Source organism: Trichogramma pretiosum, unplaced genomic scaffold (assembly GCF_000599845.2).
Source record: "Trichogramma pretiosum strain Unisexual culture from Peru unplaced genomic scaffold, Tpre_2.0 scaffold12, whole genome shotgun sequence".
In the NCBI taxonomy this organism is placed as follows: Eukaryota; Metazoa; Arthropoda; class Insecta; order Hymenoptera; family Trichogrammatidae; genus Trichogramma; species Trichogramma pretiosum.
This window is the reverse complement of record NW_019641690.1, coordinates 545,016-664,846: the sequence shown is the minus strand read 5'-3', so window position 1 is coordinate 664,846 and position 119,831 is coordinate 545,016. Positions and strand designations below refer to the sequence as shown.

Below are 119,831 nucleotides of genomic sequence, written 5' to 3'. Positions count from 1 at the left end.
ATAACTCAATGGACTTGTTAATGTTCGATAAGCGCACATATTTCAATTGTTAATTTTAATAATTCATAAATCAATTTAAAAAATTATGCATTTATATTTTATGAACTTGTGACCAATAAAATTATTCAGTTGAAAGACGGCCACATAATTAGAAATGAAGCCGTGAGGCAAAGTGGCTATGTTATAAAGGAATTCGGCGAGGAAACGGCTATTAAGTTAATTGAATTATGTATTGAATCAGGTATGTTACAATTTAACCATTAATTCTCAAATTTGATGAAAAGATTACCTTTAACTGTACTGATTTCAGCAAAATCTTCGGACGATAAATGTGAAAAAGCTAATACTTTTACAGATTGTATCATTGAAACTTTACAAGATTTAGTTAAAAAGAAAATAAAAAAATTACCTTGAACACATAATAAGTCATCTTATTTTTCTCTCTGTTTGTTTAAAATATTGATTAACAAAGCAGTAATCTTTAATAACAGTAAAATCTAAGTGCTGAATAAGATTTAACAATATTGAACTTATATCTATGCTATATACATAACTGTGATACTAAAAAATATAAGGTTCGATATGAATTATTTTTACATTTTTTATTAATTTTTGTCATATTTTTTAATCTATGCACCGACCATTTTATTGAAAGTTCCGCATTGTCAAATTAAAACTCAAAATTCGTTCCTTTATAGTTCGTAATTGGTTAAAGTTCCATTTTGGTGCATGAATTTTTCACCTTGTAAAAACCATGCATAGACTTGATATTTTTTCTTGAAATTCATCATCTGGGGTTTTTGGTGCGTTTTTATAGAATTTGAATTCGTCAAAAACCGGTCACAATGTGGTTGGAAAAATTCTGAAAAAATGCACATAAAATATTGAATAATTTTTGAAACGTTTTGTTTTATAAACTTTCTTTGTTAGTTTGTACACATATAATATACATATTGTTCCTTTCACAGTTTACTTTTTTCCAATTTTTATCAATTGTCGTTATCATGGATATTCGTTCACTTAATATAGTTTTACAAAACAGCCATTTTTGCTACAAATTACATAGTTTGGACACGCATTTGTCGCATTAACAGGTTCCATAATAGACTTATCATATAAGCAATCGAATCCTTTATTGCAAATGTATTCGTCACTGTACTTTAAAATTTGGATCATTTTCAATAATGAGTTAATAAAAAGACTTAATTTTAAGTGTATATTTAAAATGAAATTGCAAAATTAAGCTAAATTTTCAAAAACAATTAAAATGTTATAATTTTGGAAAGAGCTTTGAAAATTAATTTTATTTACCTTAAATTTTGAGTAAAAAATACGATGCATTACTTTCAATGCAAAAGGAACTTCAAAATAATTTGAAGAGTCTCTTTCGTCAAAATAATGTTGTACTTCATTTGTCTTTAAAAAGCTTTGACAAACTTGTTGTAACAATTACCTCAATATTCAATTATTTAACTATTACAATTTACTTTTTGTATACTTATATGAATAAATAAAAGAGTTAACAATAACGACAGCATTCACTCATCGAGTACAATAAACCCTTGGTAGAGCTCTTTAAACATCAAAGTAAGTATCACTCAATTTCTAATGGTAGTTTATCATTTATTGGTATTTATTAGAAATTATGCTAATTATTTTATCGTTTACAATGTTTAAATACTTATAAAATTAAGACATACTTCAGTTATTTCAAAACTGTTTCTTAATTCGAGAAATTTCAAATCCCAAGTAAAAGAGCTTATTTTTCATACCAGCGGCCCGAAAGCGACTACTTCCCTCCCGCTGCGTAAAGCGTGAAGAGCGACTTTCGTAACTTTAGGTATGAAAAATATTATACTGGCCTAAGCCGCAAAAAAAGAAAGCCCCAGAGCACGTGTTCATTAGTCTCGGCTTTGATGAGACTTTTCTTTTTTTTCTCGGCCTGGGGCAGTAATATACTATTCTAACACGCAATTTGAAATTTCTATCTTCACGAAACTAACTGGACATGAAAATAACATCTAAAAAAATATTCATGGATCTTTTGAAAAAATGATACATAGAAATCTTACTAATTTTACATTTCCAGCACATCTCTTTACTTATTGCTTTAGGGAATTAAAAAAATTTCTACATACTCGATTGCTTTTTTACTTTACAAAATTTAGTGGCTTTCCAAATCCTATTCGTATGATAAAAAATAAGTTGAACTTTAAACTTAATTATAGTTTTCTTTTACAGGTAGAAATATATTTGCATGCATCGTTATTTAATTAATTTTGCTTTATTTCATCGTTTTATTCGATATTTTAGCCTTGAATGGTGGATAATATCATCAAAAATTTTAAAATTTTTATTTTAAAATATTTGTAAATCCAATTAATGAAAATTCATACCACAACAAAAAATGTGAATTTACAAAAAATCATACATACTAAAAAGCCATCTAATTAAGCAATCTTTTAAATTCCATCACTCATGAATTAGAACAAAAGAAAGCAATATTGTTTCACTATTTACACGTTATTTCGTTACAGCTAACTTTATTACAATCAACATTCAATGTAATAAGTATGCAATACTTTATGCGAGATCGATGATAATCGAGAAGTCGAATAATGCTTGATTTTTTTATCAACTTTTAAACATTTTAATTAACTAGTATTTTTAAAATATTACATACATTGTTGCAATGATTCCATACTTATAAGTAATTTTACAGCCGAGCCGGTTAATTATAACAATTAATTATAGGGTTTCGATTTAAAACTTTTCTCGATTAGTAGAATCAAAGTTTTATATGCGTTTGTCCAAATAAACCTTTTTTTTTTAAAGAAAATTAATACATTTAATTGAGAAAATAATGTCATTTAGTTATTAGTAAATTTCTTTGGATTTTAATTAATCGTATCGCGCGTTTCTTGATAAAACTCTTTGAAACGTCGTGACATTAATTAAATAATACTTAGATCACCACACATCGAAGTAATTCCTTCTCACCCAAAACACATTAAAGCCTTTAAAACTTAAAAGTATTATTATTTGAAAACGATTTGAACTTTATATTCAACAATCTAAATAAAAAATAACAAATACATCATCGTATAAATTATAGATAAGATATTTATAAAAATTCATCAATATCACATGTTTAATCAAATAAATTTTACACAGGGAAAGCAATTTTTTCAATATATTTGTTTCAAAAATTGACGTACAATTTTCAACAACTATAATCGAAAGACACTTAACCGAGAAATTAATTACTTTTATTTAAGTCTACTCATAAGCATTTTTATATTACACAGAGAAAATGAATTTGAAAAATTGAATGACTCCTACTAAATCTTGAAGTGTTTCAAGTTTCTATTGTTGTTGTATTTGTTGAAACAAAGGACACACTTCTTGTAAAGGTGTTCCCAAAATTTCTTGGCATACTTGGTTGATATCTGGTTCCATCATTAGCGATGAAATTTGATCTTCAGTTAACATTTCATTGCTGAAAGTTTTTATTATGATATAAATAATAATTCAAGAAATTTCAAAAAATAATGTATAATTATAGTGATAGAGGAATACGTGATTCACACCTAGCTAGACTGTCGTTGTCGGTGTCGTCATTAATGTTTAAATAATTAAGGGTTCTTTCCAGAGGACTTGGAATTTTTTTTTCTTTGAGATCTATTTTTTCAACCTCTTCTACTTTTTGATCATTTTGCATCGATCCTGGAATTCTTTGTTCGCTGAAACGACGTTCCGTTAAATTAGAAATGCTTAACATCATCATCCCTTGATTTAAAAATTCTTTCACACGCTCGCCTGTATTAGAATTCCATAACACATCTAAAGATTGCCTTCTACTTGAACTCACTGTAAAATATGCACTTATTAAAATTTATATTATTTATATAATGGGCGTTTTTTTTTAGTGTGACATGTTACCTAAATTTTCAGCATTACTCGCTCCAGGTACTGGATTTCGCGACATCCATGTAGTCAAGCAACTATCTAGTTTTCTTTTCAGTGAAGGACTTCTAATCATCTCTCCTTTTTTTTCTTTACTCACACTTATTTCATTTTCTCTAGGCATGGCAGGTAAAGAATTTTGGGAAACTAGTTTTTTGCGTCTTGAAAATTTATTTGTATTTGGAGAATTGTTTTGCATTTCTTTACTCGAATCTTTATCTAAAATATTATTTTGAAATTCAGTTGCTTTATTTACAGAGCCCACAATATTAGCTTTTTCCTCTGGCGAATGAATCAATTTAATTTCAGTCCATTCCTCCGTATTACAAGTAGAAACGTTTTCTTCAGTGCATAATTTAATTTCAGATTTTTTCTCTAATGGGGATAAAATCCCCATGACATCGGGCAATGCGGCTGTTAAATTAGTTTTTGCAGCAGTCGGATCCTGTGTGATATGTTGCGAGTGCGCATTCGTATTCCAGGGTCTATCACTTTTTATATATTTTCTAGGTTGAGTTAATGAAATATTTACAGGGCAATTAGTTGGATATTCGGGAGATATATCCTTTTCCACCTGAAAATAAAAAATCGTTATGTAGTTAATATACATACGTCTGTTTGAAAGGTTACATTACTAATAGGCTTATCGTTACATCAGGTAATGAATAACTAGCAATTTGATGTAATTTTTCAAACACATTTGAATATTCATCACTTGTGTTATCAGTACTATCGGGAGATTCGGTAGTAGTGGAATCACTTGAATTCGTCTTTGGAAGGACAGAAATACATTTTTCACCTTCAAATTTTTTAATATAGATTGATTCATCGTGTTGTCTCGTCTAGAAAAAAGTGTTATTGTCGGATAAAATAATTTTAAAAAGTTGTAAACTAATTTTTTTGAACTACCTTGTGAATTTCTTCACTTATCTTTTCTAAATTTCTTAAAGCTTCCGCATAGGTCATCTTGGCATCAGAGACTGATTTTTCAAGAGCAGTAACTCTCAATTTTTGATCTTCGAGAGTTTGATTAAAGTGGGCTTTCATTTCATAAAATGGCCTGAATATTACAATAATTATAAAGTACTATTTCAACAGTGTATAGCATTATAGTAAATTCCAGTATGACTATTAAGCTAAACGTTAGATTGATGCATCACTTGGACCTAAAAATACGCTGTTCTACCAATTAATACTTTTGATCCTTGTATCATAATAGAAGTTTAAGATACAAGTGTTATGAGTAGCTTTTTGTGTCACGTAACGGTAGTTTTGAGCCCAAGCGTAGCGATGACTCTAAGGGCAGTGCCAAAAAATACCATTATAAAACTTTTATTTTTCAGATTTGTTCTCACTCTCTTTTTTGTGATATCGATACAGTAACGATGTGGCTTCAAGCTTGCGTGTCATGGTGCTATTATGTGCTTGTCGTATCACAAAAAAGCGTTTCAAAATATGTAATAAAGCAGTGCTATACAATTTTGAACATTTATATATAACAAATAAATCGTAAAAGTGAAAAATTCACTGATACATAAAAACTTAATAAATATGCTAAGAATTAAAATAAAACCTATTCTACTTACAAAAATAGAAAGTTGATTTTGCAGGCAATACTGTTTATCAGAAGCAAACTGCGACGTACACCCATATACTGCTTGCAGAACAAATTAATGAAATAAATATTCTCGTTATAATACGAGAATATAAAATAAAATGTCAACAAATTATAAAATAATTTTTCAAAAATTAAGGGGTGAGGGATTTTTATTTATAAAATATAAGGTTAATTGAAGCTTTTTATTATCAAACGAATAACAGATAATTGTACCGTGCATAGAAATTATTAGAGATAGAAATTCATTACTCTACGTTTTTACAATACCTGGATTTAGAAATCGCACGTTTGAGTTCTTTTTGCAGTATCTGAACATTGTGTTCAGCTTCGTGGTACAATAACGTTGTTTTCTTATGTTCAACTTCACAAACAGCTCTTTCATGCTCAGATTCATTTACTCTCGATGTTGCATGATTCAACATTTCCTAGATAATAAAAACAAGCGATTTTTAATAAAGTATCGAATTTACAAAATTTTAAAATTAGAAAGAGTATTTGAGAATACAATGCGAACCTGCCAGGCGTGGTCAAAGCATCTTCCTTCAGTTTTTAAACCTTCTTCCGCTAAGTAAACCATTTCTTTTGCAGCAGCATGCTGACTATTTGCCTTTTCAAATTTTATTGCAGCTTTCTGGGCTGCAAAAAGGGTCTGCAAATGAAAATGGAAAATTAACTTGTCAATCATGAAAAAAATTCTGTGTATTTTATCAAATTGTGTTATAACAAATTTTCTTACTTCTTTGGCTTGAAATCTGGCATCGTAATAAGGACGAGACTTTTCAATATGTGAGCTTAGTTTTTTAGCCAAGGCATCAATTTTATAAGTGGATTCACATAGGAGTTCTTTAAACGTGGCTCTCGCTTCCTGTTAATTGATCAATTATTTTTAAATTGTGTTAAATTGAGGGGGTTCGTACACAGCAGGTACAGAATAAGGATGAATCTTTTTTTAAATATCAAAATGCGTTGCATCGAATGGCCACTTTAAAATTCCAAGTTGTTAATGTATGTGTTCATAAACTCAAAAGTGAGGTCTGAAATATTCAAAAAGATAAGCAACCTTGTATACTTACATCCAAATCGACCTCCAACTTATTTATATCATCAGTGGCAGTATTAAGACGTTCGAGCTCAACCTAAGAAATAAAAACGGAAAAAAATCATAAAAAGTTGTAGAATAGAAATACTTTGAAATGTGAATATTATTTAATTAAAGTTGAAATTAAGCGATTAAAGTACCTCAAAATTGATGAACATTTTTATTTTATTGAATTCAAAATTTTTTCTTCACGAGTCTTTTATGGAGACCAACAATTTAATCTCTATAACGAGATTTAGCTATTCGTGTAAATATTTGTCGTATATTTTACGAATAAAATTTTTATTATTTTCTGCTTTTTCGATAATTAGGTTTTTCTCAAATGTTCTAAATTGTTGTAATTTTCAAAGTGAATCATTTAAAACCCTTTATCTTTTTACAAGATATGGCTCTTTCACTCATTGTTGAACCATCGAGGTTTCAAAAAAGTGTGTAAATACGCGCTGGGTGTTGCAGTTCAAATGAATCGCCTTAAATGGGCGATAAATGAAAAAAGTTGTCAGAAGTGGCAGAAAAAAATCCTCTCACAAATTATACGAAAATTATTCACGCAAATAACTGCTATCAGTAAATTAATAAAAAAGACAGAGGAAGAAAAATTATTAAAAAAATGAAGTTTAACTTTCTTTTATTACAAGGTACATATGAGTTTTTTATGCAATGTACAAAATAATTCGTATAAACTTTGAAATATTAAATTTCAAATTCATTTGATTGTAATTGGCAAAAACATTTAAAAATTTTTTAAAAGTTTGTTAACACTCTAGATAAAAATTTGAACCGCGGAATGTTTCACACTCACTTTTTTACGCCCTTTATATTGAAACGTCGATTAAAGTTTTAATTCAATGTTTTACAGCGAGTTCAAATTCATATGAATGCGATTATTTGAACAAATATATATTATTTGTGACAATTGTGCTAAGAGGGCAAATTTACTGTATATCAAAAATATTTTTTTACAATTTATTGTTATTTAAAATGCCCCTAAAACTAAAAAAAACTAAAAAAACGAAAACTAAAAACATTAATTACAACGTGTGTACACGCGAATAAATTATTTCACTATTCTAAAACTCCGTTATTGAATAAGCTGAAATGCAACCCTCAAAATTAAGGTTAAAAGGGGTATGTAAGTAGACTTACATTATTCTAATAGAATTGAAAAAAATTACAAACTTTTTATTAAAAGTGAAAGATGTCATGTTCAATTACCTGAACTCGAGGGTCGACTGTATCTCTTTCGGAAGTATTCGGAAGGATTAAATTCGACGGTGGTGAAATTGGTGGAAGAGCAGCCTGGTCAATGGACTGCCAACCGTTACTCATTGCTACGCCATCGAAAACAAGTTCCTGTACATAAGTTTGATGTCAATCGAGATTTTGATCTCTCTATCGCGTAATGGCATGATATTATTTGTTCACTTTCCCCAAAAATGGGTCACATCAACTGTCAAGCGGTTGTAATATAGCCAACAATTTTCCGATAAAGCTTAGCCATGCAACTTGGAAGCTCGAACTCAAAGCTGCCTGTGATAGTAAATGCGAGCACAAGATGCATCCACGAGCTGCAGAACGAGCCTAAGCGGAGCGGAGTTGCGTAAACGCAACAAACATCCCTGCTTCCATGCACTTTATGATCGCTCGATATTCGCGCCTGGGTATGCTTTAATGACCAAAGTACTTAAAAACCCGTAGCAATAGAAACTTTTTGCAATGCCAAAAGTATCCATTCAATCTGTATAATTCTATCTAATTTTAATTACTTTTAAATCATGATCTTGTTTACAAATAAATAAATAAATAAATATTTTAGATGAACCAACAAAATTTTGATAATTATTTAAATCAGTAGGGCTGATGTTTCCACGCTGTTAAACGTGAATCTTCTTTTTTTGTCAGTGTAGGAAAAACTAATTTCTTTCTCAAAATTTGAGTAAAAAATAAAATTGAATAGAATGGAATGTAGAAATATATCGTGTTTGTAAGGATTATCGTTAATCGTCGAACATACATTATATAATAACGAATCATTCAACGGTGATTACATTTTATTTGTTGCGTCATTTTCATTCTGGATGAAATGATTAAATGATTAAAGTAATTCTACTTTTAACTAAACAAAACGTCTAGTTTTTATTCTGAGATGTAGTGTTCTGCACCATCGACTGCAGAAAAGTTATCTTTCTGCGAAAGCATTGGATCGTTCACTTTGCACACCTCTGCTATTCGAGCTTATTTCCACGTAACATAAATGAAGCTTCACTCAAAGTTCGTATGAATTTTTGCTTATCTACAGCTCAACTAACCAACACGTGCAATCAAAATTTATAGACCTGAGTGCGGTTTTATTTTGATGTTGAGAATTTCATGTATGCCTCATTCAGGTAATTAAATAAAATTTATCAATCATTTTCATTACGACACTTATTAAACTTTTATAAATATTTGATCGATTTCGACAGCTTTGAAAGAAGTTGAAAACTTATTAATATTTAGGATAAAAAATATTCACTCTTCAACTTTAATAAAGAATAATTGAAAATAGATAGTTTCCAAAATTTATTTTATTCTGAACAAACAATAAAAAATAGGAATTAACGCTTTTGTAAACAAGCAAATAATTTCTGAATATTACTTTTTGTGGTTCTAAACATTTTTTTCGAGAGCGAGACCTTTATCCGTGAAATAATTGTATCTGGTCAGTCACGAAATTTTTGGGTTCTCCAACTCATGAATCATTTAGTCTTAAAAATTATTTATTATATGATTTCAAAAGTTTCTTACACAAGGATATTAGCTAACCAAACCTCTTCTCAAACTTTAAGAAGGAGCTTATTTATTTTTTTTCAAACACATAGCTCTATCTCACTTGTATGCAAATGAAGCGATAATTTTTATTTTGATATTCTGATCCGGACTGATGGGGTTTATCCTAGTAACGATGAATCAGATCAAAACAAATATTTAATTTCGTCTCTTGTTTGCTTTCCTCAAATTATTTAGATTTTGTAGCTTTATAGTGATTAATAATCTTATTTTTCACAAAAATAAATGCATGTCTGGCGTTTGAATTGAACGTATTAAAATTTTTCAGAGCAAATCGTCCACTTTTAGCAGATTTTAAGAAGATTGGTATTAGTTCATTTGAATCGGCTAACTCAATGAACGATTTTTAACGATCGTAAAATAACTTTTATGTTATACTCGTAATAAATAATGCTCAGATTATTTTAAAATCGTTTGTTGAAAAACATGTTCTAAGAAATATGTTTTTGTTTCCTCATCGAGGAAGCTTTGTGATGGGTCCGGAATGAATGAGTTTTCTCATAAACGTGACGATAAATTTAACTGGAATAAACTAAATTTTTGACGAGCATGTTGTAATATTTAAGAAACTATTAATTAAAAGTTTTTTAACGTTTTTCTTTAATTTTTTCCTGATTTTTTTAAGGGGTGAATTGTGTTTCTAACACTTTTGATTAGTGATTTTGAAAGATGAGCAGCCAAGTTTCAAGTCAAGATCAAAATGTTAGGATTCATTGATTGTTTTAAAAAATACAATTTAAAGAAAAAGAAAAATATTTTTATCCATATTTTTCGGAAATTTTATTTTTTTTCACAGAGTGTAAGTTTGAAAAATTGCTTTACTAGCATTTTTTATGAAATATATTTTTTTACAGGAAAGTGCTTTGTCATTGAACTGGCAGAATTAGCATGTTTTTTCCTTCGATACAACAAATCGATGTCGAATTCACACCTGTTGCGTTAAGAAGATAAAAGGTGAAATGTGCAAGATCACCGTTTGACGATGTTAAAAATGATTTACCAGCATCGTATATCAAAATTACTTTTTTACCTTTGAATCTGCAGAGAGAAAGTTTAATAAGACCACTTGAAAATCAGTGGTTGCCCGAAAAACCTAAGAAATAAAATAATTTTTTAGCAAGTTAATTTTCAAATCCAACAAACATGTTTTATCCTTTTTGCATCGATTGATAACTTTTCCGATTTATCCGCAGTTATTCGATTAGGTTTTTGAATTTTTTCTTCTTGTGGTAAATATCGAGAATGTTAAACTGCAATTACTAGAGTCGAGACAATAGTTGTAAAGATTTTGCAGAGTCGCTGCTCGGTCGGTGGGTCGAATCATTGGCAAAATTAATACATAAAAAACGATCTGCACGTTTCTATTCTCGAAGACGGAGCGAAGAGCGCAGTACAAAAAGGAGTCAAGTAGCTAATGCCGATGTTAGCTCACACGGACGGGCAGACTGATAGCGACAGACGGAGCGGAGATGAGCGCGTGTTGGTGCACAACAAAACTCAAGAATCAAGAGAGCCGAGAACAAGTTGGGAGTCTTTGCATGTTGCTCATCGCAGTCATACAATATGCCGTATATGCATATACGTACGCTATATGCTTTAGATGTACGTAGTCGACGTACGTACATGCAGAGTATATGTAGTTGGCAACTGCGAGTCGAGACTCACGTTCTCCAGCTTTTCTCTCTCTCTCTCTCTCTCTCTATCTCGGCTTAGCACTATACACTACTCGTAATTCGCAGGCCTCACTGATCAGTCGATCCATTCACTCGACGGCCCAACTCGTTTCTGCGCTCTCTAGTGCAAGGCTTAGTTTAGTTAGTACTGCTTCATCAGCACCTCGCGAGAGACGTCAGTGAGCGAGCGAGCCGAGCGAGCAGTGCGTCGGATCCGAACGGCTATATCGTTATTATATACACATACGTATATACGGACTGCCGCCACTCGAATCTCCTGTCAGCTGCTCCTACCTATTGTACGACGCGCTTTGTTCTCCGCTCGAATTATTATTTCCGAGCGCGGCCGAAAGAAATCAGCTATACTATATACAGCTATATACTAGGCACACACATCGAAATCCTCGGCTGGTCTCTGGACTCGCGGCAAGTGCAGAGGAGACTCGAGCTGGCGACGGTACGCATAGCGGAGAAGCCATCCCGTACTTTCACTTGCCAACCGATTCGCGCGGCCATCGGCTGCTTTCAGTTATCGGTGCGCTCACCTCTGCTCGACTCCGAGTAAACACGAGCGTCTGTCTCTCCTCGTCGTATTATTATTCCCCTTGCGAGGGTGTGCTTCGTTTGTGTCGTGCAGTTTGCATTGTGTTCGAGCCCGCTTTTCGTTCGGCTCGTCGTTTGGTGACGTTGCAGTGTAGAACAGAGGAAGAAAAAAAAAAGGAAGCGAAGCAGCAATAGAGAGAGAGAGAGAGAGAGAGCATCCGAGAGCGAGCGAGATAAAAAGAGTGCAATATTATTCCAGTGCAAGGTAGGCAAGTCTACTGCAGCGTAGGTGTATATATAAAGCCTATACACATTTTGACATTGCTTGCTGCGCCTGTTAGCCATGATCGTAGCCTTGTGAAATTTTTCCTCCTGCCAAAATACACACGCATAAAACGACACGCGTTGTTCGCGACTTTCGAACGCCGATTTTCCATTCTCATTGCTAGAAAGTAACTTTGCACTTTTCTCAGTGTGCCAGTGCGAAAAGCCAAATGCGCAAGCGCGTTATGCTTCTCGCTCGGCTCTCTCTTACTCGCCAACAGTACCTACTCATTGCTATAATGTACAGAACCGACACACACAGACATACACACACACGCACACATCCTGAAGATCTCGCAGACGCTCGCGCGCACATATACACGCTCACAGACAGACACACACTCGCGCGCGTATCCTGCGATAAAACGTATTATTCTCGGAAAAGCATACGTACCTCTACTCGACTAGTCGGAATTTGCATATTATCTAGCTATGATAAAATGATGCGTTTATAGCTTCTCATTCTGAAGCCTTAAGGTACTTTTCTCGCCTACCATCTACAGCATGTCAATTGAGGCTTATAATGCGTAAACGCATTTACTAATAAAGCGCGTATATTTATATTTCCAATCCACAAATTATGAACGACTCCAATTTTTATTTCCCAATCTCTTAGTTTAACAAATGCAATTTATTTTCGCCTGATTGAAAATATTTTACACGGCATTTTATTACACGCGCGTAACGAAAACATTGGTAGCTATTTTCACAAGAGAAAGGTTCCATCGGATATTATACTATAAGCTTTGGTCTTTCAAATGTCCTACTTATTAAATGCAAAATCAAATCATTGTGAGTATCCATCTTTATAAAGTCTACATCTTATTCAAAATGATTGGATAAAAATTTTCAATATGGTTATGAGATTATCTTCTTATTTATGGATATACCAGAAATTTGGATCAGTACAAACATTTTTTTATCGTCTGTAGAAGCATTTTATTGTTTATACTTCCGGCTTATCCGAACTCATCTACCTTGAATATGTAAATTTAAAAATAATTGATTTTTCGCGTGAAAAGAGTTATTATACCGAACAATTCATAGTTTCATAGTTGTCGATGATACGATAATGTTTATAATAACGACATGTAACTACATGAAAAAAATATAAATTTATTTTCTAAATTATCGATGTAAACAATCAAGATAGAATTGCATTATACAATTGTAAAAATTTGGAAGCGGAACGAAGGATTGCGGCAAAAGCTGAAAGCAAGTGTTGCAATGATTTTCGTTTAAAAGGCATGTCCGCATTTGTTGCTTATTCATTAGAGCCTGAGAACAATAGTGTCGTGTGTTTTTTAAATTAAGTAATAATAAATTCAAGTATTGTTAAATTTAAATTTAAAGAAGAGAAGTATATTTTTATTTTAACGCGTATTGAAGCATTAATACGAATAAAAAAAACAGACTTCTTATTGGGAAAAATAATATTTACGTTTCAACATCAAAACACAAACCAAAACCAGGATGTAATATTTAAATTTTAAATGATTCATGAGTTACGATGATGGAAGAAAGAAGATATAAATCTGCCAATAATAACTTTAAATTTTACTTTGTGTCTGAATTGTCCTAGCCAGTTAAGAAATCCTAGATGCAACTCGTACACAAAGCTTTGAATCTGTAATGTAGGAGAAAATAAATGTTTACTAATATTCTTTCCACGACCACTAGCGGAGATCTTTTTGTTTGATATTCTTTGAGTTGACACGCGTCCGCAGAGAAACGCAGAATAAATTAAAGCTTTCAATACTTCAAACGTTCAAACGTTATTCAAGCCGACGATGAACGAAATTAAGCAACTGTCATTAACGAGCCATCTTGTTGCTCCTATAGTGTCATTGGCTCGCCGCTTTTCATTCTTTGATATACTCGAACAACTTGTGCACTCCTTGCCACGCACCGAGAGATGAAATGCATTTTTAGGACTTTTTTTTCAGCGGCGGGGTGATTAGCGAAATCAGGTCGAGTAAACTATTTTTTTCATGGCCAGTATGCAAGCTGTTTTGTAAGAATTTTGTAAGAGAAGAATGCGAGAACGCGTCGATGTTATGCGTTGATGGACGTTCTTTTACACTCGAGGTAGCTCGTGTGAATCTCATGGAAACGCTCACTTGATTTTGTAATTTTTGCGCATTTCATCTCTTTAAACATACACTTTTTACACGACCTGCGATCTATTGTTATTTCGAACGCTTCCCTGAGTTATGCTCGTACATTGAGATATACTGCAACAGGCAACATGTCGGTAACGTGCATGTTTAGGCGAGATAAAAATGTTATTATTAGCCAATCAGTCGCTCATGCGATTCAGCTACGTGATATCAGGCCCGCTGTCTTGCTCTCACAGCGGGTCCCGCACTTGGTATTACAAGCTACTGATCGATTGCATGTAGCTTGATATGTTATCCTCTGAAATTATGCATAAAAGAATGTTTTGAACTTGAATTTAACTTTATTTTCACTTGGCAAAGAAAATTTATTAAAACTTGCATCTTACATAAAATAATTATATGCATTATTATAAAATGCAGGTTTTCCACTGAGACGATACAATTCTTGAGATTCCAGTCATCCCCTTTTAAAAATAGTCGAACAATTCAACGTTTTCGTAAATATTTTTAACGTACGTTCAAAAAATGATAGAAATAATTTTTCTCAATACGATAGTTTTAATGACAAAAACTGTTGTGCTTGTGAAAATATTCAAGCTAATACAAAACCATAGTTTTGCGCTTCTTCTGTTTTCTTTGAAATCTTTAGAAATAACGCTTCTGTACATTACGAAAAGCGCATTCAACGTAGCGATTAATACGCATTTACATATTGATTAATTATGAAACATTTTATTGAGTCTCGACTGTCGGCATCATATTGTGCATCATTGCGCAAGCATGCTCTTGTCAACCCACAAAACTAAAACGCACCAGCTTATTCAACATATTTTATTCGTTGCATTAAAGGTTATCGCTTTTTTAACAGAGCACAAAAATTAGCAGAGATGTATGATGATCCCCGTTCAGACGTATAGATTACCAGAAATGCAATTGACGTATCAATGCACGTTTTAGTCTGATTCAATTCTTCAATATTATTTCTAATTATTTTTTGATGACTACTATCTGTTGAAGAATCCATCGAGTGCGTCATATGAACACTCATTATGTTTCTCTACGATCTGGCTTGGGCCAGCTTATTTTTTGGTCTGAATTTCACTAACACTAGAGTACTTCATGAAATTGCAATTAAGCAGTCTTTGCTATAATGATATTGAGAACAATTTTTAGTTAACAAAATTATTTGATTGTGTTCCGTTTGTTCGTCACGCAAGTAGTTTCACAGCTTACTTATAATTAATGCGTTGTTAAAAAAATGACTAAATCCACGATCAAGATTATTATGATATATAATTTAAAATACAAGTACATCCAATATGAATATTGAATACTTTCATGGTTGATTTAAAAACTTGTTGCGAATATGAATATACGATGAATTCTTTCATTGTTTCAACGAGTTTGAAAAAACAGATAGGTATGCGTTGATACTTTGCGTGCAATTAGAGAGCTGGATTTAACCTTGACGATTATGCAATGCAATACTAGTTGAACGTACTCGCACATTATACCGACACTTGATTCATATTATTATAGCAAAGATGTCTCTTATAATGTATATTTCTAAGTGGACTCATCCAAAACTGAGGAGCGTAAAATATTTTTTATATTCATTAAAATATACATCATTTGGATACGATATTAAAAAGTAATTTAATTAATGTATGGAAATTGGTATTTCAACGAGACACGATAAAATTGTGCTAGATTTTAATGAAAAATTTAATTAAAAATGTATCGATATTATACTTCAACCGATTCTTAGTGACCGATAAAACTAGATACTAATGTAATTTTATCTAACAAAATTTAAGTTCGCATACATTTTACGAAATCGGTTATCTTCACTTTTTATTTTATGCGTTTCATTGATATTGGCAATAAATGCAAATGAGTAAAAATTGTTCAAAATTATGAATATGAATGATTTCATTACATTTCATCAGACGGTAATGCAAATAATAAATGTGTAGAACTATTCGAAAACTATTATTGAAACAAACAAAAAACTGTTACTATAATAGATTTCTTTAATAATTGTTTTGTTTATTTTTTAGTAAGTGAATAAAAATGAGAAATTCTACATTGCTGAAGTGGGCTCAAAACTCAACAAATAACAAACTTCAACCAGCCAAAAATGGAGGTGAGCAATAGACTAAAGGCTTATTAATATTTTTATATTTTTGATCTATTTATATAGATCAAAATTCTTAGCTGTGTTTTATATATTTGTAAAAAAAATTTTTTTTTATAAATTAAATAAATAATTGAGAAAAATTTGTAAACTCTTTTGTTTGCGCTCGTTTTTAAGAGTGATTATGAGTAAACGTATGTTCTATCGTAGCACGGATATGAGCAACGCTAAAAGTACTGATAAAATAAATTATTATATCTGAGTAGTATGTGCAGTTATTGCGGCAAAATTAGGTTCAATTGAAATTATATCTAAGTTATTATCCATAAATGTTAATTTTACAATCATAAAATGTTGCTAAAAATCTTGTTTTCTGAGATTTTATAAATAACATGCATAATTTAAAAAATTGTATCATAACAGGCCTGTACGGTAAAAATATATAATTCCCTGTTTTAGGTACCAGCAGGAATTGGATACACCCTCCAGATGCCTTGCAGAAAGGTCATATTGCTTACTTAGTAAAGGTACGAATTTAATTACATTTTTGTAAGTCATTCTTGAACGAAAAAAAAAACGTTCAATATAATTTTCTCAAAGTGTTTTGTAAATTTGAAAACTACGATTTCTTATCGAAGTACAACGAATATATAGTAATTGCAATAGCTCGCCAATTTTTTTTATCAGCGTAAAATTGCTCGTGAAGAAAAAAAGAAGAAGAAAAGTATAGTTTTAACTATCTGTAACAAAAGGATAATTTATTTTAGTATCTGGGCAGTACTGAAGTTGGTCAACCGAAAGGTATAGAAGTCGTAAAAGAAGCTATTTGCAAGCTCAAGTTTAATCAACAAATAAGAAAGAGCGAAGGCTCTAAAACGCCTAAAGTCGAGTTGACCATCAGTATTGATGGGGTGGCTATTCAAGAACCAAAAACCAAAACATCTGCAAAGGTACGGCAGCATCTAAGATAAAATAATTCGGAGTAATTCACATATTCCGTACATCTATTGCATCTTTGTTTCAGCGTATATTGCACCAGTATCCCTTGCATCGAATCTCCTATTGTGCCGACGACAAGGGCGAAAAAAAATTCTTCAGTTTCATAGCCAAAGAAGAGGATGCCGAGCGCCATACGTGCTTCGTCTTTGTGAGCGACAAACTAGCCGAAGAAATAACGCTGACCATCGGGCAGGCTTTTGACCTTGCGTATCGGCGCTTCCTCGAGACCTCTGGCAAGGATCTTGAAACTCAGCGCCGCACCATGATCCTCCAGCAAAAAGTTAAGCGCCTCGAGCACGAAAACAATGTTTACCGGCAGCGTCTTCAAGACATTGCAAATATCAAGGGATTGGTGAGTTTCATTGAGATCTTATATCAATACAAGCTTGGCTTTTTCATTCGTTACAATTATTATTCTTCACTACCATCATAAAAATGAAAATCGATTCTACTGCAGGAACTTTTAATAAAACTTTTTCCGAACATTATTAACTATACTGATTTTTTTTATCTGTACAGTCCATGAATCTAGTATAAAGAGAAAATATCATAAGAGCTCATCAAATTCTAATTTTCTACTAATTTTTTCTAATCTCTTAAAATTCAACTCACTATTAATTGTGATGAAATTATTTTTCAGACTGATATCAAGACCTACCTTATCCAGCATGACATTCCAGATATTTTACATGTGCCTGAGAGTTCAACTCCTTCCATCCTAAATCCTTCAACGACGTCCGTTTTGAGAGAAAGAGTTCCTCACCTAAACGGCAGCGCAGTTCAGCTCTCTTTCGAGGTAAACCCCGATCCCAACGGCAACGCGTCCAATGAAAATGGATCTCAACAACCTCCACCTGTTCCTCCTAGAAGTTTCGAAAAGTCTTCTGAAAACGATTTAGCAGAGTACGTTAGTTAATGTTAATTGACTGTAAAAATATTGCCCTAGATCATTGTCACTGATTGTAAAACTGATGCATAATTGTTGTGCATTTCAGAAGCGAAAGTTCTGCCGTCAACAATCCATCTGACGAACCGAAAAAAGAGGGACTTCTCATTGATAAGTTTGACGAGGACGATTTTAATCCGCGAGCTTTTGAAAGTCCTCAAAATGTCGCGTTAAGTAATTTGTCGAATAACAATTCAAACAATGGGCACATTACTGCTGGAGTGATCTTTACGCAAACCAATGGATTTAATTCTCCACCCTTACGTAAGTTAATAATATGTAAATTATGAGTCGACTGGACAAATTTATAATTCAATTGAAATATTTATAGTGGCGCCTCCACCTAAATCCAAAGATACAAAAAGACAAAATGGTGTCAAAGAAGATTTATTCGGGAGTGTACCTTTCAATCCGGCTCCCAATAAAAACGATGCAAAAGATCCATTCGAAATGGGCGAGTTTGGAAATTCTGATGTGCAATCTGCAACTCACCAAGAACTTGAAAATGCAATTGGTCTTCTCGACAAGCGATTATCAGAAATGAAGGTACTTTTTCATTTTTTTTTTGCAATCTTATGATTTTTTTTGTATAAATACTTATTGGAAATTTATAATGAATATTTTATTATGTATTTTCAGGATGGCTTCAGTCGCGGTTTATCAATCGGAACTGATGATTTTTCTCTCGAGAGCCTTGATCCATTACGAAATTAACTTTTTACTCTAAATAATATTTGTGGGCTGAGATCAAGGTTTCATGAAGAACAATGTGATACGTGAATAAAGAACAAAAATGTTTTTGAGGATTTTCCAGAACATTGCAGACTTGAAAAGTATGCGTGCCAAAGTCGAACCAATGAGGTATAATGGGCTACGCATGTCAAACCAAAATTAGTCAATTTTATTTTAAAACTAAACTAATGATTATGATACTGCAAGGTTGAATAAGTAATTATCTCAATTTTTAAGGGTATTATTCATTTGTCTATTCTTACGGCTAGGTATCATTCAGTCCCACGTACTTGTAGACTTTCATTTTTAGGCAGAGGAAAAATGTGTGTATCAATTGAAGACAAAATGAAAATATTTTAATTAATTAAAAAATAAAATAACGATTATCTTCATTTTGTGTTCGATAATTAGACACATTTCCCTTGTAATTAAAAATAAAAGAACCCAATTATAATGCGCCTAAATGATACCATATGTTATTAAGATAGTCCACTCAATATATCTAACAATGAAGCTTCGAGTAAGGAAAATTGAGAAATTATAAGAATAATCATCGTTTTATCTTTCAATTTTTAAAAAATTATAGAATAACCTATGTATTAATTTTATTTTTATTTGTTAAATTATGTTTGTTTCCCATTGAGTGTTTTTTGATAATGAGTTTTCGGAAATCGAGTTATGCAAAGAGCATTATTTTGATATAAAAATCATCTGTAAAAATATGTATAGGTGATGACATATATTTATATATAAATATTTATACAGCATGACATTCTCATAGACCAATATCTGTGCAATTTAATACGCGACCGCAGGCTGTGCGCGTGAACTATATTATATACGAGATAAATCTATAATAACAAAAATTAATTTAAACAATTTTAATAACCATAAGAAATAAAGATTTTTTATTTTCAAAAGTTTATTGCATTTTAATGTGACAATAATCGCGTATTTGATCATTGTTGATTTTTTCTAATTTTATAAGTGTCTGATCAAATTTAAAACGTAAGGATACATATACTGATAGAAATTTGTTTACAAATTTATCCCGCGTAGTACACAACAGTATAGCATATTGCATGTTAATATTATATAATTTAAATATCTTTGTTGTTTAGTAAATAATGAATATACTATTTTTAATTGTGCTGAAAACAAATTTTTACAGATCAAGCTCGAATATTGTTAATAAATAAATTTAGTTTGAAAATTTGCCCGTGTAGAATAAACTCTAATAAACGTTGAACAGTATTAAATGTCCATTTATTAGAGTCAATTCTACCAAGGTAAAAATATTCATTTTGGGATCCCTTCACACTAACGCCGTTATTTTATATAAAATCACATCTACTAAAAATATTTCGTACTCTTAACAGGAGATTTCTGAAATTCAAGAAATACTGTGTCTTTGTATTCAGAACATAAAAATATTATGGCTCGTAGTAATATTTTCATTAAGTCTACAAAAGAAAAAGATTTTATCATTCTGGAAATTAAAAATAAATATTCATATAACATTATATCATTTAGTTATAGTCGCAATTTATAAAAAAAATTTTACAAGTCGATAAATAAAAAACGTTTATAATTTAGACTAAGTTGCGTCATTGAGGTACTAGTGAAACGTAGACAAAGTCTTAATGTAAATATTGACATTTTGTTTTATGATTATTATAATAATGCCTAGCACCCTCGTAGAATGTATTATGTATTTACTTAATAAAAATACCTACTCATGAAATGCAAGTATCAATCGATTTTTAAAAGCTTTTGTTTTTGCAACTTGATGTTATAGAAAACTGCTTTTATATATTCATGCCAATAAAAAAGCATGCATCCCTTATTTGAAAAAAAATGTTGCCCAATCACATCTCTATACGTGCCTCCTTTCGAAATTTGTGCTGATTACATACCATCAGCCACCAATCACATACAGACATTTGTTAAGAATTCAAAATAGTTTACAAATGTGCGAACCAACTTATCCAACGGCGCGGCGTCTGGTTAAAAAACTCGTGTTGCGCTTCACAAAGCCTCCTCCAGAAGGAAGCAAAAGAGATACAACCATAGTTTCAATTACCATCCATGAAAAAAACCCTGACAATCGGATTGAAATAATTTTTGATTAAATATAAATGAGTGCAGATTAATTACTCTTTATTATATTTTTTAATACAGTAAAATAAGAAGAAAAACGTTCTGAACTTTTCGTTGATATTTAGTATCCAATTTATGTTAAATATTTTAACGAACAGAGCCTATCACTGCTACGTAAGATATAGACTTTTTAAATACCTAAAACAAAGATATTGTGTCATATTTTCACGAATGTAATAAGAGCGAATCGCAACCTTAATTTTCGTGGTTTAGATAATTTGAATAATTGTGAAATTAATTTTCACTGATTGTTTTAAAGAAAATGATAAAACCATGTAATTAAATTAACTTACGAATGCAAAAGTTTCTAAATTCAAAGTAACAACTCCATTTGCAGTTAATTTGCAGGGTCTCCAAGAACGCATCATAATAATACGTAACAGCTGTTTCGTTTTTGATGAAGAGTCATACCAATTAGTATGAAAACTATAATCCATATTCAACAACAATAACTACTATAAATAAAAATGGTCACATGCGAATACATTTTTAAACTCACGCTGCTTCTTGAATGTGGACACTGCTGTCAATTACGTTTTGCCCCGGATTCATATTGTACAATAAATGAAAAGAAAATCCAATGTATAACATTCCTAGTCGAATCATTTGTTTGAAGTTGCCTTTTTCAAAATTTAGCATCGTCTTTGAATTAATAGTAATTAATTATTCGAGAATAAAAATTAATAAGCAAAATTTACAAAGTTAAGAATAGGTGAAAATTAGTTGGAAGCAACATGAAAAAAAGTTTCTTGAATCAATTTTAAGAAAGGTTTAGTTGAAATATGAATGTTGATAATCATGAGTAAATGATAATGAATGCATTAGAAGACCTTATTAAAATTAAATTGAATAGTTACATCGACAGCAGTCAAGCTCAGAAGAAGAGTATTAGCCAATACTACATAAGAATACACGAAAGTATAGCACTCTTCAATTAAACCAATAAATCTAAAATTAAGTTTGACATGCATATTATATAAAAAGTATACAATTTGCATGAATCAGCTCCATGCGCTCGGCATTTTACCTCATAGCTTCTTTGTGCAAAACAACGGCTTGAATCATTCGCTCATAGCTGCGATCGCGCATTTGAATTTTGTGATCCGAATCCGAGTTACCTCTCCAAGATAATTTATTCGCCTCACGTATACGATTCCTGAAATGTTTAGTTTAACCACAATAAAGTAAAAGATAGAGATTACTGATATTTTCTAATTATACTTACTCAACGATAGAAAAGAGGGCACACACATGCTGCATACATAATTGATAAGTTGTATCGAAGGTCGCGTAAATCTGTACTGATAAAATACACACTATCCAACCATGAATCGTCAGCTCAAAATAGTATTTTTGGTCATCTATAAAATATTCGGCAAAGTAAGGAAACGCTTTAGGCCTGGATTCATTCAAAGGGTCTATTATATCGAGCACTGCCGGTGCAAGCGGCACAGTGATGTACACGACCAAGATTATGTTGATTGGTACTGAAAAAATAATAATAGTTATTTATGTTACAAGTGCCCAAAAAGCTGGGCACGTGTTGCATACAATATATTTTTTCAAATATAATAATGACTTTATTATAATTTACCCTGTTGAAAAAAATTGCATCGATTTCTACGTGGATTATCCACGTAGATTCCGCGTGGAAAGTACGTGGATTCTACAAGGAAAGTGCATTGATTTCATGTGGAATCTGCGTGGATCATTTTTGTAAAAATCTGCCAAGACTTTTCGGTTATCTCTTGAGAACTTAATTCCACGCTTCTATCCTTTTTCAAGGAATAATCGAAAAATCTTGGCAGATTTATACAAAAATGATCCACGCAGATTCCACATGGAATCAATGCACTTTCCTTGTGGAATCCACGTACTTTCCACACGGAATCTGCGTGGATAATACACGTAGAAATCGATGCAATTTTTTTCAACTGGGTAATTATTATTATTATTTTATCATTCAATAATTACTTTATTTATCTATTAACTTTATTATTAATATAAGTGTAGCAATTCTGAAGTTTATATGCAATAAATATTCGTTCTATTTAGGGACAATCTTTAAACCGACGAACGAAAATGTTTTCTGTAATTCAATAAGTAATAGGTACAAATTCATGATTTATTTTTGGTTTAGCCAATAAATTATAAAAATCTATCAATGAATATTTCAATGCGATATTGGTTTGAAAAAATAGGTCTTCCTCACGTATTTGATTTCCTCCGCAAAAAAGGATCCATTTGCCCTTTTTTGGGCTCCTGCTTAACATTTGTAAATGATAACTTGATAACAACTCAAATTATCGTACATTTCATCTCCCTTTTTTTCTCTTAATCTTTCCGTAGTATCAATAAGAGGTTTTACATATTATATATTGATTTTCATAGAATTATACCTATTTATTGAATACGTGTAAACTTACTTATGTAACCAAGAGCTATGATTCGTCCATATCGTCCATTTTCACGTAACAATTTTTGTTCTTTTGCATCAGTTAACGTATTCCAATGTCGCGATATTTCTTCGAAAATAAATTTCATCTATAAATCCAATCAAGCCGGGATAAAATTTTTAGGTGTTTTTAAACTTTCGTACCTACAAGGAGACCACTTTACCTTTGGGTCACAGATCCTTAATAAAATTGTTGTTGAGGCTTCTGGTATATGTTAATAAAACTTCCTAGACTTTTTTTTATATACTGAGCCGTGGGGACTATTAAAATATGATTTACTCTTGTACTAAGAATCTTTGCGCTTTTTTAATAAAAAAAATTATTCAAAAATGGGCCTCAAAGGTCCTGGCCAACTCTTTATTAGGTACCAGAAGACCCAAAAATTGTTTTGTCAAGAATAAGTGACTCAAAAATTAGATGGTCTCATTAATAAAATAGGAAATATTTAAAAAGTTATTGAAAAAGAATAATGTCGTGCGTACTTATTTTCATGCTTTTATTCGAAGTCAACTTTATATTTGTCATTGAATAAGTAAAAGAATAAAAGACTTTACACATTAAAATAAATAACATAATTAAAATACCTTAGATTCAACTCGTACAAAACTCATGTATTTCATTTGTGAGCCTGTAAAATAAAAAATTGATCCGATCAATTCTATCACGATATCAACATCTCGACCCCATTCTTCGAATAATCTAATGTACTGAACACAAAATATTGAACAATAAGGTTTTTACTGAATTATACAAAGATGATTTCAGTAAATTATCCATTAGCAAGTATTACCTGAGGTATCAAGAGTGAAACAATAAGAAATATAACTGTTATTCGTTTAAATTTTTTTCTCGAATGATTTTCGTTAGGCCATAAACCCAAGAGCTTTAAATAGTAATAATTTATTTTATAATATTCGCTTTTAAAAACATTCATGATTTTTTATTTTAATCTTAACGAAGAAGCAACCTTTAACTGTAATCTTCGGGTACTTATAGACGGTTCTTAAATAAAAATCTATAGTTCCCAATTACGTAAATATATTTTTACCGATGGACGTGCATAATTTATTATGAAATTGATCGAGTAATTTTTGCATTTTATATTATCACAGTAATTTAATTTGATAATTTTGTAGATAAATCCATTGATTTTCGACGTTTGCTTCATTCGAATCATTGCTTAGTATCTTCGCTACCCTGTCATTTGTTGCCACATTTTTAAAATAAAATATAACCGTATGATTTTCCAAGATTTTTCTCGTAACATCAATTCTTCGAATTCTCAAATATTTTTTTGTAGTTCAAGCTCGCAAAATTTCCAACAAATTTTAATTTTAAATTGGATAAATTTCCAAAATTTTTCTTGGAATTTCAATTTCCAAAATTCCCGATTTTTAGTGGTCTCTTTTATTTTCCAATTACTACCTTTAATGCTTAAATGCTAAACTGCATGCATACCAAAAATTTTTGGTGAATCGGTAACCCTGACCCTGCAAAAGTTTATTCTTACGAATAATTTTAATTTTTAAAGAAAATTCAAACTTTTAGCTTCAAACTTTATCCGTGATTTTTAATTTATTGTGAGTGATACAAAAGAGAAATAAATGTTTAGGAAGACAGACGGGTGTTTCAAACTAATATTTAAGAATGACGATATAAATCGAAATAGTTGAAACATTTTTTCTTGATAGTAAAATATGTTCAAAGTACACCGGATTGACAAAAAAACTCCTACACAAGCTCTGAAATTCCAATTACATTACTTTTTTCATAATACCAAACATTGTGACTGGATCCACTGGTCATGCGATTTTGACATGAGTTCTTCATCAATATTTATCTATGGGTTCTTGAAATCTTCATAAAAGTACCCTTATACACTTAATCAGAGTAGAATTTGGAAAAATTATGTACGACTTAATGCACAAGTCAAAATGTGACATATTTGAAGAAAATTCATATTTCGTTATCGCTCAATGACATATTTAAGCTCTTAGAAAATAAGCAAACATTTTTTCTAAATTTTGCTCCGCCAAGGTGCAAGAGAGAATTTCTCTGAAGATTTCGAGACCCCATAAGATCAATATCGATGAAGAACTCCCGTCAGAATCGCGTGGCCAGTCAATCTAATCACAATATTTTGTATTATGAATAAAGTAATGTAATTGGAATTTCAGAGCTTGTGTAGGAGTTTTTTTGGTCAATCCGGTGTACTAACATATTCAGCTATCAAGAAAAAATGTTCCAACTATTTCGATTTATATATGGCTGTATTTTTAATTTCAGCTCGAAACACCAGTCTGTCCCCTCAATTTTATTAATCCGCAATTAGTGAACTTTAAGTGCTTCGCTTAGCGAAATCTCCACTTGACTGAATTCGTATCACAAATGATGCTCGATAGTAAAAATTAGGTAAACGCTTGAGGACCGAATAGCAAAATGACATCAGAGAAAGCGATGCATTCGGATCATCTAATTTCAACTGCTATTCCGAAATTTCATCAGAAATCGAATGAAAGCTGAGATTTTACTTATGCTCTTTTCTATTAGTAACTGTATGGCCAATCATAACAATTATATGCTCGCTTGCATTAGATGTCGTATTAGTCCTCTTGTGAGATGTACAATGATTGCTTTCACGCAAAATCCCGAAATCGGTGCGATTCAAATGTAAGGCAAGTTAGTATAGAATATCATTCGCCGTAATCATACTCTACGTTTAAAATTAGGACCTATCGCGAAATCATGTGATTAATATAAAAACAAATATACGTATTAATTTAAAAACTTTCAAACTACACACGTCAGCATAATACAACTGCGTGAAATGTCAATAATTAATTGAGTTGATAATCGTCTTGGTGGTCAGTAAATGAGATGGTCAATATGCAATTGCGACCTTACGAATATTGAACAAGGTCCGATACTTGATAGGACCTTTTAAAGTGGCATATAGTGAAAGACAATCATCTGTTTTGACTGAAAGAAGTGGCACCCACAGTCGATCTGTGCCCTAATGAGTAAATAAATCGATTACATTTGTATTTTTAATGTTTTTCTATGCAGAAAAAGACCGCAGAGGCATATCGATACACTACTTGCGTCGTAAACCTGTATTTTAATGGACCCATTGCATATAGCATTTTTCACATATTTGAACCTGAACAAACGTTAAACGAAGCTGTAATCAAGAAGGGTTGAATACTGCACAAGAACACACGCCATATACCTGCACAATTATTAATTTATTTTACGTACAAAAGTTTATAAATGTGAATATTATCGAATGAAAGACAAGGAAGAAATAATATATTTGGGATTCGGTTATTAAAAAAAAATTGGAAATTTCATTGACAATTTCAGTTCAAGAATATGAACAAAATGAATTACAATTATAAACAATGGGTTCTAAATAATTTGACCACCTGGAGTTAAAATTCAGATTCATTTTTCTAGGTTGAATTTTCTTTCGAAAATTGTATTCAACTTTGTTGAATTAAATGAAATTGGTAACTTGCTTGGATTTTAATTTATTTGGTGCAATTTATCGTAAGTTTCACTTGTAAGTCTATGGTCACGGCTGCTTCTTAATCATTCATTTGATTCAATTCGACTTCTATTTGTTCACGTTGTTAAACTATAATTTTCAATCGAATTTCAGGTGTTACGAGCAAACGACTCGGTGATTCGCGTTGGAGCCGCGCCAAACAAAATCTATGGAGCTTATACTACTAGGACGTAGTAGCTGCATTATCGACATGAAACCGGTGACCGACTAGCTACCTGCTTATAGTTTTACACGCGCATCGTGATGCGGCTCGTCGCGAGTTGCGGATGGATCGTACACTAATTGTCGCGCAGCGATACTTGAATGATAACATCGCGTGGCAAGGCGAACGTGGCGCGATTGAAGTTTCACGTAAGGAATGTTTACGAATATTGGAAGCGACTACGGAGACATCGCCGACCATATCCAGCAACGCGATCGCTCACGGATACAATACACGAGCATAAAATGAGGATCGATGTACAATTTTTTGCGTACACGCGGCGACGACGGCCGCTCGATTGGCAGTTGGCTCGGAAGTTTCAATTGGCAGCGAGTCTCGTCACGAGTCACGATCGAGTCGCTCGAACAGTCATTTTGCTGCAGCACTGTGGGCACCTACTTATGCGAATGGCAATAGCGTGCCATAGGATATTGCAGGAAACACCGTGATCGCTCCTCGTTTTATGTTGTACATACATACATCTGTTGTACACCTACCAATCGGTGGGATCTTGTACTTGCTGCGATACGAGGCTGTATAGTACAGGGCCAAACTACGGTGCACGATTATTATACGTTGTGGCCCGTGCACTTATAAGACTGACAGGCAGCACAATTAGCAGCACTTGGACTGCAGATCCACGCACGCCGTATAAATATTTTATAACAATTTCGCGATATCAACAGCGCGCGAGAGCAGCGCGCTACAATCATTGAGTCATCTTGTTTCTGCATACTGTATTCTCGAGCATATTCACGTTTTGTGGGTCGTGTCGTGTGAGTCGTGGGCTCGTGTGTGTCGTCGTGTGTTCTACATGTTGTTGCAACTCTTGCAAGGATCAGCGGCAAGACTTTAACCCTCGCGTTATCATGGCGAAACTCGTGAAGATGTGGAAAGACTCGGACTCGACGCCTCTGGGGCCAAGACAATTACCTCTCTTCATTGATGAGAATTATGCAGTAAGTCCGCTCGTCTTCCTTGCGACGTTTTTCAATCTTGCACTCGCTCGCTCACGACCTTTTCTTGCTACGTATCCCTAATTAGCAGCACTACTCATCGTTATCAGCCCTTCATCGTAATTTAACGCCTAATTGGCATTTTGATGCCTTGAATCACTTTTTCATACTCGACAACTTTATTCGTTGTGATCACTTGCCATTCATCGCATATTTGATTTTTGTTTAACCCTCGATGCCTGAGGACGATACTCGCCATCAAAATCTCTAATCACTTACGCAAACTTAACCTTAAATTGCACTTTTAACAACATTTAAATCCAACTTCATGTGAATTATTTATTTTAAAATTCAACTTTTATATTAATCTTGTATTAGAGAATGCCTTCGTGGCGAATGAGTTATTGTATTAATACAAACTAATCGTATGCTCGAATTGACAGTTGAATTGCTCGAAACAACACAACCTCGTTTTTTGTTGTCAAAAAATGTTTAACTGAATTTTATTGCTCTTGATTTTTTCAATAATGCTAGCTTCGTAATATAGCACGACAAATATTCACCGTTGCTGGTTCTCTACTAGTCTATGTGAATTAATTATCCCTAACAGATGAAATATAAACTTACTTATCTTGTCTACTTACTTTCTGTCTTTTGCAAAATTATAAGTGAGTTTCTTTTGTAACAAGAAACAGTTGAAATATTTCAAATGTTAATTAACTCAGCAAAGTATAATTTGCATTGTTTTAGGTATTGACTGTTAAATTGTTCATGTAGACAATTAAATTACTTTACTTTTATTTTTGGTTCTTTAATTACATATATAAAATCTATGCTTACAAAACTTTAACTATATTTTTTTTAATATATTTTTATGAGATATCATATGAGTGAATGTTCCAAGAATTAATTTTCCTTTATTTTTTTTTATCATTAAAAAATAGATGGTTATGGATATATCAGGTCTAACAATACCAGAAGAAAAATTAGTATCAACAGGCAAACAAATTGAAGAATTCAAAAAAAAATTCAGTTTGTTGTCAGAAAATGAGCAATCTAAAACTTTTGAAGCTGCCCTTAAAGATGTGTTAAGTGTTTTGGATCAAAGTGTCCCATGTATTGGATGTAGAAGAAGGTGTGTTACATACAATGCATTACTTATTTCATGAAAATTTGATAATTTTATTATCTTAACAGAACTTTTTGATTATAGTGTTGAAAAATTATTTCACGAACTGAGCAAATTAGAAAGTTTTCCACCTCTAGATCCTATTATATTTTCTGAAAATGTGGTAACTTTTAATCCAAAGATCTTTAAATCCCCTGGAAAATTATGTGCTTATCTTCGTGGTTACAGGTAGCGTATCATTAAGTCGCAACATTTTTAATCAAAAATGATTAATAATATTTTAATGTTCACTTCAACATTTTTTATGTTGTAGTGTTGCATAAACACTATTTACTTATAACTTTATCTTAGTTCAAGGTTAAACGATTTGGTTGACCAGCAACCTCGAAACAAAAAATCACGTCGGTGCACTTTGCATTCCTTAGAAGTACAACGTATGAGATTATCTCCACATGTATGGAGGGAAGTTTGGGATGGAATGGAAGCAGAATGTTTAAGTGAAATAACATTCATAGATTCTGAAACATTGCGCATTATATTAGATGCTTATCTACGCAAGCACAAGTATGTAAAAATTAACTTAATTGCATTATTTTGTACTGTAAAGTCAAGTTGAATTAAAAAAAAAAGTAATATACAGTAAAATATCTAGATTCTTTAAATAAAAACAATATTTTTTACGAATAGATTCTGTGCAGAGTGTCGCACCAAAGTTGTAGCAGCTTCCAATTTTGCACACGATGAAAAAATTGATAACAATAGTATTGATGGATGTAATGAGGATAATGATAAAAATGATAGTCAAAACAGTCATAATAGTCATAATAATAATGACAATTACGAACATAAAAATCATAAGAATTGTAACAATCATGAAAATCATGATGATCATAAAGACTTAACAGATCATAAGTGTCATGCTGTTCGTAAAGATCATGAAAATTGTACGAGTCCATTAGGTCATAAAAGTCATCCAGATAATAAATGTTACACTGATCTTAAAGATCATTGTGAATATAAAGATTTTAAAGATCATAAAACTAGTAAAGATAACAAAGATGTTAAAGTACGAAAGATAAATGCTTCTGATTTATATGCTAGCATAAGACGTTGTTCAAGTGGTCATGTTCACTTGCCAATGAAATATGATTACATCTGCAATTTAATTGCAAGGACCACTTCTGATTCTTTATCAAGGTATTTATAAAATTTTTTGAGAATGTTGTTTTAGTAAAGAAAAATATTACAAACTATTTATGTTGCAGAGAACGTCATGCCAAAACTAAAGAAATCGCTCAAGAGGAAGTTTTAACGTGCCTTGGTGTATGTGTTTATGAGCGATTAAATCGTGTCTACAAAAAAATGAAAGAAGAAGAATTTATTATAAATATTTTAGTTGCAACAGCTATGAGTACTATTTCTAGAAATTTCCAAGTAATTTGTTTAGTTTTATAAATTCTTTATTGGAAATAATAATAATTCACCCAATATTGACTAATTATGTCAAATATTTTCAGATTGCCATTGAAACTAAACAAGGTTTTTCACAATTAGAAGTTTTATATCATGAATTGGAGAAAGAAAAAATTGCCAAAACGCAACGACGCGAAAAATCGCGACTCAAAAGAAAAAAAAGAAAAGAACGTCGTTTTGAAGTTGAAGAGAAACAAAAAAAGTCTGAAGTAAGCGATACTACAACTGATAAAGTATGTATAAAGTTTCAGTTAAATTCACCTGATTTGCTGTTAATAATGAACAAATCATAATATTACAGAGTTCCGAAGACGACCATAACAAAGAGGAAACACTTACAGAAGGGGAAGACTTATCTTTGCAATCTCAACCTTTTTCTGAGTCCAACACACAAAATAAAGTAAATTTCTATATTTTGAAGCGAAGCTCAACTTCAAATATCAAAATTTATAATTTTTTCATACATTTTATTATAGATATCAGATCTTATGTGCAATGAATCATTGACTTGCAATTGTCTCAATTGTATCAAAAACTCAACAAACAAAACTGAATTATCTGCCTTCCAATCTCAGTTTGGTGACCTTAACTTAAAAAATGAAAGAGAAAAAATTTGCTGTCAGATAAAATCATCAGCTACTCATAAAAATGAAAAAATTGATCAAAGTTCTGTAAAGGTTACACTCTCCAATTCATCTAGATCATGCCGCGCCGATGACAGTCCTAATAAAAATATTTGGGAAAGTAGTGAAAATTGTAAAGAACAGGAACAACATGAAGATCTTATAGACGGAACTTTCAATTCAAATAAACATGATATGATGTGGATAGAAGTTAAGAAAAAAATCACCAAATCAACTTATAGAAATAGATGTACTTATAGTGAAAACTCTTCACATGATTATGGATATTCATCAGAGCATGTAAGCAGTTCATCATTGCCAAGTACACCTGAAGGATCAGAAGTAGCTTGCAGTGATGGTTGCTGTAACGGCGGTGATCATCCAGATATTCATGCTGCAAACAAAAACAATTTTTCACATGATAGCCTTTTTCCATTAATAGAACATGGCAGAGGACCTCTGCTATCACAAATGTTAGAGGTAAAATTCGATTTTATTTTTTATTATTTCTAAAAGCTCCCGTAGAATTATTTGATTCATTTGAATTTTTAAAATATACATAAAAATATGTAATTTCGAAAAATAGAGTTAAATATTGATTTTACACGACTTTTCTTAGTATATACATTCATAAAAGAAATTAAAAATTATAGGATTCAGATTTATCCGAAATGGAAGATGACAGTAATTCTATTCCAGAAGAAGAGGTGTTAGAATTTAAGTCACGTGAAGTTCATATCACAGAGAAACGTCAAGAACTTCGCCAAGAATTGAAAAACCGATTCACGGCGTTATGTAACTGCCGTAAACCTTTCATTCCTCGTTGATATTTTTTAGTAGAACTTGTTAATTATTTATTGTTCTTTTTTTACGTTGGTTTTATTATAAAAATGTAAAATCATGTAAAACTTCTCTCTCACAGTCCACACATTACTTAAATTTAATAAAACCTTATATATTTTTTGTATTAATTCAAAAAAAATGTAAATATTGAAGAGAAAGAAATAATTAAGGATAAGTTTTGACAAAAGATTAGTTTTTATATTTAAAAATGGCTGAGATTGATTCAGACGCAGAGTCTTCTCTTATGTTGATCATAATGAGTAAAAAAAAAAAATAAATAAACAAAAATATTGATTGTCAATTACATTTATTTACATAACTTTGTTTCATTTTGAAATTCAACTGAATACGTAGTAATTTTTACAAAAATATTATGAAAAAAAAAATCCGATGTTGATAGTAGAAATTATTCTTACTTTATTATTTTTGATTTGATAGTTTTAATTTATCTATAAAAGTTTGTGATGTATATATCTCTTATAAACATTTGTACCTAGTGTATGAATTACATGTGGTCTGTGAGAAACAATCCATTGAAAAGATCATATTTTCTGATGCATTATCAAGGTTTTGCTGACATATTTTTTGTCCGTTACATAATAAAAAAACGCGCAAGCAAAAATGTTGCATTTGTAATAAAATAATACATTTTATCCTTATCACAGATTTAATAAAAATATAAAACATGTTGCATTCCAATAAAATGCTTACCTTCTGTACACCTAATACATCCAAACAAACAATGTTGAACACTTTAATTTTTAAGTTGTGTACAATTAAGTTCTATACAAAGTCTTGTCATTTTCTCTACAATACAATAAGTAGTAAAAATTTTTATACAAGTAAATTTTAATCATTTGAATTCTGCTAAGCAAAGCGAAGCATTTGTTCCACCAAAACCAAAGGCATTTTTTAGTGCTATTCGACGTGAAAGAGTGGACCAACTTTGTTTTACATTAGGAACAAACTGTAAATCTGTGTTTCCATCTACGTTATTTAAATTAATAGTAGGTGGTATTATACCATTTTTCAATGCTAATATAGTGAAAACACTTTCAAGATTTCCTGATGCTCCTAATAAATGTCCATGAGCTCCTTTTGTACTTGAAACGGTAATATTTTTACTGCATTTGCCAAATAATGATTGTATGGCTTGCAATTCAATTTTATCACCTAGAGGTGTTGAAGTTGCATGAGCATTGACATATGTAATCTCATCCTTATCAATTTGTGCATCTTTCAGTGCCCTATCCATTGCTAATAATGCTCCAGTTCCATCTTCACAAGGTGCAGTTAAGTGAGCTGCATCTCCAGATAGTCCATATCCTAATATTTCTGCATAAATGTGAGCATTCCTATTCAATGCATGTGTCAGCTCTTCTAAAATTAATATAGCTGCGCCTTCACCCATGACAAAACCATCTCTAGCTTTATCAAATGGTCTAGATGCCTCCAAAGGTAAATTGTTTTTTATAGTACTTAAAGCACGTAATCTACAAAAAGCTGCAATTGACAAAGGACTGATACAAGCTTCAGCTCCTCCACAAACTATGACATTAGCTGCTCCAGATTGAATGAATCCAAATGCATCTCCTGCAAAAAAATTGAGCAATGTATAAATGTGACTTAAGAGTAATTTTTAACTGACCAATAGCATGGGCTCCTGTTGCACAAGCTGTTGAAACAGAGTGATTGGGTCCTTGAAATCCATATTTAATACTTATATGACCAGCAGCCATATTCGGTAAGATTCGTGGAACAAAAAATGGACTGACTTTGGAGTAGCCTTTTTTCAACTGTTCATGCATATTGCAAACATCAACTAGGTCAACCATGCCCATACCAACAGTAACTCCTGTGTCACGTTTATCTTCTTCATTTTTTGGTTTCCAATTAGCATCAATAAGAGCCTCTTCAGTAGCAATTAGTGCATAAGCAGTTGCTGGGCACATGGTTCTTAATTCACTTGTTGAGAATTTACTTTTAAGTAGCTCATTTCCTTGGGGGACAAGTGCAGCTAAAAATATTTGTTAAAATCTGTAATTTTTGATAAATGGTTCAAGGAAGTAAATAAAGTTGTTTATGTTAAAGAGACCTATTCTGCAAGGAAGTTTTTCATAATCAGGACTTTTGAGCTCTACAATTCCACAGGCTCCATTAAGAAGTTGATTCCATGCATTCTGAACTCCGATTCCAAGAGGAGACACAACACCCATGCCGGTCACGACGACTCTTCGATCCTTTTTTGTACGATTGATACATTTGGAGCTTATACGCCTCTGGTTCGAACGAAATGAATTTAAACTATGGCAGAACATGGCATGGCATTTGGCAATTACTTCTTCTTTCGGAGATATACACATGCATAAAGAGAGCTGTCAGAAGAATTCGGTGAAATTATTGTCTGCTAGGAACAAAATTTTATTATGATGATTTATCAATTAGAAGATACTGAAGCCAAAATGAAAATTTTCTAATGAATTTTTTGAGATTTCACCTATATGTTTTCTGAAAAATCTTCATGGAGTTTTTTATTTTGTTGTTTTCTGGACATTCATGCAGATTTTTCCAGAAATATCAAATAGAAATCTGAGAAATCGTGAATCAAAATTAGCATTTTGTCCGAGTTTCGGTATCTCTTTAATGTTTTCGGTAATTAAATTTTATGAATAAAAATATTTCATAGTATTAAACATATATATAGCTTTAGACTATAGGGCAGAAACGTTCAATAAAATATACCGATATTTGCAAAAATTAGTAAAATATGTATGGATAACTACATAATTTAGTACTGGCTCATTCACGATGTTCGAAAATTGTAATCGGCGGGTGTACAGGCGAATTCAACTGATTGTGAGTATGAAAGAGTATAGCGTGTAAAAAAATGTTTGAGATAATCGAAACTTTTGAAAATTACATTCAATAATTTGCAATAAAATTTTTTTCAAATAAATTTGGATGAATGGAATGAAATGAAAATATTTATTTTTTGAAAAATGATAATGATACTTTTAAAATGGATATTTATTCAATGTTGGTTACGGTAATTATTTTTTGATAAATATTTTCAACTTCATGAGACATATGTGCATTTGGAAAACTATGTTGTTACTTAAAAAGTCATAAATAAAAATTTAAGTCACGTAAGTATAAGAAATCGATCCGTGATTAGTATTATGTGTGTTGTAAACTTATTCACACTTTACAAGTATCTATATATAAGAAGCTTTACTTTAAAAAATGTTTGTATTCTCGTGGAAAACGATAGAAAAATGAATAATCAAAAATCGGTATATCGCATGAAGATTTAAATATTTTAGTTTTACAAGTGTTAGTGAATATCATCGATACACTAAAGATAGCTATACGTGGAATGATGTTTATATTTTCATTTCGCCAAAAAAATCATTGATGCAAGAATAAATATAGAATGTTTATTCTAGTATTAAGAATTAAAAAATTTTGGATGTTCAACAGTGTCACAAAATTTTACAACAAATTCAAATTTTTATACGGACTATGGAAATCCTTTATTTTTATAAATACTTATCTTTAATTTAATGATTAATAAAAACTCACTTCTCTCACAATGGTAAAAAATTTAATTTATTATTTTAGCAGCATTTTTATGTGAATGTACATTTAAAGATTTGTGTAATGATCGAGAAATCTCAGATGTGATACGAAACGAATGATCGGCAACGTAATTTTCTACGCAGGTCTTTGCGATCCTTGGCACAGTTGGACTGCAAACGAATCCCTTATGAAATTGCACATACCTATGCTCTCGTTTTGAAATAACTTTAACGCAACGAGTGAGGATATACTCTATAAACATTCAAAGAAACAGGGGAAGGGACTGCATGCCAAAAGCGAGCGCCGCAGTAAAGGTTTACATCGGAAAAAATTACTTATTGAAATTATATGTTTTTTAGCCGCTCGCGAAAATTTAGGTTCCCGCGTAAAAAATTAGCAGTCCTTTTTTCAACTTATAAGAGGCTCGAATTCCAAGCGAACTATTTAATTGCGGTTATTATCATATGGAAACCAATTTACGTCTCGGCATAGGTACGATAATTAATGACATTCGATGATACTAAGAACTATCTTTACGATTAATAACTCTGAAACAAAAATAAAACTGAAAATATACCTTATATGATGATGCGTTTATGAGATGACGGTCAGCAATTATCCGAAAGACAATACATGATTCGGCCAACAGGTGACAGTGTTTTGTTCAGCTAATTGTTTAAATAAATCTCTATGTTGGAATCGCGCGCGCATCTGCGAGCAAAATAGTAACAGTGACAACTGACAGAGACCGCACAACAGTGTGTGAAGCCCATATTATTATACAGCCTCGGGACTACGAAGTGTGGGTTGAGAGACAAAATGGCCGTTGCTGCTTGTAGCATCTATTGGCATATTCGGCAGCAATCAGCAGCAGCTTTTAGTGATATGTATTCTGTGCTATATATGTACGAAAGTTGATTCGAATCACGCTCAAAGCTCGATTATCAACACCGAAAGTTAGCCTCTTAAGGATAACTAAGGATCAATCGTGGCTGTTTTATAGCGTCATCCTAATTCTCGTAAATAAAAACAAGACAGTGAACAGACCTATTGAGAGTCGAAACCTCAGACCTCGACCCAAAGAGGCTCGGCTAGTGCAAATTTAAGGCGGCTGTTTGCTTTTCTCGATACCGCTCTCCGTTATTATTCCCAGTGTTCTTATTCTTTATCTGTCGCGTATGGTGAAAATAGTTGTGTTAAAAGGTACACCATTACTCTGTGAATGTTAGTTACTAGTTATAGAATTTGTATTCTAATTGTTTTAGCACCGAATAAATGATCTACAATCAATGTTCATAACAGTGTAAATAAATACTATCAAACAATTTTCAATACCAAAATATTTTACTTCAGGAACTAAATATTGCGGAAGTGGAGAATAGTGTCGCATTGAGTGCAAAAACGAAGAGTGATAACTATGAAATCAGACATTGATTGAAGTAAATAGAAAGAAGTTTGTCAAATCTGTAGTTCATTTAAAGTGACTTATTTTATTTAATTAATCCTGTGAGAATCGAGAAAAGCATCGAGTAACTACGCTAGCAGGTAATTTTTTTAATTTATACTTTTCAAGAATTAGTTACGAATATTGTTCTTGCAAATTCTTGTGTCAATTAATTTCATGTAATTTGTCGTAGGTTCTCGAGTTGCTTCAAACTTGCTATTTTCATGACCTAATCATCTGTCGATTAGCCACTCCAAGTCATGGCCGTCAATCCCAGAGACATGGATGGCTTTATGCCACTTTTGTCAACTACAGATATCAAGAAAAAGCTTCAAGTTGGTGTTCAACTTCTGAATTTTCTAGCAGATCCATTTAAAAGTATTGAATGCCAAGATATAGGCCTTTTTATAGACAATCTTGTGCCTTGGCTCAATAGCAGCAATCCTAAGGTAAGATTAGTATTTTATTCTCTGCATCAAGTAAATATAAACAAAATATTACTTATGCCTCTGCATCCTACCTAAAATGATTATGAAATTTTCTTGAAAATCAGTGTAACATAATTATATTATGTTCTCAAATACTATTTGTGTATTTGTGATTAATATTGTGTGGTTTCGTTGATAATGAAAATTATTTTGTATTTTTGCTCAATTTAAATTTTTTATTCATTTAAACAACTGACCGATACTTTTGAATAAAACTGTTATTCATAAAAATCATGTTATTATATAAAAAGTATATTTTCACATCTAATAGTTATCTATAATAACATATTTTTAATGAATATTCAGATAGTAATTTTGAATCAAATACATTAGACCTCAGTAATTCTATATAATTCAACTCATGAGGATCTCTTTATAATCCTTTTTTCCAAATAATCAAATCAATTCAAGCAGTAGATTCAAACTATTTATGACTTTCATTAACTGAAACCTATACCATACTTTGCAGAATTTGGAAACTTATTTATATCAAATATTATTAACAATTTTTTATTTAGCAAAAAATTTAATTTAAAATTTTCAATGTCATGATTTTATTATCAATTATTAAACTAAAATAGTCGTTCATGACATATATATATACCATGCTGAAATTTTTTGTTAAATCTTTTAACTTATTATTTCTTAGAAAAAGTTTTCCTTGCATCTAAATTTTATTTAAGATTAAGATGGTGTTTTTTGAAATTTATTCTTATATAAACCTATAATCTTTGATCTTTATTTTTAGTGTATTCTAATGCATGATAAAACAAAATCAGATAGTCAATATGTGTGAAAACCATTAGGGAAAGAAAACTGAGCTTTTATAAACATCAATTGCTGTAGTGCAATGATAATAATGAAACATTATTTTATTTGTGAATGTATTATTTAAACATCTCAATGAATACAAAAAGTATCAAGGTAGCAATGAGTTCATTAACTACTTGTAGATACAATTCTTATTTTCTGTACATTGTGCACGATATTCATCGTATACTGACAAAGTCGATTTGCTGCTTATAATATTAATATACGCTTTCATAAATCTGCATCTTTATTATTTCTCGCGATTTACTATGATTTATTCGTATACATTTTGCATTTGTATGAATGTATATTTTTTTAATTAAAAAAAATTTTATGAACATTTATAAAAGTTTGCGAGTGAATTTTTTTAATATTACAGTATTATTTAATTTCTTTTTTTCTTCAAGGAGAAATTATTAATGAAAAGGTTCGGATAATTTATTAGTTAAATAGTCAAACCAATATTTCTTCGATTGTCCAAGTATAACTTTTAGCAGCCAATCCAAAAAAATAAAACTTACAATTATTATTGAAACGAAACCGGTATGGGACCACTTTATATGCTTGTCATCATTAAAAAAAATTTTTTTAATTAATTCAAACTTCTTATGTCATTTGATCCTTTTTACGAAAACTAGAATTCATGTACAATAATAATATTCTGGTTTACTTAAATATTTTTTATTTTGTCAAACTTGGTACATTACATTGTAAAATATAGCACTTATTATTTGCATTATTATTATTCGTGACTATTTTAAATACACGTTATGCTCATTGACCAAAAGGGCGCGGCAGCGCCCACTCGTCAAGTATATATTAAACGCTAGATGCTTCTCCCACACCAAGTCACCAACTTGATTATTCGATTTAATCTCTTTTATTTATTAATTTTCTTTTACTTCATTTTACCTTGAGCAAATATGTCAATGGTTAATACAATTTTTACTAACATATTCGTCATTTCCCGAAATGCAGTTTTACTACTTTCATTAAATAATGTTGATTAAGATTTCACCTTGAAAGTTAAAATTATGTAAGACTAATAATTCTGTCACATTACATCATTCAAATTAGTTCTGATGTTCATGAATATAGTTTTTTTATTTATTTACTTCTTATAACTTTAAAAATAAAGTGAAAGTTATCTTTTTCTTGATTTCCGAGTTAGTTAAAAATTGAAAAAAAATTGTTACCATAATTTAAACTAATTAACAATTTTTTTTATGGAAATAAAGTACCTGTGTTAAAATTTAACACAATTCAGATTAGAACGATGAATTTTAAAGATACTGAATATTTTACTTCGAATTTTTATAGTTTAATTTGAAATTTATCTTAACTTAAAAATATTTTTTCAGTATTAAAAATTGACGATTTTCGTAATTTATCGTAATTTAATCTCTTTATGATAATCAAAAACTAAAATGTATCGAGTATGATTGGAAAACATGTTTTTAACTTATTTTTAAGTAATTAATGCGTTATATTATTGAATGTATTTTTATTTGAATGTGTAACAAATTTTTTTTCAGGTCGTTCAAAATGGTCTGGATGCACTCACATACTTGGCGGACCGAATGGGACATGATTTCAGGCCGTACATTTCAACTATTATTCAACCAACAATAGACAGGCTAGGTACAGTTAATGATATCGCTTTATTAATTTTCATGGATTACAGTTTATCTCATTTTCGATTGAATGTCAACGTTTTTTTGTTATTATAATGAAAACTTCGTCGCAGTTTTAAAATGATAAAATCCGACATTTTTTCCATCAAATTATTTTTAAGAAAATAAATAAATAAATAGAAGATTAATTTATGGAATAACTTTTGTTTATCAAGGTGACAACAAAGATGCGACGAGAGAAAAGGCGCAGCTTATGCTTTTGAAAATTTTAGAGAGGGGAAGCATGTCTCCTCAACACTTACTAGACAAACTTCAACCATCATTTTCGCACAAAAACGCAAAGCTACGGGAAGAAGCGCTAATCCTTTTAACAACGACACTAAACGAGTGAGTTTCGATGTTTTTTATATGTATAATGTATATTTCATGTTTTTTATGCACAGATTTCTAGTTGTAAGATTCTGTAGTTTATGGTAATATGTTATTTATTACCTAGAAAAAGTTCATTCAAGAATATCAACAACAAAACTAAGCACATATTGATCATAATTAATTTATAGTTAAATGAAGATCACTAATTGAAAATTTATTTCTATTATAGACACGGTGCCGACGAAATGGCTCTTTCTGGTGCTATTCCCAGCATTGTTAAACTGTTGTCTGATCCAACCGAGAAAGTTAGAGAGACAGCTATGAACACTTTAACGGATATCTATCGACATGTTGGGGACAGGTTGCGAGTAGATTTACAGAGAAAGCACAATGTACCACAAGCAAAGTGAGTTTTCAGAAAAAATTGAAATACTAAGGGGATGATAAGAACAGCTCAAAAATAAAAGTTTCATTGTTGTTTTCCGAAAGTTCTACTGAATATTTCTCCAGAAAGCTTTATGGTGATCTTCATTTTTAAATTCTTTGGGATACAGAGTTTTTTAGAGAAATACTTCGTAATAGTTTTAAAAAATGAGATTGAAAATTTGATTTTTTAATTGAAATTTTATTAACAATATTTCTTCTACTTTCGTGTATTCTTAAATTAGTAACAGTTATTTGGATTTATTTTATAAGGATCCATTTATGATAAATAAATATCTTGATTTTTTTTTATATATAAATTATAATAGAAATGAAAAAAAATTAAAAAATTTCAGATTAGCGCTATTAGTGGAGAAGTTCGATCAGTTACGTGCATCCGGTGATATGTTGCCTCAAGCGCGCTCTGCTGATGGTAATGTTTGATTTATAACATTTTTATTCGTTCAAAAATGCATTTATTGTAAATGCTTTTAGAGTAATTTACACAGAAATCATGTCTAAATGTTGTAGCGTATTTCATTTCAACTGTCTTTATGTACCATATAAATTTTCATCTAGTAATTTATACTTTTTAAATTTTGAATTAATGTTTTTTTATGTACTTGTTTGACATTCATTAATTCAATAATTTTTTTTACTTCTTTTTTATTTTATTTTTTTATACAAATGGAAGGAAATTTTTTAACAAAATATGTAATTATTATAAGTGATTTAATGAAGTCTTAGTGGATGATATTGTTTTGAAAAGATTCTAAAGTTACTAGTTTCAGTTATTTTCAAAATTTTAATGTATATTAGGCTCAACAAAACAGTTAATAATATGGACAAAAATAATCAAATTTTTTCGTGTTTTGATTGCAGTTGGTAAAGAACCTGACGAACCCGATAGAGTAGTGAGTATATTTTTTACTGTGAAAATTAAAATTTTATATTTTTTCTAAAGTTTTAATTATCATTTATGAATTCTTTTAGACAAAGTCAGCCTTAGTGAAACGAACACAAAGTTTGTTACAAAAGAAAAGCCAATTTGGCCCTGCCAAACCTTCATCGGTGCCTCAAGGTATTACTAACTTACATATGTGCTTTACTATCTATAAAATTTATTAAATTTTTTTGTGCTTCTATTTTTCATGAGTAAAAAAAATTTGTGTTAGACTAAATCTATGTGAACTTTTGTTGTTAAAATATTTTGATGTTTGTAAAATTTAAAGCGGTAACAATTATAAAATTGTAAATCCTTGCATGATCATTATGTTCATAATAGATTATTAATTATAGAATTAACTTATTTAATGCCTTTTTTTTTTTTTTTTCATTTTTTTACGCTGCAATTTTTGCATTTTTTAAATCACTTATTCATTCGGTAAAACAACGTAATAACATCGCTGATTTATATGAAAATAAAAAAAACATAGTGTTCAACACTTTTGATATGCTCTACACTAACAGAAGCTTGCTAACTCTTAGCTTTCAATTGCATGATATTCACAGCTCAAAGTGTCAGTTCGAACTCAATGGCCATTCCTAGAGGATCTTCATGCAAAAGAATTCCATCTTTTAAAACACCGACGGTTTCAGGTATTCAAGCTTTTTACAGTCTAGCAATCTTATTGGCAACATATGATAAAAGTCAATGCGAGTTGCTATTAAAATGGCTATATAAATTTCAATATTAGAGGATTCTAAATAATTTAGGAGTTCAGTTAGGGGTTTTGCAGAAATTTCAAAATTGTAAGAAAATATGATTTTTTATCTATTTATAGATGTCGAGATCAAAATTCTCAAGAATTCTCGATAATCGAATGTATTTTATTCTAAAGATATGTTAAAAACAAATAATTTTACTAGTTGAAGTGCACAAATCCATTCATAAAACCAAGACATAAGTATATCTATTTTCGTGCTCATGAAGGTAATTTGTCTTTGATTTTAAAGATTAAAAATGCCAAAAACATCTTAAAAATTTAGCATATTTGCTCTTTCCATTACTTGGCAATTTATTTTTAGTTCTGATAAATTACTAAATTGATAAATGATATTAGGCCTATAATCATTCGCCAATTTCAGAACCGTGAAATTTTATCTTTTTGAACTATTATGCATCTAATTAATAAAACAATTCATTGCGCCGTTTGATATTGATAGGTAATATTTATTTATTTAGTTAAAATTCGTACAAAATCACTGATCCTTTAAATAAAAATAAGTAAGCACTTGAAGAAAGTTGAGTCACATAATGGTCGGAGCAAATCGACTCAGCTAATGTTACTCTTCTCAAAAGGTATGCTTTTTAGAAACCTGCATGATTATTGTACTTGATATATATTTACACAATCTAACTTGAAAATCTCTACTTTACTATTACTTTTATAAATGTTAACATAATAATATTGAAAAATTATGCTAGGTCTAGTGTTGACATTTTTATTATAACAAAACTTATTACAGAAGTTATCTTCAGTTCCAAGTATTTTTACACTTGTTTCAAATTTTATTAAAATTCAAGTCATCAAAATTATCCAAGTAAAATTACAAAGTTTTAGTTTATTTTAATTCGCAGTTTTAGAATACCATAATTTCAAACATTTTTTCCAGTATCTCAATAAATGAATATTGTCCAAAGGTTACGCAATTATTTTAAGTGGGTGCTCCAAAAAAATAGTTCATTCATCAGTTTTTCAATCAACTTATGTACTACTTACGGAAAAATTCTTATTTTTTGAAAAAAAATGATTTAAAACTTAAATATTCTAGAAAAGTTGCCTAAAATACGTGATAAGATTTTCATACTCAAATTTTTATTGTAATTCTTGACAGAATGAGTAGCTGTGGTGAATTATACTTTCTATAGAAGATTTTAATATTACTTCTTATTATTCTTTATAACAATTACATTTATTGCCAGGTCAAGCTGGGGCTGTTGATGAAGAAACATTCATAATGGCTTTTGAAGATGTGCCCACGGTCAATATATTTACGAATAAAGATCTTGAAGATCATATGAGAAACATCAAAGATATTGTCGGTGATGACAAGAAAGATTGGAAACAAAGGACTGATAGTGTACGTAAGAATTAGTAGTACCATATTTTATTTAGTTTTTTTAAGAAATGAATTGAAAAATTATTTTCCAATTTTTTTATTTTAATACTTATCAAAACATTTTTGACTTTTTTTAATAGATGAAAAAATTGCGAGGTGTTATAATCGCAGGTGGTATGAGCTATGACTCTTTTTTTCCTTGTTTAAAAGATCTGCAGAGAGCATTTGAAATTGCTTGTACGGATCTGCGGTCACAAGTAGTCCGAGAAGTTTGCATTACTTTAGCTTATCTTAGTACACAGCTTAAAAATAAATTCGCATCTTTTGGAGAAGCTGTTCTACCAACTCTTATGAATCTCATTCAAAATAGTGCAAAGGTAAAAATGAGTTTTAATGCGGATAGTAAAGTAACAAAAACAAAACTACTTTAATGTCATTTTCTTCCAGGTCGTAGCAACCGCAGGTTCAGTAGCGTTACGATTTATACTTCAAAGTACCTATAGTAGCCGTTTTATTCCTATCATTGTAACATCATTAAACAACAAGAGTAAGGATATAAGACGAGCAACCTGCGAATATTTACATTTAATTTTAACATCATGGCAAACGTCTTTATTGCAAAAGCACGTTGGCATATTACAAGATGCAATAAAAAAAGGCATGGCTGATTCTGATTCTGAAGCTAGAGCTTTCGCGCGAAAGTAAGAAAATCATTTCTACCTTCTCTTTTGAACTATTATTTATGTATGTTTATTTTATTTTTTAGGTCGTACTGGGCATTTAAAGAACATTTTCCTGAACAAGCTGAAGCTCTTTTAAATAGCCTAGATGCAACTTACAAACGATCGCTCATGTCTCTCAGTAACAGTGGCAGCATAAATAGTCTTAATTTCGTGACAAAATCAACCAACATTAGTCCTCGTGTACCTCGACCAGTAATAAGTAATACAGGTCTGCATTTATTTTACACTTTTTTAAATTAATGAAGTTATCATATATTTTTACGACGTAAAGGCCAATAATATTCCTCCTTAATTCATGCAAAATACTCGTTAATCAATATTTTAAATTATAATGTTTTCATTTGAAAATTCATATGAAGTTTTGATTCTTACCATAACTTTACATATAAATATTTATGCTTTTTGTTTTAAAACTATTAGGTGAAATTCGTTTTAATCAAATAAAATATATTAAGCCATTCTGTCATTTAATAGTCAGCGAATTCCCTTTTTTCCATGCTGCTTTATGTGATTCGAAATTTCATTGCACATTTGAAGGTAGCACAGAAAACTTGCATCATTCTCAGGATTCATCTCATGGTCTCCTTAAGCGTACTCCGTCATTACCACGATCTTATCAGCAATCAGGAATCAAAATTCTCCAAAAACCTACTGATAATAACTGTAATTTTTAATCCTCTGAATTTTTGCCAATCGAGTCAACAAAATAATTTTATTCTATTACTTTATTGCATTATTTTATATGTTAGCGTTTTACTCGCACGGTTTCTAGTTAATTATTAATACATTTTGTATAAAAACGACAAATAATCGAATCTTTTATTTGAATTTACTGTTAAAATTAAATTTCGTGTAATTAAATTAATTGCTAATTCATACTACTTATGTTTATAAGGTTTAAGTGTAGCATTAGTTAATTTATTTTTATACGAATCACTTTTGAATCATTTTTCATCATATAAAAGTACTAATTTAAAATATTTATAATCTAGGTCGAGTTTCACCCGGTGTTCGATCTACAAGCGCTATAGATCTTCAAGCTGCTCAAAGAGCTAATGCACGAATGAAGTATGCCTACTTGAATAGACAAAAAGTCACCCTTCGTAAGTATAGATGTTACTGTTCATCCCTTTCTTATTTTCACTTTATCAACTCAAATCACGAAAAAAAAAATTTTTATTTTCGTTTTAGCTCGACCTAATAAATCACCGGAAGCGAGTTCAATAGCCAGTCCAGAAAGGATTGCTCGCACGAGAACGCGAATCTCTGGTGTTTCGCAATCACAGCGTAAGATTTTATATTTAACATGTTATGTGCAGATTTGTGGATACAATAACCGAAATCAATTTTTTTTATCATGTAGCAAGCAGCAGGTCAGGTTCACCCTCTTCACGTTTAAGCTACGCAACTTACAACAGAGACAGTCCGGGAGAATCTCTTATTCCGAGATCAAAAGTATTAACAGATCATGGAATGCGGAGTTCTGGCAACAGTCGAGAACCAAGTCCTCAGCGCTTTGGTTATGATAGAAACAGTTTTGGAAAAATTAGGTAAATTTTTTTTCTATTAAATGTCTCATTTTATATATTTAATGAAATAATTCAAAAGTTTTGTTATCCTCTGATATTAAGGAGACATTAAAACAAATATAACATTTTCAAATTCGTTTACAAGACTTATGAAGATTTTCAATTTAGTTTTGCTTTTATATCTACTTAAATGTAAAATGTTGGATAGATGTATAGAATAATTAAAAAACTATAGTGATTAATCATTTTACATAGTAAATTAATCAAAAATATTGAGTGAAATATGGGGGTACTAGTCCTGTTTTTATTCAGATAGAAACTTATCTTATTTATTTCTTAGATAATTAAAATTTACAAAATAATTCATTATAGGAGTAGAAACATACACATGTCACCATCAGATAGACCACCTTCACGATGTGTGATGGCGCAAAAAATGCTTCAACAGTCGCGAGAAGCAGAATCTGCTCTAGCAGATGCTCTTACGTTTGATAGTATTGATAGCTATACAAGAACTCCAAAAGGTAAAGGAGACCATAGCGATGACAGTGAAACTAGCAGCATTTGTTCAGAGCGCAGTCACGATAGCTTTCGCAGACCCAGTGATGTATGTATATATTTATTAATATTTTATCTTTAAAAATAGCCAAATTTACATATTGTGCATTATTTGTGATGAAATGGTACCATACCCACTTAAAGACATTATTTGGCAGTATCAAGTTTATCTAGGTGGCCCGAGATCACTGCCCTATTCCCCCCCTATGCGTCAATAACTGATTATAAATTGAATATCAATCAGTTTGTTATTTGATCATAAACGCGATAAAAATTAATTTATTCAGGCAGGTATTTTCGATTTCAATATATAGCTCGGTAATAAACGGCGCATTATTATTATTTTATCTGAAGTTTCTTTCGGAAAAATATTATGTTTTATTATTATGCAAGTTGCAAGCCCAAAGTTCTAATTAACTTCCTACTTTTTGTTCTAACACCCTTATTCAAAAACCGTTGTGAATGTATTTTTACACTATGCAATTAATTATTATCAAATAATAAAAGATCATTATACTTTAAACGTTGCATAAGATACAAACAAAAAATATTTAGTTACAAATTTACCGATTCAATTTATTTTCGATGAATATTTTAATTGGTTTTACTAATTTTTCCATCATATTTCGTTTAATTCATTTCATTTATTTTGATGAACCTATTTATTTAAGCATAATTTTTTTATTGAATTTATTAGTCATTCTCGTGGAGTGGTTCCCAACAAAGACTTTGTCGGGATCTGTGGGATCAATCGAACCCTAAGGTGTGTTTATTAAGAATTATATCTTCATTTCAACATATTCATTAATAAGGAAGTTCCGAAGCTAGTATGAAATTTTTCAAACGTTTTTTTCATAGTTTTCCACATGAATATTTTTAAATCGATTCGAAAGTGGGGTCCGTTAATTTTACCGGGATGCTTTTGAAAATTTTCACTCTAAAACTAGCTTTGGCGTCTACTTGAATTTATTATTCTTTAGAGTTCTCTTCATCAAACCACCAGCTACATTTTTTACACGCATGAATAAATTTCATGTACTACTAATATCAAAAACTCTATTGATAAATGTTAACAATTACTTTATCCTATCCCTTTGTTTTCATCCAAATAATAAAAATTCTTGTAGTAACTAATGTATACATTTTTTCGTATGAAAATTGTGTAGTTAATAATATGACTTTGGTCTCATAATTCTTGATTCATTAACGCTGATAATCGCTTTTATTTAAAATTGAATAATTTAGTAATAAATTATACAATTTGCAGGATATTAAAGAAATTATTGAAAACTGTAGTCATAAACATTGGGCTGATCGAAAAGAAGGTTTACTGGGATTACAACACTTTTTAGCCAATGGTTACACATTGAATGCGACGGAGTTACGCAAAATCACAGATATATTTGCAAAAATGTTTATGGATTCTCATACAAAAGTGTTTAGTTTGTTTCTCGATACATTGAATGAATTAATTCAAACGCATTGTGAAGATCTTGGAGATTGGTTGTATATACTATGCACACGATTACTAAATAAGTTAGGAACAGATCTACTTGGTTCGATACAAACTAAAATTTACAAGACCCTAGAAGTTGTGAGAGATTGTTTTCCTGGAGAACAACTTTTACCCGCAGTAATGAGGTTTTTAACAAATCCTACTCAAACTCCAAACTCTCGTGTCAAAGTTGCTACATTGACGTTCATCACGCAAATAACTGAAATTGCTGAACCGTCCGCTTTAAATCATTCTGCCACCCCAGGCGTCGTAAAGCTGTTAGATTGGACTAACGATGTTAAAAGTCAAGATGTCAGAAGACACGCTCAAAATGCCGTTATATCGCTCTATAATTTAAATTTATCGCAATTCACAATGATTCTCTCGTCCCTGCCTAAATATTATCAGGTCGTTATTAAATTTTTAAGTAAATTAATTTTTTCAATTAATTATAAATTGAATATAACAATGCTGACTAAATAAATTATTAGGAAACTGCGCTGCCGCTAATCCAAAGTCGCCTGAAAAGATCTACTACAAGTACACCTGCTTCCCCCGGAACTCCACCGCCAAGAATACCTCATTCACCAGCCCGAATAAAACTTAAACCAGATAGTGAAAATGCAGATGACAGTTTAAATCCCGAAGAAGTATACAGGTCTTTGCGTCGTACCACAGCAGAAATTCAGAATTATGGTTTCGAACGTTTAGAAAAAGCAACTACGAGTAAGGACAGTGGAATAAGCAACATGGCTGATGTTGAAGAAAGGCTGGAAGGTCTGACGCTGTCTAATTCTGTAAGATATATTATTTTGATAAAATAATAAAAAACGTAAAATTGATCTTTAGTAACTAATTTGAAAAATTGGATTTAATATTTCGGGTCAATCATTGAATCCTTGTGTGTACTTATCATGGGGAAACTTATTTGAAAATGTAAAACATTAAAAAAATTTTACATAAATGTTATCTTTTATTAAATCTTGTAGGGACGATCCTCTTCAGTTTCATCACCAACACAGCGTGGAAAGGTTACTACAAATGTCGCAGTTAACGGTTCAACAGATACAATTGCTGGAGATCTCATACTACCCCAAGAAAATAATGGTTATAAAGCTCACGGGTCTGTGCCAGACTCAATAAGAGGGCCAGAAGTTTTAGACAACACATTAAAAATTCTGCAGGCAGAAGAATCACAAATTTCTGAAAAAGTAGCTGCGTTACAAGAATTTCAATTGTTTGTGCGAGATGGCGATGCTCTATATATAAAACAACACTTCAGGCAAGTTATAGGTTTTAAGTTGAATTCATTCAAAATTTTAATTTTTATTAGAAAGTACCAAGTTTGACATGTGATTTATTTACTTTCAGAAAACTGCTGAAAACCTTAATCGGAAGTTTAGCAAGTGAAAATAAAGAAATGCAAATTGAAGTACTACAATGTCTTATTGACATGTTGAAATGTCCTGAATTAGCTGATAGCTTTTCTTTTTATGCTGAGTTACTAGTACTGAAAGTAGTTCGAGCTCATAAGTTTGATGATCAAAAAAGTGAATCGAATAGTGGCGGTAACAGCAGTAGAACTACGGTAAAATATCTTGAGGTATATTGGGTGTTGTATCTTTGCGTTGCGCTTTCATTTATCTATGAAATCATAGAAGCCGTCCACTCAAATTTGATTTTGAAAAATATCACTAATTGATTAGTTGATTTATTACAGCAATCTTATAACTGTAAGAATACATTGCCGTTCATGGACTTGAATTTAGTTCGGTTTGACAATTGATTCATTTAATTTTTTGCTTGCTCTTGATTGTAGATGTTTTTTTTTGTTTGAATAAAATCTACTTTCTTCTGCTTTTTTATAAATTGTGTTTTGAAAATAATCTGTTTAATATTTGCTTTTAAATTAAGGCTTTTGAGCCAGTCAAGCTTTTTATTAGTAGATAGCACCACTCATTTTAATTTTTTTTTTTTTTATCATCACACACTAAATTCTATACTGAATTAAAATTATTTAAACAGGTTCTAAGAATGGCTGAAAAATGCGCAGCGACAGTAGCTGTAATTTTACCACCCGAGCAAACAATAAGATTCGCTACTTCAATGATGACTACAGAATCGTACCCGCAGAATATGGGAGCTATCAAAATGTTGCACAAAGTAGTTGAGCATTATGGACGTAAAGCAATTGAACCGCATCTGGAAAAAGTTATGCCGGGTTTATTAACGGTAAGTAATTTTCTAAAAATTTAATAAACCAGAAAAATAACTTTAAAAAGATTTTTCGATCGTAAATTTTGCAAGGATGAAAAAGCAGACAATCTTATTATCTTCAAGTAATTTTAAGTAGTAGATGAATCCTACCGTGTAATGAAACACGTTTTTTTTAATGGTGTATGTTATTATAGAAAAAAAGTAAAGCTAGCTATTTTAAAATTGAAATAAGGATATAATAATATTTTCAACATTCGAATTTAATGTACAACAATCTATTGCATACTGATTAGTATTAAAATTGACGTGTAATTCTTTTAGGCTTATGATGACGCAGAATCAACAGTTAGAAAGAGTGCAGTATTTTGTATGGTAGCAATCCATGCAGCTGTAGGCGAAGATGCTCTTAAACCCTACTTGAGCTCTCTTTATGGTAGCAAACTGAAGTTACTAAACATTTACATTCAAAGAGCACAACAACCTAACAGTCAACCTGCAAGTCCACGCAGTGGTAGTGTGAAAAATTAATTTAATTCTAAATGACTGGTTGTCGAAATTCCAGCAGGATCGTTTCAACCTTTAGATTAGATATCGTGAAAGAATTTACACAAATTATCGTTTGGCAAAGATATTTGCACTTTCAGTAAATGAGCGTGTCTGAGTCTTGGTTTTTTACTCATGGAATATGAAACTCTAATTAGTTTGCTTACTGCTACTTTGATAACAATAGATCTACAACTAATTTTTGTTTATTCGGTTTGCAGTAGCAAATGCCAAATTGTAATTCAAAAACTTTTGACGTGAGTTTAAATTGGAAAACTTTTGAGCTTCCTATATTTATCTAATGTTACTGGTGGTGGTCATTTTTGGTCTTACAACTTGTAAGCATTCGCTTTGATCATTGTTTTTTTGTTCTCAATGAACAATTGTTTGTACATATATATATGTTAATTTGTGGATTTTTATATCAACTTTGAGCGCATTCTGTTTTGATCAATCGGTGCTTAAGTATTGTATACATTCAAAAGCAATAAAGAAGATTCATTTGTATTAATCGCTTACGAATATCATCTTATGACGTGTCAAAGCAACATTTAGAAAATATAAATTTTATAAATTTAAAAAAGATGGAATCGTGTAGTACTTATAACAATAATTACATACGCACGAATTAATCAAAAGTTTTTTTTATTTATTCTTGTCGATCATATTAATTAAAAACTGCACTCAACAAGTTTTAAATTTTTATTGCTAATCAAATAAATAAAAAACCATTAAAGTATATCACATTGTTGTATTGTTTGTGTGTAACTCATGTTTATGTGCTGCGTGTTAATCATTTCATGAAAAGTATCAATCTATTGGTTATTTTTTTCATTTTATATATTAAAAAAATGTATTTTATATAATGTACATGAAGTATGTTATGCATAATAATTATTTCAATTTGAAACAGAAAATCGAGTTAAAATTGGAGCAAAAATTGTTTAGAAAAAGTGAAAAAGTAAAGCATACAATATAGACTTACTTGTGCTAGTCAGGATTTGGAATGGATACACAAAGCGCAAAACACATTATGGAATTCTATGAAGCATTTCTTTTTTTACCTTGTAGTTAGTGAGAAACAATGATGTGTGAAACGAAAAATGCGCAAGTAATTATGGCAAGTCATATATTGTATATAATTAATTTTAATTTGCGATTTTGACTTGTTTATTTACAGTTACATTCAATTCTAACTGTCAGTTGAAATTAATCACTTTTAATTACTGCTTTGTGCCATTCAAAAAAATTTTAATTCTCCAATTGATATACTAAAAGTATATTTAAATACATTTTATAAGAGGCTTCACAGATCTATTCCTTAATTTTATTAAAATCGTTAATAATTTTCATGAATTCAGTTGGAATTCTATATTTTCTATTTTCAGTCAAACTAATGTCAAGAGTTTTCAAATTAAAATCTATTTGACTTTCATGACAAACTTTTCATTAGTTTTTATTATCAAGTGCCAAGTACCAAAATTTAAAATATTGCTCCTAAAATATAAAGAAGCCTCAGATTCCTAATTATTTACTTGAGTTAAAAAAACAACGTGACAACATTTATATCTTTATCCTACATAATAAAGATAATTAACTCGGATGTTTTATTATTTAAAAAATATTGTATTTTATGGTTCAGTATAAAAATAATAAAGTTGTGCATTATGCAATAAGTACAAGTATGTAATTTTGGCGATTGATGGAAGGTAAGATTTTCGTCTCGTTCCGCGATTTTATTTAGCACAGCATTTCTGCTCCTGTGACATAATACACTATTACTGTGCGAGAGCTTAATAACAAAAGCGTAGTTTAGTTTTTCAAGTTAGATGGATTACAAATTTATAATTGAATCATTGCATTTTCATGTTTTTTAAAAAGTTGTTAAGAAAATTGTTTTTCTACATAAAGTATTTTTACATTCGGTCCATTAACAATACCTTGTTTACCAACCATGTAAATACACAGATTATTTGTAATTGTAAGAAATATACTTACTGGTAGTTGTTAAGAAAACAGAAATTTTTTCGTTGTGCATATCGATGATCTACCCAAAAAATCTTTTAACATCCTCATTTTATAAAGTATTTATTTAAAAGGCTTGGTCTGTTAAGTTTTTGAGCTTGAATAATTGATTGAATGTATAACTTCTTGATATTTTGAAAAGTTAGTAGTGGCTCTAAAAAATAAAAATGTAACAATAAGTCTATCAGTTGTCGCATTACTGTGAAAATTACGTTATATATACATAAAAAATCACGTATATATGTGTATGTATATGTATATACATATAAATTTTATTGAATATAAAAAACATTGTATTGCAATATTAAACATTTTTCTTTACCTTTGCTTCCTTTCAAGGGAAGCTCTGTGCTGAGCAGCTTTTGAAACCACATGTTGCAAAACAAAATTGTGAAGCAAGAGCAGTATAAAAAGGACAAATTTTCACAACTTGAATACTTAAGTTAATTTTGTATTAAAAATACTTTAAATTTAATTGATAAATTATATAATTGTCATTTGACAATATATATTTTAAGTTTATTTAAATTTTTAGTTCCTGTCTACAGTTTGAAGTATTTTTTAGTAAACAAGAATATACTTTTTAATTATTTGGTGAAATATATGTTGTATCGTTCGAAATACTATTTTCAATTGTCAAAAATCGAATTACAGATAATCGTCTTAAAAGTAAAAAATTAGGTATTCAAAAGCTTCGCAATCGTCTGCACCAGTGGTAAGTATTATAGTGTTTGTGTTTGTCCATTACGTTACATACTGCCATATAACTCGAAAGCGCAACATTGTATTCGTAAATAAGCATGTGCGCGACACAATTACGGAATCCGACCCGGCCCGAGCGCGAGTTCATATTTTGCACACTTGATACCGACAATGTCGCCCCCTGACAATTGGAGTTCGTAGCTCAAAGAATCTGTCAGCTACATTTTCTTAGTACAACAGTTCTATTTTTTTTATATTTTCGACTATAATTAATTCGCAGGCTTAGTCGCTTGAGACGTATTTGTATCGTCTCACTCACAACTTTCACGGTTCAAGTAAAAAGAAAATAAACGCATACATAACAACTCACAACGTCTTGAGTTTTCATATGTGAAAGGTTAAGAGGGTTTTTGCGACGATAAGTTTGTTTGTTCATAATAAGTGCTTGTGTAAAAACAATTCAATCATGGTGTGGAGCAGTTTTATTCGATCACCGACCCAAAATATGAATAAAATTCGTTTTCTCTTGCCCAAGATTACTGCTAAAAATGGTAAATTATACATTATTATTTTTCGTCTGCTATAGAACTATTTTTTATATAAAAGTCGTTTTTACACTGTCCTGAATTACGCAACTCTTTAAACTACTATGAACCTACCATTAAATTACTTATTCATTGTTTATTTATGATTAATTTAGTTAAACTTTGTTATAATTAAATACTTATGATTGTAACACATCCATTTGTTCATATTTTTAGGCATCAATCCCACTCAGGTTTGTCATTCGGGGAGTATGGTTATTACTGCATCAAGGTGGCAATGGCATAAAACAAAAGATACCATACACTTTTATCTCATGGTAGCTGGAATACCTATTACCCTTCTCATCACTTATGCTAATGTTTTTGTTGGACCAGCAACCCTTACCAAAACTCCTGAAGGTTATGAACCTAAGTATTGGGAATATTTCAGGGTAATTTTTACAAGTCCTAGAATTGAAAAACATTATTGTTGATTGCTAAATAATAATTACAATTTTTACAGCACCCTATTTCAAGATGGATGGCTCGTAATTTCTTTGATAATCCTCAAAAAGATTACGAAAAGAACCTTGCAGCTATTTATGAAGAAACTCAACTCATGAAAGTACGAGCATTGGAACAGAAAGTTTGGGAATTGCAGAAAGAAAGACAAGATTACAAGTATAATTACTTCCTACCATATGATACATTTGGCCTTCGTCAATTTAGGGAGTTAGTTAAACGTCAAGTCGATGGCATGGAATAAAGGTTTTTACTTCTGCACTATGCTATGAAAAAGTGCTATTAGATTTACAAATGTCAACTGTCTTATGTAGAAATTGAAATTAATAATTTATTGATTTACATAACATAGGCTTTCAAGTGGCTTGTAAGTGATTGATTTAGCCAAATTTGTTAAATATATTTATGAAGTTAGATTTAATTGTTTTCATTTTTTTATCCTTTTAAATGAAATTTAAAAAATATCATATACTTTCTAGAGCAATGTAAAAATTAAGTATTGTAGATATTTTCTTAGTATATTTACTAGAACAGGGAGTTATTACTTTAAAACCAAGTTGAAATTAAGTAATATCTCATTACTTATCTTTCAACTATAGAATATGTTGAATTATTTAATAAAAGATGAACTATGGTTCTAATTAAATATTCGCAATGTACTAAATGAAGTGATGTATTCTGTCGAAAAATGCCCTCTGATTTAATTTTCAAAATAAAATTTTACATAAATTCAAAAAACGTACTAAAAATAACTATAAAATTCATTTAGTTTATATTTTATTAGTGCGCGGGTGAAGCGCATAGATTTTAAATAATTCTCGAAAATTCTATATTCTTAAAAAGATTTTGTACTGGATCGGCAATGATACTACATATAGCATCAAATATTGATAACTGAAGCGAACATATTTTTTTTCCAGGCAATATAATCAGTTTTCGAAAAAAACTTTAAATACTACATACATCCGACGCCCGTATAAGTCTTTATTTTAATTTATTTTTTCATAAATATGAAATGTAACGTTTAAATATTTATTTAAACCATCCATTACAAATTTAAACTTACTAACTTCCCATAGTTTATGAATTGTATAATTAATTTTTCCGAAAATATCGAAATACAGCGAATTTTGCATTATTATTTCTCAAATTTTCAAATGATGTCAAAAACCTGCTTATCGATTTTCTCTAACTTTTATTCGCTTTTATTCACGAAGAAATAAGACTTCATGGTACCTCTACTTCGTTGTTTTTAAAAATGTATTCCAAGTCCAATCAAGTGCATCTAGCGGATTGTTCCAAAAATTTTCTCAAAAAATAAGATTGAAACTTTCTAACGATTCAGATATAAACATTTCATCCTATTTTTAAAGGAATTACTGAATAGATAGGTGGACATTTGGAGCACTTGTTCAAAGTGGTGAAACAGAGAGCACAATAAGGCCGTTATTTACTAATCCATTTAAAAAAATTGAAAAAGAACTTGTGCTCATACAGTATAGAGCGAAGCTTTGACGTCATAAAAAATAATCATTTTCAATTAGATAATAATCTCAAATTTTAACCGTAATTTTTTTTATAAATTAAACAAAAATTCATAACTTTACGATGAAATGTTTTTCAACGACTATATAGTCTTAGGTTTTTTTAATTTTTCCAAATCTACAGATACACAACATAGTTTCCAATCGCAATAATGAGACTTTGAGTATGACAATTTTATGAAAAGAAAAAATATCCGTTATTGAAAAATGTAAAATTGAGATTCGAATTTGAAGATCATAGCGAACGTTACAATCTGGAAATGACAGTTTTCGCAATACCGTATAATTGTAAACAATATTCCTAGACATCGTCAATCTATTGATAAAATATATTATCCTTATTTTTTAAGTTTTTCTATGTCCAAAAAAAGTATATCGATCCAATAATAATCAATGTTGAGCGTGTATCAGAAATTTGCTGCAACGATTCTATAGATTCGATGACCCGAAACAAAAATACATAAGGCAAACTTGTTAGAACTTCATCGTGAATCACAAGAAAAATGTAGCCACGGTTTAAATCGACGCTCTTTTCGTACATGTGAACGTTTTCAAGATAAATGGAAAAAAAGGAGAAGATTAAAAAAAAAAAAAAAAAAATAACATCAGCTCCGTGTGGGTTCTGTGACCTCGGAAATACTTTTGGCGTCAGAGCCGAAAGCTAGAGATGTGCTAAGCGGTATCAATCGCAAGGTGGGCTTCGCTCGTGTATATACCTACTCGACCGGTGCCCGCAGTAGCACCAGGCGAGCTCGCTATATAACAAAGATCGCGCTCGCTTCGATCTGCCCCCAAGTCGCTATATATACGTTTTCAGGCTCATCAGTCAGTCAGGCCGCGATACCGCAGTGCAGCGCGCACGTACCCCGTCGTCGGTGCATAAGACAAGAACTTTGTCTGGATCTCGGATCGAGAGCGCAGCAGATGCATGTAAAAGCGCCTTGGGCAACAGCCGTCCTCGCCGCCGCCGCCGTCCAACAGAATTTTTCTTTAATTCGGAACATCGTATTTTTTCCACGCGCCAGTACGGTGAGCACCAATCCTAACTTTGTATATTTAACTATTCGTTACAAAGTGCATTAAACCTGTGTGCCCATCCTTATTTTATTTCATGCCTCCGGTCATTTTTTCGGTTCGATCCTGCTGCCTATCCGCTTCCTGTAAAAGCTGGCTATTGCACTAGCTTGCAGTATTTAATAATCCTTCTTTTTGTATCAGAAAAATAATTCAAACTCCGCTATCCAAAGAAACCTGCAAGTTTTTTGAAAATTATTTACCCTTTTGATGGAACCATTTCAATTTTATTTCTTAATATGTCGCACCGACGATACATTATTAAATTTTTTTTCTAACTGATTTATAATTCATTCTTTATATTTCTATTTTATTTATCAAACTTTCATTGCAAAAAACTTGCGCTCGATTGCGAACGAGCTTCAAAACATTGAAGCTCGTTCTTTGTACATTGAAATAAAAGACGGTCAAAAATATCAATTAGTGCCATTAAGAGTAATTTTACGAAAATTTCAATGTCTATAAGTAAAAATTTTTATTTTTATTGAATTAAAAGCTATCTATAAATAACATTATGCTTCTAGCATGTAAAAGATACTCGTCCCTCATGACCTTGTAAAACTTCATTTCCAATCATTTTTCCTGGAAATTTTTGACTCGCACTTTATCTCTTTTGTGGATATGGACTAAAATTGTTGACATTAAAGCAAAATATTTTACTTTTTTTACTGAAAGTCCCCAAATTAACTCCAAAAAAATTTGCAAAATAAGAATTCTATGGTTTAATATTAAATTTAATTAATTATGTGACGAAGATAGACTTACTTATTGCAAGCCAAAATAAAGACGGATTATTCGAAACATATGAACAAATTATTTTTTCATCATTTGTCACAGTTGAAATTCCGGAATGTTAGAATTTGTACAGACACCTTGAAAATCATACAGTACAAGGTTTCTCCGTAAGTACTAAGTACTAGTGCTAAATTTGAACTTCAATCATTTTCAGATACAGAATTATCAGGTGTATTGAAAGAAATACTTTGTAATTGTGTTAGGTACCATAACGTAGTTTATGTTCGAAAAAGAATACCTGAATGTCAATTTTTTTTGTGCATTGTCAAGGGAGTTATAAAATAACACACATCAACAAATAGACTGAGAGTGAAAAAATAATACTTTCAATAAGCTCTTTTTAAATTTGTCTATCGATGACCAAGTTGCATAATTGTATAACGCGCGTGTATAATCCAGACGATATTTTTCATTTAGTTTTGAGTTAAATAAATTGAAAATATTAATGTTAGCGTATACCTTCGACTAACGCAAGTCAAGTACACACACTATCTGTATAAATAGATAGACCTTTACTCTGCGATACATGACATGTTTAAAAGCACATGTCACTTTTGACGTTTATCAACCGTATTCCACCCGTATAATTCGATGTTGAAAAATACATACAATTAATGTATCTGTGAAATCGGTACTACTTACTATTCGGAGTAACTAATACTTTATAATCGATCGATTGTTATGAAGATTTTTCATGAAATATTCAGTAGTAAATACTGTGCATAATGAACAAATATATAAATAATAGTACAATAAAAAATAATTTAAAAAGTAATTAAAGATTTTTTTCAGTGAAATTTTGTACTTAAACATATTAAAATTTTATCTAAAAATAATTTTGTTAAGTGGAAAAATAATATAATAATACTCTATCAGTTATTATTATTGTTAAATTTTTATTTCTCTCGGAATATTTTCGTTTGTATTAAACACATGGTACAACAAAATTCTCCAGTGCTTATCGCATTATTTATCCTGTTACTAAATTACGGCGTTCAATGACCTGCAATTTTTATTCTTCTCAAGTATATGAGCTGCAAAACTCATGAATTATTCTTTAGTTAATGAACTTGCTCTCAAACATGTGTGTTTTGATTGTGACGAAAGGTGTAAACCTTCTCAGAATCAAGAAGTATATTTGACGCTTCTTATTTTTCTAATTTGCGGAATAACTATCCTATAAAAATGAACATGATGCTCTTTGTTAAAATGGCTTAAAAACCCCGAATCACCATAAGCATTATTCAAATTTTATGCCATAAAATAGTCTATAAATTTCTATTTCCATATAGGTCAATCGAAATCATGTACAGTGCATTTATTAAATTGAAGAGTGTAATTTTGATGATTAGCTGCTTCACTCTACAGGTTTGTCTAAAAAAATTATTGTTAAGAGATGAGAATGAATTTGATTAATGTAACGAATTATTTTTATCGGGAAAAGCTTTCCAAAAAAGTAGAAGTTTCGGCACATGGGCGCCTTATGGATCCACCAGCAAGGAACAGCATGTGGCGTTTTGGCTTTCCTAATCCAGTCAACTACAACGATAATGAACTTTATTGTGGAGGCTATGCAGGTGGGTTTCATTGGCACAATATCATCGTTATTGCTGAAAAAATGTATGAGCACAATATATCAGGTTACCACAATTATACTTCAAAATTATATCCTGAAGAATTGGAAATTAAGCAAGTTCTAAAAAAATTAAATCTCCAAATTTTTCACTTAAAAAATGAACAAACATTTAAATCGTTGGATGAATAAATTAATAGAGAAGTAAAAAAGTCGACAATGCAATAACATTTTATTTTATTCTGACTAGAAACCTAAAATTTGAAAACCAATCATTTTAATTTTAATTTTTGTTTTAAATAAATCATATATAGTTCAATGGCATCAGAACGAAGGAAAATGTGGTAGTTGTGGAGATGCTTATCATCTACCACGGCCTAGACCTCATGAAGCTGGTGGAGAATTTGCCAAAGGAACGATTACGAGACATTATCAAGTGGGACAGGTAAAACTTTTACATTATTTAGCACAGCTTAGTTCTATTACAATAAAAATTTAACTTGTTTGAAAAAAATTGTTGAGATAACGTTTTAGGTGAAAAACATATCGTTTTTTATACCTTATTAAATTCGATTGGGCGATTTAATCGATTATTCATACATGAATTCTAAATTGTGAATTAAGCTGTTTCGAAAAAATTTTTTGGACAATGCAACGCTATTTTTAGCAACTATTTGCGAGCCTCTTTTCCAAAAATAGTGCATACATTTTTATTTGAAACTTTTTAAAGATTCGTGCTTTTTGTTCAATAATATGTACATTTTTCGGGAATCGTGAACCACAAAAGCTGAGTATAACATTTGACAAAAAAGGAAAATGATGGTTTTTAACTCGACTATTTAAATACTGCTTTATGTTTATCAAAAAAGAGAGATTAATAAGGTTTAAAATTTATTTGCAAAGGATATTGATGTAGAAGTAGAATTAACATCAAATCATCAAGGTTATTTTGAAATGTTCATTTGTCCAAACAATAATCCAGCTTCAGATCCATCAGATGCTTGCTTCGAAAAGTCAGTATTTACGAAAAAAAGCGATATTCGAGTATGCAAGCATTAACATTTCCATTTTTTTACACAATAAAGGTACAATTTATATTTGACGGGTACAAACGAAACACGATTTATCATTCCCGATGACTCAGAAAAGAAGGCAATATTTCGTTATAAAGTTTCACTACCACCTTATCTTACTTGTTCACAATGTATTATCCAATGGAATTACATAACGGGTAGGTTTATGAAGAGATGGACTATAAGGAATGGCAAAATTTTTCATTTACTCTGAAAATTTAATTATATACGTAGCCAACATGTGGGGTACTTGCGAAAATGGCACCGAAGCGGTAGGTTGTGGCTTGTCTGAAACTTTCCGTAACTGCGCGGATGTCAGCATCATTACCAGCGCGGCTGGATTGCCACCGATTTTCGTTCAACAAGATAATCCCTTTTTATTATACTACAGAGATCAACGCACTCCCAACATTCACCCTCTCATTATTAGGTAAATCAATTGTTGTAACAAAAATTTTTACAATTACAATTGTTACAATTTGTTTTTATCTTTCAAAAAACAATAGTAACGCTAAAAAAATTTATTTTATGAAAGGTCCCAAGTGTGTCAGCCAAACGAGCGTTACAGTCGTATTCCAGGCATGGATTTGTGGTGCCAGACCAATTGTCTTCGATATCCACCAAATTGTCCAACTTCAATTTGTGGTTGTCCGTAAGTGTTAATCCAATTTTAAAAGAAATGAGATGGTGACCAGAATTGATATTGATCGATCAAATTGATTCAGGGAAATTTGCGAACCTATTGGCGACATTGCTGGCAAGGAAGGCGCAGCCGAGTACTGCTTAGATCGATGCTTGGTCTATCCAAGCAAGTGTCCGAAAAGCCGCTGTCGTTGTTACTAATGGTCACCAGAGCTATGATGAACTCAAATTAATTATCAATAAAATAATTTTAATTTATCCAATAAATAAGTCAAGTTTGATCCTTTAATAGGCTATTTGAATGTTGTAGTTTTATTTATGATCAAAAAAATACGCTTTTTGTTGAATGGCACTATTGTTTATTTCAGGAAAAACTATTTGACAGTATATATTATTTGAAACAATTTTTCAGTATTCCAACGTAATATATATATATATATTTATTTATTCATATATTTTTATTCGTTTCGGTAATACTTTTAAAACTTTTCTAGCTGAAGTACTTAAACATGGCTCTTGTTTATTTACAGCAGGTATTGCTATAAGTTAGTAGTATATTTTCTAATATATATTAATTTTATGACATCCATACAATATCATTTTATAGTTTTTTTGATTCTTCTGCATATACTCATGTATGCTTAACTGTGTGCGTGTATGTGTGTATATGTGCGCGCAGGTACGTCAACTAAGCTGGCACATGGCAAAACGCAAATATATATCATTATATATACCTTCAATCACTTATAACATTTTAGAAAACTATATACACTCAAGTTTGTTAAACTCTACTGCGAAGCTAGTTATTCTTAATCATAAAAACATTTTTCTAACTAAACATAATTAATTTTCCAATATAACTGATTCGTCGATGCGAAGTCGTAATAGTCAATATAACTCCTTCCAGAGTTACATTTAATTTGAAATATAAACAATTTTTGATAACTCAAGTTTTTCTGTTTTTGTCAACATGTTGTTTTAACGATTGAAATTACCATAAAAAATAATGAGACTTATTTAATAGAGTCTTTGTAGAGGTACTAATAATTAATTGATCATACTTGCGCATCTAATAATTATAATTGAATTTTACGTATTATTATACATTTGACAAAGTATTTTTATACTTATTTATTTGAATAAGATAAAAATACTCAATAATATTTACAGACATTGTCTGAGAGTTTTTACTGGTTTAACTTATTCAGCTAAAACAAATTTTCAAACTTATTCACAATTGATTATTTTAATTCACTATTCATTAATCTATCGACGTTCATTATACATAAATTATTCTATTAACTATCAAGTCTTTCGTACCATCATTACAAAAATTAAATGACATTTAAGAATTTGCCACTGTTGTAAGCTTCAAGATTATGTCAGGTAGTTCTTTTATTGGAATAATATAATGTTGTAGACAATGCATGCTTGTTTTGAATTAATCACTTGCCATTATCGCATATGATAATATACAACGAATTTTGAATTATATTTCGTTTGTCATTTTATCGTGAAACACACAAACTTCTTCAGTCTATTTTTATTTTATGGGTTGCTGAATTTTTCTTGCTTTGTTTTCTAAAAACTATTGCAGTTAATATCGGGTTATTATTTTTTTGTCAAGTTCTGAACAATTAACTAAAACACTAATTCATTATAAATGGATACATATCCAGCTATCTTTTCATAATAACTGGCATCAAAGAGACTTTCACAAACCGTAATTGGCTAAGACTCTCAAGATCGTTATTTTTTCCTTATTTTCACCGCAGGCCCTACGCGTATCTGGACGAATTCTAATTGAATATATTTGACTCAAAGTAAACTTATTTATGTCTTCTAGAAAAGTTCAAATTTTATGGGAAATATATGATTCTATGTAATTCGTTTTTATTCTTAATATTGATTTGTATATAATACAATTATGAAATAAAATGTTTTAGACAATTAAGGCAGTAGTATCTATCTTGTAGCTAAATAAAAATATACATTTATATATTTTATATTTTAGTAATTTAAATATGAAAAATTGCAGACAACAGATAAATCGAGTTCAAACAGAATAAAATTTCATTTTTCCCTTCAAATAAAAAAATTCAAAAATATTTTCACTAATTTTGTTATTAGTTTTATAATAAAAATACTGACTAAATAGTTTTCTTGTACGCTCACTTTTCCTTGTTTGTGTGATAAATAGGTTTTAAAATATGTAACAAATTATTTTCAGTCTCTTTTAACAAATATCACCAAAAATATCAACCTAATAAAAAAATCTGCTGTCCAGAGATAGTAAAACTTCTTGAAATTAAACGTTCAAAATTAAATTTTGATTTCTAACATTGATAGATTTATTACTAAAATAATGTATTTTCAAATTGTTTAGTAGAAGTCTCTGAAAGTGGATTTGAAATTTTTATTTTTACTGAGTACTTCGGGATTCTCTTACAACAATTAGTTATTATTCATAAAGTACGTAATTTCCAAACTACAAATTATACATTTTTTCCGAAAATTATTGCATATTAAGGTATGTAATATTATCTTGTATTTCATTATCACATGGTCACAACATTTTTACGAGATTAATGATGGATCAATCAATTATTATATTGATCAATTTTAATGAAATAAATCTCAAACAATTGTATTTTCGATAAATTTTGTAAGATTGTAAGTAAAACGAAAACACAGAATTCATTTAAAAACAAATACGAATGTCTTTTATAATCATGATAATTGTCACATTTAACATGCATTTTTAAAGTATTATATAATATTATTATTTTTAATAATTGAAATTTGAAATAAGTGCATATAAATTGAAAGAATAATCGAAAAATTATTTTAATAGGAAAATAAGATTTATGGTTTTTTCACAGTGGTTTGTTGTTCATTTACTCCGTTAATTCATTTTTGTCGCATTCAGGTACATTTTCAGTCTTCTGATTAAATTATTCATACCTCAAATATTATTTATTAATGTGAATTTAAAAATAATAGTATGCATCAGCAAGTAATATGAACTTATAAATATCTCTCTAAGAAATTTGAGTATTAAGTGTATTAATGTTAAGATAAGAACGTGTGGGCAATATTTGGGCTATTTCAATACTAATGTACGGAAAAAATCATTAGTTCCTCAGCTCACCTTGTAACTTATAAGAGAATCGTCTTTCTATTAATTAGACAACTTGTACTGAGTTCTACATAAACATAACTCGTGAACTAGCATCTACACTTCATTTATAGATGTGATTATGAATTTTGAATTTATAATGATATCGCTGTAAATAATTGGTTTCAAATAATCGCACCGTACTGTTAATTTTTCATTAAGTAAGTTGCTTCTTATAAAAAAAGTCAGTTCGTACCCAAAAATTACTCGGATTTTAGTTATGAAGGATCTTATAAGTTTTTAAAATCAAAGTAACTCAACTCGACAGGCACACTTGGTTCGCTTTACGCATCTTTCAAAAATCCTTAAATATCCCACCAATCACATCAAAGTTCACAACGATTATATCATTAACAGTACATGATTATAATTAAGCAGCACCCCTAAACGCTGAAACAGGGATAAAAACTTTTTGATATTTATAATTTCTACAACATTGCTTCAAAAGATTCCATTTCCGATGGCGAATATTTCTTTTCAATGCCAACAGTAATTTACCACGCATTTGAAACAGGTGTGACCATCATTTATTTTTCCTAAATGGATAAAAGTAGCTAATTTTCGCTCGTTAAAACAAAAGTACCAATTTTATTTTGGTCATGGAAAAGTGACGCGTATTCTTAAGAGCAGAAAAGTTTCTAAAACTCAGTTTTTATTAACTTTTCTGTAACTTAAGTATTTTATATTAAAATTCTATAAATAGTTAAGCTTTTAACGTCATATACAATCCACCCGCTTAAAGAGTATACAGTATATGCAAAAGGATAAGCTCATAAATGTATAGCCAGTATACATATTAAGATCTAAGTATGATTATGCAATAGAATGTGCGCTTATCCCGTATAGTTCTAATATTTGCTATTAACCCCTGCAATTTCATCTTTTTAATTATAATGAAATTAAATAATCAGAGCTTAATAGACGCAGTTTATCGCACGCCACAAGACAAAAAAACACGAGTCATTTTCAAATAAGTTATAAAAAAATCCTGAAAAATTCATACATAAGCATGAAAAATCGCTAAGATTTAAAACGTATTTTTATTTGAACTTGGATTTTTCATGAATTTTTTTTTATCACGTTCAAATCTTTACGATTTCTTATCTCAAAAAAGAACAATCTTATAGAAAAAATGTCTAAGAATTAAAGAGTCTTACAACTAGTTAAAGAATGGATGAATTTTTCAAAATTTTATGAAAACTTTTTGAGTTGAGTCACGTGTGGATCGAGACAGCACCTATCGAGATCTGTGGATTATTATTTTTTTCATTACAATAAAAAAAAATGAGGTTTCAAGGAGTTAGATCAAATATTACAGCTAATCGAGAAATAACGGACAGTCTTTATATGCAATATTTTTCAAAAACTGTAGTAGTCTGCGAAAAATATATAAAAATTAACATATAACTTTGTTGGAAAAACGTCAATAATACAAAATCAAATATTTTTGGTAATTGGTCATAAAAGAATAGAGACCCTACAGTGACGTGTACATATCAGATTAGTATAACTTTTCTCTAAAGTTTTAGATCGATGTTTCATCGCAGGTGAAGAAGCGATGAAAAAAAAATCATTTTTAAGTGAAATTCAAACTCGAACGGTAATTATTCCAAGAATTTTTACGAATATTCTTCTACTATTTTTTAACTAATGATAGAAAATCATTTACTTTTTTTCAGCGTCTATTTTACATTAAAAAAATTGAAGTCGAGATCATTCGATTTGTCAAAACAAATCATAAAAACTTCATCAAAATAATTCATTCTTGCTTCAAATCTTAGAAAGGTATTTAAGGATATATATAGATATATATTATTTATATTTTTGGAACACTCTGTTTATGAAAACAACTATTATTCAGAAATTTGTAGAACTTACGGAAAGCGTTTCAAGGGATCGGTTGAAGGGCTCATTATCAACGTTATCCTTTGAACTGCATTCAACGAATTTGAGTTCATTGTAAATAATGTCAGACAATTTTTTTAAACCTTTTTAAACCTTTTTAAACATGCATGTGCTACGTTATTTTTCATTTGCTACCTTCATATTTTTTATATTTACGTAGTATTGTTAGTTTAAAATGCTTCTGCATTACCATTAAGATATTTTACCTACTGAAATTGCTGTATGTCCATGCAATTATATGTAATCGGTGCGGAGATTGTTTAAGCGTAATTCACTATTATTAGATTATAGAGTCGAGAAAAATTGTGTCGTGAGTACATGATATTTAGTCATTACCTTATCAATATTTTTTAGATATTAAGATAAAATTAAATTTTTTTCGTTAATAGGCTAATTTTTTTGGATAACTTAAAAAATAAAATAATTCAAACAAAGTAAAATTCATTTTACACTTGTAAACAAAAAAGTTACCGCTTAATTTATTACTGTACTGATACATTTTCATTTGATAGCTAGGCCATAATTGTGTACTTGTAAAGTTTTAACGATTTCAAATCTTTCCATAAAATAATTCACTAATTCAATTACTAATATTCATTTTTATAATATTGCTGCAATTTTACTCTGAGCTCAATTTTTCATTAACTAATTATTTAGTTAAGTTTTAAACAACTGATAATGAGCTGTTTAAGTGATTTTGTTATAATAAAACATTTATACGCGTTAGGACCTGCAAGAACCTTTAACAAGACTGATCAGAACTTACAAATAACCCAAAGTAGCATATGTTTTAACATAAGGAGCATCTACTTGGCAGTTTTCCCTGAAATAAAAAAAAAAAAAAAAATAATGTATATTTGACGTTATAAAACTAAGTTATGATAAAAACTTACTCATCTTCCCAGGGGCAAACTTCATTAACATTATTGTCTTGCTCCTGTTGCAATGAAGGATTTTGTTGATCAGCGGAGACATCTTTGTTTGGGTCCGAAGACTGAGGCTCAACAGGTTTATCCTTTTGTGGCGTTGACTGAACAGCTTTTGGCTGTTCTGATGAAATATTTTCTTGATCTTCTATACATGGTTTTTCAGTATCGGTTGGAAGTTGCGAGGAGTCAAGTGTTTTATCTTCATCGATACTTTGCACCTGCGTTAGAGGATCGCTCATAAGAGCGTAGTCACTGCTCGTATCATGCGTTTCGAGGTCCAAGGACAATGTTTCTAAATCTTCTTCAGGCTCCCCAACAATAGCACTAATGCTAATAAGAGGTGCCTTTGTCGTGCGAAAACGCGGCGATTGCTTTGTTTCCTCAGGCACGATGTTAACAAGGCAGGGCGCTGATGCTAATTCTAATTCTGGTAATGGAGTTAGCGCCGCACCTTCTGGCACAAACGATAAGTCAAACGAGGTACTGCTGCAAGCTGCAGTGCTGGCCAAGTGGGCCATTTCCGTTGAGCAACTTCGGCCGCTTCCGAGCGGGGCCGAACCCACCGAATAATTTCGATATACTTGCTTGATCTCAGACTTAACTGACGGACTGATCTTTCGTTGTAAACGCTCTGAGATATCAGGCGTGGTACTGCTTACGTCTGAAGAGGAACTAAATGAATCGGGTTGAGATGGATTTTTTCGTGGCATACGTGATTCAGACTGAAGGTTCGGACCCGATGCTTCGGTTGGAGGGCTGAAACTGGCCGAGGCCACTCGAGGCACCGTACCAGTTGAACTACCAGTTGCCTGAGGAGATCCAGAATCCCAAGGGCAGACATCATCTTTCGGCATAGAAACTTCCCTAAAATACAAAAATTCACGATAAAACTTAATGAATAATGCATAAAAGATGGACGTGCTTTTTAAATAATCGCAGAACTGCTGCAGAGGGCTCAAAAAGGATTTGATTATTTATCTAGGTTGATTAGTGACCTGTTATCCGGTTGGGATTAGTAACATGTTACCAGGTTTAAATATGTGCCTTAAATTGTTAAAGAAATTGCCAAAAAATTTATTTTTATCGATTAAGTAAAATGATTGGAAGATCTTGATAAAAAAACCTGCAGTAATTTCGCTCAAAAGTTGATAAAAAATGTTTCAATAGTATTTTATAGGAAAAAATTAGTAAGTGACGCAAGTTTCAATAGCGTAAGCAAATACTCGGGAACATATTACATAATCCGAAGGCGAATAAGTGCGCTGATAAATATAATGATTTAGACAACATTTAAAGTATTATACTTATAAAATTCACCTGTAAGGAATATCAGTTAGATTCGACTGACTATGGGAATGCGGCACCTTAGGACCTGCTGCAGTATCACGCACTCCGCAAATGGCTAGCTCGTGAGCAGATCCAGACAAGCTTCTGTCGCTTCCTCGACGTCTGCCAACACCACCTATGCCATGTTGCTGCTGCTGTTGAGGTAGTTGATGTTGCTGTGACATACTTCCGGGCAACGTCGAAATTTTTTTTTTACCTTGGCCGCCAAAGGCAAAAAATCTGTATAATTACGAAGATAGTTAATTTATTTCATATTTTTCTTGGCTATTTTTCAAAAATGGAAAATTATTTTAAGATTTATTTAACCTTTTCTTTTGCAAGGGTTGCACTCCAGCAGCGAGAAGATTTCGATAATGATCTGAACGAATAAATCGTGGGTAACAATCTTTCTTGAGGAGCAGTGTATATACATGCTCAGCAGCTGAATCAAAAGTGAACCGAGTCGGATTTTTCATTTCTTGATGAACTTTTTCCATTGTTTTACCATCAATATTTATTTCACAAGGTGCACCCGGCTTTAAAAATTCCCTACAGTTTAAAAAAAATAATCGTCATGAACTCATTTGATTTAATATTGGTAATGATTTACGAAGTAATTACTTGCCTGAATATTTCATTAACTTTGTCATTAATTTTAGCTTGATTGCTGTGCCTCAAATCCTTTACTGCGAGCCAGAAGCGAATATTTTCATGACTATACTCTTTCCTCAAATAATTTGTAAACTCTTGTAAACCTGTCGGGTCTGACATTAATTCTTCCATTGATAAACCCCATCTTTTAACCCGTTTTTCCGTCGGAATTTCAACTCTAAAACAATTCAAATTATTAATACATTTAAATAATTCATATTGTTAATGTTAAATTATAAACTTACAAAGGACTATGCAGCTGCCAGAATGTTTGATCATCAGTGATCCATGGATTAGAAGGTAAAGGTTGCGTTATCATAGGGTCGTATTCTATGTATGTTTCAAAATGCGTTTTCAAACTTTCGATTGCAACAGAAACTTTAATTCTAGTTCGTGTAACACTGCTACGTAGTAGTTCAACCTGTAAGAGATGAGCGAACGAAAAATGTTTTATTACAACAGATCGATATGAATTTTTAAATTTTATATGAAACTGAAGAATAAAAATTACTTCACGTTGTAGATCATTGAGAGTGCGTTTTCTAGGAGGAGCACGAGCAATTCCAGGTCGTGCTCTATTAGGTATTGGCATCATTTCAAGACTACTCGTACATCCTGGCGGAGGTCTATACACTCGCCAGAATGCACGTTCCTGAGAATCACTTACGATTTTATCACCTTTTTTTCGATCTTTAGACAAGCGCACCTTTGAAACATCATATTAATGAAAATATTGTAAGTTATGTTACTTTAATATAATAAGTTTAATTTTATTACTTGTTCATCGGCTTGCAACTGAATGAGTTCCCATTTTTTTTGCAAATTATTTTTCAGGGTACTTAGTGCCTCCTGAAAAATATATAATATATGTATGTACAGTAAAACCTCCCTTGACGGACACATCTTATATATTTACGGGCCTTTAATTATTTATGATAAATCTAAGAATCTTGCAAATCTAATTATTAAAATCAAACTTACAAGTTCGTATTCTTCTAGACCATGGCGTTGCTTATTTCTTAAAGTACGTTTTGCCAAATAAATCGCATACTCCACATTATCGGGAGTTTTGTGCTGCCAAGGCCAATAATAAGGAGTCTGCGAGGAAAAATGATTTATTAAAAATACAATAAATGTGACTTATTTATGTACATACATTTTTGAAAATATTTATAACTATTAATAGTCAAAAAATACTTCTTACCTGAAATCTATAAAGAGAGCTGTCATCTTTCACAGTAAGAGTTCTAGAATCATTTACAGGGAAGAAGTAACCATATTGGCAGAGTTGATTAGCAATGTGGACTGCCTCTACTGTTAACATAGATTATTTTTTCGTAAAATCAGGGAGAAGACAACAACAAATTTTATAAAAATTCTATCACACTGCTCAATTATTTGAATATTTTTAATGAATTGCAATTATTAAAAGTTCAATCAATTTAGATTTGTAAAAGCCATAATTAATTTTCTTTTTAGAATCAGAAGGTTTTTAACAATGGATTTACAGCATCAATTCAAAACAATTTTGTACACCTTTAGTTTGATATTTAAAAGAATGAAGGTATTATAAAACTAGTACCAACTAGCAAAAGCAATAAAACAAAATAAACTTTTGTGGTAAATTTATACTTATTTATTGATAATAATTGAGTCATACCTGATTCTTCAATGTTTAGTCTATCCATCAACCATTCAATGAGGTCATATCCTGTAAATAAATATGATTATTATAATAAAGTGTGAAACTAACTATGTGATGTTTTTCAATTTACTTTTAAATAAAGGTGTTAATATTTACCCATGAATGCTGATGGAATCGAGGTAAGAAAAAGCTTTTGGCTTCGAACTGGTACCCCATTTTCAGGGTCCTGCATTTCCCGCACCAACCCTTCCATCTATAAAGAAAAATAATTATTATTTTATTTTAAATTCTTCATAATTTTCAAGTAAATGCAAATCATCTGTAGACAATTTATAAATAAATCTGTACCTTGTCAAAAGCACATGGTCTGTGTACACGTGACTCTCTTTCTTTGGGTTGTAAAGCACTGGAGCCCTCCATCGTGTTCGAGGGAGTCCTCTGTGCCTTTGGCAGGAGCAGTGGCGATAACAATGCTGGAGAGGGCTGGGGGGCTTAGTTGGAGACGGGTTTACCCGAACTCCATGGGGCTCTGGCCCCATCCCATAACTCCGGTCACCCTTGCATACCCACTACAAAAATAAATTATATTTCTAGTATAAAAATAAAAGTAGCAGATTTTAAAATTTAATATAAATAACTAACTATCGAAAATCCAAGGGTGCAAGTACTTAGCCTAGATAAAGGTGCCACGGCTTCTCTTAGAATGGATGGCACCTATAGCTGTTTGGTTGCAGTTGCTGTCAATCAATCTGTTAGATTTACCATTTTTCATAAAGACCTGGGTCAAAGTGAAGTAGTTGATCCATGTCACTTTGACAGGTTGGTTCTTGATTACAAAAATTTTGAATACTTGATAAATGCATATCACCACTTCAATTTAGCCATGCAATCTCTGTTTAAAATAACATAATATTGTAAACCATTTTATTATTAGAAAATATCTAATTTTGTGATTGCAGTACAAAAAATACTTGAAATAAAATAAATTTTTACAATAGTTTAAATTTTTTATAAATTTATAACAAGATTTTAGTTAATTCATTTTAAGTAAAGGTTGAATAAAAGACTCATTGTGATCAGAAGGTATATCATGTTAAAGAAAATCAAATGATGTTCAAAATCATTTTTTACAAAATCTGTAAAAATATTTGTGGATCAGTGTAAATTTCTAATGTGTATTGAACTATACTTGAGTATGTCTTATTGTATGGTACAAGTTATTTTTAGATGCACAAAAAATAATAGCATAGATGACTTTTATTTCTTGCTTAGAGTATGGGTATAAAGTAAAATTTTTCTTATTTTAAATTTATATTTGTTACAATAAATTTAGATCCCAAATTTTAAAAATATGCTATAAGGTCATTATTTTAAGAATAAATATTTAATATAAATGGCTTTTTTAGTAAAATAAAAATATATTCTACAGAAGATGAGGTATTTTTGTTGATTAATTAAAAATATGTGATAATCATTGATTGAATCGAATTTATATTTTATGAATTGAAAAATTGATATTATTATATTAGTAACAAAACTAAAAGTAAATTATCATTAAGACAAGAAAAAGTAATTTATTCACGTTCAATTTTATTAATGAGAAGAATTAAACACGAATTAATGTACTCAAATGATTATACATACAATAAGAGGAAAATTTCGAATTAACAATTCAATTGGTTCATTTTATGAGTGAAAATGTGCAAAGGTAAGTAAGCACTTACTATAAAAGAAATTTATCCAAGAAACATGAAAGTAAACAGAGAAATCGGCACCTGTCGTTGAGCGTCAAATTAACTGAAAATGATAGTTTTTTCAAGACTGACAGTTAGAAAGAGCAAAGAAGAAAACCAGCTATTTCCAGCTCCGAACACTGGGGATATTCAAGCAATTATTCCGACACTTCAGTAGTATGGAAGTGGATAATCACAGTTAGGATAAAACAGAAGCACTTAATCAAGCGTTGGCTAATAGCATCCGAAAGCTAAATGACACTCGTCTGTTCAATTCATCAGCAATAGCAGCAATTCGTTAAGAAGAAAGAGAAATAGAGAGAGAGAGAGAGAGAAAGAAAGACGGAGAATGACTAGATATGGGTCTTGCAAACTGGTCGATCAGCGGGCGCTAGTGCGCGCAGTCGCGCTTGCACTGTCACCATCGGTTGTAGTTTGTACACTTCGTTTGTATATAGTTTCCCCAATAATTAATTCTCAATCACCTCGCCTTAGGCCCTTGATATCCAATGCGAGTACTCTCTTTTGTCGACTCGTTGTTCAATTCAGTAACACTTGTCACTTTTTCAAACAAGCAGAAATTACACCCAACCACCTCCCTGCAATCTTATTGCGATGTTCGGCTCGGCTCAGCTCATAGCAGAACAGTCGTATATACATGTATATATGAGCTTTATATGTACGACCCGTAACCGTGAGTCGCTGGAGCTGCACTTCGCGGAGGTCGCGACGGCCGATGCGGAGATTGCACTGGGCGCGAATGCGATGGGCACAGTTTGGAGTCTGGAGTTGGACACTAGCGCATCGGGTGCGCAGCCGCACGTTGGCGTTTCCGACTTATTCGGCTTTGTCCGTATAGACTCTCTGAGTCAATTCTCAACCATCGTCCATACACTTTGTCCCGATTATTATTATTCAAATGAAAAACTTGAAAATTACTTGAAAATTTCAAATTTTCCTTAAATTTCAACTGCTCGTTAGGAACAATTAAATAAAGATTTTAGTTATTAAAGTTTAAAAGAACACGAAACACAATTAAGTTAAACCCGTGTTTTACATTTGATCGGTAAAAATTGAATTTTGCAATGAATTCGTTCCCTCGGAAACTGATGAAACTATGAATTTAAGCTTTTATTTATAAATAGGATCATTAGATTTAATCATGCAAATTTGTATCAAATCAAATGAAGTTAAAACTAAAATTTAATTCACATTTGTAGAATTTAAGTCGCATTTCGTGACAAGTTACTCCAGCTTTCAAAGTTTAGTATTCGAAAAAGTGCACCTAAAGATAATACATTCAAGAATGGAATATGATAAAACTTTTGACGACTTTTCAAAATTTAAATAACAGCTGGATAATTCCAACTTGATCTCCATTCCCTGCACGTGATAGAGCCAATGCTCAGGTATTACAATTGATTGATTACACTGCAATAAATTAGGATCTACGAACGTCGAATTGAAAGAATTCCGACTTTATGAACCTAATTAAATTGCTCTAATTGAGCCGCTTTGTTTTCAAGTCTCGATTTATTACGGTGAAATTTTTCAGTTGATAAGCGGCTAATACTTGAGTGAGCGTGCATCCAACGCTGCATAACTTTGATGCTACTGTCGAACGTATATTTCTGAAAACAATTTTACTGACACTGAAACCAATCCATGTGTCTATTGGTGAGATCTGCTTATAGCTCTATGCGCGGCGCTTTCCCATTAAATGGTACATCTGAGGCGGGCTATCGGATTCACGTGTCAACTATAATCGAACTTGAAATCCTCGTAGACGTCGTTACGCCATTGTCGATGTATTCAAGCCATGCAAAAAAATCACAAGCTATTTCGGTATATTCTACCAAAATGTTACTTATCATACTGTCAAAAAATGCCTTTCGTTGAGATATTATTGAATATTACCAAAATCGAAATTTCGTTGAAGTAAATTTTCTTACGTGGGATCGGTATAAAGTAAGACAAAGATGATAAAGATCAAAAGAATCAATATAACACTGCAATATTTTAGAAAATATCAAATGTGATAAATTTATTAAAATAATATAACAGTTTTCATATATATCATTCTACCATAACAATAATTTATGAATTATATTTCATCTCTAAATGTAATAAATCGGTTTTAAAATTTTTAGTAATTTTTACAATCAGCAGATTTGAAATGAAAAGAACATTTTTGTTTAAATATTGCACATTGTGAAAAACGTACGAAAAATTTAATTTGTGATTGTCATCTAAACAACACAAAGGCACAGTTAGCAAATTTTTAACTTGACATGCAAGTTTGAAGTACAAAACTTGTGAATTGTAAAATTTGATACCTCAAAATTTTAGCAAATGCACATTAAATGCTAATCCAAATATGCTATTCTTCGAATTCATCTAGACGACTTCTTACAGCCATCTCAACCACTTCAAGACTGGGATAATCTAACTCCTTTACAAGACATAGTACAGCAGATAAAATGTTTGAGTTCTAAAAAATAAAAATAAAATTTTCAATTTACATTTATCATATTGGTTTCATTATGAACTGAATAAATTACTCTTGTCACTGGTTTTTGTTGATTTTGAAATTTTGAAGATCTCCATTTGTCTTTTTCAGCTCTTCGTGTCCAAATTTGAAGAAAGTCATCCTAAAATCAAATAATTTAAAATGAATTGTTTGGCACATTCCTCATGACAGTTATGGCAGTTTTCCTTATCTATTTTTACCTTGTCTATTTTTCGATTAGATATATTTTGCTTTGATTGAGCTGATGATGGTCTTGGTGATTCTTCACCTTCAACATTTTTCTCATATGCATACTCATTAGAAGCATGATGTGTTTTTGATGTTTCAGTAATATAAGATTTTTTATTAATTTCTTCACTGTCTCTACTTTTTGGAGATTCAATACTTTGATTTTTATCCTGTAAAATTTAAACAATAAAATTAAAATATAAAAAAATCATACAAAATACGAAAAATTCAAAACATAGGTAGTTCAGGCTCCCAGATTCTTCACCTGAACCTGATACTGATTCATTAAAAATAAAAATAAAGAAAATTACCTCATAAAAATAATGATTGTTTGAAGAATATTGTTGAGATAATGAAGTATTGAAATTTGCATTTTTCTTATCAACTTCTTGGTAATCATCAATTTGAGGAGAACTGTTATAACTTCTCTAAAAAATGAATATAATAACTTTATACAAATTCAATTATCAAAATGTTTTAATATTTACAAACCTGTTCTTCTGAAGAACTATAATTTTTTCCTTGGTCTACATCTTGGTTTTTTAAACTCTTAGAATTAGAAAAGCCAATCTGATGAGTAGTAAGAAATTTATTTCAATAGATTCAGTTTAATGTAATTTATTATAATTAAATATTTCAACAAATAGTGGAATGTAATTTTCATAAAACTTACATCGCTACAACTGTTAACAGACTGGGGATAAGAAATTTCTGATTGACACATACTTAAAGGATGGACCAATGATTTTCCTTGTGATGCTGCAGTTTGCACTTCTTCTGGAGTAACAATTTTATCATCCAATTTTTCTAGATTTGGTAAGGTTTTTAAAACAGATAAACGATAACTAAAAAAAAAAGTGTAATTTTGGTAAGCATGTTGTAGTTATTTTTACAATTAATAATTACCCTTCAACTTCTGCACATGGATTTTCTCCTAGCCATAAATTTTTCAAATTAGTAAGTCTTTGTAAGTAACATACTTCGTTGAGATCCTTTATATTATTTTTTCTAATAAATAAGTCTTTTAAATCAACACAATTCTGGAAATCAGCGAGACTACTGATATTATTTACGCTGAAAAATATAAAAATTAAGTTAAAGATTGTAATTGTAATTAATACTGAAAATTTAAAGAATTCAAGTTGCAAATTAAAAGTTTTGATTAATTAATTAAAAATTTATAAGATTAATTTGTTTAAATGTATTAAATTAATTTTTTTTAAATCAAGTAAATAATTTAATTACAAAAAAGCAATGAAAATCATAATTTCTTGACGTAATAGTTGTTATTTTTTAAATATTTCTATTATTTTCGACATATATAAAATTTACAAAATATGACATGCAAGCAAACTCAACATATCAAGCATGAACTAACCTCCTCTGAACCATTGATGTTTAAAAAGCATGTTTATAATATTTAAAAAATAAATTCAAAGTTTATAAAATAATACAAGTTAAACGATATAATATAGTACTTTTTGATACAGAAAAAACTTATTACTGTACAATAGTTACCTTAAGGATAGAACCTCAACATTAGGCATTTTGCGTAGAATGCTGACATCAGTTAACTCTGTCCCCCTAAAATTATAAACAAACTGTAAGCTTAACATTATAAAATTGAAAAAAAAAACAGATAATTATTTAGTTTGAAAAAATCAGATAGATATCAAAAAAGTAAGTAATACATCCAATCAACTAAAACTAGAACAATTCATTAAGGTAGCTCAAAAAGGTAAAATATTAAAGTAAAAAATAAATTATTGCTATACAAACCAGCAATTGAGTTTTTTCACAGAAGTGCAATCAGAGACCCGCGTTCGCGCAGCAACCATTTCTTCCGTAAGTTTGACCATCTTACTTTATAATTAAACTTTAGTATTAGTTAAAAAATATCTGCAAATTTTTGTCTGAATTTGCGTTGCTAGATGCGTTTAAGTACACGAAAATTTTTTTGTTAAAAAAATTTTAAAAATTATAGGAATTTAGAAAATGTTCAGTAAAATGAACAAAGTGGATATAAAAATGAAATATAGATTTATGATGCAAGAAGTAGTCTAGGTCAAGATAAATAAACTTTCACAATTTTCTGTCGATGTCGATGTTGTTGCACCGTTACTCCGAGGTTGGTTCATAGTGTCAGTTAAAAATTAAAAGTACATTTCCGATAAATAAAACATACAACGATCTTGCACGAATACCGCATCGAATAACAGATTCAACACGGGTTGTGTTTCATTTTTCTGTATTTAGGCATATAGCATAGCTTACTAGATATCCATATATAGATATACAATCTTAATACGTATACTCATTACCCACGCATACACATTTGTGTACTGTTAGATGTATGCATACGATTGATTTTTTACTTACATATAATAATATTATATATTACTGTCGAAGTAAATATGGTTTCACGTGTTTCAATAAGTATAAAATTAATTGAATTTTAAATAACATTTTTGTGATCGATAACATTTATTTTTTACCTTAGGATATCGATGACAATTATTCGTACTAAATGATTTAATTTAATAAATGCTCGAGGAAATACTGAAATTTCGATTTACTGCAAAAACCAAATAAATAAAAAATTTGTGCGCAAAAAATGAATTTCATAATTTTCCAGGAAATTATTTTTTGTTACACAAATTTTCAAGCTAATACTTGAATAAACATTATTTGCAACTTTTTAAATTTTTAATGCGTAATATCAAATGCTTAATGTAAATTAAAATTGTAAACTGAAAAATCTAAAATTAATTTATCACACATATATGATTGTATTCTAATTTTAATCGATCGCTAGATGAATGGATACCAATGATAATTGAAACATAAGAATCTGTGAAATTTCTAGCTTAATTTTCCGGAAATGTCATATGAACTGATTCAGGTGACAAGACTTGATTAATTAATTCCAATATATCTTTTCTATTTGTAAAAGTATTTATCATTTCGTAGTTATAAAAAGTTCAAATCATTTTAAGAATGTTGTGTTTTTATCATTTTTGAAATTTTAATATATTTGTCATAAAAATGTTGGTAAGCGCAGGTGAAAATTGAATTATTCACAAGGGACTAACGTTCAGTAAGGAGTAAATAATGCACAAATGCACTGGTGAGCATCGTCAAAATATCAATTGTCAATTTAAATTCTTAGGATGAAGAGGTTCAAGCATGCGTAAGAGCGCTGTCTGCAGTCGATGCGTACTGCCAACTAGTGGCCTGCTGTAGCTATCTCTGTCTACGGCTCTGCAGCTCGACTCGGGCTACGAAACTTACGAGACTCGAGCCAACCGTTCTGTTCCGGTCGTACCCATCTTTAAGTTAAATCATCAGCCTAGACCGTTCTCATTTACTTTACCATGATGTTGAGTGCCGTGTCTAAGGCCACAGCTGGAGCTCTCAGGGCTGTTAAACCTGCCCTTTTGCAGTCGGAGACGGCTAATCTTTCAGCTCTCGTCACCGTCAACAGTGAGTACAGTCGCTCCTACACTCTAGTTTTTAAGGCACGAGTTAGCCTCAACTCCTCGTGATTAAAATTTGATGAATCAACATCCTCACGACAGCGGAACCGAGTAATTTTATTCCACTCCGCTCTCAACATCACGCTAGAGAGCTAACTTAATATGTTATAAAAAATTGCATCGAACCTCCAATTCAATAAAATGCGTTACATAATTCCTACTGGTGTTGGAGTATCTATTCGGGCCTGCGCGAATAAGTATGGCGGCGACACGAACAGCACCTTGAAACTCATGCGAACTGCCTTATGGATACGGCTCATTAACTAACTAAATTATTCTTTTAACTTGTAATGAAACTTATTTTTCGATATTTGTCATTACTGTCATCGACCCACTAGAAGATTCAGTTATGTAACTACCCCGAAATTACCTAATGTATTTAGGATTGACCCAATACATCGTTGACGTGTTATATCTTTTTTCTATTATGCAGACCGAAAATATGCCGCCAAACCCGCTGCTGCCACGAAGGGTGCTCATGGCAAGGTTGTCGCCGTAATTGGTGCTGTTGTTGATGTACAATTCGATGATGAACTGCCACCCATTCTTAATGCTCTTGAGGTTCAAGACCGTAGCCCCAGGCTCGTGCTCGAAGTGGCACAGCACTTGGGTGAGAACACCGTGAGAACCATTGCTATGGATGGTAAGATTGACTTTTTTATGTCAACAATTTTCAAATGAGAGCACATTTGCAACTCTAATTGTTCTACATTGCAGGTACGGAAGGTCTTGTACGAGGACAAAACGTTTTAGACAGTGGATTCCCCATCCGTATTCCAGTTGGAGCTGAAACCCTAGGCCGTATTATCAACGTAATTGGAGAACCCATTGATGAACGTGGTCCCATTCCTACTGACAAATTGGCCCCTATACATGCTGATGCTCCAGAGTTCGTTGAAATGTCTGTCGAGCAAGAAATCCTAGTCACTGGAATCAAAGTTGTCGACTTATTGGCTCCTTATGCTAAGGGTGGAAAGATTGGTAAAATCTTGCTACTTAATTAAAATTTTACGTCGAATTTTGAACTATCCTCACCTTTTACTTGAATTTTTCAGGATTGTTTGGTGGTGCTGGAGTCGGAAAAACTGTACTCATTATGGAGCTCATCAACAATGTTGCTAAAGCTCATGGTGGTTATTCAGTTTTTGCTGGTGTTGGAGAACGAACCCGTGAGGGTAACGATCTTTACCAAGAAATGATTGAGTCTGGTGTAATTTCCCTTAAGGACAAAACTTCCAAAGTATCTTTGGTATACGGACAAATGAACGAACCACCAGGTGCCCGTGCTCGAGTTGCCCTTACTGGTTTAACTGTTGCAGAATATTTCCGCGATCAAGAAGGACAAGATGTATTACTTTTCATTGATAACATCTTCAGATTCACTCAGGCTGGTTCTGAGGTAAAGATTTATTTTTTCAGAAATTGTTATAAAACTAGTGCCTCAGAGTTCTAAAAAAAAAAACTAACTCTCTTTTTTTATAATCGTGCAGGTATCAGCTCTGTTAGGTCGTATTCCTTCCGCCGTAGGTTATCAACCAACCTTAGCCACTGACATGGGTACTATGCAGGAACGAATTACGACAACAACGAAGGGATCCATCACTTCGGTACAGGCCATTTATGTGCCAGCTGATGATTTAACAGATCCAGCTCCTGCTACCACTTTTGCCCATTTGGACGCCACTACTGTACTTTCTCGTGCAATTGCAGAATTGGGTAAATATCATTCTTTTATCTTTAAAATAATATAATGATTATTCTAATGGTCGCCTTTGAATTAGGTATTTACCCTGCTGTGGATCCTCTTGATTCAACATCTCGTATTATGGATCCTAATATCATTGGTGCTGAGCATTATAACATTGCTCGTGGTGTTCAAAAAATCTTGCAAGATTATAAATCACTGCAAGATATTATTGCTATTCTTGGTATGGATGAATTGTCAGAAGAAGATAAGATAACTGTCGCAAGAGCACGTAAAATCCAAAGATTCTTGTCCCAACCATTCCAGGTTTGCATCTTTTGTTCTTAATTATATTAAAACCTCAACAAATCATTTAATTTATACATTTATACATTTTAGGTCGCTGAAGTTTTCACCGGTCATCTCGGTAAACTTGTACCTTTACAAGAAACTATCAAAGGATTCCAAAAAATCCTGAACGGTGAATTAGACCATTTACCGGAAGTTGCTTTTTACATGGTCGGTCCTATTGAAGAGGTGGTCGCCAAAGCCGAATCATTGGCAAAATCATAAACTTATGATTAATTAAAATTGGAAATTAAATTTCTTATTGCCATTTCATGTTGAAGATCATTTGTCCACCTTTGTCAAATAGTAATTAAATGTTCATAGAAAAAGAAATTTGTGACAGCAAAAATGATCATAACGATTGGATATAAAAAGTTTATAACAGTATGTCTAATTGTATGATTTAATATTAAATCACCATCCATGTACTATCACCAACCAACTGTCAAATATTATTTCAAAATTCATGACCTACTTAAATAACATAAAATGATATCTCCAAGAGTAAATTAACTCAGGATAATTGTTCGTAATTATCAAGAATACTTTTATTCGTTATAGAAAAATACACTCTCAAGATCTTAAAGATAACTCATGTTTAAATTTAAAAATGTAACAGATTAAATGAGGAAATCTCCTCATGTATTGAACATATACCAATGGAGATAAAAGCTTGCTTATGCATTTAATTGTATATCTATCATTGGGGTCTCAATTCCATAAACCTCCACTAAAGTCTGCAAAACGGAACAAAAATTAATATTTTATGACTTTTTTCGAAAGTTTTAATAGCATACCTTCCATTGTTGCATTGTTATGGATAGAACATTTTGAATGTTTTTCATCTTTTTATTATTTTTAACTTCAGCAACCTCATCCTTGCTACTTTTTTGTACGTACAAAAGACCATCTTCTCCTATAAATATTGATGATTAAATTATAAAGAATTAATTTTTCATATCAAGAAATATACCTTTGGAAAACTTGACATATCCATCACGAACAAGGAAGGAAACATGTAAAATATTCTCAACTGTTTTTCCAAAATCTGTTGGATGTAATACTAGTTTAAAAAAGTCCATAGCTTGTTTAGTCCTTTTCTGGTAGTGTCCAATAATGCGCTTAATCTCAACTACGGTTTGCTCTACGCTGTCTTCAACTTTATCTAATGTAACAACATTTTCAGGTCTCTTTGTAGGTTTTTGAGCCTCTGCAACTACTCTGGTACGTTTTACAACTTCTTTCTTAGGAATAGTTTGGAAAGTACCTTTACAATTTAAAAAAATGATTTATTATCTAAATTAACTATGTTTAGAAAAAAATCATTGCAATACAAACCTAGCATCATGGAAAATCCAGATGTTCTATGAAAGAATTTGAACGTATCTGCTCCAATTAGCGACCATGTTGGTTCTTCTTCAAGTACAGTATCCGAAAGGCGAAGCAAAAAATGTTTCTAAAATTCAGAAATTATAATTAATGATTTTCATTAAAAATGATTTAAAAAAGCTTATTTACATACAATTTTTTCAGCAAACTCATTTGGATCATATCTACTTATGTCTTTAGATAATGAACAAGTACATTTATGCAAAACATTGGATGAAATTGTCATGATTTCTGAATCTAGTAGGACCACTCCTTGATCATTCACTGTAGAATGAAAACATTTTTTGAGTTTTATTGTTTAGTTTTATGATGAAGTTATTTTGACAAAACATTAGAAACCTTTGTCTTCAATTGTGCTTTCCTCGTTTATAATGTCAACTTCATTAACAATATTTTCCAAATTTTCTAACGTCTTAGTGTTTACAGTGCCCTCTGAAAATTATATTGAATAAAAATTCATATTTAAACAAAAACTTAAATAATATAATAATAATATCAAGTATTAAATTGAAGTAAAAATATATTTACGAAGAGCTTGGACATTGGCGTAGACATTTCTTAAAGCTTCTTTTCTTTGTTGAGGAGAACGATAAGAATGTTCTGATGAACGATTAGAATTTTGGGAATGTTGTGAAGAAAATTGACGGGATGGTCGTTGAGAAGCCATGATTAAGTACACACTTTCCTTCAATGCATGAAACACATAATAAAAATAAAATTTGAATGACAATTGAATTCTGACGATTATACATTTAATAATATATCTATTCATAGTTTTAATATGAAAATGTATACAAATTTCCAAATATCAAAATCACAATACAAATAATAATTATCATGTAAGGAAATAAATACAAAACAAAACACAACACAACACAACAAAACAAAACAAAACAAAACAAAACATTGTACCTTATTATATAAGGTTATATTTCAAAAGATTTCAATAAATATCAAAATTATTAAAGTTTTAATTACAGTTAGAATTTTAGTATTTAGTGTGAGCTCAAACAAAATAAAATTTATGATTTTTGTACCAGAAAATAAAATGAGCTCCTTGAAGTTTAGAATTTGACATAAATATCTATACGATTATTTGTGTTTGATTGGCAATTGAACAAACTACCATTTTTTCTTTTAAATTTTTTACCGACCAATATCAGCATTTGAAAATTTGGATAGTGCTGAAATGATAGATTAATCATTTTTCATCTTTTAAAATTAATCATCACTATGATAGCACAGATAATTTTTCACGGTTATTTTTCTTTTTTTTTAAGCGAACGAAATTTTTTAATTAAAAAATATTTATAATGAGTTTCGATTTTTAAATAGTTCGCTTTTCATAATTATGACTGAGTAAATGTCCCCTTGAAATCTGATCGTAATTCCAATGGGGACAAAACAACGCAATGCATTCCCATATCAGTAATATGCAATATTGATTTTGATAGTAACTTATCTCGGGTAATATTTTATATTAAGTAATATCAAGTTTAATTAAATACCTTTTATGTAGAATTATCTATGTGTAATTCGTTATTAATCGCCGGATAGAAGTCAAAAAATTTGCTCAAACGCAGCTGATGCCTCTTTCCGGTCTACTCCGAGCGGCGGTTGGCTGGCGCTTGATGCAAAACCGCCGCAATTTTCAATTCGCTTGTGTTCCTTCTCCCATCCACTAGACTAGTCCGTGCCCTGCCACTGCCCACTAGCGCACTTTTTGCCGGAGCAGCGACCAGTCAACACCTACAAAGGGAAAACGGCAACTCTCTGCAACAGTTTTCTTTTTTAACGTTTAATATCAAGTCCTTCGCGTTCTGGATCAACAAGATTAATAGCAGTCTCGACGACTTTTATTTATCAAGTAAGCTGTCATTTATTTTAAACAATTTTTCATGAAGAAATCGTCATTCAGTTGTTAAAACGAGTTTCGAAGATCGATTCTCTCATAGTCATTTCAATTTGCGAAAACGTTGAAGTAACAACTAATTTTGCATTTTTTCCGAGCAAGTTTTAAATTAATAAATTTATAAATTTATAGTTAATATTAGTATATTTAGAGTTTCATTTTTTTGGTTTAGTCGAATGCATACCATGCTTTTTATTGTCGCGTACGGCTTGGTATTTATTGACGGAGAAAATTCTTTGAAATTTTAGGTTTTATCTTTTTTCTAAGAACTGTAATACTTATGTCCTAACGATACAGACATGTGTGCAGCCAACGATATAAATTTTGTGCACCCGGCGTAATTCAATCTTACTTGTACTTTCTTTTCTCGACTCAGCTTCCAAAACTTGATGATCAAATTTTAATGTGAAGTAGTGTCGTGATAGTAGAGTAATAAAATCGAAAGTTTTACTATTTTTGAGAGCTGAGACTGTTCGATGTAAAATGTTAGCAACAAATGAAAATTTCAAAATGGCGAAATAAGTTCGATAATTTCAAAGGCGCGCATGCAAACATGAAAGAATATCTCAGTTTCTTTGTTCTTCATCATAGTCAATTGTTTTGGTTTAGTTCTACGTCTCGTTGTTCATTTCGCAGCTCGACCCTTGACTAACGCAGCTTATTCTCAAAAATCTTAGGTCGTACATGTTTATGTCAATAACTTTTTTGCGCGATCACCTTCAAAGCGTTCAAGTCTGAGCCTGTGTTGTTTTGTATTTACGTGTATTTTGTACACAAGATCGATGGAAACTATTACGTACTAGGAATGTAACATTTTATAATCGTGCCCCTTTGAATGTAGAAATTGGAGGTGTCAAATTTCGAAATATCATTGCCCGATAACGAGAACGCGATAAAGTGGGTACTAGTCATATCTCGTATGCTGCATTTTATATCCAATTAAAACTTTCTCTATTGTCATATTCCGCTTGATTTTACTCCATATACTCAATTATATGTCACATAAATGTTAGCCATAAATGCGTTAAAGAAAATTGAAGGCTACTTTGATAATTATTGACGGTTTATTAGCTAAACGAGTCATCGAATAAGAATTAGTTTTCGATGAAAGTTAGAAAACACGCGTTGGAAACGATTGTCATCGACAACATACGCCATGAAATCACACGTGCTTATAAGTCCGTTCAAGTATCAGGTTTTACGAAACTAAAAAGTTCTCTTTATTTAGCATGTGTTTGAGTGTATCGAGTAACCGATAAATTTTTATGACACCAGTTCCTCGAAAGCACTATCTCAGTAAGCGACTGGTAGGGTGCGTGTTATGTTGTAGCGGTAACGGCGGCTCAGAAATAAAAGAGAGTCGGTTAAACGTGTAAGAACTCTCAATTCACGAACGAGCCGGCAGTACAAACGTCAGTCTTGCGCCTTGAGCTGACGCGTAAGCATCGAAACTTCTCACATCCGTAGATGTAGATAACAGAGTATATTTTTTACTCTTATTGCGTTTCAATAATTTTGTTACTATTTGGTGTATGTTATAAAATAACATATTGTTAATTGAAAATATTAAGGATGCCTAAAATTCCATCTGATAAACGGTGCGTATTTCAAGTTTCTGTTTAATTACATTGCTTTTACTTGAGCCGACTTCCAGTATAAGTCCACGTGCCGTTGAATGTTTCGATCATAACAATGAAATCGAGCTAATGTTTGATACTTAATTCAATTCTTTCAACTAAAATAAATTTTATAAGCATTGTAATATTCTTTGTTTTTCGAAAAAAAAGTGCAAACATTTCTCGCGTTACGCTCGAATTTTTGGTTCTACGCGTAAAGTGAATTGCAAGTTGGTATTATTTTTCATTGGATATTAATTTGAAAATTGATTATGTTTTAATAATTTTACAGTCGATATTACGACGAAATGAGTGACTCAAGAGGAGCAAGGTCCCGTAATTATTCTCGAGGACGTGCTCAAGATTCAGACCGTGGAAGAAGTGACAGAAGGACCGATCCTCACAGAGATGATAGGCCTTCCGAAGGAACTCGCGGCTACCCGCCTTCTAGACCAGGTCCAGCTCCTGGTGGTCCTCCTGCACCTAGACCGTCTACATCAGCTGGAACTTCCAGTGGATCCTACCATGTTAGTTGATCGTTTTTTTTTCTTTTTTTTTGTTCATTTATTATTCATACCAGTTACCAGTTGAAATAAAATTGTAACAATAATTTAATTACAGACAACTGCACGTGGTGAACAGCATAGGTCTGCTGATACTCGTCCATCGCATTCTGAAACAGGATCAGAAACTGCTTCCATAGCAGGTATTTTATTTATTTATTAACTTTTTCTCATGTAAGTTGGCAAATATGCTAATGAATTTTTGTCATTAGGTTCTACCACAGGAGGAGAATCATCTACAGCTGCCAGAGGTGCAATGCGTGGAAGGCGAGTACTTCCAGTGAACATCATAACAAGACCAAGAACCTTAACAACAAAACAAGGTATAGAAATGCTGTGTTGTCACTTCTTTGGAGAAGTAAACTATTGATAGAAGTTTATTACTATTATTAATTTTTTTTTAAGGCTCACATGGGATGCCAGTTTCATTGAAAGCTAATTACTTTAAACTCTTGACTACCACGGATTGGAGTTTATACAAGTATTGTGTTGATTACAATCCTCCAATAGATCATAATGTTATCAAGAAAGCACTTTTGAGAGAACACAGAGAAAGGCTTGGTGCATATATTTTTGATGGATCTCAATTATACACAAGTACAAGACTACCATCGGTAATAATCTGAAGTAAAATATTTATTTAATGTATATAATTATTATAATTCGTATTGACATTTTATTTGCAGCCTCTAACTCTGACTTCAGTGCGCAATGCTCATGCAGGAGGTAACGGCATAGCAGCCCGAGAGCAAGAAGTAATTGAAATAACCATCAAAGAAACAGGAGAAATGACCAAAGGAGATCATCATTACCTCCAATTCTTCAACATTATTATGAGAAAATGTTTAGACTATCTTGAATTAAAACTTGTTGGCAGGAATTATTTTGATCCCTACAACAAAGCTGAAGTTCGAGAATTTCGCTTAGAACTTTGGCCTGGTTACGTTACATCGATTCGTCAGCATGAACATGAAATTCTAATGTGTGCTGAAATTGCGCATAAAGTTATGCGTAGTGAAACACTATTAGATGTCTTGGGAGATTGCTACCATAATAACCCTCAAAATTATCAAGTTAGTATATTAAAGCATTAATTGTCTTGTTTCATTAATCTATTTTCCGGTAAATGTATTAATCAATAATATTATTTCAGAATGCCTTTACTAATGCAGTACTAGGAACCGTTGTTTTAACCGACTACAACAACAATACTTACAAAATTGATGATGTAGATTATTCTGTTAGTCCATCTTCCACTTTTACTAAGAAAAACGGAGAAGCAATATCTTACTTTGATTATTACAGAGCAAAGTATAATATTAATATTCAGAATGCTAAACAGCCACTTCTTGTATCCAAGGCTAAACAGCGCGATCGCCGAGCTGGCGTTGACGAAGTGGTGTATTTAATTCCTGAATTATGTAGATCCACAGGTATGAAAAGACTTGCTAAAATACACAGATAGTAATAATTACTTAATTATTTTTATTACCTTGCAGGAATCAATGATAACATGAGAAAAAATTTCAAACTCATGAGTGCTCTAGCAAAATTCACCAGAGTTTCACCTTTTGATCGAATGAAGAAACTTGCTGCATTCAATCAAAGGCTTTACAGTGTTCCTAACGTTGTACAAGAATTACGTAGTTGGAACTTGACACTTGATAGAAATCTGGTTGACTTAACTGGTAGAGTTCTACCAACTGATGAAATCATATTCCCCAATGCTAAGGTAAAAATTAATCCAGATGCCAAATGGACTAATCAAATGCGAGACAAAGTAATGTTGTCATGTGGTAAACTTGATAACTGGGCTCTTATTGTACCTGAAAGAGCAAAACAAGGTTTACAGGTAAATTAACTTTTTTTTTCTTTTTGCTGATCAAGGAAATAAATCATAAGTTGATTTTAATTTTTTTACCCTTGTCAACAGCAATTTGTCCAAGCTCTTACTAGAGTAGCAGGTGCCATGAACTTCATAATTGGACAACCTCGTGTCTATGATATAAGAGACGACAATCCTGGCACGTATGCAGATTGCTTGGATTATATTACTAGCAAAAGCAGTCCAATGCTGATATGCTGTGTGGTACTTTCTAATCGATTAGATCGTTACACAGCTATTAAGAAGAAGTGTTGCGTAGATAAACCTGTACCTACCCAAGTTCTCATCAAAAAGAGTACAGATCCTGGCAAATCAATGATGTCCATTGCAACTAAAGTTGCCATTCAAATGAATTGTAAAATTGGTGGAATTCCTTGGTCTATATCAATTCCCTTAAATGGATTGATGGTCGTGGGTTTTGATGTGTGCCATGATGCTGGTAGCAGAGATAAAGATTTTGGTAAGTATTCTTAAATTTTCTAAATATTCAGCTACATGCTAACAAGAAATTTGATATTATAGAAATGATTGTTATAAAAAGGATTAATGCATTATCAATTAATTTTTAGGTGCCATGGTAGCTTCATTGGATGCCAATTTTGGCAGATACTACAGTGCAGTTTCTAGTCATACAAATGGCGAAGAACTTTCAAATGATTTATCAGTGAATCTATGCAAGGCTCTGGAGGTATATAAACGCTACAACGCATCTCTACCCAAACGAATTTTGATTTATAGAGATGGTGTTGGAGAAGGGCAAATACACTTTGTTGTTCAACATGAAGTGGCTCAAATAAAAGCCAAATTGGAAAGGATCTACGAACGACCTGAAAATGTTAAACTAGGATATGTTGTCGTAACAAAAAAGATCAATACCAGGTTATTTGCCAAAGAAGGAAGTGGAAACCCACTTCCAGGAACTATAGTTGATGATGTTGTCACAGATCCTACTAAGTATGACTTTTTAATAGTCGCTCAACACGTAACTCAAGGTACGGTTACACCTACGTCGTACAACGTAATTGAAGATACCACTGGCCTTGATGCTGATAAATTACAAAGGATCACATATAAATTGTGTCATTTGTACTTTAATTGGAGTGGAACAGTCCGTGTACCTGCTCCCTGCCAATATGCTCATAAATTAGCATTTTTGGTATCTCAAGCCATTCATACTTCACCAAGTACAACCTTAGAAACACTTTTATACTTTTTATAAACTTCATAATAATCTGTATCTAAATGATACTCATTTTTATTCATTTTAATTATTTTAGTTTTATTAGTTTTATTATTCTTGAAATATTTATTTCAAAAAGAGTATAAAAGCCATTGTACTTCGGAAGTTTGTTCTACTTATCTTTTGTTTAGATTATCATAGCTTCTCCAAAAGTAGATTAATCTTGTTTTCACTGAAGTTTAAATAATGTTTATTTATTTTTAAATATTGTAATGATTTTATTAAAAGTTGTAACTGTAAATCGATATGACTAAATGTTGATTTACATAATACTGTAAATCAAACTATTTACTCATTCGTTTAATTGATCTCTGAAAAGATGAGTATTTAAATTTATTTTTTTCACTTGCTTAAAAACTGTATCTAATTTAAGTTTCACAATCTTGCAATCAAAAAAAATTTAGAAAGTTTATGTTAACCTTTTTCGAAGTTCTCTTTTTTAATATTTTACTTTAACTCCATGTGAAATAATTGAAAAATAACCATTGTTTTTTTTTTTTCTATAATTTATGGAGTATTGTAGTCTAAGGTTGATTTGGATCAACTGAAATGTAAACAAGTCCTCAGTTATAATAAAAGTACATAAATTTTATTTTCATTCCTAAGTTATTTTTTTTATTGTAATTAAAAGAATAATAAATTGATCAAGCTGAGTGCACATCTTCCACATCATCTGCTGGAGTATTGAGAATGCGTTCATCTCCACGTCGTGTAACATTGAAACGCAATTGAGATCTATAACTTATAATCTGAGGGATTATTACGTTGTTATAGCAAGCCATTCCAATGAATAAAGTCGTGAACCCAATAAGCTAAGGAAATAGATAAAGTTCAGTTGTTGGTATAGTAACAGTTTTTTAGAGAGAGCTTTGTACCTGCAAATAATGGAATTTCTGCCAACCAACGGCCAAGGAAATTGTCCATATAACCAGAGTTCTTATACTATCCAATATCATCCTAGTAGTTGCATTTAGTTCTTTTGTAACACTTATCCCAGCAAAATTGAAGAATGCGATACTTATCGTGATACCTATAAAAAGATCGACGATAATTTCTGTACCAAGGAGTTATTTATCTTTATCGTACCTATCATTGCCATTAAAAGATGACCACTTCTACTTATTTGAACCAATGCATCGATTGAAGCTTCTATGGTATTACTTGAGTTATCAGCAAATGGAGGTGGAGCATAAATGAAATTGCATGGTATCATTATAAAGCACATTCCAATACATCCAAATACTCCTTCCCAACCAACGGCCTGTAAAGCAGGTATATCTTGTCCTGCAATATACTTTTCTTCAACAACCATTTGAATGGCAGTAATTATCTAGAACATTTTCATTTTAATTTCTCAATTATTAGGTGAAAAAATCATAAATTTGGCTACTTCCATACCTGAGCTGATATTATCAGTAAATCACCAGTTAAAACACCATTTTTATTCACTTTTTGATCACTCATAGTGAGAAAGTCACTGAGGCCTACTAATAATAAACCCAAAATGACAAATAAAATTCCAAGCCATTCTCTCAATATGAGTTTTTTATTAAGAAATCCTACGGACAATAGGCCAGTAAAGACAATTACAGCTCCTCGTAACATTTGGAAACTACTAGCGTATGTCATGTTTAAACCAATATACATAACTGAAGTTGCAATCATATCACAAGCAGCAGGAATAAAAAGTACTACAGGATTAAAAGCTTGAGATCCTTTAGTTAAACTGCTCCGATTTTCTGATCCATTCTAAAAAATAAGTTTAAAAGTTTTGAAATGTTCGTCATAAGTAAATGAATTGATAATGATTACCTGCAATCGAGAATAGTAACAAAATGCTATTTTAAATACTATTAAACACATAAGTTCTCCAATAAACATAAATAAAGACTGCATAAAAGGATGATTAAAATGTCTTGGCTGTCCATCTGATCCTGGTACTATTTGTTGATCAGCATATCTGTAAAGAGAAATTATTTTTTATTTGACTATAGCCATTTTATTATAAAAAAAAGTTACTTACTTTACTGATAATGTATTGAAAGATCCAGTTATTACCATCATCACAGCTAAAAATTTTTGGTAATGACTCCAAGCCATTTTAAAAAATTTTGTTGTTTTTATAAATAAATTATTGACACAAGAGAAATTTTATTAAGCTCTGAACAATGAGTATCTCGAAAATAATTATATTATAATGACCATAGTATTAACAGATATGTTTTTGCAATGATCTGTTTTCATTTAAAATGATAAATTCATCAGCGATATTTTAAAAATTCTAACGTTTCCTTTATGATTGTCAGTGTGAAAATAGTCGGTTGAATCAAAATACTTTAGTAAGGGATGAGTCAAGTTGTAAAGAATGTGTCATACGTCAATCATTCTGCTTAGCGATAGGTTACACAAAATGGTTGGTGGGATATATGCACATACAATAACTGCAAAACTACTCTAAATCACTTGACACATCTGTCACTTTTTTAAGCGTGTGATTATTTCAAACAATAATATTTATTGTTATTATTCCGACTTTTTTTGTTTCCTACCATGACACAAAAACAATTTGGTAAATTTAATTGCTCGTGAAGTTCGAAGAGGAACGAAAATAGACTTGCAACTACAACTTTGCAGCCGGCATGAAGCAGTCGATAACAATACAACGTTTAATAAGCATAAAATAATTCGCAGCTGATTGTGCAGAGCATGGATAAAGTTTATTTTCCTTAAAAATAATTGATACCTAGTTGCATTCGTTTGTAAATTCTACATTTTAAATAATCGTGTTCTTATAAAAAAATTTATAAGATATAAAGTTACAAAACTGCTTGATAGTATTAAAATTTGAATAAACGACGTATCATACAAGCTGCTCAAAAAATAATAACGATTTTCTAAGGTAATCCTGAAATTCTTTTTTACCAAAAGTCTTACATTGAAGTTTTGTTCACTTTTTGACAATTTAATTAAATTGATTTGATGGGCATACCTCATGATATTGCATGATTCTATAGAAATTAGAAATCCTATAAAAACTTAGGTTGCAATATAATATTTAATTCATTTTTAGTTTTTAGATTCAAATCATTATTTTGTTGTCGTTTCTGATTACCAATCATTTTCAGGTTATTTTTATGTAGATAAGTACTTGTCAACTAAGTTTTTTGAGTATTTTTGGTCAATGTAGAATAAGCAAGTATTTTTTATACCTCTGCATTTGATCATTTAATTAAATGCACAGGTATTTAGTCTAAATCTTTCAAGATTCATACTTTCTAGTTAAAAAGATATTTCTGTGAGGCGATGATGAGCAATTTTTAAAATTAAAAAATTTATCTCTATTATAGATGATTGAAACTTCAGCATGGGGGTCAAAAAATGATAGTAGCATTCAAAAAGCCATTGGAGCTGTGCATCTAAAAAAATATGGAAAATTTTTTGATTTCTTGGCTGATAAATCGTGTCCAGATAACTCATTGGTAGAACATGTGATCGAAGGACCAATCAGGCTGATTTATCAAATTAATGAAGATGTTAATGTATTATCTTTATGTGAAATGGAAAATGCGTACTATTCTAAATTATTAGCATCAATATGTGGCATATACAAAGAGGTACAATTTTCAATATCTAAATTAGGACAATAATTATATTTACAGCAATTGTTTTTCAGGTAGGATTATTACGAGAAGAAGCCAATAGATTTTATATTAATATAATAAATTATGGGGAGCCATTTTTAAACAATGCAGTCTGCAGAATTGAAGATCTGCTTGAAGATTTACAGAATTTATCAGCTTATTGTAACCGAATTTTTACCGTCATTCATTTGGTTGTTGAACAGCTTGCAAATCTTGCAAATAATACTTACCGAGAGGTATATATACCATTATTGATGGAGAATTTGATGGATTTATTTATTATTCTAGTTAATTTAGATGAATTATTTAATCAATCGTTGATACTTGCAAAATGGAGGGCTTACAGAGTTAAAGTTCAAACTGCAATTCATAATTTACACAAATCAGACATTCGGCTGAAAAAAATTTTCTCTTATGGAAAGTTATTAAAAGATTTGCAAACCCAGTTGCTTTCCAACAATTTATTTATTAATGCAATCAATCATATATTAGATGTAGCAAAAACCAACACAATGAATGATCATTTAATGTGTTTTCTTAAAAATACTCTAACAGATATTGAAAACAAAATTTTTGATGAGACACTTGTTAAGAAAAGCTGCATAGTTGTTAATATTGGATTAATTGTTGTATCAAAATTATTTGGATCATGCGATAAAAAGTATTTAAAACGGTTACTAGAGATAAACAAAAAAGTATATGCCATAAATTTAATCGGAGATATTGTGTGGCTGCCTACTAGTTTTCTCGCATGCCACTTACCAACAGAAAATATCACATCGATTCCAATGCTTGTGGGAAACAAGGTACTTGCCACAAAACTGCAGCGTTTACCTCTTCTCGTCTGCAATTTAAGTCAAAGGGCTATCAAATGGAGTATTGATATTCAGAAATTGCAAATTGAAATGGGTTTAGAAATATTTCCAGAGTTGGAGAGAAAGAAAGAATTATTGCTGGAAATTTTGGCATTAAGTCGGCAAGCGAGCGAAAGCTGCATTTTTATAACAAATTTACATGGACATTTGCAAAAGCCAATGAGTAGAAATACGGCTCTATTGATCTGCCGTCTGTTCGAAGTTCAAAAGGGACTGGAAAAATTTTTTTTCGCGTACGCTCAAACCATAGTCTTGGCTCAGAGTCAAGTGTTGCAACAGCTGACATATCAGATGCTGGTGATTTTGGAATCGGTACGAAAGTCACTGACGAAGAACGAGCGCATCTACAAGCGCGAGCGCCTCGACGCGATCGCACTGCTCGGCGCCAGTATCCGGCTGGTCAAGGGCTGCGCCAGTTACGAGCGACGTCTACTGCTGAGATCGGCCCTCATATGCGTTAGCCAACTGGGCGACGCTCTCCGCGAGACCGAGCTCCAGCAGCTGCGCAACCAGTTGGAGGCCTACGACGCGATCGCCGATCTCGAGGCCAAAGTGTTTCGCGGGGCCGATTACGCCCTGCTGCTGCGCCAGCACAGCCTACTTCCGGCCTACCTGGAGCAGGTGGCGAGCAACGGCAGCGCCGGCCTCGGCCACGTGTCGCAGGTCTTGACGGCGCTCGAGGTCAGCGAGGCCGGCAGCAGCAGCAGCCAACTGAGTCGCGGCGGCGAGTTGCGCGAGCTCCAGCTGGAGCGCGGCCTCTTCGAGCCCTGCTGCCGCGAGCTGGAGACGAGCCTGCGCCTGCTGGCCCTGTCGCATCTGCGCTCGCCCGCCAAGACCAAGTCCGTCGACTCGGACCGGCTGGTGCAGGCCGGGCCCCTGGCGCTGGGCAGGGGGGCGCTCGTCTGTCCGCGGCGGCGCGCCGAGCTCCACCTCGACACGACCTTCTACGCCCTGACGCTGCTGGCCCCCAGGGACTGGCACGTCTATCGCGACATGCAGCAGTTCGCGCGGCAGCGCCTGGGACTGGGGGCGTCGCGGGGCCTGCTACCCCCGCGGACCACCGATCCGGGGCCCGACGCGCTCCAGCTGGTTCGCAGCCCCCAGCAGTTCGCCACGCGCTTCGCCTACGACCTGCGGGGCCAGGTGTTCGTCGAGCGGGCCAGCGGCGAGCGTCGCCAGCTGGAGGCCCTGGGCCTGAGCCAGGCGGCCGACGGCGTGCGAGCCCACGGCCGCGGCATCATGGCCACGGGCGTCAACTGCGCCTACCGATTTTTGCGCCTGCGTCTGCACGCCCTGTCGCAGCTGCTGTTCGACGAGCAGGTGGCGTCGAGGCTGCGCCGCGAGCTCCGAGCCCTGCGATCCCAGCAGCAGTCGAGCACGACGACGGCCGCCGGCGGCGCCAAGCAGCTCGGCTACGCCTACGAGCGCGCGGAGAGGCTTCGACGGCGCCCGGGACCGAGCGGCGACGGCAGCGCCGAGTGCTGGCTGGCCCGGCTGCGCCAATTGCTCTCGGAGATCGGCAACGTTCTCGGCCTGGTGCGCTTGCTGCGCTCGGCTGGCCTCCTCACTTGTGCGCGATCGCTCTTGTTCCTGCCGGAAGCCGAGCAGACCGCTGCGCTGGGGCCCGACTGCACCGATCGCTCCGACTCCGTGACCGCTGCCTCGGAATGCCTCCGGATCGACCTGGAGCAGCTGGCGCGAGATCTCGACGAGGATCGAAAGTACTTCAAACTGCTCATCGACGCGTTCGCCCCGGCCTTCCGTGACCCGGCGCGCGCGCAGCACTTGCAACTCTTCCATCTGGCCGTGCCACCGCTGACGCTGAGCTACGTCGACTCAACCCTGGCGAACAAGGAAAAACTTTTCAAACGAGGCGGCGAGGGAGCTGCCTTCAGCGACGATGGCTTTGCCGTTGGTGTGGCCTTTCTCTTGGCTCTGCTCGACCAAAATGCCGTCTTCGACAAATTGCTCTGGTTTCAAACGTTGGAGCAGCATCTGAATTACGAGCGCTCGCAAGCGGATGCACGCATCGAGCTCGAAGACGAAAAGCTTCAGCAAACTCACGCCCTCACTCTTAAACGCCTCGAAGAGAAAAGTATCGAGTTCAAACTTCTTCGCTACAGTCTCTTCGGCGCCAAAATATTTTTTCAATATCCCAGTTCGTGAAAATCTTAAAAAATTAGTTTTCCGACACCAGCATCTAGTTCTCGGACACGAGTGCTTTTGATGACTCTTTCAATCTTATGATTCGTAATTTTGTTTAATCTATATACTCCAATTTTCAATCGTGTAAACAATTTTCCATTCCAAATTAATTAATACAAACTAATAGTTATTCAAAGATATAATTTTAGGCTTTTGAAGTTTTTTAAGTGTCCGGAAACTAAAATGATTTAGTTTTTGTTTAGTTATCAAATCCCGATGCCCGTAGTGTGATAATTGAAAAATTTGATTTTCTAGTAATTTCGCAATTCGGTAATCAAATTAAACATTCCAGATGACAAAAATTAAGTTCATCATATTTTTTACACAATATTTGTGTACGTTGATAATATCAATATCAATGATACTTCTGGTCAATTAGCTAGCATAGATAAGATCCATTCCCGTATGAGAGCGTGGAATAAATTACATCGAAATTAAATAAATAGTAAAAAATGTATGATACTGAAGTCAACATAAAAATAATAGTTCCAACAAATTTATTTTATTATTTTTATATGCAAGCTATAATTAATTATCGATGTAAAATTAATAATTCTAAATGTAAATTTGTATATTTAATATATTTAGTTCATATATAATGTAAATATCAAACTTAATATTGAATCGATTTTCTAAAATTAATAGAGACTACTTTCAGTGGTTCACGTACCGGGTCACAGCCCTTTTGATGTGTACATATTATATAATATACTATTCACTTATATTTATATAAATAATGTGTCAAAATTTATTTGAAATGGCAATGGCTTTTTTAATACTAATTCATAAATAAACTTCTATACACATTTTCCTTTAAAATATACAAACAAATACATAGTATTATAATAGCATTCATAATATTCAATGATTTTCTTGATATCATGAAGTAAGAAGTTTCGATTAAAACTGGTGTGCAACAACATATGCATATTCAAACTTTTAATTTTACGTCGTAAAATTAATAGAGTCAATGACTTGACGTCGATAAACTATTTAATAATTTTAAAAACTAAAATGACTATGCCAGTGGTGAAACCACAGATTGAAAATAAATTTTTATCTTTGTTTATTATCCTGATTTAGCTGCATCGTGCTGTCCCAATAAATCATCGCAAGAAGCTGTTGCTGGTAGAAGTTGCCGTCCAGCTCTTTTTTTACTACGGGTGAAAACCCTTGTAAGTTGAGCAAATTTGCGTCTTGACGCTGCAACAGAAAAGCATGAAATGATTGTATACGAATCAGATTATAGTTAAAGTTATTTAAATCTAAAAATTTTTTTAAACCTTTGCCCATGTTACGAAGGCGTTCTCGGAACAGGTCATCTTCCGTAACGGAGTCGCTCTTAGATTGCAGTTTAGAATCTACGGAAAAGTGTACAATATTAATTAACTATTAATTTATAAAAAAATAAACATAAAAAAACGAATGAGAAGATTATGGTGACTTTTGCAAACTGAAAATTATCGGTCTGAATTATGATTTCGTTTACAAATGCTTTCAAGAATTTTCTCTCAGCGATATTTTTACATTTTTTACGAATACAGCTAGCAAATATTGATTCTTTACATAACAAAGTCCGTGAATCAATGGAGACTAACGTTAATTTCATTCAAAGATTAAAGTTTGGACAATCTAAAATTTAAATTACTACAACAAAAGAGCAAAATAGATTAAACAATAAATCCAAAAATAAAATTGATAAAAATGTTTCAAGTGGTGTTTTTAAATTTCTACTCCTTGGATTTATTCGAAATATACTTATTGATGATCTATTGTTAAAATCTAAAATGACGTTAGCTCATATGAATCAAATATCAAATTTCAAAAGTGATCGTCAGTTTAAATTTAGGGGGCAGCGAAGCCAACACCAGAATAAAATTTTAAATCTCGTTTTTTGAAAGTTTTACTAAATATGTCTTTAAAAAGCTCTACGACGAATTTCATTTTGATAATTTTAAGGGAATCACAGTCTTCTAAAAAAAAGTTTTTCCTTAATTTTCAGACTTTTATTTATTACATTCGAATGATTTTATGGGGTAAAAATCACCAGGATCAAATTATTTCAACAAAAGGTTTGGCATCAAAATTCGATTAGAAAAAATTGTAAAGAATAAGACTATCTAAAAAATGTATATAAGCTGAAAAATTAGAAATAACGACTTTTTAAGAATGATAATTAAACTTTCTGATGAAAAAGTTTGATTTTTTGAGTTTTCATAGCGACGAGCAACTGATTTCCGGTTTTCGAGCTAATTTGCCGTAAGTGATTTGTGCCAGTGCTAATCGACGTACCGTTTTCAAGGGTTGACATGAAATCTTGATTCCAACGCAACTCGGCCATAAATTCTTCGTTTTGCAAAAAAACAGCGATGCGCTCGTCCTCGAGGTACAAACAATCGAGCTCTTCGTTCGTCTGATTCAAACGTAAGAAAGCCTCGGGGAGCGGACCGAGCATCGGTGGTCGCCACCTCTGCAAGCTGCCGTTCAACTCGGGCCTCAGCCACACTCCCTGCTCGGTCTGCTCGATCTCGCTGCGTACCTGCTCGTTTTCGTTGTCCGTGCTCATGGAGAGCAATTGATCGATGGTCGTGTCAACGGCTCCCTGATTTGCACGAAGGACCGCCTGAAATATATACGATCACGATCAGGTAAGGATGGTGCTTTTTCGCGCGGCTCATAGTTATTTGTCGAAAGGAGCTATTAATTGTGATTGATTAGTAACGCACCTCGATCACATCGTCGTCCATTTGCGGAAACATATTTTTGAAATCCGACATAGCTTGATAAAACTCGAGGGTGGTCTGCTTTTGCTGCTGTTGGGGCTTTTGCGATTGCTGCTGTGGTTGGGAAAGCTGCTGCTCCGCCGCCGATGAGGCCATGATAGTGCGCGAGACTCGACTTTTTTCCTTAAATATTAATTAATAGAAAAATTAATGCATAGCACTTTGGGCCTAGGTTTCGCGAGCCTCGGAGCTTGCATCAGCGCAGCGAGTAGTTACAGCCCATCCGACTGAAGCATGGGCCTGCCACCCTTGACACAGCCGCGTACAACGGAAAAACACTTTGCTGCGTTAGTTTCCTTTTTGGCAGTGACGTTCGAGTCGTCTCGTTGAATGAACACTGGCGACGATTGTTGCGCGTTTGTCCCCTCACGAGCAGAAGGTATAAACGAGCAAATAGCGAGGGCTGATCTCCCTTTAGGGAACCCGACGTGACGTACGTCAGAAGTGTCAGCTCTTGCTCAGCCCGACAATCCTTAGTCTGACTTTCTACTTTCGACTTTCGAGTGCATTGTGCTGCTCTCTACATAGGGAATAGGGACTCCACCACATTGCAACTTGCATATCAAATGAAAGCTCTCGATCGCCTCCCTACTAGTAGCTCGTTCTTCAAAGAAGCTGTCTTCTTTTACAAACTGCTATAATCTTATCATTTGAATGTGCATTATAAAATTTAATAAGTGCATTCTCCTGTTACTTTTAACTTTGAGTATGTCCCTTACGATTGGCAGACCGTGAAAAATTGGTAATTTCAAAAATCTGTCGATAGCTAATAGTTTGTTTATAATTTCGAGTCTAACAAGCGTTTACACTCGATGTGATTCTAATAAATTTTCGTATTTTTTTCAGTTTTGATGTTTCTTTTTGTTGAAAACTCTTTCATAGTTTTGTCCTTACCAAAGAGATAAAATAATTATGTTGAATACCTGTACAGATTTTTTATCTCAGAGTTACGACAGCATCGATATTTCAAAAAATAATAAAAATGTAATTAAGAAATGCACATGAATTGAAAAACTGTTGTAAAAATATAAATATTGAAACATAAAAAAACGTAAGTTTTTCTTAATTTTTTACATCATTTATAGATTTTTCCCTGGAAATGAATTTTAAAAGTATTATTTTACATACCTGTAAATTAAAAAAACGTTTGCAGATAATATTGTATCAGGCAAGAACGAAAGCGTGAACATTTTTCAATAAAAGTGGAATCGTAGAAATTAATGAATTGCGATTTTCATCAAAGTTTTATAGACCCATATTTTCAATTATATCAAAAGATTTCTGCCATAACTTCCACATTTCGTTTATATTTGATTCATATGGATTCACGTTTTTAGATTGGTAAATCCATCTATTATACTGCGAAGACGAAAAGATCTTGATAAAAATCGTTTCATCAGCCATAGGATTTCTTTAATGTTAATCAATGAAACATTTTTAATTTAGAAAATTTGTAGGTCTCAGACTCATTTGTGATAAAAGAAAAATATTGAACGCCAATTTTTTTTAGAATGGAGGCTATCGTAACTCATAAGGATAATCAAAAATATTTTTAAATTATAAAAAAGTTTTAAATATTGACAATTTAACATGTTCAAATAAGTCAAAGCTGTATACTCAAAGTATAGAATCGGCTATTATTTAAAAAAAATGTCAATATAAGTAAAAAATAGTAAAACGGAAAATAAAAATTAATTATGGAATACTAATACTATAAAAAAAGTAATAAAATAATAAAATTAAAAAACGCGTGATGTTTGACTTATCCAGGAAACCACTTGATCGACAGTGTAATCCGTAATTTAAATTACAACGTATGTATCATTTGTGTTCATAACCTGTACAATTGAACTTAATATTTTTATTTCATTTTAAATAAAATAATAAACACCGTGAACAAATTTATAATTTATCGTAAAAATGTTAGATTCGAATTCAAATAACATTATACTTTTAAAAAAACAATTTCTTTGTTGTACACCATTAAGTAAATTTAAATGGCCAGTAAGTAACATGGCTTATACATTTTTATTTTTGCCAAATTTTAAATTTGTAATAATAATAATTCAATATATATTTTTTAGGATATTTCGTTCTTGAAAGATGTTGAAATTCAAAAAGAAATTATTCAACAAACTGTCACCGATGAGAATGTGTTGAAATATCCAATGAAGCAGTCATACGTAAAAGCTTTTTTAAAATTTTTGATTGACATGGTACGTAAATATTTACAAATTTTAATTATGTCAATAACATGAATTTTTCATACTTATTTAGCTAGAAAATATTGGCGCTGATGTTGATGAAAGCATTTATGATGCATATTGTGAAATTATTTCCAAAACAACTGGAGAAAATTCAATGCATTACAGACATTTTTTTATAAAAGATGAAACTGTTTCCCACACACTTATTATTAAAGAAAGCCATAACATAATATCTCAAGGCACTACTGGCTTATGTTCGTGGAAGGTAAACATATATGTTATGTATTGCATAGTGTAGAAACAGAGAACTCATTTTAATCAAAGTATTTTGACTGATTTACAGGCAGCTTTTCATTTAGCAGAATGGTGCATAGCTAATAAAAATTTCTTAAAAGGAAAATCAATTCTTGAACTAGGATCAGGCGTCGGTTTGAGTGGTCTTACTGCATTAAAGTTTTGTGAACCATCACAATATTACTTTTCTGACTGCCATCCTGTAGTTTTAAAAACTCTTGAGGAAAATATAAGATTAAATCTATTAATGAAACATGAAAAACCAATATGGATAGAAAGCACTATAAACGATCAAATACAGTTTTCAAGAAATAATGCAGGACAAGTTTCTAATGTATCAATACTCAATTTGTTATGGGAAGATATTGATGAAAGTAAAGTGATCCAACTCAAGGCTGATATTGTAATAGCTGCAGATATTTTATATGATAGCTCATCATTTGAATCGTTGGTTATCAGTTTGAAAAGACTTTTAGAAAAAACTGCTAATTTGGCTGTTATAGCTGTTACAATAAGAAATGAAATGACTCTAGAACATTTTTTGCATTTGATAGGTATTTTTTTCACTCAAATGAACTTTTTGACAAAATTTTTTTATAAACTGTATTTTAAATAATTCATTCAACTTTTCAGATCAATATGGCCTTAAAATTGAACTGGAAAACACAGAGACACCACCCGTTTTTGTTCAAACTGAAGTAGTGCCTACTAAAATTTATAAAATAACAGTGTAAATTTAATTGAAAAGATAAAAAAAAAATAAATAGAATAATAACAAAAATATGTTATACAAAAATTAACTTTATTTCTTTGAGTTAACATGAAAAGTTTTAACTGTCATGGAATTTTTCATAAATAAGAAAAGAGCACGAGCTTAAGAATAGCCTAACTGCTTTAATAATATTATGGTAGCAATAGTAATAATGATAATTATAATAGTAATAATAATAGAGATAATGATAATGCATTTTTACAAATAGAATTTCATGTTAAAACCATTTTCTTTGTTTTTGTCGTTTCAGTTTGGCTTCTATTTCATCTATATCTTTATCTGCGTCTTCATTAGTTGTTTTTTTATCTTTTTTTTTAATTTTCTTTTTCAATTTCCATGTGCTTCGTGAATCATCTGTTTCATTGACTTTACTAAATTTACTTCTGTCTGTAGAAAGTTAAAAAGAAAAAATTAAATCAAAATTTGTATCTCATTATCTTTTCAAATATGTAAATGCATATTTACCAGCATATAAACTCATTTCTCGATGTATACTTCGATCCTCCTCTATTTCTCTTCTTCGATCCATTTCCAGACTTTCAACAATTTTATTGCGCTTTTCAACTATTTCTACCAATTTTTTGAGTAATGTCTCCTCTTGTTGTTTATCAAAGTCTGTCTTAGTGGCTTCAGGTAAGCTTAAAAAATGTCTTACTTGATATTCTATATCAGTTTGCTCTTCTTCGAGGCGCTGTTGTCTTCTGAGTAATATTAATTCAGCTTGTCTTCTGAATAATTCGTTTTTTTCATTGACCAATGTAAAAAGTTCTAGAATAAGTTCTTCAACATCCATACTTAAACTTGAATCTATAAACAATATCATAGCAATTATTGAATATTATTTTGATATTAATTATGCTGCAATGTTGTCGAAAATTTTGAATTGTTTACAAGCGGTTTTAGATAATTTTTTATTATAATTTTAAAACTATAAAATGAATAAAATGATAAATTCTAAGAAAATTTAAGAAATTTATAGCACACAGTTTTTAATTTTAAACAAGTTTCATAGCAAGTTTTAAATATTGATAAAGCTTTCATAGATATCTTTTATTGATATATATGAATAAAATAAATAATATTGAACAAAATAAAAATAAAATTTACGCAAAAAAAAAAAAAATTTGAATGCAAGAAAAATCATTTGAAGAAATGAAATGAATGAAAGAAATCGGTAACATAAAATATACTTTAATCTGTTCAACATTTTATTAAATAATTATTTGATAATTTTAAATTGTATACAGATAAGTTTAAAAATAACACTTTCCAAGATTAACCAACATTGTAAGTTTAAATGGATACAAGAATAAAATTGAGAAGAATAAAACAAAAAATAGAAAAAGTACCTAAGACTTTTGCGACAATTACCTTTATTGTAAGTACTAGATTCGCATTTGTCTCTAATAATCTTCTCTAAACGAACTCCTTGTTTTTCAAGTCCTTGCTGCTGCATTTCTATTTGATCAAGTTCTAATTTTACATCTTTAGTGGATATAATTTTCATCTGTGAAGTAACGGCCCGGCAGATAAGATATAAAAAATATGAACTTATAGTATTTTATAAGGAAAGACAGCATAGAGAAATATGCCAAATAGGCGCCTAATTTTTTGAAAAGAGTTTTTTGCGGAAAGATAGCAAGGAACTCACATGACGACGAAAAGACGGTCTCGTCGGAGCGGGACCTTTTTTATGCTTTGATTTATCAGTACACGATGCCGAAAGATTTATGGATGATGATTCTCGACTTTGGGTTGAACGATTTGTTTGGTCTTTGTTTAGTTTTCCCCCCTCATCATTGGGTGGTGGCGGTGCCGGTGCCGGTTTACTTTTTCTGGAGCGCGGTGTTGTACTCTGAAACAGAAAATTTTTCATGAAATCGTTATTGCAAGTCATAATCTCGATAATGTCAAGGACGTTTACCGGACTCGGGCTGGGTTGGCGCAAAGGCGAAGTTAGAGTAGGTGGAGGTGGAGCTGGTTTCTTTTTTCTATGCGTGTAGCTGGGTGAACAACTGACGAGCGATGTGGAGGACGAATAGGCACTGCCTAAATTTCCCGACTGGCGTAACAATGTTTCTCCTGTAGTTGACACTTGATCGTCTTCTTCGTCGCTGCCGAAAGGATTGCAGGTGATACTCGGTATCTCAAGTTGTCGCCGTCTATTACGAGGTGGAGGCCGCAACCTTTGTTGCTCTTCATTATTTTGAATACTGTCATCGTTGTTATCATCATCTTCATCAAAAGGATTTCCTGAACCGTCAGCAAAGGGGTTTAGATGGTCAGGATATTCAGGTTCCAAACTTGATGTATCATGTAGCTGTTGTTTTTGCTCGTTATTTGATATTTGTAACTGATTAACATTTATCTCTTGAAGTTGAGCATCATTATTATTTTCGAGTTGTGCTTCATTATTCTCTTTGATTTGTGCTTCATTGCTCTCTTCCAATTGTGCATCATTATTATTTTCAAGTTGTGCATCATTACTTTTTTCAAGTTGCACATCATTGTTTTCTTCAAGTTGAGCATCATTACTTTTTTCAAGTTGCACATCATTGTTTTCTTCAAATTGTGCATCATTACTTTCCTCAAGTTGTGCATCATTTGTCTCTTGAAGATTTTTATCGCCTAGCTCACAGAGCTCTCCATCAACTGATGGAATAACTTGCTCATCATCTAGCTGTGCGCACGGCTTATCCGCTGGTTGCTCGTTCTGTTTATCAACTAATTGCTGATGCGATTCATCGTCTGAATTTTGACGAGGTTCACTAGATTGCTCTTGGTGCTGATCATCACCTATCTGTCGTTTCTTTATCTCTTCAATATCACATTGCAAGACAGACTTTTGATGGCATGATTTTGTTGATTGCATATAATTTAAACTTGCTCGAAGGCTGATGCTTTTTTGCAAATCAGTTATGGCATAGCAAGAAGCTTTATCGATTTCGGACGCGCTATGAGAGCGAGTCTCGCGTCGCAGTACTGGACGGTTATTTAACGGGGTTTCGTTAATAATTTCAACAGCTTTAACTTCGGTGAAGTTAAGCTCGTTTTGATTGTAACTAGGGTTTCCATGTTGGAAACAGCGACTTTTTTCCTCGTCGCTAACAGGTGCTTTTAGCACATCTTGTTGATCTTGTTTTAGCGATTGGTGCTGCTGCTGTTGGTGCAGTTCGAGCGAGGTGATTAATAGCTGCGATGGGGTTTCATCTGAAAGCTCGCGTACATCCTCAAGAATATCCATTGGGCAAATTTCGCAGCAGTATAGTCCTTTTTTAGTAGTGTAGTAATTGCCCGGAGTTAGTTGGCTACAGCAGCGTGCACAGCGGAAGCAGCTGCGGTGATAGCTCTGCCGATTTATCACGAGTTTCTCAGCGAGAAAAACCGGTAGGCCGCAGCTTGTGCACGACTCTCCCTTGAGGCCTAGACGCGAGCTCACCTAAAAACGTAATTAAAGCCTTCAATTTTAAAAACAATGCATCGAAATTAAATTGCATAAAATAAGACGGACTTCGATTGCATTGTAGTATTTTGGCGCTACTACGCCGCTTCGTATATAATTCAGTTCTCACTTTTGACAATGACTTTACTTTGAGAGATACCGAAATAAAAATAGAAGGGAAAATCATAAGAAACGCTCTCTAAGATTTCTATTGAATATTTTTGTGGAACACAGCACATACGTCTAAAAAACAAAACAAAAACATCACGAAGACTTTTACAAAAATATTCGGTAGAAATTTCAGAAAAACGACGTAAGATTTTGTTGCATGGTTTTCTATATCCTCTTTATAGAATGAATAATTTACTTGTTGTCAATGTGTAAGCAAGTTTCTATATTTTTTTTATTGCACGATTGAAAATAAATAATTCGTCCTGCATAGTAACACCAATATTACAAAGCATATATAAAAGCACGAGTGCGTATCGATCATATCTTGCCACTAGCTCAAGACTTTTATAAAGTAAAAAATCATACGTACGAAACAATTCTACCGAGTAAATAATATGCGCTTACACACACGCATACACATACATATATATCGTGAAAAAGTCATTCATTTGACCACAGAGACATTAATTTCTAAGTACTTGAACAGCAAATGAGATGAAAAAGTTATTTTAACGAAGGCTGAGATGACGCGTATGGAGCAAAGCCCAAAAAAGTATCAACAAGTATTCTCTCAAGGATATTTCCATTTACATAACTCACTGGTGAGCTTCGTACGCTGCTCGGTAAAGAATTTCAATGATTAGCTGTTACGCTGACTTGTTTTTTCGTATTTGTGGAAGCACCTTAATAGGCTAGACAAAAATAAAACGCGTATGTATATGAGATGCACGTAAATAAATGTAACACCCACAAAATTGATAAAAAGTACTTAGGTGAAACTTCAAGTTGACTTGTGAATCATGAATTTAATGTACACGTGTATATATGCTGACATCTCGCGATCGAATGCAACCACGAGTGCTTATAACCACATAAATAAATATAGCTCTACAAAGCACTTGAGTATGTAACAAGTTATTGATGAAAAATAGTACGTGCGTTAGTTTCTATAGTAAAAGATTGAACGAATTTGCCACGAACGATATCCACTTTTTAATACTTAGACTCGATGATGTTAAATGCTTTGCAACTCCTACTCTTCAGATTTCAAGATTGTCAAGTTAGTCATAGTTGCTATCGACTCTGAATGTACTTGTATTGCTTTGATGAGCATTGCAAGTATTAATTTCAATGCATGAAACACTATAAGTAAGGCCTTAGATTCTCATAATCGGTGTAAGGCAATCTTTCGATTAGTGAGTCACGTCATATGATCGTGAATTATTCTACAGATTAGTATCCATATAGCTCTTATTTCGATGTAGATATAGTACTCTATTTTATCGCATGCGACAGCTGTTTGCAGGTCGGAATATTTCTCCATACAATATATCGTGCAAAAATGATTTGTGTTGTCTATGACTTATGATTTTGATGGCAATTCAATGTCCTTTTAGCATTTTTCTTTTCACTCCTCCTCCCCCCTTATAGATCGTTCCTACAAGTTAAACAATGACAATACGCGCCAGAAAAGAATTTTTTATTTATTTCAAAAAGCTTTCCTAAATCATTTACGGTAAAAAGCATTCAGTTTTATTTATTTATTTTTTGTCATTATTTCTGTTCTGATTTGTATTAGTAATATTTAAATCGAGTTTGAAAGTAAATTAAATGTGTTATAATTATCTTTTAATACACGTGAACAATTTGGACAGTCCATGCTTTTTTTAAAAAATAAAAAAAATTAACAAATTTACAGTTAAGATGAGCCAAACAATGTTATTCAATTCAAAGTATTAAGAATCGGTAATACTTTTTCTTATCTGAAATTTTTTCCAATTTTTCTAATCATTATTAGATTTTTCAAAAATCATATCCAAATTCAAAAAAAGTCAATAAAAATTAAAATACTAAAAAAATATTCATAGTATTTTTTGATCTATAAGAAATCTAACGAAGGCGAAAAAAGTCAAGCACTCAAATTTCTAAAATATAATAAAATGTTTAGATCGAATTTTGTGCATTCGAAAAGTGTAGTTGAAAATTTTATTGTTTTATGGGTAAAGTAAATTTTTAGCAAACGAAATTATACACGAATGAAATTTATAATAAAAAATCTTAGAGTAAAAAATGATTCATTTATTACTTAATAAAAAATACCATACAAATTACATGAAACTTTAAGTATTAAATGCATTCTTAAGAAACTTTACTTGATTTGAAATATTTTTTCGAATTTTCTATAATTTTAAATGTAATTTACTTTCAATTAATTTCGTACAAAATATTTATCGAGAAAATTGCTTTTTCAATTTTTTTTGTCCCTTAATTGTGTAATATAAAATTTTACATCTCCTTGAAATCTTTTTAACGAGGCCATAAAATGCAATCGAATGTATTTCAATGAATTTCAAAGACTACCACTAACTATTTTTTTCAAGAGAATCTACTGTGCTCGAAAAAAATTAATTAAAGGCTATCTCAACGTTTTTTAAAAATATATTCAATAGTAATTCTTAGAAAAAGTGTTAAAAAATTCATATTTTTCCCAAATGTTACGAAAATATAAATTTTTTTATGGATCGGTGAGTAATGAAAATCAAATTTACCTTCTAGCAGAATATCTCAGGTTTGTATTGCCCCATCAAATCCAAGGAGCTTTCTTCCTGGAGAACAAACAAAAGATACTCTTATAAAATAAAAGATTTTAGTACGGTAATCGACAAACTAATGCTTTTATAGTACTAAATATCTGATTCTTATTTCCTTAAATACTTTTTACAAATTTATAGTGTTAATTATTCTTATTAAATATTTTATAACTTTCAAGAGGCATTTGAAAATGTTGTATTTTTCTACTCTAAAAATGAAATCATTTTTAAATAGACCGAACAAGTTCCATTGTGCGAAAGACATAATATTCGTTCAACAGCAAACACGAAAACTAAATTATAAATTTGTAACCATTACAAAATTCAAGTTTCAAGTACAACTAAAATTATATTTTTTAACTATACGGAATTTTCATGTAGTTGTAACGCTGCTGGATTTTAATGAAATTTATGTTATTTCACTTGATCACAGTTTATAATCTTATTGAAATTTGAATGATCAATCAGAAAATGCTATTTTACATACATGTGATTCTTAACAGTCGAGAAGTACAGAATAGCACTTTTTTACTCAATTTTTGGATATTTGAGAACTATTTGTGCTAGATTTATCAGCTTAAAGAAAATAAAAAGAGTGTCATTGAGATGTTGAAAAAGTGAAATGTTGAAATGGTTATTCTTGTTTTATTATTTGAAAATTTAAATTCACTCATGGTATACTTTATCGAGATCATAATAGGCATCATATACTCTGACTGAGAAAATAGTTTTAAGGCATGCATAATTAGCAGCTGAGGTTAATACATTTTTCGCGAACCTCCTAGTAGAACGTAATTATTAAATTTAGACGGCAGGTTGGGAAGTATTCAATTTCAAATTGAATATAATAAATTACCGCTCATGCCTAACGCGACTAATGAAGTTTTACTTTAAAAATATATAACAAACCCAAAACCAATTCTAATGTGCGCGAAGCAATGGGCGTGTCACGATGGGTGATACACATGGACGTCTTTATCAATCAAGTTCGAACATACCCATCGGATTACTCCTCTCGCATCAGTGACACGCCTATTGTCCCGTTTTATACTACGATTTGTGTAAAAGTTTTAATATATTCAATCTTAAATTAAAGGAGGTACCAAAGTCAAAATGAAAACTTTTGCACATGTTTTTTGAGATTACCACTTGATCTTTCTTTGAACTTTTTAGATGCCTAAAAAACAACGAAATGAAGGAACGTACAAAGCTGTTTACTAAAATATTCAGGGTAAATCTCAAAAAAAAATGTTGTAAAAATTAGTCATTTTAGCCTGCCTTCGATATGTCCTTGATAAAAAAAATCGAATAGTCGTAATAAATAATTCCAAAGTTAATTTTAATAGTTTTTAAAATAATAATATGGTTCGCAATTTATTCTGAGTATATATGAAACTTAAAACATTTTATATTCTACTTAATAAGTATAACAATTTTTTCACTATTTTATTATAGAGCATGGAAAGTGCTACATAAACTTCATGCATCGCTTTAAGTAGCACTTTCCGCATGCTGTGATGAAAAAAAAGTTCACAACTGGGGTGGTTGTCAATCTTGCTCTTATAAAGCCTCCTGCTTCCGTAATGTAATATTACGGTGTAGCGTGGAGAAAGTGTTGCTTTCTACACAGCTGGCCTTCGCTGCGCTCTAGCTACGAACTAGCACTCATGCAAGATAGATAACCTCCCACCCTAGTAACGATGTAATGTACTATTACCTACACGTGTTTTGTATGTTACAAAATGAGTGTTAGTAATGAAATTTTTTTTATTCAATGGTTTTACGAATTTAAATGAGTAGCTTCATATACGAATAAATGAATGCTTCATGTAATTTTAGTTTATCTTAAAAATGATTTGCATTCTATATTATTACCTTAGTTTGTGGGTCCTCAGTTACTGGTCCAATTATTTCTTCAGAATTTTGACTCGACAATCTATTTAATGAACCTTTCGGCGATGATCCTGAAGACAAACGTAATAAGATATATTTAAATAATGCGGCTTCTTTAAAATTTACATTTTGTTTAAAATATACACGCCTTAATTTTATCAAAACTTGAGCTTTCTATTTTATGAAAATAAGTTATTAAACTCAATTGAAACACAAAAAATTGTTTATGCAATAAGAACTAACTTGAAATTTTAGACAATTTTTAGAATTAAGGACGACTATAATTTTTTAATTGCATCAAATCTTTAAAAATAAGTCGATTCATAACAAGTTATACTAACCTCCGAAGACTTGATAAAACTGGGATAGATAAGTAAGAATAGATAGTCGATCAGGAACTGAGCATGAAGCCATATCTTCCGCATCGAGCAAGGCTGGGATACCTAAGTGTTGTTCAGCTGTTCTGAACGCCAATTCATTGTTGGCGTAAATGTTTTCTTTTTCTAGGCTACTAAAATCACTGAAATCAGATAATAATTTTGCTTAAAAATATGTCGAATCGGTAAAAATGAATTTCTTGCATTTTATAATCACTTGTTGACAAAATAAATAAGAATCCCGGAATGATTTATAATTATGCATGACGGTATCTGATCTATAATTTTTGTTTAATTTTTAGACAAATTGGGGAATGCACAATTCTTTATTTTAAAATATCTTACTCAGTAACATAGATGAATAAATCGTACCGATCAATCATTATTCCCGATAATTGATTCATATTTTACGGTACAAAGCAAGGATGTCAAGATTTTTTGCAAACAAAAAATTTGAAAACATGATAGTTACTTACATGAGATCAGGTCGAAAATGATGTATTATGGCACAGAAAGCAAGTCCATCTCTCCAGGAGGTTGTCATGTTTTGAACACTGACACCTGGGTAACCTTCAGTAATTCTTCTGCACCAAAGTTCTAGTGCCTTAGTTCCCCGACGTTCACTCATGTTTTTGGTAATTGTTCCGGTTATAACTAGTATCAACACCTGTGATCTATAAAAAAACCATACATAAAATTCGGGGCTTGTCAATTAAAGAGAATAATAATATAATTATTTTTAAATCACTTAATTAAGTAAGAAGTTTATATCATTTTATAATAAACCAGTAATAATCGGTTAGTAATTATTTTACTTTACAATACTTCATTTGTATCAATGAAGTTAATACTTCAAAGTTATAGCACATCCACGAAGTGACGGTTCTTTTTACTAATTATATTAAATAGTATTACTTAATGAATTCAAATTAATAATATACACTATCGAATCACGCAGTAGTAAACAATATGCGGTCACTGCTACTCAGTACTGAGATTTTTTTGGCTCTTACTTTAGAGGTGCTTTTATCGCTGTAATTCAAACCCCAAACAATACTTCGGTAAATCTTTCATATTGGTAATGCTACGGTCATGTCATATACGTCTCATATTAGCAGAGAATCGGTATAATCGATATTTATAGTTTACATTCACGTCATCTTTTCTTCTTGTCTATTAAATGTTAAGTATTACAAAGATTTGTCTTGAAAATGGTTTATTTTTTAGAATTTACTCGCTTTCTTACTCAAAAAGAAAACGTAGACTTTCCTGACAACGAAAAAAATTTTCTCTCGTTCATATCAAAAAGTTGACAACTATCAAAACGTTACACTTTCACGAATTAAAAAAAAAGTCTAAAGTGGCAATTTCACGATAGTCAGCTCCTCTACATTTTCAATGTGGAATGTGCTGGTTTAATAAGAACTAAGAAAGTCATAGAGGAGAAAAGTAGAGGTGTCAAGTATCGAACTTTACAATGAACAGTGATTTATAATCACTTGTTCGAATAATCGCTGTTTAATAATTTTCTCAACTATTATACATCTTTTGGCGAAAAGATTATCAAACTATAATCAATCCAGTTTGGCTGACAACAACTAAAGAAGATGTAGACAGTAATGCCTGAATGTAGACCCTGCATGCCTCATTATCATAAGTACAAGAAGAATGTGTCAGAGCTAATCAATGGGCTCTCAGAAGGTAATTAATATTTAAAATAGTTTCAGCGGGTGACTAAAGTTACAAGGTTATTAGATCGAAAACTTTTCTTTGACTACGTTCCATAAAAAACAAATTAAAAACACACACCTACGCGAACTGAAAAAAACTCGCTGTTCAAGAATTAAATTTATTAACCGATAATATTAATGGCATTTGCAAAAATGACTTTTAGAACCATCGCAGAGCTTTCTGTTACCGGAAGCAATAAACAGTTATGAAAATATGTCGAACCTAACCGTGTAAACTTGGTTCCGAGAACTCGGCAATTACTGTTTTAACTGTATATAAACATCGAACAAATTTCGGTAATTTTTTGTTAATAGCTGTCAAGTGTTTTAAAAATAACAATTGATCCTAAAGTTCTTAAAGTTAACGCGTTAGAGTTTGAATCTGCAATTATTAATTATAAAAACAGCGTAATAAAGGCGTTGCCTAATGAATTATTATCATAATAGCTGTTATTATGAACACGCAGACGGTCCCTACTAAGCTCAGCTTTTTTTTCTCGCTGTTGCAACATTAAACCTCACCGAATGTACACTAATAGTAAATCAAGCAAAAACCGTAAATTTAGCGTATCAGGGCCGCTCGAGAGGGTAGCATATGCGGTAACAATAACAATAGTACCAAAGTAGGCATAGACCACACCCCTATTTCGCTGAATTTATGCTGTCTGCTCATTACCAAGTTTATTGACACTTGTTGCACGTCCAAACATATTTTTCTGATAGGTACTAAAAAGGATTTTTTTTTTTATATTTTTGAAGTTATAATAATTTCAAGCCGAGATTTTCCTCGTAGGAAACTGTCTTGGATAATGTGTTATATACGTCTCGAAACGAGCATTGATATTTAATACTGACACTTTCGTTTCCAGAAAAGTGACAATATATTCGAGGTACACACTGAAATGTTTATGCATTTGTTCAAGTTAATGTAATATTACCGTTTTCGTAATATGAATCAAATTTGTATTTCTTCAATTAAAAATATGTTTCCTCGATGACCTAAATAATATATTCAAAATAGCCGGTATGTTTACAAAATGAAAATGATTTTTAATAAAATCGTATCGATTTCAAGAAGATGAACGGTCAAAAAATGTACTCGCTTTTTTCGAGATATTTTTACTGAAAAATTAAAAAAAAATAAATGAATAAAATGAAACAAAATAAAAATGAATGTGGTTAATTCACAATGCGATGGAACCATTATCATTATGTTATCTGATACTTTTTTCATTTTACATTGGTTAAAATAAAACGGTCCTTAATATGTTCGTGATAAAAAACAAGAGAATCAGTACACGGTGTAGTTAAAGAATGATCGGTCGTTACGTGCACAAGCAAGAAGTAGTACGTTAAGTCATCTATGCGAGTTTATTGTACGAAAATACAGATGTGAAAGTACTATAGAAAACTTTCCCTGAATATTGGTTCATTACGAGATAAACAGTATTGTAAAGTCGAGCATTTTTTCAATAGCATAGAAATGGGTAAAAAAATCGACAAATTAGATCGAGAGCAAAGGGTAAGCGGTATCAATTTACAATCGAAATCCACGTGTAAATGCGCATATACACTTTAAACGGTTTCGGTCGGTTTCCTGTCGTGTAGTCACCTCGGTCGCAATTAGCAGATCTGTCGATCCGTTATACGCGAGGATACGCAACTATAGATCAATGTTTCCACATAAAGTTGTCGGTAGCATAGAGTATTGGTGCGGCATATACACACATTCGGTTAACCTCAATTATATTACTGACCTTGAAAGCTTGGTGTATCGGAGTTTTCTAATGCGTTCGAGCCTCTTGGTCAGAATTGCACAAGGCTGGCAAGCATATACACACGACCAAAAGCGGAGATTATCGCTGCACGCACGGAGTAGAAACGAGTCGCGCCGTTTTTATCTATGCCTCGCGCAGCTGGCAATCCTCGTCGCGATTTGTGTTCATTTTGCACTGATCGGCTCGCACTCCGCCTATATACACACACTCCTGCGTATGTCCTGATTGTGCGCCAACTGGGCATGCACGATCACTTCGATCAGCTCCGAAGCTTTCGGTCGGTGCTCGTCGCGCGACTCGCCTTAACGAAATCACAGTCGCACGAGAATCGTCTCTCGCGCGATGGGCGCGATATATTGTTATTGTTCGCGCTGTGGCAACACACCAGACAGCTTCGCACTCGAGCCAAAGTTCGTCAAACTTTCGACGCGCGATCCGAGTCGAACGAGAAACTGCCTACTATATGCTAGGCTCGCTCGAAGCAGCAGCAGGGCCGTGAGAAGACGGTTCGCGCTAAGAATGTATAAACTGACTACATACTTTTACGTGCTCCTGGCCGTGCCTTGCCTGGCCGAGGCTCCGCAATGTATAATGTATATGTGCGTAGCATATATTGAATACAGTATGCTCGCTCCGTTTCATACATACGCGTATACTCGATCTCTTTCGCCTGTATTCGTAGTTTCCTCCCTCCTCCTTCGGCTCGCACTGCCCGTTACCACAAGCCACAACACGCTGCTGCGTGTGATATTTCACATTTTTATGCTCCGCATATCTTGTCTCGAGTTGATACATTTTTTTTCATTGCTAGCTGAAACATTGCCTCGTCGATTCGTAGTACCTATCCTTGCTTACGACTCAATTTTACTGCTATTTTTTCGCGACTCTTCTCTTCTCTTTTCGCCCCTCCCATCTTGTCATTTTTTACTTCAAATATCATTGCAAAACATAAATTATAACTTTTTTTATCATTGTATAGACATAAATGCACGAGCGCGAGCATACATACACACTAGCGTACAATTTATAAACGTCGATACCTGTTGAAATATTTGATTAAAGAAATACAATCAAGCAGTAATATTTTTCACCGATTCTTACATTAATAACTAACTAACTTATGAATCAAGTTGAAGGTATGTCGAAAATAGCGAAAATAAAAGTTAATATTTTTTGTAGATACATTAATGAGTGTATGCACACGTAATTTTTGTAAAAAAATCCAAAAATGTTTATTTCTTGATCGTACGTTGGTCACCTGTAGCACCATATATACGTTTTAAACAATACATACAAATTTATTTAAAAAACAATATTTTGAATAATATTTACAAGAGGTTCTATGCTTTTTTTTTCAAAACACTTCGACGTCAACGCAGATGATCTTTTTAATGAGTAAACTAGCGAGAAATTAACAGTTGATACTAATAAGCATTAATTTGGTAGTTCAAAGTTAATACGTTAATGTTCAATATAAATTCTTCAAATCCCAGTCTTCTTTGACCAAGTCAGCTAGTTTTTCGCCAATCATGATGGTAGGAATATTGGTGTGTCCAGTCATTATAGTTGGCATTATAGATGCATCAGCAACTCTCAGTCCTTTAATTCCTTTTACCTATAAAAATAATATTGTGCGTTGATAAAACTAGTGTAAATTGTAGCTAATGCATAAATCCATTGGTCAGTTTGAGAAAAATGCACTCTAGCGAAAATTAATCCGAAAATGCGTATCACGTAGTGGATACCAGTATTCAAATGGCAGACGACTTTTTATTCAAGCGTAAGATAAAGCGGTAATGATAAATAATTTGCAAAGGATTACTTGTAATCTTGGATTGACGACTCCAGTCGAATCATTGCTCGGTGCCATTTTACAGGTTCCCGAGTGATGGTAAATGGTAAAGGTGTAGGTTCTCAGGGCACACTCCCAATAATCGTCCGAGTCGTAAATGAAATTCTCACAGCCGTAGACCGGAACGTCGTGGAGGCGCGATTTGAACCTTTGCATCGCTTTGGTCTTGCTAACTTGGATAGCGCTTCTGATACCCTTGACCATAACTCTGACGTCCTCCGGATCGTCGAGATAATTGGCGTAGATGCGAGGTTTGGCGTATGGATTTTTACTGCGCAAAAGGAGTTTGCCCCGGCTTTTGGGCCTCATTAGCATGGGAAAAATGGTCCAAGAGTATCTTCCAACGACGGAGGAAAAGGTCGCTTTCCAATGCTCCTTGGAAATGTTGACGTTGCGATGGAAGAGGAAGTCGGAAACGATGGAGGCTCCGACGAAGAGGAGCTCGATGTTGGGATAGGCCTGCAGATCGTTGGGCCGGTCGACGTCGAGGAAGGCGAGAGCCTCGCAGCCGCCCGGCACGGTCAGCGGTCCGGTGTAATTCTGCAGAAACTCGGCCAAGTACGGCTTGGTGGGATCGGCGAGATCGGTCGTCGAGATGGAGACCGGTTGGTCGACCAAGAACACCAGTCCGCCGTAGGCGATATGGTCCATGAGGTTCTCGCCGACGGGCGCGTCCTGCACGAGGTCGATGTTCATGCGACGCAAATGATCGGCCGGCCCGATGCCCGACAGCATGAGCAGCTGGGCCGAGCCGATGGCGCCGGCGCTCAGGACGATCTCCTTGCGCGAGCGTACGCGCAGCCGCCTGCCCGCCTTCACGAACTCCACCCCGTAGGCCCGCCTGGTGCTCGGATCCACGAGCAGCCTCTCGACGTGGCTCTGCCGGCTGACGCAGAGATTCCTCCGGTGGCGCGCCGGACGCAGGTAGGCTCGGTTGCTGCTCATCCGGGTGCCGTTGTTCATGCTGGCCTGGATGTAGGCGAAGCCGACCTGACCCCGGCCGTTGTAGTCGACGCCGCTCGGGTAGCCCATCTCCTCGCCGGCCCGCAGGAAGGCCTCCGCCAGGGGCGTGTGGAAGGGCGGATGCTGCACCGTCACCGGGCCCGAGCTGCCTCTGAGACCGGCCTCGGGCTCGGCGTCGACGCTGCTTCGCTCGAGCTTGCGAAAGTACGGCAGCAGCTCGTCGAAGGACCAGCCGTCGTTGCCCAGGGCCGCCCAGTGATCGTAGTCCAGTCGGTTGCCTCGGGTGGCTATCATGTAGTTGAGGACGCTGCTGCCGCCCATGACTTTGCCCCGCGGCCAATTGCAGCGCTGCTCGCTCATGCCCGCGCAGTACTGCTTCCCGGACGGCTCCGTCTGATACTTCCAATTGATCTTGTCGCTGAACTGCAGGTAGTTCACCAGCACGGGCACGTCCATCAGTAAATTTTCACGGACTCCGGCCTCGAGCAGCAGGACGGATGCGTCCTCGATCTCGCTGAGGCGCGAGGCGACCGTCGCCCCGGCGCTGCCGGCTCCGATCACCACGAAGTCGAACGCTTGGCCCATTCTCGGGTTGCATTCCGGCGGCTCGTGTCCCAGATGCTGCTCGCCATCGCGTAAAAACGTGAGCACGGCCGGGCCGAACTTCCTCACGGCTTCGTCCAGTCCCAACCGCTCGTTCGACGATCCATAGAGACTGCGGAACCTCGTCGATTGTTCGTCGGAATCGGCTGCGATCGTCGCGAAATCGATCGACAATGTACAGATCAGCGTCAATTTTAGGTAAATTTCGAGCGCGCCCGATACTTTCATCGCGTTCGGAGAGCTCGTTAAGAGTACCATGGATCGCTGCTACCGAACGCGTCTTTATATTTTCATGCGACTTACACGTGCATCCGGTCATCTTCTCATGTTAATCGAGCTCGATCGGTAAAAAATGACAAGTCGAAATTTACACAGCGTTTTTGCTGCAATCAAATGTCCGAATTTGAACAATCATTACGACCTTGTTTTTATCGTTGCACCTCCGGCTAAACATGTTCATGGACGCAACGTATTCATTCGATATCAGCTACTGTATTTGAAAAATCGGCTTCATCAATGATTTTTTTCTGTATTTTTTCCATTTACTTTTCGACACTAATTTTAAGATTTACTTTATTACCCGAGCAATTTCCAAAAAACTTTTTTTTGCTCATCTTTGTCAACGTGTAATAGTATTTAAAGAAACTTATCAAATATAGAATGTTAAGGTTTTAGCAAACCTTTTGGAAAATTAATTATTTTCATAAATTAGTTTTTCTGAACGTTAGATTCAACATTTTGAAACTTTAGTAAATTATAATAACAAAACTAAACTTGTTTTTGAAATTGCTTGAAATATTTTTTCAAATCAGAAAATATGTAAGTTCAAAAATTACTTCGAGATCAATTAATGTCATATGTGATGACATTAAAATAAAATTTATTCTTGCATATTTATGTGAAATTTAAACAATTGTTTGAAGCTGTTTCGGAGAGTTTCAAGTTATTGTGTTAAAAATTATTGTATTATAAGTACAACAACGTGGTAAAAATGAGATTAAGATGCTGGGTGGAATGGGTTTACTGCTTTTTATTAAATTGATATCATAATATAAACGTATCTAAAAATATTTCTGGTATAACTACTTTTTTTAAATTTTTATTTTAGTGTTTTTTAAGACTGTATAATATTTCCCGAGAATACCAAAGAAATTCTAAAATGAAAATGTTCAAACGCGTTTTCTGAGATTTCCATTTGACATTTTCTATTAATCTACGGGTTATTTAACCCGTTTCGGGCCAAACGGACGAAATTTTAGTTATTTTTTCACTCGCTGTAAACTCTGTGAAAAAATTATGTGAGAAATGTCAAAATAGTCATAACCGACGTAAAATTTTATGAACTTTTCGAATCTGGCGTCAGAATTGTAAAAAAAAGTTGATGTGTAAAAGTTATGAACAATTAAACAATAAAAAACACGATTTTTTTGAAAAAAAATTTGATTTGATCCGAATTTTCGAGTCGAAACAGACTTGCTCTATAGGTCTAACACGTTTTTTTTGCGTCCATGGGGTGTAGACTTAAAAGTCCAATAGTTACGATATCGAAATTTAACACGGCGGACACGAAAATGGCGCTTCGTAGAAA

General features: G+C 32.2%; 19 protein-coding genes across 32 annotated transcripts; 9 read left to right on the top strand and 10 right to left on the bottom strand.

Annotated features, from left to right (window-relative positions):
- Positions 1-3,225: 3,225 nt before the first annotated feature.
- Positions 3,226-8,202, bottom strand: LOC106649804. 2 transcript variants are annotated; one of them, XM_023461795.1, is made up of 10 exons: positions 7,899-8,202; positions 6,658-6,720; positions 6,321-6,449; positions 6,099-6,233; positions 5,852-6,009; positions 4,876-5,026; positions 4,602-4,808; positions 3,943-4,540; positions 3,591-3,870; positions 3,226-3,499 (listed from the first exon to the last, which is right to left on the bottom strand). In XM_023461795.1, exons 1-10 carry the CDS (start codon positions 8,010-8,012, stop codon positions 3,367-3,369), a joined length of 1,968 nt encoding a protein of 655 aa, XP_023317563.1. In that variant the 5' UTR covers positions 8,013-8,202; the 3' UTR covers positions 3,226-3,366. The 2 variants fall into 2 exon arrangements, with proteins under 2 accessions (XP_023317563.1, XP_014222919.1); XM_014367433.2 differs by having other exon boundaries at positions 4,620-4,808.
- A 2,401-nt stretch (positions 8,203-10,603) lies between these two features.
- Positions 10,604-20,698, top strand: LOC106649770 (PTB domain-containing engulfment adapter protein 1). Of its 2 annotated transcripts, none has more exons than XM_023461802.1 (9): positions 10,604-11,642; positions 16,233-16,318; positions 16,769-16,836; positions 17,077-17,259; positions 17,334-17,660; positions 17,949-18,211; positions 18,304-18,518; positions 18,586-18,800; positions 18,894-20,698. In XM_023461802.1, exons 2-9 carry the CDS (start codon positions 16,246-16,248, stop codon positions 18,966-18,968), a joined length of 1,419 nt encoding a protein of 472 aa, XP_023317570.1. In that variant the 5' UTR covers positions 10,604-11,642; positions 16,233-16,245; the 3' UTR covers positions 18,969-20,698. The 2 variants fall into 2 exon arrangements, with proteins under 2 accessions (XP_023317570.1, XP_023317569.1); XM_023461801.1 differs by having other exon boundaries at positions 10,608-11,993.
- Positions 20,699-21,233: 535 nt separating this feature from the next.
- Positions 21,234-24,536, bottom strand: LOC106649822 (odorant receptor 9a-like). Its single transcript, XM_014367458.1, has 9 exons — positions 24,393-24,536; positions 24,187-24,309; positions 23,573-23,690; positions 22,372-22,633; positions 22,174-22,302; positions 22,004-22,094; positions 21,646-21,788; positions 21,440-21,572; positions 21,234-21,284 (listed from the first exon to the last, which is right to left on the bottom strand). Exons 1-9 carry the CDS (start codon positions 24,534-24,536, stop codon positions 21,234-21,236), a joined length of 1,194 nt encoding a protein of 397 aa, XP_014222944.1.
- Positions 24,537-27,662: 3,126 nt separating this feature from the next.
- Positions 27,663-32,688, top strand: LOC106649893 (gametogenetin-binding protein 2-like). 2 transcript variants are annotated; one of them, XM_014367619.2, is made up of 10 exons: positions 27,663-28,331; positions 29,273-29,463; positions 29,542-29,685; positions 29,809-30,021; positions 30,145-30,654; positions 30,723-30,891; positions 30,975-31,139; positions 31,232-31,330; positions 31,407-32,033; positions 32,207-32,688. In XM_014367619.2, the coding sequence occupies exons 1-10, from the start codon at positions 28,242-28,244 to the stop codon at positions 32,378-32,380; spliced, it is 2,382 nt and encodes a 793-aa protein (XP_014223105.1). In that variant the 5' UTR covers positions 27,663-28,241; the 3' UTR covers positions 32,381-32,688. The 2 variants fall into 2 exon arrangements, with proteins under 2 accessions (XP_014223105.1, XP_014223104.1); XM_014367618.2 differs by having other exon boundaries at positions 27,667-28,331; positions 30,975-31,163.
- A 39-nt stretch (positions 32,689-32,727) lies between these two features.
- On the bottom strand, positions 32,728-36,608 carry LOC106649894 (3-oxoacyl-[acyl-carrier-protein] synthase, mitochondrial). Of its 2 annotated transcripts, none has more exons than XM_014367620.2 (4): positions 36,553-36,608; positions 34,492-34,771; positions 34,045-34,413; positions 32,728-33,989 (listed from the first exon to the last, which is right to left on the bottom strand). In XM_014367620.2, exons 2-4 carry the CDS (start codon positions 34,757-34,759, stop codon positions 33,250-33,252), a joined length of 1,377 nt encoding a protein of 458 aa, XP_014223106.1. In that variant the 5' UTR covers positions 34,760-34,771; positions 36,553-36,608; the 3' UTR covers positions 32,728-33,249. The 2 variants fall into 2 exon arrangements, with proteins under 2 accessions (XP_014223106.1, XP_023317558.1); XM_023461790.1 differs by lacking the exon at positions 36,553-36,608 and adding an exon at positions 34,894-34,977 and having other exon boundaries at positions 34,492-34,800.
- A 192-nt stretch (positions 36,609-36,800) lies between these two features.
- Positions 36,801-51,914, top strand: LOC106649831 (CLIP-associating protein 1). 5 transcript variants are annotated; one of them, XM_014367470.2, is made up of 25 exons: positions 36,802-37,178; positions 37,329-37,520; positions 37,613-37,868; positions 40,253-40,358; positions 40,567-40,738; positions 40,953-41,129; positions 41,503-41,579; positions 42,029-42,060; positions 42,140-42,227; positions 42,659-42,745; positions 44,073-44,230; positions 44,350-44,586; positions 44,657-44,910; positions 44,976-45,160; positions 45,945-46,055; positions 46,144-46,239; positions 46,316-46,502; positions 46,854-47,088; positions 47,737-47,802; positions 48,307-48,942; positions 49,026-49,331; positions 49,524-49,816; positions 49,906-50,137; positions 50,560-50,766; positions 51,073-51,914. In XM_014367470.2, the coding sequence occupies exons 3-25, from the start codon at positions 37,680-37,682 to the stop codon at positions 51,277-51,279; spliced, it is 4,338 nt and encodes a 1,445-aa protein (XP_014222956.1). In that variant the 5' UTR covers positions 36,802-37,178; positions 37,329-37,520; positions 37,613-37,679; the 3' UTR covers positions 51,280-51,914. The 5 variants fall into 5 exon arrangements, with proteins under 5 accessions (XP_014222958.1, XP_014222956.1, XP_014222955.1 ...); XM_014367469.2 differs by having other exon boundaries at positions 37,241-37,520; XM_014367471.2 differs by having other exon boundaries at positions 36,802-37,520; positions 49,906-50,122.
- A 2,274-nt stretch (positions 51,915-54,188) lies between these two features.
- On the top strand, positions 54,189-55,483 carry LOC106649833 (NADH dehydrogenase [ubiquinone] 1 beta subcomplex subunit 5, mitochondrial). Its single transcript, XM_014367476.2, has 3 exons — positions 54,189-54,572; positions 54,783-54,997; positions 55,069-55,483. Exons 1-3 carry the CDS (start codon positions 54,488-54,490, stop codon positions 55,309-55,311), a joined length of 543 nt encoding a protein of 180 aa, XP_014222962.1. The 5' UTR covers positions 54,189-54,487; the 3' UTR covers positions 55,312-55,483.
- Positions 55,484-57,239: 1,756 nt separating this feature from the next.
- Positions 57,240-64,482, top strand: LOC106649834. The gene is made up of 9 exons (XM_014367477.2): positions 57,240-57,640; positions 59,773-59,848; positions 59,925-60,057; positions 60,368-60,498; positions 60,957-61,066; positions 61,139-61,284; positions 61,361-61,556; positions 61,662-61,778; positions 61,852-64,482. The coding sequence occupies exons 2-9, from the start codon at positions 59,786-59,788 to the stop codon at positions 61,967-61,969; spliced, it is 1,014 nt and encodes a 337-aa protein (XP_014222963.1). The 5' UTR covers positions 57,240-57,640; positions 59,773-59,785; the 3' UTR covers positions 61,970-64,482.
- Positions 64,483-64,586: 104 nt separating this feature from the next.
- Positions 64,587-73,923, bottom strand: LOC106649832 (regulator of G-protein signaling 9). 3 transcript variants are annotated; one of them, XM_014367473.2, is made up of 15 exons: positions 73,127-73,917; positions 72,045-72,294; positions 71,751-71,971; positions 71,559-71,655; positions 71,418-71,468; positions 70,962-71,071; positions 70,739-70,855; positions 70,535-70,606; positions 70,269-70,463; positions 70,003-70,178; positions 69,732-69,935; positions 69,434-69,655; positions 69,098-69,346; positions 67,745-68,644; positions 64,587-67,674 (listed from the first exon to the last, which is right to left on the bottom strand). In XM_014367473.2, exons 3-15 carry the CDS (start codon positions 71,820-71,822, stop codon positions 67,614-67,616), a joined length of 2,526 nt encoding a protein of 841 aa, XP_014222959.1. In that variant the 5' UTR covers positions 71,823-71,971; positions 72,045-72,294; positions 73,127-73,917; the 3' UTR covers positions 64,587-67,613. The 3 variants fall into 3 exon arrangements, with proteins under 3 accessions (XP_014222959.1, XP_023317556.1, XP_023317557.1); XM_023461788.1 differs by having other exon boundaries at positions 70,003-70,463; positions 73,127-73,923; XM_023461789.1 differs by having other exon boundaries at positions 70,003-70,463; positions 73,621-73,923.
- A 1,391-nt stretch (positions 73,924-75,314) lies between these two features.
- On the bottom strand, positions 75,315-78,521 carry LOC106649829 (protein C21orf2 homolog). The gene is made up of 9 exons (XM_014367466.2): positions 77,673-78,521; positions 77,412-77,477; positions 76,800-76,967; positions 76,567-76,738; positions 76,386-76,463; positions 76,205-76,321; positions 75,866-76,063; positions 75,697-75,786; positions 75,315-75,626 (listed from the first exon to the last, which is right to left on the bottom strand). The coding sequence occupies exons 1-9, from the start codon at positions 77,750-77,752 to the stop codon at positions 75,516-75,518; spliced, it is 1,080 nt and encodes a 359-aa protein (XP_014222952.1). The 5' UTR covers positions 77,753-78,521; the 3' UTR covers positions 75,315-75,515.
- Positions 78,522-79,130: 609 nt separating this feature from the next.
- On the top strand, positions 79,131-81,848 carry LOC106649827 (ATP synthase subunit beta, mitochondrial). The gene is made up of 7 exons (XM_014367463.2): positions 79,131-79,376; positions 79,863-80,072; positions 80,147-80,410; positions 80,485-80,828; positions 80,920-81,145; positions 81,211-81,440; positions 81,513-81,848. Exons 1-7 carry the CDS (start codon positions 79,268-79,270, stop codon positions 81,684-81,686), a joined length of 1,557 nt encoding a protein of 518 aa, XP_014222949.1. The 5' UTR covers positions 79,131-79,267; the 3' UTR covers positions 81,687-81,848.
- Positions 81,849-81,987: 139 nt separating this feature from the next.
- Positions 81,988-84,447, bottom strand: LOC106649830 (non-structural maintenance of chromosomes element 4 homolog A). Of its 3 annotated transcripts, none has more exons than XM_014367467.2 (8): positions 84,359-84,447; positions 83,379-83,535; positions 83,190-83,282; positions 82,984-83,114; positions 82,800-82,917; positions 82,435-82,728; positions 82,259-82,377; positions 81,988-82,198 (listed from the first exon to the last, which is right to left on the bottom strand). In XM_014367467.2, exons 2-8 carry the CDS (start codon positions 83,515-83,517, stop codon positions 82,139-82,141), a joined length of 954 nt encoding a protein of 317 aa, XP_014222953.1. In that variant the 5' UTR covers positions 83,518-83,535; positions 84,359-84,447; the 3' UTR covers positions 81,988-82,138. The 3 variants fall into 3 exon arrangements, with proteins under 3 accessions (XP_014222953.1, XP_023317592.1, XP_023317591.1); XM_023461824.1 differs by lacking the exon at positions 84,359-84,447 and adding an exon at positions 83,888-83,979; XM_023461823.1 differs by lacking the exon at positions 84,359-84,447 and having other exon boundaries at positions 83,379-83,688.
- A 146-nt stretch (positions 84,448-84,593) lies between these two features.
- On the top strand, positions 84,594-90,671 carry LOC106649825 (piwi-like protein Siwi). Of its 2 annotated transcripts, none has more exons than XM_014367462.2 (10): positions 84,594-84,717; positions 86,671-86,905; positions 87,000-87,084; positions 87,154-87,264; positions 87,347-87,555; positions 87,628-88,014; positions 88,095-88,374; positions 88,441-88,793; positions 88,875-89,286; positions 89,396-90,045. In XM_014367462.2, the coding sequence occupies exons 2-10, from the start codon at positions 86,687-86,689 to the stop codon at positions 90,043-90,045; spliced, it is 2,706 nt and encodes a 901-aa protein (XP_014222948.1). In that variant the 5' UTR covers positions 84,594-84,717; positions 86,671-86,686. The 2 variants fall into 2 exon arrangements, with proteins under 2 accessions (XP_014222948.1, XP_014222947.1); XM_014367461.2 differs by lacking the exon at positions 84,594-84,717 and adding an exon at positions 86,184-86,360 and having other exon boundaries at positions 89,396-90,671.
- On the bottom strand, positions 90,660-92,698 carry LOC106649828 (solute carrier family 35 member F6). Its single transcript, XM_014367464.2, has 6 exons — positions 92,090-92,698; positions 91,879-92,026; positions 91,465-91,815; positions 91,153-91,396; positions 90,942-91,096; positions 90,660-90,878 (listed from the first exon to the last, which is right to left on the bottom strand). The coding sequence occupies exons 1-6, from the start codon at positions 92,164-92,166 to the stop codon at positions 90,711-90,713; spliced, it is 1,143 nt and encodes a 380-aa protein (XP_014222950.1). The 5' UTR covers positions 92,167-92,698; the 3' UTR covers positions 90,660-90,710.
- Positions 92,699-92,837: 139 nt separating this feature from the next.
- On the top strand, positions 92,838-97,249 carry LOC106649730 (WASH complex subunit 4). Its single transcript, XM_014367318.2, has 3 exons — positions 92,838-92,965; positions 93,414-93,680; positions 93,740-97,249. The coding sequence occupies exons 2-3, from the start codon at positions 93,414-93,416 to the stop codon at positions 96,746-96,748; spliced, it is 3,276 nt and encodes a 1,091-aa protein (XP_014222804.1). The 5' UTR covers positions 92,838-92,965; the 3' UTR covers positions 96,749-97,249.
- Positions 97,250-97,538: 289 nt separating this feature from the next.
- LOC106649811 (CUE domain-containing protein 1) lies at positions 97,539-100,348 on the bottom strand. Its single transcript, XM_014367441.2, has 4 exons — positions 99,514-100,348; positions 99,080-99,410; positions 98,071-98,148; positions 97,539-97,990 (listed from the first exon to the last, which is right to left on the bottom strand). The coding sequence occupies exons 1-4, from the start codon at positions 99,664-99,666 to the stop codon at positions 97,857-97,859; spliced, it is 696 nt and encodes a 231-aa protein (XP_014222927.1). The 5' UTR covers positions 99,667-100,348; the 3' UTR covers positions 97,539-97,856.
- Positions 100,349-101,326: 978 nt separating this feature from the next.
- LOC106649729 (protein-lysine N-methyltransferase EEF2KMT) lies at positions 101,327-102,805 on the top strand. Its single transcript, XM_014367317.2, has 5 exons — positions 101,327-101,574; positions 101,655-101,786; positions 101,848-102,042; positions 102,121-102,625; positions 102,705-102,805. The coding sequence occupies exons 1-5, from the start codon at positions 101,491-101,493 to the stop codon at positions 102,803-102,805; spliced, it is 1,017 nt and encodes a 338-aa protein (XP_014222803.1). The 5' UTR covers positions 101,327-101,490.
- A 49-nt stretch (positions 102,806-102,854) lies between these two features.
- Positions 102,855-115,365, bottom strand: LOC106649897 (MICAL-like protein 1). Its single transcript, XM_014367627.2, has 9 exons — positions 114,805-115,365; positions 111,794-111,991; positions 111,282-111,460; positions 110,923-111,011; positions 104,768-106,282; positions 104,495-104,698; positions 104,215-104,350; positions 103,309-103,650; positions 102,855-103,230 (listed from the first exon to the last, which is right to left on the bottom strand). Exons 2-9 carry the CDS (start codon positions 111,943-111,945, stop codon positions 103,061-103,063), a joined length of 2,787 nt encoding a protein of 928 aa, XP_014223113.1. The 5' UTR covers positions 111,946-111,991; positions 114,805-115,365; the 3' UTR covers positions 102,855-103,060.
- A 673-nt stretch (positions 115,366-116,038) lies between these two features.
- LOC106649808 (glucose dehydrogenase [FAD, quinone]-like) lies at positions 116,039-118,473 on the bottom strand. The gene is made up of 2 exons (XM_014367438.1): positions 116,648-118,473; positions 116,039-116,440 (listed from the first exon to the last, which is right to left on the bottom strand). The coding sequence occupies exons 1-2, from the start codon at positions 118,469-118,471 to the stop codon at positions 116,294-116,296; spliced, it is 1,971 nt and encodes a 656-aa protein (XP_014222924.1). The 5' UTR covers positions 118,472-118,473; the 3' UTR covers positions 116,039-116,293.
- Between the last annotated feature and the right edge of the window lie 1,358 nt (positions 118,474-119,831).

What these genes read in the sequence shown, in the direction of transcription:
- LOC106649804 (XM_023461795.1), bottom strand. Translation starts at nt 8,012, where the DNA reads ATGAGTAACGGTTGGCAGTCCATTGACCAGGCTGCTCTTCCACCAATT. An exon ending in AGTTGGAGGTCGATTTGGAT is followed by an intron (nt 6,450 to 6,657) that starts GTAAGTATACAA and finishes ATCAATTAACAG; the next exon opens with GAAGCGAGAGCCACGTTTAA. An exon ending in ATGTAACGATAAGCCTATTA is followed by an intron (nt 4,541 to 4,601) that starts GTAATGTAACCT and finishes TTTTATTTTCAG; the next exon opens with GTGGAAAAGGATATATCTCC.
- LOC106649770 (XM_023461802.1), top strand. Translation starts at nt 16,246, where the DNA reads ATGAGAAATTCTACATTGCTGAAGTGGGCTCAAAACTCAACAAATAAC. An exon ending in AAACCAAAACATCTGCAAAG is followed by an intron (nt 17,260 to 17,333) that starts GTACGGCAGCAT and finishes TCTTTGTTTCAG; the next exon opens with CGTATATTGCACCAGTATCC. An exon ending in TTGCAAATATCAAGGGATTG is followed by an intron (nt 17,661 to 17,948) that starts GTGAGTTTCATT and finishes ATTATTTTTCAG; the next exon opens with ACTGATATCAAGACCTACCT.
- LOC106649822 (XM_014367458.1), bottom strand. Translation starts at nt 24,536, where the DNA reads ATGAATGTTTTTAAAAGCGAATATTATAAAATAAATTATTACTATTTA. An exon ending in GCCCTCTTTTCTATCGTTGA is followed by an intron (nt 22,303 to 22,371) that starts GTAAGTATAATT and finishes TAAACATTTCAG; the next exon opens with GAATCGTATACGTGAGGCGA. An exon ending in GTCCACATTCAAGAAGCAGC is followed by an intron (nt 21,573 to 21,645) that starts GTGAGTTTAAAA and finishes TATGGATTATAG; the next exon opens with TTTTCATACTAATTGGTATG.
- LOC106649893 (XM_014367618.2), top strand. Translation starts at nt 28,242, where the DNA reads ATGGCGAAACTCGTGAAGATGTGGAAAGACTCGGACTCGACGCCTCTG. An exon ending in GCTTATCTACGCAAGCACAA is followed by an intron (nt 30,022 to 30,144) that starts GTATGTAAAAAT and finishes TTTTACGAATAG; the next exon opens with ATTCTGTGCAGAGTGTCGCA. An exon ending in TGCTATCACAAATGTTAGAG is followed by an intron (nt 32,034 to 32,206) that starts GTAAAATTCGAT and finishes TAAAAATTATAG; the next exon opens with GATTCAGATTTATCCGAAAT.
- LOC106649894 (XM_014367620.2), bottom strand. Translation starts at nt 34,759, where the DNA reads ATGTGTATATCTCCGAAAGAAGAAGTAATTGCCAAATGCCATGCCATG. An exon ending in AAAACTTCCTTGCAGAATAG is followed by an intron (nt 34,414 to 34,491) that starts GTCTCTTTAACA and finishes AAATATTTTTAG; the next exon opens with CTGCACTTGTCCCCCAAGGA. An exon ending in AACAGGAGCCCATGCTATTG is followed by an intron (nt 33,990 to 34,044) that starts GTCAGTTAAAAA and finishes ATTTTTTTGCAG; the next exon opens with GAGATGCATTTGGATTCATT.
- LOC106649831 (XM_014367470.2), top strand. Translation starts at nt 37,680, where the DNA reads ATGGCCGTCAATCCCAGAGACATGGATGGCTTTATGCCACTTTTGTCA. An exon ending in TCATTCAAAATAGTGCAAAG is followed by an intron (nt 44,587 to 44,656) that starts GTAAAAATGAGT and finishes ATTTTCTTCCAG; the next exon opens with GTCGTAGCAACCGCAGGTTC. An exon ending in CCCTGCCTAAATATTATCAG is followed by an intron (nt 48,943 to 49,025) that starts GTCGTTATTAAA and finishes ATAAATTATTAG; the next exon opens with GAAACTGCGCTGCCGCTAAT.
- LOC106649833 (XM_014367476.2), top strand. Translation starts at nt 54,488, where the DNA reads ATGGTGTGGAGCAGTTTTATTCGATCACCGACCCAAAATATGAATAAA. An exon ending in CAAGATTACTGCTAAAAATG is followed by an intron (nt 54,573 to 54,782) that starts GTAAATTATACA and finishes TCATATTTTTAG; the next exon opens with GCATCAATCCCACTCAGGTT. An exon ending in AGTATTGGGAATATTTCAGG is followed by an intron (nt 54,998 to 55,068) that starts GTAATTTTTACA and finishes CAATTTTTACAG; the next exon opens with CACCCTATTTCAAGATGGAT.
- LOC106649834 (XM_014367477.2), top strand. Translation starts at nt 59,786, where the DNA reads ATGTACAGTGCATTTATTAAATTGAAGAGTGTAATTTTGATGATTAGC. An exon ending in CCAATGGAATTACATAACGG is followed by an intron (nt 61,285 to 61,360) that starts GTAGGTTTATGA and finishes TTATATACGTAG; the next exon opens with CCAACATGTGGGGTACTTGC. An exon ending in ACTTCAATTTGTGGTTGTCC is followed by an intron (nt 61,779 to 61,851) that starts GTAAGTGTTAAT and finishes AAATTGATTCAG; the next exon opens with GGAAATTTGCGAACCTATTG.
- LOC106649832 (XM_023461788.1), bottom strand. Translation starts at nt 71,822, where the DNA reads ATGGAGGGCTCCAGTGCTTTACAACCCAAAGAAAGAGAGTCACGTGTA. An exon ending in GTCTAGAAGAATACGAACTT is followed by an intron (nt 70,607 to 70,738) that starts GTAAGTTTGATT and finishes TATATTTTTCAG; the next exon opens with GAGGCACTAAGTACCCTGAA. An exon ending in CTAACTGATATTCCTTACAG is followed by an intron (nt 68,645 to 69,097) that starts GTGAATTTTATA and finishes TTTGTATTTTAG; the next exon opens with GGAAGTTTCTATGCCGAAAG.
- LOC106649829 (XM_014367466.2), bottom strand. Translation starts at nt 77,752, where the DNA reads ATGGTCAAACTTACGGAAGAAATGGTTGCTGCGCGAACGCGGGTCTCT. An exon ending in ACAATCATTATTTTTATGAG is followed by an intron (nt 76,064 to 76,204) that starts GTAATTTTCTTT and finishes TAAATTTTACAG; the next exon opens with GATAAAAATCAAAGTATTGA. An exon ending in AACAAAAACCAGTGACAAGA is followed by an intron (nt 75,627 to 75,696) that starts GTAATTTATTCA and finishes TTTATTTTTTAG; the next exon opens with AACTCAAACATTTTATCTGC.
- LOC106649827 (XM_014367463.2), top strand. Translation starts at nt 79,268, where the DNA reads ATGATGTTGAGTGCCGTGTCTAAGGCCACAGCTGGAGCTCTCAGGGCT. An exon ending in GAGAACCATTGCTATGGATG is followed by an intron (nt 80,073 to 80,146) that starts GTAAGATTGACT and finishes TCTACATTGCAG; the next exon opens with GTACGGAAGGTCTTGTACGA. An exon ending in TCTTGTCCCAACCATTCCAG is followed by an intron (nt 81,441 to 81,512) that starts GTTTGCATCTTT and finishes TATACATTTTAG; the next exon opens with GTCGCTGAAGTTTTCACCGG.
- LOC106649830 (XM_023461823.1), bottom strand. Translation starts at nt 83,622, where the DNA reads ATGAATAGATATATTATTAAATGTATAATCGTCAGAATTCAATTGTCA. An exon ending in TGGATTTTCCATGATGCTAG is followed by an intron (nt 82,729 to 82,799) that starts GTTTGTATTGCA and finishes TAAATTGTAAAG; the next exon opens with GTACTTTCCAAACTATTCCT. An exon ending in ATATGTCAAGTTTTCCAAAG is followed by an intron (nt 82,378 to 82,434) that starts GTATATTTCTTG and finishes CAATATTTATAG; the next exon opens with GAGAAGATGGTCTTTTGTAC.
- LOC106649825 (XM_014367461.2), top strand. Translation starts at nt 86,335, where the DNA reads ATGCCTAAAATTCCATCTGATAAACG. An exon ending in CAAGTACAAGACTACCATCG is followed by an intron (nt 87,556 to 87,627) that starts GTAATAATCTGA and finishes TTTTATTTGCAG; the next exon opens with CCTCTAACTCTGACTTCAGT. An exon ending in TGAATTATGTAGATCCACAG is followed by an intron (nt 88,375 to 88,440) that starts GTATGAAAAGAC and finishes ATTACCTTGCAG; the next exon opens with GAATCAATGATAACATGAGA.
- LOC106649828 (XM_014367464.2), bottom strand. Translation starts at nt 92,166, where the DNA reads ATGGCTTGGAGTCATTACCAAAAATTTTTAGCTGTGATGATGGTAATA. An exon ending in GTTACTATTCTCGATTGCAG is followed by an intron (nt 91,816 to 91,878) that starts GTAATCATTATC and finishes CTTATTTTTTAG; the next exon opens with AATGGATCAGAAAATCGGAG. An exon ending in TCTTTTAATGGCAATGATAG is followed by an intron (nt 91,097 to 91,152) that starts GTACGATAAAGA and finishes ATCTTTTTATAG; the next exon opens with GTATCACGATAAGTATCGCA.
- LOC106649730 (XM_014367318.2), top strand. Translation starts at nt 93,414, where the DNA reads ATGATTGAAACTTCAGCATGGGGGTCAAAAAATGATAGTAGCATTCAA. An exon ending in TATGTGGCATATACAAAGAG is followed by an intron (nt 93,681 to 93,739) that starts GTACAATTTTCA and finishes ATTGTTTTTCAG; the next exon opens with GTAGGATTATTACGAGAAGA.
- LOC106649811 (XM_014367441.2), bottom strand. Translation starts at nt 99,666, where the DNA reads ATGGCCTCATCGGCGGCGGAGCAGCAGCTTTCCCAACCACAGCAGCAA. An exon ending in TGGACGACGATGTGATCGAG is followed by an intron (nt 99,411 to 99,513) that starts GTGCGTTACTAA and finishes TATATATTTCAG; the next exon opens with GCGGTCCTTCGTGCAAATCA. An exon ending in CATGTCAACCCTTGAAAACG is followed by an intron (nt 98,149 to 99,079) that starts GTACGTCGATTA and finishes ACTTTTCCGTAG; the next exon opens with ATTCTAAACTGCAATCTAAG.
- LOC106649729 (XM_014367317.2), top strand. Translation starts at nt 101,491, where the DNA reads ATGTTAGATTCGAATTCAAATAACATTATACTTTTAAAAAAACAATTT. An exon ending in CTGGCTTATGTTCGTGGAAG is followed by an intron (nt 102,043 to 102,120) that starts GTAAACATATAT and finishes ACTGATTTACAG; the next exon opens with GCAGCTTTTCATTTAGCAGA. An exon ending in ACATTTTTTGCATTTGATAG is followed by an intron (nt 102,626 to 102,704) that starts GTATTTTTTTCA and finishes TCAACTTTTCAG; the next exon opens with ATCAATATGGCCTTAAAATT.
- LOC106649897 (XM_014367627.2), bottom strand. Translation starts at nt 111,945, where the DNA reads ATGAGTGAACGTCGGGGAACTAAGGCACTAGAACTTTGGTGCAGAAGA. An exon ending in GACCGTCTTTTCGTCGTCAT is followed by an intron (nt 104,351 to 104,494) that starts GTGAGTTCCTTG and finishes GTTACTTCACAG; the next exon opens with ATGAAAATTATATCCACTAA. An exon ending in AGAAATGAGTTTATATGCTG is followed by an intron (nt 103,231 to 103,308) that starts GTAAATATGCAT and finishes AACTTTCTACAG; the next exon opens with ACAGAAGTAAATTTAGTAAA.
- LOC106649808 (XM_014367438.1), bottom strand. Translation starts at nt 118,471, where the DNA reads ATGAAAGTATCGGGCGCGCTCGAAATTTACCTAAAATTGACGCTGATC. An exon ending in TCGTCAATCCAAGATTACAA is followed by an intron (nt 116,441 to 116,647) that starts GTAATCCTTTGC and finishes TTATTTTTATAG; the next exon opens with GTAAAAGGAATTAAAGGACT.